Source organism: Typopeltis vanoorti, chromosome 8, assembly GCF_054136105.1.
Source record: "Typopeltis vanoorti isolate ZY-2024b chromosome 8, IOZ_Tvanoo_1.0, whole genome shotgun sequence".
Lineage (NCBI taxonomy): Eukaryota > Metazoa > Arthropoda > Arachnida > Uropygi > Thelyphonidae > Typopeltis > Typopeltis vanoorti.
In genome coordinates, this window is record NC_143556.1 from 16,256,182 (window position 1) to 16,381,094 (window position 124,913).

General features: G+C 35.6%; 1 long non-coding RNA gene across 1 annotated transcript; it reads right to left on the reverse strand.

Moving 5' to 3' along the window:
* Positions 1–61,081: 61,081 nt before the first annotated feature.
* LOC150103759 (uncharacterized) lies at positions 61,082–101,441 on the reverse strand. Its single transcript, XR_016548707.1, has 4 exons — positions 101,371–101,441; positions 76,302–76,387; positions 66,813–66,850; positions 61,082–61,368 (listed from the first exon to the last, which is right to left on the reverse strand). It is a non-coding gene; the product is annotated as an uncharacterized LOC150103759 (long non-coding RNA).
* Positions 101,442–124,913: the final 23,472 nt, after the last annotated feature.

The following is a 124,913-nucleotide window of genomic DNA, read 5'->3' on the forward strand; positions in this document are numbered from 1 at the left end:
CCCCACCCTTCATAAATTGAAATCCTGTATGACCCTTTCAGAAGTTTGTAAGTCTCAATCATATCAGCCCTCTTTCCCCTGTTTGCAAGTGTCTGCAGTCTACAAATTCTCAATCTTCTTCTTCTTCTTCTGCAGCTTCTCCCACTTAAGTGGGGTCACCGTTGATGATGAGTCTCCTCCACATCCTCCTGTTTTGGGCTGTCACCACATCCAAGTTCTTCATCCTCAAGACCTCTTCTACCAGCTCCCTCCATCTCTTCTTTGGCCGCCCAACTCTACAAATTCTCAATCTGTCTTCATAATCAGCATTCCACAAACCTGATATCATTTTTAACTCTCTCCTTTGTACTCTCTCCAGTATATCAGAATCAAAACGGAAACCAGGAGACCAGACCTGCGCACAATAGTCCAAGTGAGATCTTATCAAGAGGCAAAATAATCTTTCCATGTGAACATTCGTTTCAGCATTGAAATTATCTTTTGAGTTGTATTTGCAATCTTTGACACATAGCCCCTAAACTTCAACTTCCTATCTACTAACACTCCAAGATCCCTAGCCTCATCAGTTTCTTCTAGCCTAATCCCACCAATATAATACGACATTGGATATCTAATCATGCTGAAATGAATGACTTTACATTTATTGACATTAAACTGACACCCGTTTTCCCATGCTCACAATTCCAGCCTATTCAAATCATTCTGCAAAGACCGCATATCAGCAGCATTCCTGATTATTCCACCTATCTTTGCATCATCAGCAAATAATTGTATGTCGCTTGTCAAATCCTTCAAAATATCATTAATGTACAGATTGAATAACATTAGACCAAGCACTGATCCTTGTGGTACACCACTTGTTACCTTAAACCTTGCAGACTCAATTCCCCGTGTACTACTTTTTGATATCTGTCAGTCAGCCATCTTCTTATCCATGCTAATATTGTATAACCCAAACCCATTTTCCGCAACAGCTCAGTAAATGCATTTTCATTCTTCTCATGAGATTCTACTGCTACCCAATCAATATTTGAATAGTGAAAGTCTCCCTTTATGATTACTATTTTCTCGCTGATATTTTCTATTTGGTGATGCATTTCTTCCTCACCAGCACCGATCCACTAGGTCTGTAACAACGTCCCACTGTGTAATTTGTTTTGATAGATTCCACCTCACACCAGATGGCTTCAAACTCACTGCCACATGAAATATTGTTTGTAGTATTACTTCATTCATAGATCTCAACTCTAACTGGATTAAAGTCATCAAATATCATTAGCAGCACGCCTCCTCCTCTCCTAAACACTCTATTTTTCCTAAACATACTGTACCCATGACACTCAATACCAGTTAGTAGGTTTGATTCTGATAGCCAGGTCTCACTAATACAATCTGAGGCCCCAGCATATTGACTAAGGCAACGAACTCGACCCTTTTGTTTTTGATACTCCTAGCATTCGTGTACAGACATAATAATCTACCTGCATGTTCTTTTGTATACTCTTGTGTGCAGTCAGCCTGACACAGTTGGACAACTTGCAGATCTCTATTCTTCTATAATGGCTTACATATGTAGACATCTTTGCACACATATGACGAACACAGACCAGAAATCGTTCTCGCCTCTTCAACATTTCGATGACAAAAGCCCATTCCCGTCCTTAACACAGTTATATGCCATTGTCGCTCTTACACTTAAATCCACACCATTCCTCCCTTTATTATAATTTAGTTTGTGTTTCTCTGTGTTAGGTCTCACACCAGTTATTAGTTTTTCCAGACTGCTGATACCAAACGCATTCAGGTGTAGGCCATCCCTCTTATGCAAATCCAATTTTCCCTCGAACTCACTCCGCACATCCAAAAGCTCGCATCCATTCCTTCTACATAGCCTACGCATCGAATCGTTGCCATCATAGCCCTTCTTCTTATTTCATTTTTATCATAGCGAGGTAATCGTACCCACTACAACTAGGATTTCATTTACTTGTCTTTTCTGCTTTTGAATTACTCGAGTTATATTTTTAATTTTCGCTCCAGGAAAACTCGATGTTATAACTTGCTCATCTATAGTATGTTTTATTATAGAGTCACCCTACCAAATAACTTCTTTCTTTTTACTAACAACGTCACTTACCTGATTTTCGTTATTTCCTGACTTACCTGTTTCTTTATTTTCCTGTTAATTTTTCTTTTTCTCCCTATGCTCATTTAAACATCTTTCAACTTTTTGCAATTCCCGCTTTGTCTCTCTGATGATCTGTTTCAACTTCGCTATTTCAGCGGTTAATTCATTATCGTTAACCTCCTTCATGTGCCCAATGGGCACAAGAAGTTGGCAGGGCTAACTTCTTGTTCTCGCCTGCGGCGCTTTTTTTTTTTTTAGCATGACCTTTCTTGCCCTTTTTTGGCGCCATTTAAAACGTATACTGAATATTAAAATATCTTAATAAACATATATGATAAAAATACTAAATACACTATAAAACACTAAAATCTACACTAGTATACTACAAAATACTAATTTTCTAAGGGAAAACACAATAAAAACAGACAAAAATCACCAACGTTGCAGGATTACTAAATTCGCTGACCAACCGCTATGTATACTCGAACCAAAGGTCAAAATAATAATAATAATAGATTCATTAAGCTACTCCGAATGTATTATATTTGTGATTTATTAATTTTAATATTAATATTAATATTAAAATTAATATTAATTAATTAATATTATCTTATATATTAATAATATTAATATTAATTAATATTATTAATATATATTAATATTAATACATAAATAATCACTAACTTTTTAAAATATTTATGAGAAGTTTAAGAAATAAATTAATAAACAGCGAGAGAGAGAGAGAGAGAGAGAAACTAACTCTCTCTCCACTGTACAGTTTAACCCATTAATCATTATGAGCTCCGATCTCGTCAACTCAAAATACAACTTTTAAAGAATAACTGGTGAATAGTTTACAGAAAATTAATACTAAATATTGAATTTATTTAAATTTCGTTGTCATTTTAAGGTAATATCGGTCTCAAAGGCAGTATTAATTTACTGGATGATTAGTATTCAGTCAAAAAAAAAAAAAGGATGGATAGCCGCAATCAATTTGGAAAACATAACACAAGATCGTTTTGCTAATCAAATTATTCTTTATGATTTGCCAGTTATTCTTTATAAGTTACAAACTTATTAGTATAAGCAAGTCGTCTATAGTTTATTTCTTAATTTTTTTATGATGGACATCGGTGTTGCTCAGCAGAACTGATGTGCACATCAAAATATATTTTATTAAAAAAATGCAAACTAAAATATATTGCCAATTCTCTGATATTAATCAGTAACAAGTAAAGATAGTCGCTCGTATAAATGAATAGTTACTTGCAACGAAGGCCGCGATAAAATCACCGAAATATTAATTATTATTTCGATGATTAAATATTAATCACCGAAATAAGCATTGTGTGTGTGTAACTCTGAATGTGTGTGTAACTCTGCCAAAAAATAGAGGGATTGGACTTCATGCTTCTCTGTGAATTGTAAATGTGGCTGAAATGGATCGCGATATTTCGAATTCCTTTGCGAAGTACAGAAAGGCATGCGATATTCATCGGTGACTGTTGGACGATATCAAAACCCAGAAAATGTGCCATGCGATGGCTGGTCAGATTAATTTCCAGGAACGACGACGTGTGATGATTTACGGATAGTATAATATTAATTAGAGAGTTATTATATAATAACTAGAGAGTGGTTCAATGATATCGTGGAATGGATTGGTTTAAGAATGCAGAGGCGACAGATAAAGAGAAATGGAGAAGAGCTGCTCATCTGCTGCAACCCTCTTGCTAGAGGATGCTACCGGACGACGACGACAATATTAGTAGTATTCTTTCCGTGCAGTTATGTGAAAAGTTCGTAACTTGACCACTTTTTCGGGTACCCGAAACAGAAAACTTAATTTAGTGAGTTTTATGAGCCACCCGTTGGATATCATTTCACTACTTTGTTTTCAAGTAATTTATTTATTTAGTGTTCAGTATCTTTCAAAATATAACTTACGGTGTATTCTTAGTTTAATATATTTTTAAGATGTTAAACCAAAGAACAATAAGTTTTCTACCAAACAGAAGGAAAGACGCTGGTCCACAGCTGTTGGTTCTCGTTAAAGAACAGGAAGAACAAACGTTTGTAGTAATGTCCCAAACAGCTGCTAAACCAGTGAAATCTTCAATGAAAAAAGGATTCTAATAAAAAGCGGATACGCAGATTCACGTGCCGAGTTTAAGTAGTGCAATGCCGGATCCACTCGTGCCAAAGGTTCGGATTTTCGTAAGGCCCTGATCACCTTAGAAAATTTTGAAAAGCTCAAAGCAAGTATCTTCGTCTATTTTGGAAGAAACTATGGGATAATTTTTTTTTGTTCTTTTCCATACGAAGATTCAAATGAACTGGAATGAAAAATTAATGAAATTAGAGATGAGTTATCCGTCGAAATTTTGTATCGAGTCAGTTTTTAAGGAGACACAAATTGGTAAAATATCGATAGGAAGAAAAAATTATAATACTCTAAGATTTGCTGATGATAGGACTCTACTGGAAAACTCTACTGGCAGTAAAGATTTACAGAAAATAATAGCACGAGGGAAGAAGGGTTTAGAACTCCGATGAAAGCTAAACATAAATAAATTGTTGTGGTAATCTCCGGAGAAGAAATTACGAGAAGTTAGATATTAAAACAGAGAGAAACTAAATATATATATATATATATATATATATATAAACGTGCGGAATGCACTGTGGACACTTTTTCCAGTACTAATTTTTTTTTTTTTTTTTTTTTTTTTTTTTTGGGAAATCAGTAAAGAGCTTACCACCATCGCCGAGTTTGAGAACATCCCTATGGTTTGCTAGATAAGAGGTGATATTTCCTAATACTAACCAGTACAGGCAATCCACGTATAAGACGTACTTCTACAACAGGGTTTCGCTCTAACAGGGTTAGAGAACTGCTGTTATGTGCGACCCTCGCATAACACAGTATTTGGATATACGTTTTCAACATTTCCTTATTTTATTATTTTTTTGTGAATCCCAGCTGTCGACTCTAGTAGTTATGCAAAAAATTGGGAAATGCCCGTATTTTATTTAGTTTGGTTCTGTGCTTGTTTGGGACCATTGAAAATTGTGACTTCGAAGCATGCAGTTCGTGAATTAAAGTTTTTCTAAGGTTATTTTGGTTTTTATTTTATCTTTTGTAAACTTTTTTTTAAAAACGTACGTATTGCTAAAGTGTTCTTAACAGTTTGGAATAATTTTTGTAGTGAAATAAATACCAGTCCTAAATTAGGCTAATGAAAGTAAAAAAAAAAAAAAAAAAAGCACCGTTCGAAGGAAACTGGATTCAAATATACGAATTTTGGATCGCCTTAAAAAGGGGAAGGTGTCATCAAAATAAATAAAGTTCCCGATAGTTAAAAATAAAACTGTGTATTTTTGTTAGCTTTTATAACATAACCCATTTTTTGTACTTTTTTAGTTGGATTCTGTGCTACCGAACTTGTGCTGGTTTGAGACCAAAAAATTGTGACTCCGAAGTCACGTGTAAAACAATTTCGCACTACACAAGATTTTATAGGAACCGAACTAGTGTATTAATAATATGAGAGTTACTTGTATTTATTTGTATGTGCTCATGAATGTTCTATGGTCAGTTTAGCTAAGGGAAGGAGGATATGAAAGAGGCCCAGGGAATAAAAATTGCTAAACAAGCATTTCTAAAGATGGAAAAATACTTAAACACAAGAGATCCGAGTATCGAGACCAATGGACCTTAGCTAATAATAAGAAGAAGGCAGTGATCCATAGTCATAAAGTCCTAGACAAAGAATGGCCACCTTTGCGAAAGAGATGATACATTCCGCCGAGGTGTTATATTAGTCGATTAGCTCGAGCGATGGCAGCAAAATAACATCGTTGGAAATAACTTGTCGCTGGCGTCAAAAGAGAGAAAGATGGAACGTAAACTCAAGAAATAGTCAACAACTCACATAAGAAAAGGAATAGACTAGTAGTGAAAACAATTATATTGTTCATCAATGGATTTTTCCATCTAGAAGTTCAGGTCCTTAGTTGTGAACTCTTACAACAGAACATTATGTACTGAACTCTGGTGCTGTTTTTTTTCGCGGTAAAGTGTAGTTGTGGATCAGCTGCGTACAAACCAAATACACATTATCCCAAAATAAATACACATTATCCCAAACAATGTGTGGGTTCAACTTGAGCGAGACAAACGTCATATTTAACAACGCTATTACAGGGATTTCAGTGAGTTAGGAAAAATGGATAGATAGTATAACCTAATATTAACAAATGATCTCACCTAGTCCTAAATCAAAATACAAATACACTACTTCATTGGAGGAATTGGAGGAATATGATTCTCCCAAGGAAGTGCAACTGTGTCGAGAAGTGAAATTACCGAGTTGGAAAGAGGGGTTGTAATAGGATGCCATGTTGCAAGCCTATCTGTTCGGTAAATCGATGGCAAGTTGTGCCATCCCAACTAACAATCAGTGATACCATTCTGAGATGGAAGCACGGGAGTGAACTGCAAGTGCCACCACTCACTGAACGTGAGCGTACGATGCTACGAACGGTAATATGTAAAATCGCCGTTCGTCGTCCGACACGTTGAACACGGAGTTCTGGACATCGACTGTCACACGAATATGTTCAAAAACATTCAGAACCGAGGCTCACAACAGGCTTCATGGTAGAACCACAATATTCAAGCCCCACATTATCCGAACCAGCATGCAGTGTTGTTTTCAGTGGTGCATAGAACTGTATAGTGAGACGTGGAAGCTTAGAAAGCTGTGTTATAGAGAGATGAATCATGCTACTTCCTCTACCAAGCAAATGGTCAGTTGTCTGTGTGTTGGATTTCCGGTGAACGTCTCTTACCACAGTGCGTAACACCAACTATGAAATTCGGAGGTGGTGATGTGATGGTATGGTCCTGTGTTTCCTGGTTTGGCCTCGGACCGCTGTGGTACAACGAATACTCAACTCCGAGAGGTATCTGAACATGCAATGCTTCCTACTTTGTGGCTTTTCTACGGAAAAGACCACTGTCTCTTTCAGCAAGACAGTGCTCAATGTCATAAGGCTACTGCTATAACTGAGTGGTTTGTGGACATGAACGACCCACATTTCACTGGCCTCCACCGAGCCCTGATCCCTATTACACATGTGCGGGATGAACTAGAGCGTCGTGTGAAGTCAAGAGATACCCCCCACCCCCACAACAGTCCAGAACTTCATTATATGTCTACAGGAAAAATAGTCCAAAATTCCCATTGACCGCTTCTTACTCCTGTGGAAACTATACCTGGTAGGATTACTGCCGGTTATCGGAGCGAAAGATGTGCCTACAATTTATTAAGTTGGGTACCATGGCCGTTTGTTCCTCACATTATGGTGTCCGTTGACTTCTTTCCAAGCGGTGTGTTAGCACTTCCTTTAACGCTTGTCGAAGTAATCATCGCCTTCTCTTTTCAGTAGTTTTCGTTGATGTGTATTGGATATTCCAAGAAGAGAGAGAGAGATCTACAGTAGAATCAAAAACAGAAAATGTTCTTTATTAAAATTGTAGCGCTATATTTAAATTCTGGTAATGTTTCTCTACACATGTACTTAGTTGAACAAGTGGCTCACTAAAATTACTTACCCTCATGACTGTGGCATGGCTGAGATCATTTGGCACAAGGCACACCAACAACAGCAACACAATAAAAGCCTTTGCATGGGACATGACTACAGGATACGAACAAAAAATATTATTTACTGTTTAAATACTGTAAACTTCCCCCCCTAAAGCTTATGACACTAATATATTTTGCAAGACAGTCTGACAAAAGGGTAAACAGTGATGGTACTAAAACTGAACTGAGCAATATAATCATGGCCAAGGTTACATTGCAACCTTAAAAAGTAATACAAAATCCTATTAGCTGTTCAAAAATGAACCTTCCCGTTGTGTTTACTAATTCTGGTTAATTATTTTTCAGAATTGTTTATACTAATGTTTCCCGTTACTGTTTTGAAGTGCATGATATAATAAATACTAATTAAAACCAAATAAATATGCAACTCATGTATCATGTAGCAAGCATGAGAAATGCATTCGTTTCGCTCTGTTCCCATAATGCTATTTTCTGTTTGCTTGGGTTATTTATACTTGCCGCCGAGTCAGCTGTCGGACTTCGACACTGAATGTATGCGTGTCGAAGTCCTACCGACAAACCTCCCAGTTGGTTTGTCTGTTTCATCACGAAGCAAAAGTAGAGTTGGCAAGAGCGACTTCTACCCCTTCCATTTAGGATTAGTTGGCTCATCTACTGAAGAGACCTCGCAATTTGGTCCCATCATCGATAGGACTGCAGCCTGGCTCTCTTTCCGAACTAAGGGGCGTATGCAAAACCGCTGAGCCACAGCAGTGTCTCAACGTTTACGTTACTTATAATTGCAAAAATGAAATAGCAAACGTAGTGGTGTCGAGATTACGTTTATTCAAATATTTGAAATTCGTGGCTACCTTCTTTTCAGCTTGAATAAATTCACGGGATCAACTAATTATTTATAAGGGCCCAAAAATGTTATTATTATTATTATTATGTTGAAGAATTGTGAACCATAGAATGTTTGGCTTTGCACGGATTACAGCAATAAAAACATTACTCTTATAATGAATACATTAAATAGTTTTAATGGAACATATGCACTACACATTAAAATAACTTTCACGGCTTACACATGTAACAAATTGTATGGATTGTTTAAATTAAGGGGATATTAATCCTGCGAGTTGCCCGGGATTGTACTACGTACTAGGACAACTTGCATTAGCTCACGCTAGTAGTCGCCGATACTTTTATAGTTTACTATATATTCGGCATGAAACTCTCTGATTCCAATCTTTGAGTTTCTTATTCGGTTTCAAAACAATGTGGGATCTAATATCCCCTTAATTTAAATATTGTTTATATCGCCGAAATGAAGCCTGTTGGCTCTTTATATTTAAGTAACTTAATGGTTGCACCTGTTTGACAACTCGTATAGCAGAGTATATAAGTTCTTTTCGCTATACCCTTTGGTATCTAATTGGTCTAGCTACTCACTAAAGAAGCCTCAAAAAAGGCTGAAACCGGTCTGGGTAGTGACCTCCCACCATAATGTAATAACAGCATACATTTCCTAGGAAATGTGTTTTTACATTATGGAAAATACCAAGAAGAGCGATCAAAACTTTACCACCTTTGATGCGAGTTGCTCGAGTTTGTACTACATACTAGGACCACTTGCATTAGCTCACGCTAGTAATCGCCGATATTTTTATAGTTTACTATATATTCGGCATGAAACTCTCTGATTCCAATCTTTGAGTTTCTTATTCGGTTTCAAAACAATGTGGGATTTAATATCCCCTTAATTTAAATAATGTTTATATCGCCGAAATGAAGCCTATTGGCTCTTTATATTTAAGTAAATTATATGGAATTTTATTCAAAAACTTCAATATTTTACCCAACGTTGCATGGACATTATCAGGGAGAGGGCTGTTCACTACATTCAAAACATGAATCACAATCATAAGTCATGCGTCTATTAGCAGCTAAAGTATATTATATTATACTAGAGGTAAATTTTACACAGCGGCATAGATATTTCACAATTTCAAAAAAAAAACATGTGAAACGCTACGAAATCGTCCAAACCTGAACCCATCAGGCTTCTTGACAATATCCATGTTTTGGGAAGTGATCACTGTTAATTGTTCATAAGATTTTTAATTAATCAATTTTGCTATTAATTTTTTTATCTCTGCACTGACTATAATTGTTCCTTTGAATTCTAATTGTGTAATATCATATACTTCGGCTGCCATCGAGACACGAGCTAATAGATGCATGATTCATGTGATTCATGTTAACGTCCTGTCTCCCTGATTATGTCCATGTAACGTTGGATGAAATATACTGGAGTTTTTTTGATAAAATTCTATATAATTGGTTACATGTGTAAGTTGTGAAAATTATTTTAATAAATACATTACTTTTATAATAAATCGCCCGTCTTGGTTTGCTGAGTGAGTACATTAAAGACTAACTTCTGCATTCGCATGGCTATTTTTCAATGTTCTTAGCTAACTGGTGTTTTTCATCTACCGGTGTAATACAACTATCGTCTTCGGGACAGCTGAAGTATCATGAAAAAAAAAAGTTCCGAAAAGATTCCTTGTTTTCCAACTATTCTCTACACTTGTGAAACTTTAAATCAGGTAACAATATTCAACCTAAAATTTTGATACGAAAATTCAACTCGTTCAATTATTGGAGCTTATTTTATGTTTAAATAAATATTCACCTTGGACTTTTGGCAGTGACCTTTCGCTTTCACAAAATACCAATCACGCTACATTAGCACACGTCAACTTCGGAGGTCACTCTCTCGTAAGAGCGATTTTCACAATCGACATTTCGTTTTGTGCGTCACATAATGCACGGATCGTTCGGGTGCTGAATACCCTATAGAGCAACTTACAATGGGTTTCCACTGATCGATCGGTAATTATTTGCGTTGCAGAACGTCGTTAGCACAGTTTGCTTTAATTTTGAAACCGTTGAGCAACCATTGCTAGTCGACTCACGTATTCAGCAGGGTTACTGACATGTTTATATTTTTATCTTTTCTTTTATCTTTACCCTTTATCTTTTTATATGTTTTTCACCGTTCGACTCGAAAATCAAATTTTATCTTCGTTAAATTTGCGTCTTCGCGTGTCGCGCATGTAGTTATAAGTAGCGAATTTATATTAGGGGAAATACCCTTCAGCGGGCATGTACGTCAATTGTTTACCGTATAAAGGGTTACTACGATTTTTATAGTCATGGCCACATAGAGGGTTTTTGCGACATCGTTGAAAATGAAATTAGTGAATTAATTGATGGAGAAAAAGATTTAAATGAGGAGGAACTGGTACAGTTAGTAGATGACATCGAACCAAATGGCGGGGAAAGTTCTGCCGAAGATTCTGATTGTGTTGGATCCATTAAATAATTCAGTTTAAAGAAATTAGCAGAAGGATTGGATTTGGCAAGAAAGTTAGGAAGTTATTTTACGGATAATGATCCCTCAATGGAGCGCTGCGGAAAATTCACGAGACAATTGGATATTTGTTTAGCTCCGTATTATGAACTTAATAAAAAATTGCAAGGTCTTATTACTGACTTCTTGATAACTAAACCAGCCGAAGTATGCAATGAGAATTATCCAAATGATGCCCAAGAGATTTCAAGTGATGAGGACGTCCGGCCAATCGCAAATAAAGAACATCTACGAAATGTTAGTTTTGAAGAGAGTGATGACGATTAAAATATACACTTTGTTTTATTTTGCCGAAAACATTTATGCATTATGTGCAATGAAGTTTACGTACAATTTGTAATTTTTTATAATTTTATACTATGTATTTGTTTCATAGTTTATGTTTTCTTAACTTACATGAATTACCTGAATGAAATAAAAAAATATTTTTTTTTTGTTGGATATGTCATTGTTTATATAATCTTTCCGTCAGAATTCAAAACTGTCTGATAAAAGGATCAACAGACGTATGAGAACTTTAAGACTTCGGAAGACACTCTGCATTGCTGTTATTTCTATAACTCAATCACCAGTTAGTACAATGCGGAGTTTCTCCGCCCGATGGGAAATTCGAGTTTTTCATTCCGAAAAACAGGCAAATCGTCCAGAGAGTACACGCCAACAGACAAAAATACTATTGGTAGGCGATAGATGGCGTAGTGGATAATTGGTGGGATGCGTTGCAGTGTGTGTAAGATATAAGAACAGTAATAATAATAATTCGGGATAGCAGCACGCTGTCCACGATTGACGTTCGGCGTAACTGCCTGCCAAGAAAATCTTGCCGGTCACTTTGGTTGGCATTAGTTTGACAACCCTACTTGTGGTGTACTTCATCGGAAATACAGTTATTTATCAAACTAAAAACATAGTAACAGAGAGAGAGAGAGAGAGAGAGTTTTTTTTTAATACTTAAACTTTAATATATCACGTCAGAGCCCATTTATTATGTGACAGACAGAAAAAAAAGAATGTAATCAGTGCTTAAGCATTCTTTAGTCGTCACTGAAAGATTAAAATTAATTGTCGGTTGTTGTCTATTTTAGATCAAAAGTTTAGGAAAAAGCACAGAATACAAGTGACTAACATACAAAGCATTATTGTTAACAATAGAACAACAAAATTAGATTTAGACTAAGCAGATGCACCGAAACTTCAAAAAAATTGCATCGCATAACTTCTAAATGAGAATTTATACAGCTATACGCACAAATACATGTGACGTCTTTTGTTTGCATCATTAAAAATTCTTTGCGCACCCTCCTCCCTGCTGCTGGTGAACAGGGGCGAATTATCATGCTTGATAATTCGCCCCTGTGCTTGCTGTTTGTTATGCTTGCTGCGCAAGCTCATTAATTGAGAAAGAAGTAATATTTATTTGTTAATAAATGCATGCATTTAGAATCATTCCATTTAAGCTTTTATCTTTGTAGACAGAAGACGTTTTAAGCTTGCGCGGCAATAATTGAGCTTTGCGTTGTGTATCGAAGGCCGATGCTTGCTCGTCTAGTCAAAGCTGCCTTGGCTTGCTCGGTTGTAGGAGCTTCCAGGTCCTCGCTGGAGCACTGTGATTTCATGCGCGCGCACAGCCATTTCAGCTCCCTTCACGTCGTCATAAACACAAGGCCATACGCAGTGAAAGTAGCTCTAGCCAGTGAGCTTCAGCCAGCCTTTGCAAGTAAGCGTGTTGCTTGGGAAAATTAAGTTACAACCAATTTTTTATGACGATGTTATTGACCAGGCAAATAGGATTCGAAAACCAGTTGGTTAATTGGAACGCAAGCTGGCTTTCTAATCGATATCAAGAGGGGTTCTGTTCGAGGACCACTGCTGTGTAGTTTGTTTGTTAACGATATTGCGAGTGGTTATCAAGCTAGCATTCAGGTGTTTGCGATGATACTAAGCTGGGAAAACTTATCAAGAATGCTTGAGATGTACTGGTGCTTGAGAGCGATTTGAGTCAAGTGTCTATGTAGGGGAAACAATTGGGGAAGTCAATTTAACACCCAGTAATTGTAAAGCTTTGCATTTCGGATCTCAAAAAAGTAAAGTTGAGTATCATATTGGAGACGTTGTATTATAGTAGGAGAAGGAGGCGACGGATCTTGGGATGGTGGATAAAGAATTGAAGTAAAAGGTACATATGCAGAGGAGATAAGAGCAGCACAAAGAAATGCCAATACACTAAGAAGAAAACTGACAAGTAGAGATAAGGATGGAGTAATTGCGCTGAAGAAGGCTTTGATTTGACCACATCTGGACTACTGCTCATCGGTTTGGTTACCTGCGTTCCTAGATGTGAAGAAAACTCTGTAAAACGTTCAGAGGCGATTAACAAAATAATATTGGGACTGTAGAATATTGACTATGAAGACAGGCTCAGAGAATGTAAATTACAGACATTAATCAATAGGTGGAAGAGGGGGGTAGGGATATGATTGAGACGTATAAATTGCTAAGGGGGTGCGTATCAAATAGATACCCACGATATTTTTCAAAGGGATGAAGGAGGGAAGGGGACAGAGACAATAAGTCATTCTTGGAAGTTGTATAAAGATGGGATGAGTAAGAGAATGTACCATGACTTTTATTTTTTCATGGAGAGTTGGGGAGTGGAATTTATTGCCAAATGAGGTGAGTGTGCAAACATCGAACCAATTTAAGATCGGGTATGTATAATAACTATTTGTGAAATCTTTTGTATTAGCCTATACACACTTTCTTGCGGCTCTTCAGAGACACCTACTATGTCCAAATTTTTATTTGTGGCTTGTTGATTGAGACCATCAACAGTTTGATTAATTAATTTAAGGTCGTTCCGCAACTGTAAATTGGACTTTTTCATTTTTAGAAGGAAGTTCTTTGGATTCCTCTGTTAGCCCAACTATCGCGTATAGAAATTTGTCTGTTTTTGCAGATTTGTATTCAGCCGTACTTTTAAGTTCACTTAGCTCCTTCTTTAAGTAGCGGATCACACTCGTTAAATTGGACCTAGCTGTAGTGGTGTCAGGGCTGTGTGATTCATTTTCCTGCGGGCGGCGGTTAGCACTGGAATACATACCGCTTTGGGACAAAGAACTTGGTTGTTCCTTAAATTTGCGTGGAATACTCTTCGATTTCTGCTTTCTGTATCTTGATAATTTTTTGTCCTGATTTTTACTCTGTAGTTATGAACGGCTAATTCCTCCCATAATTTGCAGCGTATGGCCATTTTCTAAGATTAGGAGCAAGATTATCTGTTTGTTCTACCTGTTCGTTGCTCTCTCTCCCTTTTTCTACTTAGCTGTACGTAGGCCTGATAGTTATGGAAACTGTTCGCAATCCTCGGGATTGGAGATATTTTTCCAACTGTTAGAATGCAGTAAATTTCAGTTATAGTTGTAAGGTACAATTTTATTTACAATATGTTAATTTTAGTTGACACAACTAAAATTAACATATTAATTAGCAATTTACCATCTTAAAAATGTTTAAATCGCGAGACTACTTCTAATCTGCTGAGGAGTCTCACGGGAACAATTCATTATCGAGCGCAGACTCTGTTTACTTTTTAACTTTTGTCAAACAATCTCAATAATCTTCGTTAGATCTTGATGGCTATTACTGCTTTAAGATTAAAAAAAAAAAGTTTACATGCCTTTGTCCCCCCCTCATCTCTCTCTCAGTCATGCAATTTCAAAGAAAAACAAATTTGAATCCCTATATCCTTGGAAAATCTGGAAATGTAGCTACAAATTGCTAAATAAATATAATCTGCACACTACTTTTAAACTCCTCATTAAATTGGGAGCATCTTCCAGTTCCCCATAGAACAAACGCCCTTCTGGACCCAATTTAGCACTGCTGAAAGTGTGCATCATTTAAAACTTGGTCTGTTATCAATAATAATAAGGAGATTCTGTCAGCAGTTGTTTCGAAGAACATAAAACTTGTATTTACTATTATTATTATTATTATTATTATTATGTGAAGTCAGTACTTGGAGAACAGGCATCGATCATATTACGCAGGAGGAACCGAAAAAGAAAATCACCTTGACAGATGTTTCAAGTCTCGGACACAAATTTTCGACTCACGGGAGTGAAACAAATTTGCTGCGACAAGCATGGTTCGTAACTTAACAAAAATTTGCGTGATATTTTACTACTAACAGAACCTAACACAAGTGTTTTCCTTTTTTTATTATAAATATTGGGGGTTGTACAATTCCGTCTACAACGCGAAGAACCTATATAAATGTTCTTCAACGGAATAACAGTTATTTCTTAAATGGGGGGGAGTTAAGTACGGAAGGTTGGGATTTCCATCTCGCAAAATGACAAACTGGAGGAAACCACACGTAATTACCAGACTTAATAAATGGGCGGCATATCTTTAGATGCTTCGAGAGTAATTCCATAAATGAGAGAAATATAACCAAATGCTGGTAGAAAAATTAAAAGTAGCAACTTACAAGTACAGGAAATTCCCGCTGAATGACCTTTTTTTTTTTTTTTTTTCATGTATCAGCATCGAAAGTATAAAAGCGCCTCGGTAGGACAATTGGAAGAACGACGGTACGTTTCAACCTTCGACGTGACACAACAGTCGAACTCAGTTGCACGGAGTGAATGTAGCTTAGCCGATCTCATACAGCAGTAGCAGGATTTTTCTTCTGGAAACTCGGGTTTTTTCATTCCGTGTACTGGCAAACCGGGCATGAGAACACGATTTAAAGTCGAAATATATTGTTTTTGGTAGACGGCGTTTATCGTAGTAATGTCATGGATGTAGGTGTCAACTTAAGTAACGGAATAGAATGGTGTGGGCCCCCCGCTCGTGATGAATTCTTCGAGCTGTCACGTAGTAATAATAAGAAAATAATAAATATGCAAATTTCGAACGCCACCATCAAAGCTGCTACAGATTTAAAAAATGCTTTTAAATCTTCGAATAGCGAACGAGTCTTGGGAACACAATTCTTATAGTTTTCTTGACTTCAAAGGGAATGCTTTAATTCTTTGCACGTTTCTGAAAGAATAAACAAATTTTCATTTATTTGATAAATAAATGATACTTTAAACATGATTATTGTTTGGTTAAACTTTATTTCTTATTTTTATCCCATGAAAGATCTTCTTGGCTTCTCGTAATAGGCAATTGTTTGCCTTTTTTAAGTGATTTTAATCACTTAAAAAGTCTTTTGCCCATCTCCTCCTTGGTCTTCCTCTTCATCGGGAGATCCATTAAAGGTTTATGTAAAAAATAGTACGTTCCATAGTACAATCCTCAGTCCGTGTCTGGAATAAGGATTTTTCTTTTCTATTCTTGACTAAATTTATTTTTAATTTTTTCATTTTTACATAGTCTGGAACTCCTGCTCTAACCATTTAATTTTTTCAAGGAAAGTCCGGCCTCCAATAAACAGTGCGATAGTCCCACACAAACTAAAACAATTCTCTTGTCAAATTCCTTTGCTGAAATATCGTAATATACGTGTTTAACATTACGCAATGGGAAATAAATTCCCACATTATTTGTCTTCTATTCGCAAGCGAATGTTAGGAACGAGTGAACTCGAAAAGTCGTAAACTGCCTAGAAAGATTCGTCAGCCCGCGCTCGCGACATGTTTCCTACGCGTCTGCATACTTGAGACTATCTTGTGTAGAAATATTTTATATCCTCTTGGAGCCATTAGTATCACGTGTGGGAAGCTTTGGAAATGGGGGGAAAATGTGCTGCCAGAACATCATGCTTTGACAATTTAAGAAAGTATTACGGCAAAATTAAACTTTAATCTTCAGTGTAATATAATCAACTTAGTATCATCATAAACGTAATTTTCAATTAAAAAAAATAAAGTTTTAAAATTTATTAATTTTTATTCATGCAAACGGACATATTTAAATAGTGATGAAAACGTTTCTTAAATAAACTTAAAACTAAAGTTTACACTTTTGCTGAAAAAAAAAAATATAATAATTAAAGATGACGACGATGTAAACAAATTAAGGAAATTCAAGAAAGATATTAATCCGTGAGACGTCCAAGTACCCATCGCGGTAGGGCATTCCACTCTGCTACACGTTTGTGAAGTTCTATATCTTGAAAACGGAGCAATACATGCTAATTTATGGAATATTCAGTTTGTGTGTGTGTGTGTGTGTGTGTGTGTGTGTGTGTGTGTGTGTGTGTGTGTGTGTGTGTGAGAGAGAGAGAGAGAGAGAGAGGGCCTGTTGAATTTCAATCAAGAAATTTAGTAATCATATCCTGATTGGATCTTCGTAATTAATTAATAAATATGTCCACTGAGTGTTCTGATTCCGCATCACATCTCAAATAAAAATGATGTTTATGCGTTCGTAGCGTAGTTGGATGAACGACGGTAAGTTGCACATTTCGAAGTGCAGAAGAGTACCCTCACGCGATTAGTCCATGGAATCCTTGTTGGTGTCTGGAAATAATAATACTAGTTAGTATTATTATTACGTGACACTTCCAAGGAGTCGAAGGATACATCGTTGCGACGCGCTCTACTCTACTCTGCTCTTATCCGCTACACACATCTCACCGTCTCCCCTACTACTTACTTCTCCAAATGCACACGACACTACTACTACCATAATCGCCAACTTCCGCCCATCACCACCAACTACAGTATTTTTGTTCTGTAAATGGCGTATATTCTCGTTTCAATGACTTTGGTTCAAATGCTGGTCAGTATGAATTGAATGAATTTATATTCTGTATAATAGATATTGTTAGGTTACAGCAGAACTTACCTTCCACGGCGAAACTCCTCGGAATGTTTGATGTAATGTCATTTGTCTTAATTACATAGGGTATCTACTATGTCCTATGTAATAATGACACTAGTCATTATTTTATACAACAATACTCCTGCATTTTAATAAATAATAATAATAATATTGTAACGAATGAAACAAAAGTCAATACTGTACGGTCATTTCATTAATTAAATTACGTAACATATATGTACTAATTTCTGCCATTTCTCATTTTGTTAGTTTTAATAAATTTATTGTTGAATTTTACCTTAGCAGGTGGCGCGCAGTGCAATATTTACTCTTATCTGATAATGGTCTGAATGTTTCAAGTGTAGCGATGTGCAGACCGTGGGAAAGCGTTTCTTAAATACGAAATTTGGGTTTCTACAATTTGTATTCGTGGTATGAAGGGCAGTGCAATCTAAGACGTAGTAGTTTGGATATTAATTAGAGAACAAATTTATATTTAAGGTGTGCATATTTCGATAGAGCTTTACCCGTTTAAGCACATTTAATGCCGATTTTAAGTTCATGATTTCTCTAAACGGTAAGATTATTATTACTATTATACTACTATTAGTATATATATAAAACCAAAACTGGATTACTGCACTATGTGAGTCGAGCAGGTTGTAACTGAGTTTGCCGTTTAGATGAGTAGGGTCGAGAACTATTTCTTTGGATTCCAAGATACGGTTAAATGACATGTTTATAATTATTAACTGACTTCAAACACGAAGAAAAAATATAAGAGATTTAATAAGGTATCACTACTAGTGTCATCGAAAATGCTGACTTCGTCAGGTGAATAAAGTACCATGGAGAAAACAACATCTTAAAAATATATTGTACTTTAGACAAACACAGAGTTAAGAACAAGTAGTAGTTGTGTTTGAAATTGAGTCCGAGCGTTAGTCGTTAAAAATGGAAACCGTAGAGATAACAATAGCAGTTATCAGCACTCCCGCTTTAGCTCTGTGATAAAAACAGCAGCATTCAAATTATCTTCTTCATTGACTTCGCAGATGGTCTCATAGAAGACGTCAGTAAGTTCAATTTCAATCCCATTCAGCTGTTTGAAAATTTCAGGCTATTTTCAGGCTATTAGTTTAGAGATGAAAATTTTCATCTCTAAACATACTTTTTAATTCCCATTTCTGTAGAGTTTGTTTCCAGGAATCGAGTTATTCCCTGCTCAATTTGAATTTAGGGAAAATGAAAACTATACCTGAACCAAACTCTCATTGGATAGTCTATCTACCAACGAAACTATTCAGATAATCTCAAGTGAGTTCCTTTTCTCTTAAAGGTAACAGGAAAATTGTCTTTGGTTGTAGAATATGCATGCGAATATCTTCAACCTTGTATGGTAATACCAATAATTATAATACATCGCCGTCGTGTGCGTAAGGAAGTAAGCGCCAGAAGCATACATTTTGAGAAATTCCACGCTGCTTGAATTGCTACCACAAGTTGCAGAACAGGTCTTCATACGTGCTGTTCGTTGCTAAGCAGTATTGCAATTGTACTTCCCTGTGTAGTTTTTAGGCAGCACTTTGGATTACAAAATCGTGAACTCTGTGACAACTACATTTCTTCGGAGGAATCCACACACACACACACACACACACACACACACACACACACACACACACACAGAGAGAGAGAGAGAGAGAGGGGGGAGGGGTTAAATTTAACGTACTCCCATTCAGTGAAATCTGTACCAAAATCAGTAGACGAATTACACTCAGACTTGGTTGATTCCTAACCAGATCATTGAGGAAGAGATTTTAACAATAAAGAGTAGTTCAAAAATGACCGATAAGGGAAATATGGCGCATGTGTATTCGCTGTTGTCTCGCGGTGAGCGAGAAAATATAGTGAATTTTGCAAACCACGTGTGCTGTTTAGGGGTATTAACGAACGAGAGAGCCTAACTCTCCCTCATTTGCAACTGCAGCAAACAGGATGACTGAATATAAGAATGTTGATGCAACATGAACCACTCCCACACACAGGACGTGAACTCAAGTATTGCAATTCAACTTCCCTGTGTAGGTTTTAGGCAGTTTTGACTCGCTCCTGAAATAGTCACCACGTTGACCTCACCTTAATTCCCGTGAATGTGAATTGTAGCTTTCGGTTTACTTCTAAAGTATGATGTAATGGAGAAGTTCTTCACCTACAGATTTGAAAGACAAAATCACACGTCGATGATTAACCTTTCGACAGATCAGCTGCGTTTCGCTGAAGACAGTGCTGTCTGGTGGTATAAGTTATTGGTCCTGCACATTTCTGTAGAGTCTGTTTCCAGGAATCGAGATATTCCCTGCTCAATTTGAATTTGGGGAAAATGACGTGAACCAAACTCTCATTGGATAGTATATCTACCAATGAAGCTATTCAGATAATCATAATCTCACGTGAGTTCCTTTTCTCTTAAAGGTAACAAGCGGTTGTCTTTGGTTGTAGAATCTACATGCTAATATCTTCAACCTTGTAATAATGTAATACCAAAACATTAAACGTCACCTGCATTGACCATCCGACTCTCCTTTCAGCATATCCGCACTATACTGATACGATTTTTATTATCACATTATTTTGTGAAATACGCGTCATAAAATAACTTCGTTTGTCATTGAATCTGATTCATTTCACAATCGCATACCAACCGGCTAACATTAACATAACGATAATACGCCACCCAAGAATCATGCGCCTCGCACCACTATCGATACACAGTCACACATACCGCTGCATTAAGAACAACAAAAAAAAAACTGCCAATGTCCCGAAATCAAACCTATAAGACATGCAAAATACCTTGGTCTCTATACAGATTGCCACCTTAAATGGACAAAACATATAGAATACCTACATACGAAACTCCGCATCATCGCAGCAAAACTCTTCCAAGTAAAAGACATTATTCCATCCAACATAAAAAAACCTCGTATATTCGCAGATATCACGGTATCTGCGAATCCCAACTCAGATACGATATAACAGTCTATGCAAATGCATCAAATAGCCATCTAACAAAATTAGAAACATTACACAGGAAAATTGTGTCAACAGTGATTTGGCCACCTTACACACAACAACCAATATCTGACCCAGCACATAGCGACACATAGACTCCTGAGCATTAAAAACCTGAAACACTACATGACATTAACAAGGAATTACTTCATTATCATCTATCGAAAACGGAGACATATATCGTATAAGACGACCTACAACAACTCTCAATATCCCTATATCCTTCAACAACTCATACGGTTCTTCTGTGAGATCAAATCAGATACCAACGCAACGCAACAACCTACCAAAAAATTTAAAACACGTAGATAACTACAGAACATTAAAAAACGAACTCTGGAAAATATACTAACAAAGTTAATATACCATTAACACTAACATGCCCGTCACAAATCACCAGCATCATGCGTACAGCCCATGTATAAACAGTAACAACAACATAAATACTGAAGGCTAAATCCCACTCTCTTCATAAAAGCTAACCCAAGCTTCGAAGTAGGCGGGATTAACTTGCCTCACCCATCTACACATAATCCTTATAATCAAATGCAGAAATGTCACAAACAGTTAGTAAATTACATAAAAAGAAGATACTGATTATTATGTGATGATATCATTAATATAATATTACTATGTAACATGAAAAAAATAATGTAATAAATTATACTTATTATTAAAAAAATATGCAAATAATGAGTTTGCATTGTATGTTTTTGAGAAATAGGAAATATAATATTTTAATTTTTAAACATTTAATTTTTAATAGTTTAAACACTGTGTATAACACTCTTTCTCAAACTTCGAGAGAAAAAAAAATAGTAAACTACAAGTAATATTATATAACTTGTGTAACTCTGAACTATATAATTGTAAATTATTACTGTGATTGTTATTTTAAAAGATAGCAAACAAACTATGTCGTCATCATTATTATTGAAATTTCATCATATGTAGCACTTAGTGCTGGACCTTGTAAAATAATATACTGAATGTTACTCTAGATGATAATTGTATATATGTAAATATTCGAGAGAGATTATTTGACTCTTCTGAGAAGGCCAAGGAGTACAGTATTGCTATTTCTCATAATTATATTGCATAATTACTACACTGATAAATAATTCATTTGTTATAATTAAATACTAGAATACTACTAATTTTTTTTTAAAAAAAATAATACGATTGTATTGAATGTAATAAAGTCAATACGATCATTTTATAACTATAATTACGTAATACAGCATAAGTGTACCACTTTCTGCCCTTTCTCATTTTGTTATTTTTATAAATATATTCTTAAAATTTACTTTAGCAGGTGGCGCTGTGCAACTTGCTATTTTAAAAAAATACGAAGTCGTACGTGTGATGATGGTGTTATGTTTGTGTTCAAGTGCAACGATTCACCAAACTGTCGAAAATGTTGTCTTAAAGACGTAATTTTTGTGCCTGCAATTTGTGTTGGTGATAGGAATTACAGAGGATTCTAAGACGTAAGTAGTTTGCATATTAATTACCGAATACATGCATTTTTAGAGTACTCACAACTCGATAGAGCTTCCTTCAGTTAAACACGCACAATGCCGATTCAAACTGCATGTTTTCTCTAATTCATATGATTATTATTACTATTATATTACTACACACTTTGTTCAAGATGCTGAAATAACACTTTTAAGTGTATGGTTTCAATAATTTATAAGAGTATTAACCATAACTCAAATTCGCTGTTATCATTCAGAGAAAAATATGTTTAGAACGATGTGCTAGATAGATTAGCACTGCAAAGTGTAAAATTTAGGATAACGTTCTCTGTATGATATTGAATTAAAACGTAAAACCGGTATTTGTGTTTTATTGATTTTTAATGCTGTCAATAGTGGTCTACAGTCAGTCACTGTAAATTGTAGCAGTTTTTAATGAGAGGAGTTGAGTTCTAAGTGCCGGAGATATGTAAGCGAATAAAATCCAGTTGATCTCCTTGGTTGTTTGAACAGAGGGGATGCTGTCTGAAACATGGTCTTTTATAATAGGCTGTCTGTAATTATACTACGAATATATGTGTTCTTTTCTGGATGAGGCGATTTATCGTAGCAATGCGGAGATTCGTATCGTCTTGGGTAAAACTTAAAAATAGCTTCCTCTGCTTATATACCAATGCAAAAACTAAGCCAGAAGAGTTTATATCATTCGGTATTGTAGTCTACTCTTAGATAATAATAGGTATATCGGAAACGTGATTGACTAGAAATGATCGTGACTAAAATTGAAGTTAATGGGTATAGTAATTTTAGAGAACACACAAATTCACAAATTATAAACAAGCAATAGGTGTATTACTAATGATAATAAGTGAGTTGTATATATCTGTAGAAGTACAGTTATGGATGGAGGTCGAGCAGAGCTGGTAAGAAATTTGAGAAAAGAAAACAAGATGAGAAAGAAATGCATAGAAAAATGACTTTAGCTTCTGAAAAAAAAAATAAACATTATAATAAATGGGGATTCAATTTTCGAAATACAAATTGTAAAGAAGAAATAGCTTATAGGAGAAAGCAAAGATAATTTCTTGAGTTCTTAGACGATCTTTATCTCATTCTGTTGGAGATGGAAGGAACTCCTGGACAAAATGCTCGATTTAGTAGTAACGTCGGATAACGTAATGTTAACAGCATATCAACTTTACCACCAATTGATGACAGTGATCATGTAGTCTTGATCTGGGAGGTGCAAAAGCATGCAGAGGCATCTAGAGTAAAAGGATACATGTGGAACGGTACTAGATTATGGAAAACTCAATAAACAAGCTTAATGAGTTCTATGACATAAAGCACATGAAGGAAAATAGATTAATGTGGCATGGGTGCTAGTTAAGAAGCAGTTGATGATGGCAATAACAGACTGTGCGGCTAAATAAAATAGGATTAACAAAATAGGGGTTAAATAGATTAATAGGGAAATTAAGCAGGAATTAGAGAAGTAGTCAAGATTATGCAGAAAATATAAGCTTGGAAGATGTAAACAGTTTCATGAAATCTATAAAGTGCAGGCAAGAAAAGTGAGAAGTATAACAAGAAAGGCAAAATTAGATTATGAGAGTAGGCTAGCGTAACAGACTAAAAATTCCAGGAAGGTTTTCTTTTATGCAGCTACCCAGAGAAAGAATGATTATGGGAAGCTAACTCTGCTAGATAGAGATGGCACAAGAGTGACCAAGGAAGAAGTTATGGTGGAATTGTTCAGTGATCATTTTGGTTTTTCTTACTAATGGTAGTGATAGTATTCTAAGGATACAGGAAGTTCAGGTATCAGTACTTCTAACTAGGTCCTTCTAGGTGAATGAGTAGAAATCTATGATACTTTAAACTATCTTGATGTTAATAAGGCTATTGGACTGGAGAATTTCACCATGTTTCATGATCGGATGTGCTAAGGAATTAACATCCCAGTTGACTCGGTTGTTTATTGAGAGCATGTTGTCCTCAGTGATCAGTGAAAAGAGGGCAGATTGTTCCATTACATAAAGGTGGAAGCAACACAGATGTTTCAAATTACAGATCAATTTGCATTTCTAGTGTTTTCTAATGTCTTGGAGAGATTGGTTAGGAATGGAATACATTATTGGGTGGAAAACGAAAGGATTCTGCATAGAAGGCAACATGGGTTTGTTAAATGGCCTTGTTTTACAAATTTACTTACATTTTATAATAAGGAGAGTACCCTTCTGGATAGCAGTTATTCAGTGAGACTTTTGGATTTTACAAAGCCATTCAACAGGCTATCCCATGATAAACTGGTGTATTAATTATTGCAAATAGGATTTGAGAATCAGTTGTCTGATTGGATAGCAAGCTGGCTTTCTAATCGATATGAAACGGTGGTTTAAAGAGTTGGAGTCTACAGGGTTTTGTTCTAAAACACTGATGTGTAATTTGTTTGTTATGCGAGTTGTCATCAAGCTAACATTCGGGTGTTTGCGGATGATTCTAAGCTGGGAAAACTTATCAGGAATGTTTGAGATGTACTGGTACTTCAGAGCGATTTGAGCCAAGTGGCTTTGTAGGGGAACAAGTGGGAGAAGTCATTTTAACACCCAGTAAATGTAAGGTTTTGCACTTCGGATCTCAAAAATGTAAAGGAGACGTTGTATTACAGTAGGTGAAGGAAGCAATGGATATCTTGGTATGGAGGATAAAGAATTGACGTTAAAGGGACATATGCAATGGTGATAAAAACAGTACAAAGAAATGCCAATGTACTAAGAAGAACGGACAAGTAGAGATAATTCCGCTGTCCAAGATTTTGATTATACCATATCTGGACTATTGCTCATCGATTTGGTTACCTTCGTTCCAAGGTGAGAAGAAAATCTGTAAAACATTCAGATGCGAATAACAAAAGTAATATTGGGTTTTTGTAATACTGACTATGAAGACAATTTGAGGGAATGTAAGTTACAGACACTAATCAATAGGCGAAAGAGGGACGATATGATTGAGACATAAATTGCTAAGGGGTGCGTATCAAATAAATACCGAGGATATTTTTCTAAGAGTAAGGAGGGAAGGGGATAAATACAAGAGGTCATTCTTGGAAGTTGTATAAAGGTGTTGTGCGTAAGTGATTGCAGCATGGCTTTTTTTTTTTTTTTTTTTTTTTGCATGGAGAGTTGCTGAGTGGAATTTACTGTCAAATGAGCTGGTGAGTGCACAAACATTTTGCACCAATTTAAGATCGAGTATGTATAATAACTATTTGTAAAATCTTCTGTACTATCCCACACAAGTTTTCTTGCGTCTCTTCAGGGACACCTACTATTTCCAAATTTTTATTTGTGACTTGTTGACTGAGATCATCAACAGTTTCATTAATTAATTTAAGTTCGTTCCGCAACTGTAATTGGAATTTTTCATTTCTGTATTTTTAGAAGAAAGTTCTTTGGATTCCTCTGTTAGCCCAACTATCGTGTATAGAAACTTGTCTGTTGTGGCACATTTGTATTCAGCAGAACTTTTTAGTCCACCTCCCTCCTTCTCTAACTCATTTGTCCGAGGGTGTTGGTCAAAACTGAAATTCCTAAATTCGCATGGAATACAATTCGATTTCTGTTTTCTGTCTCTAGATAATTTTTTGTCTGACTTTCACCCTATCCTGCGCAGTAAAAATGATAGTTGTTGTTACAGTTAAAATTTACACACTTCATAATAGTCTTGTTTTCAAGGGCTTATTCCTCCCATGATTTGCAGCGTTTCACCATTTTCGAAGATTAAAAGCAACTTAATCCTCTATCTCTTTGTTCTACTTTGCTGTACTTATGGAAACTGTTTGACAGTCCTAGGGTTAGAAGATATTTTTCAAACTGTTAGAATGCAGAAAGTGGAACACAATTATCAGTTAAAACATCTTGTAGGCAGTGCCACGCCGTGGGTAGGAGGCGCCCTTGTGCAAAACTTTTTCAGCGCCCCCATAAAATAAGTTTCCATGAAAACGTTTTGCGAAAAATTATGTACATAAATGCAAACTTAATAACGGAAAAATCTCACGTACAAAGATTATTTAATAGTATAATTTTCGCCTGTATGTCACAGGCATCTTCAGTACATTTTAAGCTTAAATTAAACAATAACTAACAATTCCAAAAAGCGCCACCTAAGTAGCTAGTGTACGAGCAATAAAAAGATCAATACATTTCCTAACAAAAAAAAAATGCATACAATAAAAAGTTAGGAAAGATTAGGCTGAATTATAAAGTACTATCTCCTATAAAGGAGATAGACGTAAACCATCAGATATGTTTAAGTTAGGCGAGTGAAGTAAAGTTTCACATGTTTCTTTACAAAGCCGTTCCATGTTGAACCGACTTTTGTGAAGAACTCTTGTCTTTTTCCAGTGAACTGTATGTCTAGTGATGATGGCATGTTCTGCAAGTCCACTCTCTTCAGGATCAAGGTATAGAATATAAGACTAGTGTTCTTCTAGCCGAATAGAGGTAGATCTTCCTGTTTATCCGAAATAAGATAATCCACAAGAGCAAGGAATCTGGTAAACACCTGGATAATTAAGATGTGGAAGCTTGTCCTTAGGAGAAGTGAAAACGGTGGAGATTTTTCTGAACGGTCGAAAGGCAACAAAAATATTCAGTGGTTTTAAAACTTTTGCTTCACGTTCACTAATGCCTTGTACATAAGGGATAGGAATGCGCGTTATTTATTCTGTATTTGAAGAGGAAGACATATTAAAACTAATCAAAGCTCTTTTGCTGAAGGAATTCTTATATCCATTAGATAGAAAGAAAGAATTAATATATTGCGGTTCTTTCTGTAATACATCGTCTGAAGAACAAAAGGAGTGGGCACGATGAACCAGTGATTTAATAGTTCCTGCCTTTTGACTGGGATGGTGATGAGATTCAGCATTGATATAATGACCTGTATGGGTCTTCTTTCTATAGACTGAGAAATGTAGGTTACAATCTGGTTGGCGAAGAATTAGAAGATCTAAAAAGGCTAACTTCTTATTTGATTCTACTTCTAGGGTAAACTGGATCCTTGGATGAAGCGCATTTAACTTAGTGAGAAATTGTTGAAGTTCATTCGAGGAGCCATTCCATACAGCAAAAATGTCATCGACATATCTGAATCAATGAGTAAGTCTGGGAGAAATGTTGTCAAAGATACGTGTTCAAAATGTTCCATAAAGAAATTGGAGATAGCAGGAGAAAGAAAATTGCCCATTTCTCTTCCTTCAATTTGTTGATACAACTTATTTTTAAAGGAAAAAATAACCAGAATGTATTACAAAATCAAATATTTTTACAATGTCTGAAGGAAATTCCTGTTGCTGTAGTTCAATGCTTTCAGATAAAGGATCATTCTTAAATAAAGAAACAATATCTAAACTGATCATGATATCAGAAACGTCGAAATGAAGATCTGAAATTTTATTTTTGAAATCCCAAGTATTTTTTATATAAGTATCAGTTCTTCTAGTTGAAGAAGTGGAAGATTTGATAAAAATTTTGAAATTTTGTAAGTGGGACAACCTACACAATCTACAACTGGTCTCAACGGAATGCCTGGTTTATTAACTTTCGGAAGACCATACAATCTAGGTGGACGACCGAAGAAGGTTTTAAGTTTTTTCTTTTGATCTTCATTCCATGTAGATACATTATACTATAAAAGAATTAAGTTTCTTCAATTGACTCCCGGTAGGATCCGATGTAAGAGGCCTATAAGTTGAATAGTCGCTGAGTAATAGAGAACTTTTTCTCTCATATTCCTTCCTATCTTGAATAATTACAGCCTTCCCCTTGTCAGCTTTCGTAATAATAAAATTATTATTATTCTTAAGTGATTTCAATGCTTTAAATTCAAAGTAAGAAAGATTAGGACGTGGAGGCTTAACATTAAAAGGAATTTTCGCACATTCAAAACGTAACCTGTTGGCTGTTTATTGGGATAAGGATCGAATACCTCTGTCTATGTTATGAAAAAATCCATCAGGGGCACCATATTCGGCGCAACGGCGACATGATGTCCTTTTGATAAAACAAAACGTTCACTGTCTATTAGTGGACGTCCGGAAACATTGATAAAAATATAAGAAATATAAAAATATAGTCTATAGAAAGAAAACTCATACAGGTTATTATATCCATGCTGAACCTCATCACCATCCCAGTCAAAAGGCAGGAACTATTAAATCACTGGTTCATCGGGCCCACTCCTTTTGTTCTTCAGACGATCTATTACAGAAAGAACTGCAATCTAGTACTTCTTCCTTTCTATCTAATGGAGATAAGAATTCCTTCATCAAAAGAGCTTTGATTAGTTTTAATATGCCTTCCTCTTCAAATACAGAATAAATAACGCGCATCCCAATCCCTTATGTACAAGGCATTAGTGAACGTGAAGCAAAAGTTTTAAAACCACTGAATATTTTTGGTTATAACTATTGAGTTTGGGGTTGAATAATGGTATATAATACGACCTTTGTCATTCATTGTGGAGCTGAGCAAAGCTGTATGCTTTGCTCAGCTCCACATTAAATTCCCCAACCATAATAATGGAGTCATTAGAGCCGAGAATGCAATCCAAAACAGCTGCCAATAGTGGGGTGCCTGGTGGGTTGTACGCGGCGTAGATTTTGATGCTGCCGGTATTGTTAGTGTGAACTTCAATATCTGTTATCTCGAGGTTCTTGGTCTCTGAGTTGGTCAGGAGGTTGTGGCTTAAATAGTTTGTGATGTATACGGCTGTGCCTCCTCCACCGGCGGTAAGTCTGTCTGTTTTATACATCGTAAATCCCCGTAAATTTTGGCTATTAGCTGGACTAAGATGCGTTTCGTTAACTAAGGATATATCAGGATTGTATCTGTGAGTGAACTCTTGCAGTTCGAGCATTTTGTTTAGCAGGCCATTAGCATTCCATGCTATTATCATGATTGAGTTTGGTTTGAGTTATTTGTACATTGCATAGTGCTGTCAGTATGGATTGGGTTTCTAGATAAAATCTCTTTTTGTAAGATGGTGAGGAGCTTGCTTTGGTGAATTCCTGCAGCATGGTGGCAAGATACGCAGCTAGAACGAATGTTAAGTTGGAGTTTGCTTCCTCATGTGATGAGGGAATCTGAGTTCGAGCTGCCTCTGCATGTCTTGGTCATGGATGAAGATCGCGTGCCTTCCTGTGCTGCTGAGGTTGAGATATTTCAAACAGGAGAGCAACCGGCTTGGTTGCTTATGGTGTCATTACTTGGAGGAGCAGGGTTCACTCTTGCTGACCCACGATTTTTTGGGTGGAAAAAGACACCCCTTGTAGTTTGCGGGGTGTAGTCCTTGGCTTGGTGCAGGAGCTAGTGTGGGGTCCTTCACCACATTTTAGACATCTGTAGGCTGCTCTGCACAAATTTTGGACATGCTCAAATTTTTGGGCATGTCCAAAATATCCTATGGCATTGACTTTCCGATGCCCTTTTCCTTAGAGTCTCAGTAATAATTTTGAGCCTGAAGATATCTGTTACTTCGTATATCCTTTCCTGCTTGTTACTGATTTCTACTAGTACTAAAGGCTTTGGCCCCTTGTCAGATCTCAGCAGTCTACTGACTTTGATTGGGACAAGTCCTTGACTGATGAGATCAGCAGTGTGACCTCATCTGTTGTGATGCCCTCGGAAATCCCTCTGAGAACCATTTTTAGATTTTTGCCCGCTTGCCAGTGCAAAGGTGTGGAAGGGCAGTTTGGAACTGTTCAGCATTTTTGTAATTTTGCGATAATCGGAGACAGTAGCGGGATGAATCTTAACTCCGTCGTCTGCGTTTTTGGTCCTGGAGAAGTCGATGTTTTGTTCAGCAAAGGTCCTGGAAACCGATGTCCACTTTTCTTCATCTCGGAGAATCACTGGTGGGACTTTTTCTTTTTTGTCTTCTGAAACTTGTGGTGTTAGATCTTCTTCCATAAGATCTTCAGAGGTTCTCCATCTTTTGGTTGTCTGTGCATCCTGGGAGTCGATCTGTCGAGGGTTCTTGGGCGATGGGACCGTTGTGAATTCACCCTCTGTATCCTCATCCTCTCCTTCTTGATCATTGACCTGGGCGTATATGTTTTATAAATCCCGTGAATTCTATCAAACCTTTTTAATATCTTATTGAACAGGTCAAGCAAGTGATCTTTGCTAAAGGCTTGAACAATATCATCCGTGATGTCCATTGTTGGATACAAAGCGCCTTGGTAGATATACCTCTTTTTCAGTTATGCCTGTTTTGGCAATCCTGTAGGCTTATAGCCTACTATTAGGTCCTATAGACTCACGCGGGTCTACTGGCTAAGTAAAGCAAGTTTATAATGCCCTACTAAAAGAGGAAAGGAGTGTCAAGAACTCACTTGGTCAAAGAGTGAAAAACCTACCTCCCTAAAATAAATCCACCATTGGTTCTCGTTTCGGGTGGGACCTACACGCCCATCAGACCTCGTGCATTTTGCATGCACAGGGGGGGAGACAGTAGGAATCATACTGTGTCAGTGCAATGTGAGTTTCCTGAAAAACCTTGTATGAAATCTAATCAGGCCCAATCTAAAGTAATACGTCTGTTCTCGTCAAAAGTCCAAAGCAAAATCGATAAGAACGCCGATAGTCTACCCCCCCCCCCATATATACGGGATTTTAAGTTATGGTCCCTCAGCAGCGACCCGTATAAATATGGCATAATCAGTTAAGGGGAAGTTAAGAAGAAAATAATAGGTAAATTTATAAAAAAGAAAATAATGAAATTATTCATCTATACAACAAAAATAACAGTCATTTACAATTTATTTTTTTTTAATTGTTATAAATGTTTTTCGTGAAAACTAAAGGCTCAATTAAAATCATTTATTTTGGCTGGTAAATTTTACCCCTTTTTATTTGAAAGGCTCACCAAACGCTTACTGTCGAAAAAAAAAAATCAATTATGTTATAGCTTCTTACCTTCCAAATTTGTAGAACAATGTCTGTGTTTCAGTCACAATCACAACATCCACAAAGGGCAAAACACAGCGTAAGAATGAATTCACGGTCTGCCTTAAACTAATAATTTCCACTAAAAATATAATAAACATTTGAGAACATTTATACAATTTTCGCTGAGTCGATGCTTAATCTGTGAAATAAAATCTGTGGTTTTATTGATAACGTTTCACTTCAAACAAATTATAATAAAACTGGTGATGTATTAAGTTAAAAATATTGTTAGATTATTAAGAATTCATAATAATTTGACTGATTTTTAAATTTCATTTTTATTGCATTAACTATAATTTGTAATTGTGTAATTTATAAAGTACGATATAATTCAAGAATAAGAAAATTTATATATATATTTTTTATTATTTCCCGTGGTGAAATGGCGCCCCTAATTTTAGCGCCCTTGTGCGGGGCACAATCTGCACAACCGCATAGCGCGGTCCTGCTTGTAGGTTTGTTGATAAGGTAAATGTACAACTAAAATTAACATACTAATACGCAAGTAACAATCTTAAAAATGTTTAAATCGCGAGACTACCTCTAATGTGCGGATGAATCTCACAAAAACAATTAATTAATGAGTGCAAACTGTTTAATTTTAACTCTTGTCAAACAACCTCAACAATCTTCGCTAGATCCTGATGGCTACTACCGCTTTAGGATAAAAAAAAAGTTTACCTGTCTTTGTTCTCTCTCATCCAGTGATATAGTTTCAAAGGAAAACAAATTTGAATCCCTATATCGTTTGTAAATCTGAAAATGTAGCCACAAATTGCTTAATAAGTATAATCTACACACCACTTTAAAATTCCTCTTTAAATTGGCAGCACTGTCCAGTGCCCCATAGAATAAACGCTTTTCTGGACCCCATTCAGCAGTGATGAAAGTATGCATCATTTAAAACTTGGTCTATTAGCAATAGTACGGAGATTATGTCATCAGTCGTTTCGAAGAACATAAGACTAGTATTTACTATTATTATTATAATGTCAAGTTAGTACTTGGAGAAAAGACCGATCAGTATTACGCAGGAGTAACCGAAGAGAAAAATCACTTTGACAGCTGTTGCAAGCCTTAAGCATTGTTCCTAACTTAATAAAAATTCGAGTAGCTTAGCGTGATCTCATACGGCAGTAGCAGGATTTTTCTCCAGGAAACTCGGGTTTTTTCATTACGTGTACTTCCAATCCGGCCATGATAACCCAATTTAAAGTCAAAATATAACGTTTTTAATGGCGGTAGATGGTAGATGGCGGTTGTCGTAGTAGTGTCATGCATGTAGGTATAAAATGAGTTTTTCGAGGTGTCACATGTTAGTAATAAGAAAATGATAAATATGCACGTTTCGAACGCCACCACCTAAGCTCCTATAGATTTAAAAAATGCTCTTACAAGATCGTGAAATTTGTCACGAAAAGAGTCTTGGAAACAAACGACTCTTATGGTTTTCTTGACTTCAAAGGCTATGCTTTAATTCTTTTGGACGTTTCTGAAAAGAAAAAAATTAACTTTTCATTTCTTTGGTAAATAAATCATGGTTTAATCATTACTATTGTTTGGTTTAACTTTATTTATTTATTATTTTTATCTGATGAAAGTTCTGTCCATCTCTTCCTGTGTCTTTCTGTTGATAGGTAGACCCATGAAAGGTTTATATAAAAAATAGTACGGTCATACCGTGTGCACGAGAGACCTATAGTGCAATCCTCAGTCCGTGCCTAGAATAAGAATGTTTTTTTTTCTATTCTTGATTAATTATATTTTTTATTTTTATTTTTACATAGTTTATTCATTTTTATTGATGAAAATGGACGTATTTAAATAGTTCTCAAAACGTTTCTTAAATAAACTTAAAACTAAAATATACACTTTTACTGAAAAAAAATAATAATTACTATAATTACAGATGACGAGGATGTAAAAAGGTTAAAGAAATTCAAGACATATTATTACGTGAGACGTCCAAGGACCCATCGCAGTACGGCATTCCACTCCACTACACACACCTGTAGAAAAAGAACCGAATTTCTGGTCGTAAACACTTTGCTACCTCCGTAGGACATCGTCTTACTCAACTCCAATTGACGCAACCCAGGTAACGACTCTTCTCTTTACGAAGAGAATCGAACTCAGTTCTTTAGCAATAGAAATGCGCAACCTACCAAAGTTTTCCCATTAGCTCTACAGAGACGATTACATCAAAGAGTGACTTAAATTATTTCACAATTCAAAATTTTATTCTGTGGTGACTGTTTCTACTGTCATTATTTCAGATAATTCTATGTGCTTCTTAAGAAGTGTTTCTTATAAATGATTATTACGTAGCTCCACCAAAAAGCCTAAGGACTCATCGTAGGAAAGCCGACTGCTCATTCTTTCGAATATCAGTGGTGAGGAAGATAAATTATTACAGTATAATGAGAAATCGGTGAGGTTCTATATCTTTAAAACGGAAGTAATATATGCTAATTTCTGGAATACGCAGTGTGTGTGTGTGTGTGTGTGAGAGAGAGAGAGAGAGATTGAGCGTGTCTGTGCAAATCGTGGGAAAGGGTTTCTTAAATACGAAATTTTCGAATCTGAATTTTATATGCGTGGTATCTTAGACGTAATATTTTGGATATTAATTACAGAATATATTTATATTTAAAGTGCGCATATTTCGATAGAGCTTTGTCGAATTAAGCACAGCAAATGCCGATGTTAAGTTATTCATTTCTCTAAACTATAAGATTATTATTACTATTATACTACTCTTGGTATATATATATATATATATACCATTAAACACATTATTCAAAATGCTGAAGATGTCCATTTAACGTGATGTATAATGACAGGAAATGTTACGAAAAATAGGTCTAGATTGGAGAGACCGAAGGTTAATAGCTGAATTATATATGAACCAGACGGCCATAATAAAGACACAAGTAGGAAAAACTAAAAAATGTGCGATTGCCAGAGGTGTAAGACAGGGATGCTGCCTGTCACCAACGTTCTTCATATATATTTGCAGAAGAAATGATAAAAGAAGCATTTGATGAAGAGAAAATAGGAATCACTATTGGAGGAAGAACAAAACAAAATATTAGATTCGCAGATGATCTAGCAATATTAGCTAATACCGAAGATGAACTACAGCACCTAATGCAAAAATTTGAAAGTATATGCAAGAAATATGATATGAAAATTAACACAAAGAAGAGAATAGTGATGAGAGTCTCCAGGAAACCAGAAAGTATCACGGTGGTGATGAATGGAGAAAGTGTAGAGCAAGTGAGACAATACAAATACCTCGGTAGTATAATACAAGAAAATGGAAAATGCGACATGGAAATAAAAGAAAGAATTAACAAAGGAAAATATGCATTTTATAGCAAGAAAAATTTGTTTATTAATAAAATGAATAAAAATCTAAAGAAAGGGCTTATTAAGTGTTATATTTGGAGGATGACCTTATATGGGTCAGAAACATGGACAATTGGGAAGGAAGAAGCTAAACCTTTGGAGGCATTTGAAATGTGTTATGGAAAAGAATGAAGAAAATAAAGTGGACTGAAAAAATCGCCAGTGAAGAAGTATTACAAAGAGTTAAAGAAGAGAGGAATTTACAAAAGACCATAAGAAGAAGGAAGCATAACTGGATAGGACATGTATTAAGAGGAGACTGAAAAGAATGACAGAAGAAAAAATTGAAGGAAAGCGACCAAGAGGAAGGAGACGACTAATGATGCTTGATGATATAATAGGCACAAGAGGATATTAAGAGATGAAGGAGGAAGCAAGAGACAGAAGAAATTGGAGGAAGAGAATCTGCTGAGATATACCATTGGACCTGTCAAGAGCCAGACCACTAATGATGATGATCACAAGAAGTGTTACGGAAAAATTGCAGGAATTTGCTTTGCTATCATTTTTGCAATTCATTTTCTGCTTTAAGCATTAAGACCGATTTTTGGTTATAACTGGTAAAGGTAGTCAACCACGGGTGTCTTTTCAAACTGTGGCAAGATATCTGTGACCAGTAGCATATATGCCCGAAGCCTATAGTGTTTCGTCCGTTTATTCATAGCTCATCGCCGAGCACGTTTTCAGTGGTGATGTATCAATAAAAATTGCAGCAGACAAAAATAATCTCACGTTATGTTTGCGAATGACAGTCGTTTTCATTTTTTTCTACGATTTTAGCGACAGTTTCCGGCGTGAAAAGGGTACTGCCTGCAATCTCTAGATTGTTCTTGAAAATGGATAGATACGGCAGCGTTAGGGTCATGGGATGAGGAGCCATAAGCTTAATAGACGCATTTAATTACATGTGCTTAAAGAAGGCAATATATTTGGTGAACGATATCGAATTGAAGTTCCTCAACGTTATATTTTATTGTTCCGTTGCTGTGGGCGAATTCATTTGTATGGATAACAACGCCACATCACGTCGTACATAAGCATGATATACTTCTGGTGTTTGACGATGTTTATCGAATCGAGTAGCCAAAACACTTCCCAAAGCATCGCTGTTTCAAATTGTCCTCCCGAAAACAAACAAGGCCTCATCCTTGCTCTAAAGGAGGAATGGACCAGTTTGCCGCATAAACTCTTGAATCACTTGGTGCTAAGCATAGTCCGACGAGAGACTTGCTTCGCAATTCTGTGTGGACATGTTCCATACCGATATGTCTCTCCTCATAGATTTCTGTAAGCACTGTACATTAATTCCTTTACCACGTCGTTAGAAAATTATAAACTTTGCGAAAAACGTATCGCAATTTAATGTCTATGATGTTTTTTTTATTTATTTATATTTTTTTTAGCAGTGAGAAAGTTTTTTTAATTTTTTATTTTATTTTCATAACATACATAGAATATTTGTGAATATGCATTTCAAATATTACTGTCATATTTTCTGTTGGTTTCACATTTATTTTGGGCTGAATATTTAGACAGTCACAAATATTTTCCTTATATATACAAATAGAGTAAAACATATTGTCAGATAGTTTTATAATTAATAAAAATATTTAAAATAAGTTAGATTAATTTTTTATGTGTGTTACTAAGAGCCGTAGCCGTACTCGTTACTAGAAAATTAAATCAGCTCGATACAGTCACTGCGACATCCAGTGACTCTATCTACGAAGGCTCAGATGACATGGTATATATATATATATATTTTCGTAATATAAGAATCGTAATTGGACATAATATGTAAGTTTTACTGATCTCTTATAAGAGACGTTTAAAATGAAGGCCAACATTATTTAGTCCAATTAGGCAGTCTCTCTCAACCAATTTCTGAAAGCATATTTTGAGATTATTGATTTTATTTCATTTGTGATTTTAATGCAGCTATTTGTTGCTAGGTATTCAAAGGATTTATGAGACATTTTTTGTTTGCCTTGGGTACTCGCAGCAAGTTCTGGCCACAGCGTAAACCATAGTCTACATTATATACCGAAAATACTTACTTTCTTACATATAATGTACAACCATAGGGATAGAATTCTGTAATGGCAAAATATTATCAATGTCAAACATATCTTTGATTGAATGTGCGAAGTCAGTAATGGCTATAGCTCTGTTCTATTTTGTATTCGTATCAAAGGAAGCAGATTATCTTTGTAATTTCCACAAACAGGTGACAACATATTGCAATTAAGAATTTACCCCCGAAGAGTATAAGCATCTTAAGAATGCTGCATTTACCAATATTTTAACATAATATAATCTGATAATTACGAACCTCCACTTTATTGTTAAAAATATGATGTGGGAGTTCCATTTCCGATTGCTGTCGATATGGAAGCCCGAATACTTGATTTATTTATTTATTATTATTATTTTTTTTTTTTTGAGTAAGCTACAGTTACAATTTTGGATGTAACTACATTTCTTTCCATGCCAGTTATAGTTTTATTGTAATCTAGCTTATCTGTTAACGTGAAGTACATATATATCTCGTTTTATCGGCATTACTTTTAACACCATTATTGCTAAACCAATTTCAACATATTATGGCTAATCCTATTTTCTAGATCCTCAAGGGTATTTTCGGTGTATTCTAATGCCATATCATCAGCGAACAATGTCACTTTGTGAAAAAGTGTTTATTTGCACAGATTATTAACATATATTAATCACTGCAATTAAGTGGCGCGAAACGGATTCAACTGGTAAAGAATATTTTAACTGTGGCTTAATAAATAAAATCAGTAAAGTATTTTGGGTCCCCACATCGACAGTCTATCCGAAATGATTCCCACATCTCATTTAAGAAATAAGTTCATATTTGTAACTAAAGGAATATATTAAGACGCAGCTACTATTCATTGGTATATTCTTTACTTCAGTATGATATACGCCTGTTGGGGTGGAGTTTAGTACAGTAATAGTCTTCCTTTGACACGAACAAAAAATTGAATGGTCATAGTTATATCCATTATTAATTTCCTCGCATATTCAATTAATGACTTGTTTGCCATTCTTACCATTTCACTATTATATATAGTATTAATAAAATAGTATAGTATATGAAAGAATAATATGATATTTTGCTTTGTATATAATGTAGTCCCCAAGGTTATCAAAGAAATATTTCACAATGTTTATAAGTACTTACTACCAAGCACCTACAAAAAAACATGAAATAGTGTGCACTATCAAAACATACTTGCAGAAAAAGATTTAGGAACTATCTTACGCATTAAACGCAGCTGAGTTTTATTTTAAACATACATTACAAGATTCCACTTTAAATATTATATAATATTTCTCAAATATGTGTTGTTGTCCTCATAGATTCATAGATTTAATTTTGCCTCCATTTGCATTTTTATTGTAACCAGTATGGCTCAGGTATTGTTTACACACATTGCACACTTCCTTCTACCATTTTGTTCTACCGTAGTCTGTTACCATTTTCTTTTCTTATCTTTATTCATAAGTCTTTTCCTTAACATACCAATCTCTATATTATCACTTGTATTCTTCTCTTCATCACTCTTGTCTAATCATCACTATTCGATTTATTGGTCCCATTTCTTCAGTACAAATAAACTTTCAACTTAAGAAATTACAGGCCATTGTGCTAATTGAATGATAACGGAATTTGTGGCAAGAGAGATATGTTGTAAACAATACTGCATTTTAACTTACGATGCAAAGGACATGAAAAGAGAATAGTTGGTATTGTTGGGAATAGCAGATTTTAACCACCCAAATTATAGGCTTCACATGACAACAGTTATATGTAGCGTGTGATGCTGTTGAGGCTTTCTTAGAAGACATAAGTTTGAATATGGCAAAAGACGAGTGCTAGCACTGTGTGAAAAAGAAGTATGCTTTGGCATTTTATTTCAGAAGAGCACAGGGCGTTTAATTATCATTTTTTTAAGTATCCTTATACAGAAGAAAGAACATTTGGGGGATATATGGAATTTATGCAACAACTGGAAATCTATTCTGTAGCATGTTTGGAAGAACCGTATTATTCCTCTCTTTCGTCCGATAAGAGTGATTATTTCTTGGACTCAACAGGAGTCACCCAGTAATAACTACTTAACACAATGCGAGATGGAGGAGCACTCTGCTTTGAGCGTGCTGATCTCTTGATAACATAATATTGTCCATAACAGAGAGCCGTTTTACCTCTGATTGGATAAATATTGTACAGGGGTGACCTGTCACATGGGAGAAATTTGAAATTTTTGATTATGGAGGCGTTGCACATAATAGTATCCAGAAAACCAATTTAAATAGCAAAAGGAATTGTTTGAAATGACGTCATTAATTCATATAAATTCACACGACTTTGCATAGTCATGTGTCACATTTTTATAAACCGCTTTTTATAATTAAATTTGATTAATCATCTCCTATAGATCGAAATTATTAGTTAGCAGTGATTGTTTTTCTTGAACACTAATGAAATTAAGCATTTATTATGCTGATTTTTATTCAAATAACTTAATTACTCTTATTCGGGTATGCAAATTATTTGAATGTTCATATAATGATTGGAATGAACATCGTTAATTAATAAATTCAGAACATTTTATACTTCACACTTTGTTTAGTTGAAAGACCATTTTGGATTTGAATAACTTACGTCTTTGTTACAATTGTTTATAATTTGTATTTAATTTTTAGGAAAACAAACTAAATCCTAATTAGCTGAAACATGGCAAAGAAGAAAAGCTGAAGGTACGCCCTTACTGTCAACACCAGTCGACAAGTTATTCCTGAAATAGTTCCTGAACAAATTAACATTGAAAATTGTACATTATATCAACGAGGTCTAGTAGATGATTCTCACAATTCACTAAAAGGATTACTCAAAATAGCTTAGGCAACAGAGTCTGTAAAAATTGTTCAAGAAAAACATGATAAAAATAATTCATTTTCAAGAATTACAGAGAAATGCTTTATGGATGCATGCTTAACAACACATCATTTAAAGTACGAAACATTGATGCACACAGATTTCACGTGAATCACTTGAATGTGCTTTCACTTAACATAAAAGAAACACTTTTATCTTTTGAAAAAGCCTCTGATAGCTCACGCTGATCGAACGCGATGTCTTGTGATTTCGGTGAAAACACCGATTTGAAAGCAGGTGACTTGAAAAAACATTTACTAGTCCTCACTCTTGCACAACCATTCTCTTGTAAGATGATTACAGAAACCGGTAATCTTAAAAACCATTTACTCGTTCACAGAAAGAAGTCTTTCTCTTGTGCAAAGTGTGGCAAAGTCTTTTCCGTATCAAGTAAACTGAAAAGACATCTGTTAGTTCACACTAAATCAAAAACATGTGAGATATGTGGAAAGACATTTCCACAGTCATGTTACCTGAAGAAACATTTGTTAGTTCATACTCAACAAAAACCATTATCTTGTGAGAGATGTGGAAAGGCATTTTCACAGTCCAGCCACTTGAAAACCCATTTGTTAGTACATACTCAAGGAAAACCATTTCCTTGTGAGAATTCTGAAAAGGCGTTTTCAACGTCAAGTAACTTGAAAACCCATTTGTTAGTTCATACTCAAGAAAAACCATTCACTTGTGAGAGTTGCGGAAGATCATTTTCACAGTCCATTCACTTGAAAACCCATTCGTTAGTTCATACGCAAGAAAAACCATTCACTTGCGAGAGTTGGGGAAAGTCATTTTCACTGGCTCGAACCCTGAAAAGGCATTTATTGGTTCATCCTCAATAAAATCGCTTTTCCCTGTAAAATAAGAGTGCCCTGTTTCCAGAAGTAGGTATAATCATTTATATCTTCACACTCGTAGTAAGGAAACACCATTTTAATTCTAATTTCAGAAATATTTGTGATGAGAAAGTATTTTTTCATGGAAACATTATCGAGATCCAGTTTTTGAAAAAGCAACAGAGAATTCAAAATTAGGAGGATGCCATGCTAATTTTATAGCAATGTGTGCTCAGATATGTAAACTTAGATCATGAGAAATTGTGTTTGTGTATATTTCAATACATTCTTGGCTACGTAACTTTAAAACACGAATTTTAATTAACGTGTATGAAATATCGCTCAACATATATGATTTCTGCAAAAATGATGATATTATTACAATGGCAAAAATTAAACTTAGTTTAATAAGTTGCAGTGTTTGTAAAACATGAAGCAACAAAGATTTAGACTTTTCCGTCAGTGGATCTACATAACTAGATCCATTTTAATTACCTGCAATGTCTTCGGTGTTGATTTTGATCATACAACTATTCTCTATCTAATGCAATAAAGGATTTTGCCTTTAAACATGAATAAATATTTTGCCACCAAATAAAATAAATAAAATTTGTTTCAGTTTAAATAAAAATGCTTATTTTGCCTTCAGAAGCGTTCTCTTCTCTAGAAAATTAGCAAAATCGTTTTAGATTGAAATGGATCGAATCGCTCTTGTCTCGAAATAACACTGACTTCGAGAATAATGAAATTTGCGTTTCTGATCGTCACTTAGATAAACTTTCTTCATTCCAATGAATGCTTTTCGTTTAATGTGTTTTTACAATGAATATAACGAACAGATCTTACTGTGAACCATTCACCATTTAATTTCTGTTCTAAACTGATTTATTGTTTCAGAACATTTTCTTAAAGGAAAGCTTCATATTTGGAAAATATTAAAATAATAAAACCTTTGGTAAACATGTGATTTCTCGAACAATGGTATAATTTATTTCCCAGTTTGGTTCTGGGATTGTTAATCTTGCTTAGAGTTTTATGAGTTCATGAATTCATTGAACAATTCCGGTAATGGTTTTTAACATATCATTATCTTTATAATAACTACAAGTGCATGGTAGTTATAAATGTATTCCTAATTTGACATTCCTGTTTGTTAATGTATGCTAACATGTTAATGTTAATTTTTATTTATGTGTTTATGTATCTTTATTGTTTTAGTAGATCGCTATAAAGCTGTTCTGATTTATCTTGTTACATGCGATTAATAAATATCCATGTTTTGAAATGCCGTATGTCTTGTTATTCAGTTAAATAATTTGTTAAATACGTGAGAAAAATTATCAATACTTTGCAAAATATATTTTTATGAAAAATGAATAATTTGCATATCAAACAGCACAGGAAGTGTGGCAAAAGATTTTGAAGCGAGTGAAAGAAATCCCCCGAGAAGAATGTCGTATTCGTTTCTACTGGCAAGAGTATTTGCTCAAATCTACCATTATATGAAATTACGAGACGCTTTGCTTCCAACAGACTGAATTGGACTGCTTATTAAAAAGGGATGGTCTTTTCATCGAAGGGAACTAATGGAAATGTGGGATAGAGAATTGCCAGTCAGTCTTGAATTTGGAATGTTTTGTCCTGATGAACGTGAGATCACCGGCGAAAGATTTAGAAATTGTCCATGCTAACAGATGAGGTATTATTAATATCTGATTTCCGAAGCATCCAGGACAAATATATATTTGGAAATGTAACACTAATAGGTCAACGTACTAGACTGATTGAATCCTTGCTTTCATACGTTGCGAGAAAAGCTATTCGATGTGCATACTTCTCCACGAGCATACTCCTACTAACGACCAGCTAGTAAGAGCTAGTAAATCCTGGAGTAAAGGTGAAGGTTATATACGTCTTACGTATCTTAAGAGATCATCAGTACAAGAAACAGTAAAGCAAGTACATTATATTGGAATCCCTTCTAAGTATGCAGTTAGGTGTTCATGTTTGAAACTATTCGAACGATAATAAATAAAATTATTTAAAAAGAAAATATATAAGAGATTACAAATTTATATAATACAATTGAATAAAACATTTCCTACACTTTTGGAACAATAAGGCAGTTGATAATATTGAGGTTAGATCGATGAAATAAAACTTCAGCTTCTTTGTATAAATGTTCATGTCATATATATCGGAAACCCTATGCTTAGAGCTTTTATTTCCATGTTGTTCCACGCCAGATTTGTGAAGTATGATAAGCAGGATGTGGTCTTGGTGTTCATAGGTACATGTATTTCCACGTTTTGAGATGCGTTTAATATATAGTATAGGAGTCCTGTGGACCTATTCTTGTTTGGTTGCTGTATAAAGGAGTTGTTAATTATTTTTTTGTGTTATCATTGGATTACATCCATTTCGTGAGGCAGTTTCTTTGACAATTTTCAGTTCTTGTTTTAGAGATTCTTCAGAAAGTCAAATCTTGTATGCTCTTGATATTAAAGATTTCATGATGCCCTATTTTTGAGATGAATGGTGGGCTGATGTATTGTGGATATAACGACCTAAAAAAGTTCGTTTTCGGTAGAGAGTAGTGGAACTGGATCCCTCTTCGTTGCGTTGGATTTGTACATCTAGAAAGCAGATAATTTTTATTTTATTTTCTAGTGTGAACGTAATACGAGGATGTATTCTGTTGACTTTTTGTAGAAATGAGTGGAGCTGTGGTTCTGTGTGGCTCCAAACTGTAAACACTTCATTTATGTACTGCAGTCAAATTGCGAGTTTTCGTTTTCATTTTTATGCTGAGTGAGATTACGATTAAAATTTGAATAAAAATTATTACTTGCGTCTGCTAGTTTTCTTGAAATTCTAATTAAGATATCTCCACCAGGAGTAGTCGGAGTTACAATTATCCGAAATGCTACCAATATAATAGCAGAAATGCAAACGAAAATCTAAGACGACTTCTGATATAAAGGATAAACGTTTAATGCAAATTATGAAAGTTCTGTGCAAACGTATTGTAGGAAGTCTGTAGGCAATAATTATAACATATTTATTTAATAATTATTTGGCTGTTTTCTAATTGATTGAAATAATACTTCTATCCTGGAAGATGCCAGCACCGTTTGAATACAAGTATTTATTTGTGTTCATGCGATATCATTTGTAGAGATTTTCGGTTTAGACCGCGGAAAGTAGCTTTGTGTAGCAGATTAGTGACGTTGACGTTGTGTTGCAGATGTAGTGGATAAGTGGGATTTTGAGATACAGGTGGATAAGGAGATATAGCTCATGAAACATGGGAAATCTTACTATGATAACACAGAGAATTGTAGATAAAGATATTTGCCTTTCTGTTCGATTGTATAAGGTTTGCTCATCTGAATTGTAAGAGATTAGCATACCTTGCTCGTGAGTTTTGCAACCTGCGCTACAACATTCGCGAGAAATTGACCGTATGATTGCATTTTTATTGATGTACGAAAGGTTCAAGAGTTCATAAGCGCATCAACGCTCATCCGAATTGGTCCAATGCAATTAATTGTAGGAAAACTTTGAATACTTTAATTTATCGATTAATTGTAACCAAATCTGCGTAGAGTGGGGGGAAAATCTCTTTGTTTTATAATTTATTAGACAGGAGGATGCTATATTTGGTTGGTATATTTGAATTGCTGAAAGGTGAAAATTTGTGAACCATCATTTATAAGACGTGAGAATGGGATGAGAGAAAAGAATATGTCTGTAGAAATACTTTCATTAATGGCAATCGAATTATTAACAATTAACCTTTGTGATATGTGTGTCCCATAAGTTGCTGGATAGAACGAATAGCATGCGATCCTCTAAAGTCTAGACATGAATAAGTGAAACATTTATTTAAAAAATGAAAAAACAATTTAAAAATCTTAAGAGGTGAGGGAAAGAGATTTGTTTGGAAAGTGTAAATAACTAACCAATAATAAACAGCCACTAATGCATTTAGTAGTTCAGCAAAAAAAACTTTAGGGAGAGGCTAAATCAATGAACCAATAATGTTGTTCAAGTGTTTCATTTAGACGTGGCAGGAATACGTGTGGTTTGACAGAGCAGCAAATCATCATGTAGAATTTGTTGTGCATTTCTCTGGTTTATGTGTATTTTGTTCCGTTTTCTAAGAATTTTCTTTTGTTTACTGAGACTCAGTATACATTTTATTCAATAATAGGATACATAATAACCGATCATTATCGGAAGAAACAAAAGGAAATTCTTAGAAAACTGAGCAAAATACACATAAACCAGAGAAATTACATTACATCTTGAAATCCAACCCTATTTATTGGTTTCTTCAACACTCGAACTCGGTCTTCCGACTGCCATATTGATTTCCTGCTTCAAGAATTGCAAAAGGTAAAGTTTGTATCCTTGCTATTTGTGAAACCCGAAGAAGCTCTGAATCAACAGCAAAATGGAACAATGGCAAAATGTTCCTGGGAGCTTCAGATAACGCTGCAAGGGCTGGAGGAGTTGGCTTCATCATAAATGAAAAGCTAACTAAAAATATTATTTCTTGCACAATCCATTCTGAACGACTAGGAACACTAAAATTAAAAATTGGAGAATCCGAAACAATAAAAAGAATAGTAGCCCACGCATCCACCTCAACAGCTGACAAAGAAGAAATAGAAAATTTCTATGAACACCTAAGAGAAACATTAAAGAAAAAACAACTTACACAATAACGTGTGGAGATTTCAACGCAAAGATTGGTACAGGATTTATTGAAGAAAAATACATTGGACCTTGGAGGACGAGGTGAACTCCTGGCAGAACTTGTAGAAGCAGAAGGGCTGTACATTATGAATAGTTTCCTTAAAAAGAGAACTGGAAAAAGAGTTACTTGGCAATCTCCAAATGGAGAGACAAGAAATGAAATTGATTTCATCCTAACAGATTGCAAAAGAATAATAAAAAATGTCGAAGTCATTGGGAAAACCTACTGCGACATTCATTCATACCACCGTCCAATACGAGCCACCCTCAAAATACATAAACAAAATGAAGAACGCATACGAGCACAGTCCAACCATAAAAAATGCTCAAAACAGATAAACCCAGAAGAATTTAGAATAAAGGTGAAAGAAACCGACTGGAAATTAAAAAATGACATTGACGAAGATTTAACAAACTTTAACAATTAATTAATGAACTGCAAAGAAAGAACCTCGTATGAACTTCCTCCTAAGACCGGGGAACGCCTATCAGCAAGAACAATAGAACTAGTGAAGAAAAGAAGAATACTGAAAGATACAGGAAAAGACCGTCTAGAATATAAAATTATTTGTGAACAACTGAGGCAGAATATCAAAGACGACTATAACATGTATAGAACAACAAAATTGGTAGAAGCATCTAGGCTCCGCAGTAGCCTAAAAAAAAGTAGAAAAAGAAATAAATCTAAAGCAACCACTACCGTCAGCCTTCATAGACAATCAAGGAAACAGACACACAAACAGAGGTGAAATGGAAAAAATAGTAAAATCATTTTATGAGAACCTTTACTCATCTAAACAAGTAATCACAGCTCCAGTACCAGAAGAAAATTTGGAAATACCATCTGTCCTACCTGAAGAAATAAAAATGGCTATCCACCATATGAAAAATGACCGATCACCACCAGGAATTGACAGTATAAAATCTGATGAATTAAAAATGGGCGGACAAATACTCTTTAAAGCTCTAGCAGAAAGGTTTACCCGATATATACAATTAAGGAAAGTACCTACTGAATGGAAAACATCAAAGACCATAATTCTGCATAAAAAAAGTAATAAAGAAGACATCAGTAACTGCAGCTCCATCTGTCTATTAGCACACACAGATTATTCGCCAGAGTCATCTTAAACCGAATACAAACCTCCATCAATGAAAATAGCTGCAAAGAACAGGCTGGTTTCAAAAAAGCTTTTCAACAATAGATCACACTCAAACTATTACTCAGCTAACAGAAAGATGAGAGGAATACCAGATTCCACTTTGTCTTCTTTTTATAGATTTTAAAAAGGCATTTGACACTGTTAAGCATAACGCAGTATTACAAGCTTTAATAGAACAAGGCGTAGAAAAAAGCATACATCCAACTCATAAAAGATATCTACAAAGAAGGCACAACAAATATCACCCGATTAAAATTAACTTAAGTAGAGGAGTACGTCAGGGTGATGTCTTATCACCTAATCTCTTCACATCTACTCTGGACAACATCATTCGAAAAATTGGCATGAAAGATGGAATAAACATTGATGGTGAAATGTTAAATATCCTCTTATTCGCTGATGATGTGGTATTAATATCTCACTCACCCAAACTCTTAGAATCAATGCTGAATAACATAAACCAAAACTGCCAAAAAACTGGATCGGAAATACACCCGACAAAACAAGATGAAAAAAAAAACAAAAAGATCATACAATCATCTAGAATCTCACACCATTGAAAAAGTTGAAGAATACATCTACCTCGGCCAGTCCATAAAAATGAATAATGATATATCAAATGAAATAGCAAGGAGAAAAAGAGCGGCTTGGATAGCCTTCAACAAAAATAAAATCAACAATTACCAACCAAAACATAGATACAGAAATAAGAGCCCATCTTTTCAATAGTCACATCCTACCTGCATTAACGTATGTCAGTGAAACATGGAACACAACTTTAAAAGAAGAACAAAGCTTAATAATAACTCAACGTGCAATAGAAAGAAGAATGTGCAATATAAACAAAATAGACCACGTAAGACACACAGAAATCAGGAAGAAGTCTGGACTCACGGATATAATAAAAGCAATCTACAACAGCAAAAGAAGATGGGCAAGACATCTCGCCAGAATGAGGGACAACAGACAGACAGTCAGGGTTACAAACTGGTATCCGAGAGATACCAAAAGGAAACCTGGAAGACCAGCCTTAAGGTTGGAGGACCCAATGATTAAGAAAGTTGGAAGAAAATGAAGAAAGGCCCCCAAGACAGGAACAGCTGGACTCTTTACGACCTGCAGTCATGGAGAAATTCTGACTGAAATCACAGGTCCATCAAGGTAATCAAGGAAATGTATCCTATGGATATTATGGATCCACACTTTCGGAAATCCTACATTCATCATTTTTTTTTTAGTGTTAGCAGCTCAATCTCATATATGCTGGTATTTTGTTGTAGCTCAATAGATTCTTATAATACATTGAAGTGTCCTTCATTTTTTTTTAATTCAGGAATAGATATATTTTTAATGTCTGTTGCTTCCAAAGACTAGAATAAAAATATCCCTATACCATTACCTTTCCAACCTCAACAGGTGCTATACTGCACAAGCAAGAAAAACAATTAGTTTTATTTATCTCTAAATACAGTAAAACAGATATTTAACATCTGTGTATTATATTTAGAAACAATTAGTGTAAGACATCCGGAAGGACCCACTTAATGGCCAACAGAATAGATTTATTGTAGCACTAAACATAAAACCTGATTAACACTGGTCCTAAGATCCGCTTTCAAATTTTCAGTTGAAGAAAATATGTAGCGGCTGTTTGTAATACAGCCATGGGATACAGAAAGCACTGAATTTATGAAAAGCAAAACGAATATATATATATAAAACTTGAAATCAGTTTGAATTGCATTTGAGATAATCGATATCATCCAAACTTGACAAATGTTAATTTTAGAAATAAAATTCTACCACGGAGACTAACATGGCATATAAGCTTTGTGAAAATGCGACCCCACGATGCGGAAACGGCATACCTATGCTAACAGCTAGTATCTCCCAGGGAATAAAGGAACGACAGACACTCAGGTGCGAACGTGACAACGTTTTAATATATTTATAAACACGGAACGCATGAAGGTCAAATGAACAATAGCTATTCTTCATGCGCGCCGCTTTTCTCTGAGAAACAAAGGGTTTACGCTTCTTGGTGAGCTTAGATTATTTGTCAACTGGGCCAAAGAAATCCTTTGAGTTTTCTAAAATACCATCAGGAAACGTCTTCCCATACTGACCATATCTTTCACTATAAAGAAATTGAAAACATTCAAGGTTCGAAAGTGAAGAGTATCTTTCTTGCATCTTCAGGCACATGCAGTCGACTATTTCCTGATAGAATGAAAGGCACATTCTCTTCTCCGTCTCTTCCGGTCGTACACAAGGTCTCGACTCAATCAACTATATGCTTCTTCTGATACAGAAACCCAAATAAAACAGAAAAATTCCTAGCAACAAAATTGTTTGAAAATCTTGCAAGAAATGCAAAAAAAAAAACCACGAGCTTTGATTACAGCATCCATGTTCCATTCCCCAGAATTCTCTACTGTGTGATCAAAAAATTCAGTGACTTGATTTTGTGACGTTTTACTGTGCTTGTTAAATGGGAAGTAAAGCCCAATGACATGGCGATTAGTGCTACCATTAAATAAGCACCTGCTGGGGCCACTGCCCTTGACAGCGGGAAGCAGCATAGTCAGTACTGACACAAGGTTGATGACGGAAAATGATGACGGAAAAGCTTGTGATCAGAGATTTGCAGATGGCAATATGATTGTGTTGTGTACGTCTAATACTGCGGAGCAGAAAGCAAATGAAGAAACTACTGCTCTACCTTATCTCCAGAACAACCACCATGACGAGCAAACTCTTACAATTGGCCTCGAGTTCCCGGCATCGCTTAAATGGGACAGGGGTGCGAAGAATCTCCGGACTCAAAATGGTGTCCACTTTTAAAATCGCAACTTGGAATGTCAGAACTCTGTATGAAGCTGGCAAATTAAGAAATGCCACAAGAAAAATGAAGAGGCTGGGGATCTGGATTTTGGGAATTTGCGAGACAAGATGGCCAGGATCTGGGAAGTGTCAACAAGATAATACGACAAGGTATTACTCTGGGAATGATGAGAACAAACATCAACATGGTGTAGCTCTAATAGTAGATGAAGAAATCAATAAATCGGTAATAAACTGGATTCCATTTTCTGAAAGGATAATGCTGTTACAACTTAAGGGAAACCCCGTCAACATAAATATCATCCCAGCTTATGTACCCACAGCTGGCTGACAAAAGTGAAGAAGATGTTGAAGAGTTTTATGAACACTTAAAGAGATTAAAAACCTAACAAAGAAACATGATATAAACATAGTGATTGGTGACTTCAATGCAAATGAAGGCAGAGGGGGGTGATGGAGAAATTGTTGGAGAACATGGCTTAGGCACCAGAAATGACAAAGGAGATCGCCTAGTCCACTTCTGTCAGGAAGAAGATCTAACAATAGCAAATACCTGGTTTAAACTTCCATCCAGAAGACTGTACACTTGGAAATCGCCTGAAGATAACTGACATAACATTGTCAGGAATCAAATTGATTACATACTGATAAATAAAAGATTCCACAGTAGTATAAGGAGTGCAAAGACTTACCTGGAGCAGATATCTCATCAGACCACAATCCCATATTTGCAGAAATACGTATTAGATTAAAATCAGCTAAAAACATCACAAAAGAAAAAGAAAATTTATGTAGAAAAACTAAAAAACCCGAAGATAAATAAAAGTGCCAAGACACAGCTTAAACTGTTACAACAGATTAACATAGAAGAAAATAAAAGAGTGGAATCTCTTTGGAATAGCTTAAAGAATGCCATCGTAACAACACGTATTGAAGAAGTAGGTTGTGTGAATAATGTAAAAAAACAGGAATGGGTGATAAATGAGATTCTCGCTCTTATTGATGGAAGAAGAATGTACAAAAAACAAAGACCTAACTAGATATACAGAAACACATAACATCATCAAGAAAAAAATAAAAGAAGCCAAGGGAAATTGGATGAAAAATTTATGTGCTGAGATTGAACTGCTTCAGAAGAAACATGATAATTTCAATCTGTATAAGAAAATCAACGAAAGTTCCGAAAAACTCAGAAAAAAGCAAACAGTGTCTCTAAAAGACGAAAGTGGAAAAATAGTTCTAGAAGAAGAGAATAAAGCACGGATTTGGATAAAGTATGTAACAGAACTTTTCAATGACACTAGACAAAAGCCTATAAATAAAAAGAAAATATTCAAGGACCAGCAATCATGAAATGTGAAATAGAGAATGCAATAAGATCAAGTAAAACAGGAAAAGCCAGTGGACCAGATGGTGTGCAAACAGAATTTTTAAAATTAATAGAACCAGATAACATCAAGCTTCTTGAAAAATATTTAATAAAATATATGAAAGTGATGAATTTCCATCAGATTGGCTCAAATCTACATTTATCACTATCCCAAAGAAACCCAAAGCGAATTCCTGTGACGACTTCCGACTTATTAGTCTAATGAGCCAAACATTAAAAATATTTTTGAAAGTAATTCAGAATTGTATTTATATAAAAAGTGAAGAAACTCTAAGTGAAACAGAAATCGACTTTCGGAATGGTTTTGGTACTAGAGAGGCCCTTTTCTGTGTCCAAATATTGATACAAAAATGCATACAAAAACAGAAATCTGTCTTTATATGTTTCATAGATTTTGAAAAAGCATTCGACAAAGTCAGACACACTAACTTAATAGAAGTCCTTCAACATATACGGCTAGACGAACAAGACATAAGACTAATAAGAAATCTGTACTGGAATCAGTCAGATACCATTCAATTAGGCAACATTACCACCAGTGATATTAACATCAAAAGACGAGTGACACAACGATGCGTGCTCTCACCACTCTTTTTCAACATATACGCAGAGGTAATCTTTAAAAAGTCAATGGAAGAATGTCCAGAGGGAATTATAATAAATGGAAAGATTGTTAACAACCTACGATATGCAGATGACACCGTGCTAATTATAGATAACATTATGGATCTCCAAAAACTCATTGACAGAGTATACATAGAAAGCCAAAGAATGGGAATAAATATAAACATGAACAAGACAAAATACATGGTCATCAGCAAACATCCAGCCTCATCAATGAAACTGACGCTCAATGGGAAAAATATCGATCATGTGTCAAGATATAAATATCTTGGTTGCTGGCTTAACGAAAGGTGTGATCCTGAAATATATATAAAGACAAGGATTTAAGTTGCACTGCAGTCCTTCATGAAAATGAGAACATTATTCTGCAATAAAGACCTAAACATGGAAGTCAGATGCCGAATGCTGAAATGCTACGTGTGGTCAATTCTGCTCTATGGAGTTGAAACATGGACATTGAAGGCGACAACCATCAAGAAAATTTAAGCCTTTGAGATGTGACCATACAGAAGAATGCTAAAGATATCATGGACAGAAACAATTACGAATGAAGATGTTTTAGAATCCATTGGCAAAGCTAAATATCTTGTACAAATAATCAAGAAACGAAAAACATCATATCTTGGCAACATCATGAGAAACAGCAAATACCAACTTCTACACACTATTTTGGTAGAAAGAATTGATGGCAAAGGAACTAGAGGAAGAAAAAGAATATCTTGGTTTGACAACATCAAGATGTGGACAGGAAAGGGCAGCGCACAACTGCACCGATTAACACAAGAATGCAGTTTGTTCGCCAAGATGGTCGCTGACCTGCGATAGAAGATAGCACCATAAGAAGAAGGAGAAGAAGTTCCATCTGGTTGGTGCCACGGATGATAATTATTTTAGCATGAAAATCTTGCAAAGCATTTATTCTTTTCGATGATTTAGAAAAATATGCTGCCAGTGCACTGATGGTATGTAAAAACAATCTACATTCTTTGATATTCGAGAGGCTTTGCTTCAGAACTAAATTCAAAACGAGGGCATAGCAATGTGTAAGTATTGCTGCCCACTCATTACACAGGCACAATCATAAGTTTGCCCGACTAACTTGTCCTTGATATTAAATTCCTCAACTTTGTTTACAACATGTTTAAAAATACCACTAAGACATTCTGTCAGCATTTACGTGTGTGAATCCGATGAACCTTTCGTGTAGTTGCCCATTAAGGACAAAACGGAAAACAGCTGATAGTTGCGATTTTGACGTGACATCAGATGTTTCACCAGAATAATGGCCACAAATGTAGTGGTAGCAATTTCTTTTTTATAGCAACTTTAACCACATCAGATATAGCGCAAATAATATCATTTTGTACTGTGGAAGAAGCCCCTTGAAATACAGTCGAATCCTTTAAATGACTATCTAAAAGAGGATCATAATCACGGAGCACATTTAAAAATTTTACATAATTTCCTCGATTAGTTGAATCTTCAGACTCATCATGAGCTCTGAAAGGAAGTCCTTGCTTAGCCAAATAGCATAGAACATCAATTAATCTTTTTAAAATCTCTATTTTGCTTTACCTGTTCATTATGACGGCTAACTGCAATTCTTCTTTGTTTGTCAATGAGAGTGTCAATTCTTTGTTTTCCAAACATCTTAGGATTTAAAAATAATTGAACATGTGATTGGGAGCGCTCATGTTTTTTTTTTTGTTTTTTTTTTCACTGCTGCTCTTAATTCCAAACGCCTTTCTCCTCTGGAAAATAATAAACAAGGGCAACAAAAAATTCTTGACCACACTTCATATCCAGTTAACCATTCTACTGTACTGTATACTGAAATAGAGAAGTATCTCATATACTCAGTTTTGCATCTTTGTGCATACTCTGTAAATTTGGAAGAGGAGGACGAGGCTTACCTCCTCTGAGTACAGTCAAACCATCCGCAAAATTTCTGGTAGAAAACGGGACATACATTCAGTAGATCGTCAACACTCTTTCACATTGTAAATATGGGAAAAAATAAAAATTTATCAAAAATTCTATATTATATATAAAAACTTGCCTACCACGTCAGTTCACACTTCACGCACGCAAAACAGATGAAACTTAGGAAACAAAAACAGCAACTTATGACAAACGACGACGTTGAACTGGATTGGATGACACAATAACCAATCACAGCAACTAGGTGCTAGTGTCTCTGAGCTCACCCAGCCTCGCCTTCTGAAGCGGTTTAAACTACTAGAACGCTAAGAATTTGACCCGTTGCGCCCTCTTTACATCTTTTCAAAGTTGTATGTATTTTGAAAGCAGACTCCTGGCTCTTAACGCGAAGGTGATGCAATGTCTACACTTCGAAAAGTGCCCTCTTCATGAAGCATTAGTCTGCTGTGTTTAATTTCAGGAATCAGGCGAAGCCAGGAAATAATTATGGAAGTCATTAACAGGAATAAACTCAGAATTATAACATCTGTGATTTCCTATTCGATGGATGAGCATCGCACACCTTCAATATTCGCCCATGTACAGGTTCAACAATCCCTATGAACTCAATTCTTATTAAAAATCGTTTAAAATTAAAAGGTAATTGTTTTGCTCGGTGGAAGTGGAGTGTGCAATCAATGACACTAAACCTCCCTACGGAAGAGCGTCGTGAGTTCTCTTCTAGTGGCCGAGTAGAGGAATTTTTACTAAGCCTATTTTCGACCGATTTCCGAGTTATTTGATCTCAACGGAGAAGGGTGTTTTTTTTTTCCCTCCCGGAATCGCGGTTTTTTTGGCCTTGTAAACTAAAAAGGCATTTTAAATCAATTTGGAGACGGTTCACTTTGTCCGCCCGAAGCCGCCCCTTGAAGGTGATCGAAATTGGACGTATGCTTTCTCTGATGGTTCGTTTTGTATTGCATTCTTTTGATATCGACCCTGACTAACGAAAAATTAAACACTCTGGCTTATCGTCAATCGGTACAAAAAAGTACAAATTGGTCCACTTTTCGTTAAAAATCAGACAAGAATCACTTGATTTTCGCTTTTTACTCGTAGACACCATAGTGATGGAAGGTGAACCCAAAATGGCCGTGTCACGGTTATCATCCACAGGAAATATCTCACACTAATATGAAAAAAGTCTGGCAATATAAAACCACAATAGGCTATGGCTGATACGACGAACCTGCGTGCGCATATAAACGAATATCACACTGTTCACGACTGACTGACTGCAGATGAGATCCTCCTGTATTTATATGAAAATAACGAAGTATCGAGAACCTTCGAGGTGTATCTGGAGGGCACTAGACAGCGCACTCGAACGAACTACTGCTTCGGCAATCTACCTGCAACGTTAGTACTAGTATTTAAGTACCACTTGGCGTTGGTAGATAGCTGAAGAAGCATGTCTATTTAATATTTATTTTTATAGGATTTTATGTAAAGTATCAAATGCACAGCGTTCCTTGTGAATCTGGAAAGCATCTTACAATTCCAAATACCGCAGTGTAGCTTAGTGGCCCGTGGGCTTCATTGAAATTATTTTTTATTTAATCGCGTTTTAATGTTAAGTAGTTATTTTTTTCAAAATGGGCGGTGGGCCATTCGTTGAAGACCTCTGCTCTAAGACAATCAAACACACCACTCCAATATTCTTTATTATGAATGACCAGCCAACAAAGATGGAGTCAGAAGAAACTGTAAATTTAAAAAACTCTGAATATTTCTTATTTCTACTTTACGAGATTATTATCTATTCCTAATCTTATTCCTGTGTATTCAACAAATGGTTAACTTTTATGGTTAAGTTAAGGGGATAATAAATTCCTCATTATTTTAATGCCGGATAATAAAGGGGAGATTTATTATCCCCTTAACTTCGTTTATGTCGCCGGGAAAAAATAACCTCTTGGCTCTTTAACGTAACCTATATGGTATTTTTTTTAAATTCTTTCCTTGTTAACACGTTCATTGCCAATCACGTGATATCGCGTGTTGCGAGTTCCCAGCGGGCGGCCGATCACGCGTTATCGCGTGGACGTCGCTAACTACATACAGAAATTTTAAAAATTTGGCCACCACACGAAATTCCAATTTTCAGCTTACCAATGAACGTGTTAAAAGTAATAAAGGTTATATTGGTAACTTCCTTTCATAACTACGAATATTATTGAAAGGTGTTCTGCCGTAACTTCCATGGTGAGTTGGGACAAGATTCCGGTATGTTTTCATTCTGTGTAAGTGTTTTCGTTCCGGAAAATTCTTATTTTTGCAGAGATATCAAATACTTTTCATCTTGTTCTATAAGTGGATGGATTTGAACCCAAATTTGTTTGGAATGAGGGATCTACTGAAACCTTCTGCCTCAGAAATTCTACTACACAGCTTTTGTAAGTATTGATCCCACTTTCGTTCCCCCCCCCCCCGACATTTTATTTTTCAGATCCCATTAACTCAATTAAGGACCCTAATAAGTAAATAATTCATCCACCACCTAAAGACCTTCACAACTCCCTCTGCTCGTTGAGGGATTCAAACCCATTATGTGTTTGTTGGAAAATAGAAGCACTCACCACTCGGCCAAGCCTTCAGATTGGGAATAATTACTTTTTTGATCGCAGAAGTAAAAAATCACATCATCAAATTCCTGCCATGTAACTCAAGGGATGTACAGGATATGACAGTACTACAGGAAAAATTTACATCATTACTAACTTCCTATCTACAATTTTCCTCCAAATCAGTCTGTTACTTGTCAAGACTCCAATATTATCAGATCTTATATTTCTGTCGTCTAAGGCACTTTGTACTCCACCTATATCTTGGTCTTCCTCTGGGTCGTTTTCCTGCCAACCTGGCAGAGAACACTTGTTTTGCTAATCTTTCCTTGCCCATTCTGTTTAAGTGACCATACCACCTGAGATTGGCTCTGCTAATGCATTTCTGGATGCTGACAATGTCAAGTTCTTTCCTAATATCCTCGTTTTTAATATGATATTGCCATTGATGCCATCTGTTCACGCCTCTAATCTTTCTCAGGACTCTCATATCTGCGGTCTCTAGTCTTTGGTCAAGTGTTTTACTTCTGACCCAGCTCTCAGATCCATAAGTTAAAACTGGTTTCAACACTGTCTTGTATACAGCTAATTTAGTGTTTTGACTAATTTCTCTCTTATTCCATATAAATTTATTCAGTTGACTTCCTACACACTGGCTTTGTTGATCCTGTTGTCTATTTCCATATTTAATTACCATCTTCAGTAAAAATCGTGCCTAAGTAGCTGAAATGTTTCACTTGTCCCACAGGTTCCCTATTCACAACACAGTTGACATTTTTAACGATTCCGCCTATTTTCATTGTCTTTGTCTTTTTATTGCTGACCATCATACCATATCTATTACAATTGTTATTCAATTTAGTCTGAGAATCTTGCAGACTTGTAGCAGATTTATTTAGAAGTATAACATCATCCACATCAAGCAAAGAGTTGACATTAACATCTCCAATTTTGATATCATGTTTGATACCACTTTCCTTCAAAATGTGATCCATATAGATAATGAATAACAGAGGGGATAATATACATCTTTGTCTCACACCAGATTTAACATTAAACCATCTTCCTGTACTTCAATTCTTACAACAAACCTTCTAGAAATTTATATCATTACAATAACAGTTTTAATAAAATATATTCTTCATTAAATCAATTAAAATTGATTCTTACAAAAAGAAAATTAAATTTTCATAACGTATATAAGCATGTCGCACCTATGTTGGATATAAAGCGTTTACATACAGAGTAAACGCTTTATATTTTTATATAGTTCAGTCCAACAAAAAACTATTTAAAATAGACGGGTCCGTCTTAAGCGAAATATAATCCGTAATGCTATTGTTAATCTTTCAGATCGTTTCAGCTCCTCGTGGGAACATTCTGCAGACAGTGAAGACACTCAGAACAACAGCCAGAAAGCTGTTGGCACGCTGAATCGGACATCAGAAAAGCTTCTGAAGGATTTATCATCAGCACTATTCAGCAGAGGGTTAAGAAAAGCGTCAGCGAATCGAATCTGTTCTCGCTTGGAGTCAGTTGCCAAAGATCATTCAGTGAGGATTTAATAAATATTTATTTCCCTTTTGATAGATTAACACACATAACGATGCCAAGAAAATATGAATCCAGAGCTCTTAAAAGAAAACGCCTCAGAGAAAATGAAAAAACAACTAAATAGTTAAAAGGGGGCAATTTTGTCTTTCTTGCGTTCTGAAAATGAAGAATTTCTAGAACTGAAGTTGTACTTCACACTTCTTGGAATGAAAACGAAACATTAGTGTCATTATCAGGAGGAGATGGAAGTGAAAATGGAGAAATCAAAATGATGTGGAAAACAGAAGGAGAGAAAGAGGTAAATGAAACAAATCAAAAAAGTTCCGAAGAAAATTTTTAATCGGAGTCTGTACTTACCAGCAAGCAAGCCACCCCTTATCCTACCGATACAGCAGTGTGGCCACTTACTATTAATGAACAGTTCATCGAGCATATTTTAATAAATATGCCTCAGAATTTTGGTAAAATCGAAAATTTAAAAAAGAACGCAATAGAATATATGTCGGAAATGTAAATGAATCGCATTTTTACTGTAAAAAGGCGAATGGAACAAAGGAGAAACGAGAGTGGCTAATTTTTTCAGAAACCATCAAAGCAATTTACTGCTTTGTTTGTAAATTGTTTTCTAAGTCAAATAATAGCTTAATGAAGGGCTTTAATGACTGGGGAAATGTAACACGAACCTTATGTCATCACGAGCATTCTACTAAGCATATGCGAGCGATGTGCACATATCGCAAAAGAAAATCAAGTTCTGTAAAGAGTCGAACTGATTCTGAATTGATGAAACAAATACAATCTGAAGAAAGTTATTGGAGAGGGGTTTTAAAAAGAATAATAGCTACCATTAAGTTACTGAGTAAACTAGGGCTAGCATTTAGAGGAAATGCAAATGATATTTTTTCTAATTCTTGCGGAAATTAATTATCGTGTTTACATTATTTAAGTTAATTTGGTGATTTTTTAAAACGTCAAATGAAAATGTACGCCAACTGTCGTTCTGGCAGATCAAATTATCTTTCTTACCATACTTGTGATGAATTCATAGCGTTAATAGCTAAAAAACAAGAGAAATATTAATATTAGAAATTAAGGAAGCTGCTTATTTGGCAATAATACTCGATTCAGCACCAGACATTGCCCATAATGACCAACTAGCTATGATATTTAGGTATGTTGCCGCAAATTCTGACATTAGAGAAACATTTATCGGGTTCATGAGTATTACACAACATAACTCCTTATATTTAGAAGAGGTAGTGTTAAAATAATTAGAAGAATTATCTTTGGATATAAAAATGTGCAGAGGGCAAAGGTATGATAACGCTGCCAATATGAAAGGTATCTATACAGGTTCACAAGCTAGCTGAAAAATAAACCAACTGCACATTATAAACCATGCTCTAGTCATTCCTAAAATTTAATTGGCAACTATGGAATCTTGTCCGGAAGCAGTGCAATATTTTTCTTTTATTCAAAATGCATGTAATTACTTTTCATCTTCAACAAGAAGATGGGGTCTACTCCTTAAACATTTAGACAAAAAATCTTTAACAGTTAAAAGACTAAGTGAAACCAGGTGGTCCGCAAGAGCTGACGCTATATTGGCTTTGAAACGTAGATATAATCAAATTAAAGACGCATTACTTGAACTGGCCATTTCTCCTCATGAAAAACCTATTTGTAAATTAGAGAACTCATCATTGGCTGAATATTTTGACAAACCAATAAATGCTACTAGTAATCCTCTACAAGATCCCGATATGGATTTGTTTTTAGCTAATAATTTGTTACACTCTTTAATTGGTGTTATTTTAGATATAAGAAATAGTTTTGCTGCTGTAAATGAAGAAGCGAATTTATTAACAGATGAGACAAAATTTAAAGATGAAAAGGAAAGAGTTAAAAAACGAAAAAAAATGAGTGACGAAGTTTCACAATCTAACAATGAGATTATATTACATGGGAAAGAAATTTCGCTGTAAACACTTTTAATCTTATTTGCGATAAGCTAATTTTGGAAATTAATGAAAGAACAAAAAGCTATTTAATGAAGCACTTCAAAAATATGTTTGACATTTTTTGAAGGAAGATATAGATCAAGACAAGAACAAGACTAGTATTTTGATAACATTTTACATACTTATGGGACTGATATTGATCCAGAAAAATTTACTGATGAAGTTAAGCAATTTTTAATAACGATAAAGGAAGAAAATTCTTCAATTAAAAATAAGTAGAAATTTAAAAATGATGCGTTTAAGTCTACTTTCCCAAACGTAGAAACAATTTTAAAAATATTTTTGACGGTGCCCATTTCAAATGCAAGTGCTGAACTCATTTTCAATGTTGAAACCAATAAAAAATTATTTAAGTAGCAACTTGCACCAAAATAAAACAAGTGACCTGTCGTTATTATGCATTGAATCAGATTTAATGGACTCGATTGATTACGATAACATTATGGATATATTTGTTAAAACCAAAGCCAGAAAAAAAACTTTTAGTTATTAATTTTTTTTATTTAAATTTGAACTGATTTTTTTTTATACTTTTTTAAAAATGCAAATACAGTATATGTATACTAATGTTGTATTGTGTTATTAAAATTAGTTATTATGGAAATGTTGACTTTTATTTTAATAAACTAAAAAAAATGCTTATTTTTTAGGGCCTCATAACGACGCTGCGCATCGGGCCTCCAAAAGTATAAATGCGGTCCTGCCTCCAAGTGCTCATCGCGGGAAAGTCTCCCACTCCACACCGTGTATGTACCCTACGTAATGCTCATTTACACACCACGCCACCATCTAAACTGTTTTCTCTAACCGATTTCCTGTATGCTGGTTGAAAAACAGTTGTTTCTGGGAGTGGAAAATCTTGCTAACCCAGTGTGCAATCAGATGCAACATGATTTTTTTCCCTTTCGGATATTTAAAAATCCCTTTCATAGTAGCTTTCTCAGCATTCCGAAGGCATTGCTATATTCGTGAACGAAATTCAAAAAGAGCCATGAAATTTACAATTTGCTTTCTCGATAAAATAATAAACAATTAAATGACCGTGTGTTATTTCTGCCACTTTTCGTAAACGAAAAAGGCAATAGTGCTGCCATCTGACGTAATATTTTTGTGCAGGTATGGCTAAAGAGAAAATTAAAATACAGAAAGCGCAGAAAATTTTTCTGGCTCGCTTTCTTCGAAGATTTGTTCGATAGGTGACCCGCAGAAGGCATCATTCAAAGATCGAGGTAGATCACAATTACACTTCAAATTTTCAATGGAAAATTTGAAAAGTGTAATTTTACACTTTACAAATTTTCAATGGAGAGTGTACATATATAAGTATGGTGGTTTATGGAATTAAATGAATTTACTCACTGTGAGTATTTTGCTACTGAAACTCAAATACAAATAATAAATTTAAAAAAATCAGAAATTTGAGATCTAAAGATGCATTCAACAATTTAATTTTGATCAGTTAAAAGCGTCTTAATTTATAACAAATAAATTTTAAAGTTTGTTACATTTTTAGGAAATCATCTCATGAGCCCTGATAATTATTTAGATACATGAAGCGAAAACAAAATATTATGCTTAGATAACCGGTGCTTAGCTGCGGTTTATTTATCGGGTTCCTGGTCCTCGTTAACGAATCGTGGGTCCTTCCATCCGAGCACTCATCCGCAGCATGAAGGCAAAGGTGTTTGACTACAATCGCAAGCTTCAGGTGCGCTGTAAATGAAAGCGAACAGTAAATAAATCAGGAGGGTTCAATGGGTCAGAATCTACACTATACTAATCACAGATACTTATTTTTATTCTATTATTCGGCAGCGTAAAGAAAAAGACTGGATCCCGCAAATACGATGGAGCTTTAAAACTAAGGTGTCAAGTATCATATCAATGGTCATCTTCAGAGCATCTTTTCTGTAGCCAAAATGAATATAATCTCAAGATATTAATCTGTCTGGTAAATGTCAGTTTATAATTAGTGATTGATGTTGTCTTGAACAATCCTCGAATGGCACTGCGCCTATGCCCACACTATCAAGTAGTTCTGCCATCTCGCAACTTGTGATGCAGCAGTAGGCCACCCATGTATTGTGATCTAAGGAAACAACCAACAAACGCTCTAGTAGTAGGGTGGCCACTTGTGACAAGATCAAGATAAGATAAGGAATCGTGACGCGATTGGTTGAGATGATGACGTCATGAGTTCGGAAAATGTTTGGAATTTCCCTGGGGAAAGATGTGTCAGTTCTGTTTTGTTCGCATATGGAATAATGGGTGATGGTAGAGATAAGAATTCGTGTTGTGAATGGTGGGGCACTTCTGACAAGATAAAGATAAGGAATCGTGATGTGATTGGTTGTTGAGATGGAATGTTTGGAATTTCCCTGGGGAAAGATGTGTCAGTTCTGTTTTGTTCGCATATGGAATAATGGGTGATGGTAGAGATAAGAATTCGTGTTGTGAATGGTGGGGCACTTCTGACAAGATAAAGATAAGGAATCGTGATGTGATTGGTTGTTGAGATGGAATGTTTGGAATTTCCCTGGGGAAAGATGTGTCAGTTCTGTTTTGTTCGCGTATGAAATTATGGGTGATGATTAGGGATGCGAATTCGTGTGGTGAATGGTGGGGCACTTTGAACAAGATCAAGATAAGATAAGGAATCGTGTCGTGGATGTTGTTAATTTTAAATAAGTGGCGTTATTGTTTTCAATGGAAAGGAAGCTATTAGTGGATAAGGATTCATGGCGTGATTGGTGGGACACTGAACAAAATAGGGGAAGGGTGAATGGGGGAAGCGACGTCCGTGTCCTGGATGTGTGTTGTTATGAGTTGTAGATAAGTAAATGGTTTGCGGTGACATTATGGGTGATGGCTAATAAGATAAAGTATGGAATGTTTGGAATTTTGCAGGCCCTCTTCTGTCTGGGACATCACATGGCATGTTTGGTTCGCATAATTCATTGTGGGTTGTTTTAGAGATAAGGAATCGCAACGTTATGTGTTTGGAAATTTCGGGGGAACATATGTCACTGTGATATCACATGGTGTTTTTGTTTGCCTATGGAATTGTGGGCGATGTTTTTGAGATAAGATATCTCGGAATTTTCCCAGGGTGACAAACATCCGTCATTGTCATCATTGTATGTCTATAGATGGCAGTACTAATTTTCCAGTATAGTTTGGGGTATTTCTTTCCTGTTAAAGGCTATGGGAATTCTTAGAGTAGAGTAGAGTCGGAAAAGGCAGTGTTTCGAGATTTTCACAATAATTTAATTATATGTTGGAGTGCCCCTCAAACACACTTTTTCTTCACATATACATAACTCATCCGAATGTTTTGATTTGTCTACATTTAAGATCTTAAACTTCATTACTTTTCTAATAAACGTTATCTTTTTTACAAAATGTTTGGCAATTGGTATTTTTTACTTAACAGTCAATGCATTTAAAATGGCATTTAAAAAATAAATTAAAATAAACGGATTACAACACATTTTGTATGTAGTCTAGAATTTCTAATGATAATTTAAATTACTTACAGTCCTTCCAGAATGGTTCTTCTAAATGCGAATATTCCAAACAAGATATTGCAAAATAGTTGAATTTTATATTCACAACACACTCACACACGATTTGAAAGAACAATATTTCTGTAAAGAACCAGAAAATCTAGTTGATTACATCCTTCAGATTTCCATCCGTTTGGTTCTGTTCCTTAATTCCTTCACACAGTTCTCATGCTATGTTTTCCCCAAGCTATCTGTCCCCAATGACATCACAGTGTTGAGCCTAGTAGCGACTTCCAGTTTTTGGAAGTCGCTAGTAGTTTCTCATAGATTTGTTATTAAGACTCGTAATTTTTTTTCCTCTATTTTACTTTAAAAACCAGTTAACTACATTTTTCTAGCCAGAATAACTGAGCAATAAATAAATAAATGACTGATTGTCCTTCTCTGACTGATTCTATCTTCGATTCCTTGTGCTCTTAATCTATTTTTGTAACTGAAATTTATTTTATTTATTTTTCTTTTGCATTAGCAAGTTAAGTAACGGATATTGAGAAAAACAAGGTTTTGAACTCTGTTAGCGTTTTCTTTTAGCTAATAATGTAATTGTGTCTTTGGATTCTAAAAGAAAACGCTAACAGAGTTCAAAACCTTGTTTTTCTCAATATCCGTTACTTAACTTGCTAATGCAAAAGAAAAATAAATAAAATAAATTTCAGTTACAAAAATAGATTAAGAGCACAAGGAATCGAAGATAGAATCAGTCAGAGAAGGACAATCAGTCATTTATTTATTGCTCAGTCATTCTGGCTAGAAAAATGTAGTTAACTGGTTTTTAAAGTAAAATAGAGGGGAAAAAATTACGAGTCTTAATAACAAATCGACCAGAATTCCAAAAACTGGAAGTCGCTAGTAGGCTCAACACTGCAATGTCATTGGGGACAGATAGCTTGGGGAAAACATAGCATGAGAACCATGCGAAGGAATTAAGGAACAGAACCAATCGGATAGAAATCTGAAGGATGTAGTCAACTAGATTTTCTGGTTCTTTACAGAAATATTGTTCTTTCAAATCGTGTGTGAGAGTGTGTTGTGGATATAAAATTCAACTATTTTGAAATATCTTTTTTGGAATATTCGCATTTAGAAGAACCATTCTGGAAAAACTGGAAGTAATTTAAATTATCATTAAAATTTCTAGACTACATACAAAACGTGTTGTAATCCATTTAACTGTCTGTTTATTTTAATTTATTTTTTAAATGCCATTTAGTTTTTCTCTTGACAGTTAAGTAAAAAATACCAATAGCCAAACATTAATTAGAAAAGTAATGAAGTTTAAGATCTTAAATGTAGACGGATGAGTTATGTATATGAAGAAAAAAGTGTGTTTGAGGGAACGCCAGCATATAATTAAATTATTATGAAAAACTCGAGACGCTGCCGCCAGTTCGGCTCTACTCTAAGATTTCCCATAGCCTTTAACGGGAAAGAAATACCCCAAACTATACTGGAAAATTAGTACTGCCATCTATAGACATCCAAAGACAAAACTTGATGACAATGACGGATGTTTGTCACCCTGGGAAATTTCCAAGATATCTTATCTCAAAAACATCGCCCAAAATTCCATAGGCAACTAAAACACCATGTGATATCACAGTGACATATGTTCCCCCGAAATTTCCAAACACATAACGTCACTATTCCTTATCTCTAAAAGACCCACAATGCTATATGCAAACCAAACACACCGCGTGATGTCTCTGACAGAAGAAGGGGGCCCAGCGAAATTCCAAACATTATCTTATCATTATCCATCACCCGTAATGCAATACGCAACCCATTTACTTATCTACAACTCATAACACACATCCACGACACTGACGTCGCTCTCCGATTCACCCTTCCCCTATTTTGTTCATAGTGTCCCACCAATCATGCCACGAATCCTTATCCACTAATAATCTTCCTTTTCCATTCAAAACAATAATGTTACTTATTTGCAAATAACGTCACTTATCTTCATCCGATAACAACACACATCCACGACACGATTCCTTATCTTGATGTTGTTGTTCAAAGTGCCCCACGAATCACGACACGAATTCTTATCTGTAATCCACACCCATAATTCCATACGTGAACAAAACACAAGAACTGATGTCACTGACACATCTGCCCTCAGGGAAATTCCAAACATTCCATCTCAACAACCAATCACATCACGATTCCTTATCTTTATCTTGTCAAAAGTGGCCACCCTACTACTCTCTCTGTACCTATTCCATCTCCTCTCCAGCAAATTATTCGCTGTTATTATATTTTAATATGTAATTTAGATTTGATTTTAAATTTAATTTAAATGCATATAATTAGGCCTTTAATAAGTAAGGTTCTTACGCGATGTAATTAATCTGTCAGCTAAAGACGTTCAGAAAACATCCCCCCCCCACACACACACATGGTAGAGTCCAACTCAGACTTGTGCATGATTGGATTCGCTATCCACTCGACCAGCATTTGAACTAGAAGATTTATTAGTGTCCAAGTTGAAGATTTTCCTGATGTATTTCTAGCAAAAGAAATGCATGTTGTCAGTGATGCAGTGGAAGTAATTAGTTGTTGCTAGGAGGCCAGCCTTGTCTTCGTATGATGTTAGCATGATATCACCAGGAGGAGAAAGAGAGAAAGGAAATGGGAAGAGAAAAGAGTTTTTGTACAGTCTTAACGAAGTGCCAGAACTGCCATTTGAGTAGGTGGCCAGTTTTCTCCATTTGGCTCTATCAGTGATTTGGATGTGCAGAGTTGTTTTATTTTATTTTTTAAAGCTATAGAGTACACTAAATGCAAAGGCAGTTTTTTGTACTTGAGCAAAATGAAAGATCCTGAATTTTTTTACATCTTGGACCGCATGTATTTTCTGAGAATCGAGACGTGCAATGTGGTTGGATTTTTTTTATATGGAGAGGAGCACGAAATCTTCATTCACGATTTATATATGTTATAGGGAGGAGTATTTGACTCAGATTACTTTAGTTATTCAGTAGGAGAAAGTATTTAAATAAAAAATCGATGAAAGGAAGCGAAGAAAAGAATTCACGGAAACAACTCCAATTAGCATCAATTAGCATGCCAAATATACAAGATTCAGATTGATTGGGTGCGGGTTGATCTATAGAAAAGGAGACATTGTTATGGTCAAAGTTACCAAGAAAAGCGTTGATATATATTTGGAGAGAGAGCAGGTTAAGCGAAGGTCCAGGGTATTTGGAGAAACGTGAGGGTCTGGTATTCTGGTTGGTGATTAACAATGTGTTAGATCGTATCCTAAGAACCACCAAATAAACTGACTTTTCACTGACAAAATAAATTTGACCCTTTATGTAATCGGAGTTTCAATTAATGATACCATCCAGGAATAATTATGTGAAACCTTTATAGATTTAATTTAGAAATTAAACCATCACCACTGCCTTCTGTCGAAAGGTAGACGTGATTGTAGTTCAATACGTTTTGTTAATAAAGTGTATTAGCTACATTGAGATGTGTAGTGTTTAAAAATGAGAGGCAGCAATATTTCTTTTTGGATCAATGTTTCAAATTAACATGAATCTTCAATTCCTATAGCTTTTTTTATTATTATTTATTTACCTTCGTGCTGATCGCTTCTGAAAAGCAGAATGTAACACCTGAAAGACAAATACAGGAGAATTAATGTAATAGATAATAATAACAAATTGATTGAACTACTTCGAATGTATTATTTCTGATTCATTAATTTTAACGTTAAATGCCGTTAGGTGAAGTATTTGGCTCAAAACACGCCATGATTCGGTGTTGTAAGAATGGTGGGTAACTTAAAATTTCTAAACTTTTTAAATCATTTATGAGAAATTTAAGAAATAAATTTTTAAACTGAAAAAGAGAGAGAACTAAACTATGTCCATTCTACAGATTAATTAAGTCATCGTTCATTACGAGCTCCGATCTCGTCAACTCAAAATACAACTCTTAAAGAATAACTGGTGAACGGTTTACATAAAATTAATACTAAATTAAATATTTAATTAAAAATTAAATTTCATCGTCATTTTACGGTAAAATCGGTGGCAATGGCAATATTAATTTAAATATCAATTAAAGAAAACGGGATGGATAGCCGCAATCAATTTGGGAAACCTAACACAAGATCGTTTTGCTAATCAAATTTAAGAAATAAATTTGATTAGCAATCTTTATATTTTTTTTAATTTACTAAAGAATCGATCTTTAGTTTTAGGTCGGTTTCGATGTTCTGCACGTATCCTTCTATAAAACGGCCCATAACTCAATAAATGCATTGGAGTTTATTTTGGTCAAAGTCCATTTCACTTTAATTCTTCATTTCAAACTTGTTCCATCCATAGCAATTTAAGCAGAAATCTCGGTTATTTAACACACAAACCAAAATTTAATATTGTAATGTCGGTATGTGAAGTGTCTATGATGTGTCAGCATTGAACGCTGAACGAATAATGTGGTAATGAATATGAGTGGAAACTCATGTCGGTTTAGCAGACTCACCAGAAGTTGAACAAACAATGCAATTTGGGAAGCAAACAATCTTTAGGAACCAGTTTTCTAAATTTGTCGTTATTCTTCCCTTGGTTATTATTTGAAGTATCAGTGATATCAAATCAAAGAACTGCACACGAATTGCGTCTGCCGACTAAATAGTTACAAACATGACGAAATTAGTATAAGCAAGTCGTATGTAGTTTATTTCTTAACTTTTTATGAAGAACGTCTGTGTTGGTCAGCAGAACTGATGTGTACATCAAAATATATTTTATTAATAAAATCCAAAGTAAAATATATTGCCAATTCTCTTATATTAATCTATTAACAAGTAACGATATTCGCTCCTATAAATGAATAGTTACTTGCAATGAAGCCTTGCCAAGTAGTATTAATCTTGAAAGAAGGAGAAATTTATTGGACTACCTTTCATTCAGATTTAACAAGTATCAAAATTCTCGGAGAAATACTTGTATATTGGTAAATGTGAAATAACAATAAAATCCATGATTTAATAATTTCCTTATGCAATACTCTATAGTATTAAGTGTCTTTGTGAAAACAAGAGGTTGAAAATATTGACAACGCCAATTCGGGGCTCTTTTTCCATCTTGTTCCCGTAGTTCCCGGAGAAGGAAGTTCGAGTGCGGTCGAGAAGGACGATGTCCATAGGCAGCTATGCGGTCAAACAGAGATACAGCGCGAGCATAGGCCTCGACACAGTGGTATAATCAGCATAGGCCGAGATGATATGCGGAACCACGTGGACCGATATCCCCGCCGACCAGCTTCGCCTATAACGAAGGAAGTGAAGCGTGAACGTAATCGCTAGCCAGTCCTTTCTAAGAGCAGTAAACCGGAGGAAGAAACAACGAGCCGTAAGAATAAAGCAGAGAGAGAAAGCCAGAGTGATCCTAATGCCCCAGTAATGTAAGAACTTTTTAAATTCTTTGTATATACAGGAATGTTAAATTGTAATGAAGATAGGACTGATAAGTTATTGGGCTTTCGAAGTGTAATAGGACTTTAGCATCTGATCCACACATAGAATGTTATAGCTCTGTGTATGAGGACTTGCAAAGTGTTGTGATTGAGTATATTATTATTATTATTCAGGCCTCCATGGAGTCAAACGATTCATCGTGGGAGGTCCTTCCTAAGAACATAAAGTCTGTCAAGACTCATCGAGGGGAGGTCCCCCCCCCTAAGAAACACAAAGTCTATTATACCACTCCTTAAACTCATTGACCGTTCTCGCTCTCACCACTCCATCAGGCAATGCATTCCACGGTTCAACTACCCTCCATACAAAGAAACCACTCCTCACCCTCTTGCTCACAGTTTCCTTTCGTAACTTCCAGGGATGGCCTCTTGTCATCACTCCTTCCCGCTGTTCAACCAAGCCAAAGAACTCCCCAGTGTCAACCCTGTAACCACCTCTCAACAGTTTAAAAGTCTCAATCATATCACCTCTCCTTCTTCTATCTACCAAACTCTGCAGTCCACATTCCCTCAGCCGATCCTCATAACTATCCTTGTACAGTCCTGAAACCATCTTTGCCATCCGTCTTTGTATCCTTTCCATAGTTAATTTATCCCCTTCAAATCCTGGGGACCAAATCTGAGAACAATAGTGTAAGTGTGGTCTGATCAGAGACTTATACAACGGAATGATAACTCTTTTATCTCTGCAGGTCAGTGTCCTTCTCATAATTGCAGCAATCCTCTGTGTTACCTTCACAATATGTCCCCTAAATTTCAGGTTTCTATCAATCACCAACCCCAGATCTCTTGTCTCCCCTATTTCCTCCAGTATAATTCCTCCCATAGAGAATGCAGCATCCCATCGATGTGTCCCAAACCTCCAGACCTTACATTTTGCTGCATTAAACTTACACCCCGATTCATTTGCCCATCCATCTATAGTTTTGTTATAGTCAGTTATAGTGTTATAGTTCCTGAGACCAAGATTTGGTAAAGGATTACCCAAGAATGTTAAGTAATTAGAAGGAAGTTGTAATGTGTTTAGTATTAGATATTGCTTCATGTTGAGAAAGTTCAAGAATGCCCAGGTTACACCTGCTTGATTGAATTAGTTTTAGTTAAGTAATTAACTGTAATCGTACCGTATTTTTTAATGAATAAATCCTTTCTGGTCAACCTAATAACTGGCCTGATCTATGTTCTAAATGCACCACTCATAAAGTAGAACCTGTGCGAATCAGAATTTTTGGGATAGCCATGACTGCAGTAAAATTGAGACACATACGTTTTGATGAACTTTGGAATAGTAATTGTATGAATATTGAATATTGTGCCATTCTGAGTGTTTTATCCCAGACGACGAAGCTTCTCTAGTCTAATAATTTTGGACGGCGCAGCGTTAACAAATAAATTTTTCCAAAATTAGAAACGGGGTTAGTACCAGAATTTTAAGAAAGGGATTGGCTCTAGTCTGAAGCAGTCGCTTTGTTGTCAATGCAGTGCACCATCATGCAATATGTTTAGAGGTAAGCAGATAGAGAAATAAGATTTGTATGTGTAAGGAATTAATGAGACTTAAGACAAAAAAATGAGTAAGGTAGATAGGTAAAAGGTACATCAAAAATTAACGTAATTTAACATTGGAGCAGCCGGTAGATTAAGTGAAGATTTATTTGGAGATTTAGTAAGATCGGATAAAAATAAATATAAGAAAAATTTGAAATAAACAAAAAAATAAGATATTTTACAGTAGTGATAAAATCACCAAAATATTAATAAGCATTGACATCTCTGCCAAAAAAAAAAAAAAAAAAAAAAACAAAGATGGGACTTCATGCTTCTCTGTGAATTGTCAATGTGTCTGAAATGGATCGCGATATTTCGAATTCCTTTCAGGAATTGTTTGCCAAGTATAGAAAGTCATGCGATATTCATAGGTGACTGTTGGACAATATCAAAACCCAGAAAACGTGCATACATTTGCAAATGTGCATCCAAGAAGAGCGACGCGTGATGATTTACTGTACGCATAAATGAAAGTGTTCTTACCGTGCAGTGATGTGAAAAGATCGTAACTTGACCATTTTTTCGAGTGCCCGCAACAGGAAACTTAATTTAGTGAGTTTTATGAGCCACCCGTTGGATATCACCATTTCACTACTTTGTTTTCAAGTAATTTATTTATTTAGTGTTCAGTATCTTTCAAAATATAACTTACGGTGTATTCTTAGCTTAATATATTTTTAAGTTGTTAAACCAAAGAACAATAAGTATCCATCTAGGTTTTCTACCAAACAGAAGGAAAGACGCTGGTCCGACAGCTGTTGGCTCTCGTTAAAGAACAGGAAGAACAAACGTTTGTAGTAATGTCCCAAACAGCTGCTAAACCAGTGAAATCTTCAATGAAAAAAGTATTCTAATAAAAAGCGAATACGCAGATTCACGTGCCGAGTTTAAGTAGTGCAATGCCGGATCCACTCGTGCCAAAAGGTTCGGATTTTCGTAAGGCCCTGATCACTTTAGAAAATTTTGAAAAGCTCAAAGCAGGTATCTTCGTCTATTTTGGAAGAAAATGCGGGATACATTTTGTTCTCTTCCATACGAAGATTAAAATGAACTGGAACGAAAAATTAAAGAAATTAGAGATGCGTTATCCGTCGAAATTGTATCGAGTCATTTTTTAAGGAGACACGAATTGGTAAAATATCGATAGGAAGAAAAAATTATAATACTCTAAGATTTACTGATGATAGGGCTCTACTGGAAAAACAGTAAAGATATAGAGAAAATAATAGCACCAGGGAAGAAGGGTTTAGAACTCCGATGAAAGCTAAACGTAAATAAAGTGTTGTAATTTCTTCTCCAGAGATTACCACAAGTTAGATATTAAAACAGACAAAACTAAAAAAAAAATAAATAAACGTGCGGGATGCACTGTGGACACTTTTTGAAATCAGTAGATAGTTGACCACCAGCCGAGGTTGAGAACATCCCTATGGCGTGCTAGAAAACAGGCGATTTTTCCTAATCTTAATGAGTACAGGCAATCCCCGTATAACACAGTACTTCCTTCTACAACAGGGTTTCGCTCTAACAGAGTTAGAGAATTGCGCGAACTTCGCATAACATAGTATTTCGATATGCTGGATATAATTTTTCGACATGTCCTTTTGTGTGTGCTTGCGACTCTCTAGTAGTTATGCAAAAAATTAGGAAATGCCCGTATTTTATTTAGTTGGTTCTGTGCTACCAAACTTGTGCTTTTTTTGAGACCGCTAAAAATTGTGACTTCGAAGCATGCAGTTCGTGAATTTATTTTATCTTTTATAAATTTTCAGAGTACGTATTAGTAAAGTGTTCTTAAGAAGAGTTTGCAGTAATTTTTGTAGTGAATTAAATACCTGCCCAAAATTACGCCTAATGAAAGTAAAACAAGCACCGCTCAAAGGAAGCTGGATTCAAAGATACGAATTTTGAATCGTCTTAAAAAAAGGGGAAGGTGTCATGAAAATAAATAAAGTTGTCGAACAGTTAAAAATAAAATGGTGTATTTGTTAACTTTTGGAACATAACCCCATTTTTTGTACTTTCTTAGTCACATATTGCACAGTTTCGCACTACGCTAGATTTTATAGGAACCAAAACGCGTATTAATAATACGAGGGTGAAGTTCGCCCACCGTTTGTAGGTCTATCCTTGGCATTTTGCCAAGAATAGTCGATTCATGTTGAAGGGGAGAAAGAAATGAAGGATGTACGAATTGGTCGCCAACATGCGAAATCACGTGCTTTCTTGTCTATCACTGTACTAGTACTAGCTTGATTTTTGTTGTCGCTTTTTTTGCATTATTTTTTATTATTAATTTGTATGATGGATCCAGTACAGTCAACAAGTTCTATTGTTACACGTTTCAGTAGCTCTTGCAAAAGAATATTGAATAATGTGCTGATATTCTGAGAAAAAGAATCGTCAGAAGGCCGTCTTCTTGTTCCCCTTTCTCAAGTCATAAAACGTGCAAGTGCAATTGTGGGCGTATCGGGGTCGACTGTTAAAAGAATTCGTAGGGAATCAAAAGGTGAAGGTAAGCCAAAATTTAAATCTCCTAAAAAAAAAAGCGCCAGAGAAAGAAAACCATCGAAACCGTAGCTTTGAATGATTTTGATGTAGACGTTATAAGAATAGCTATTCATGAATTTTACGTGGTCGAGAAAAGAGTGCCAACTGTTACGAAATTGATTCCTGTCTGTGCTTAAAGAAAAAATTAATTTTCCTTGGGAAATAGAAACTTTAAGGAAAATACTTCATGAAATCGGATTTTGTTTTAAAAAGTCCCAGAATAAAAGGAAACTTATCATGGAGCGAAGTGACATTGTTTTATGTAGAACGCAATATTTGAGAGCAATAAGACGTTTCAGGGAGGAGAAAAGACCGATTGTGTATCTCGATGAAACACATTTTGTGTGCGGGTGGAGAAATGGGTTTTTTTACCGAATTCAAACTTACAATACAAAGCCAATTCAACTATTGGAAATTACCATAGGGCAAATGAATTCTACGATCTTCGAAAAGTGGGCAGAAGAAAAACTGATTCCAAACCTTCCTAAAAATGCTGTTGTTATAATTGATAACGCTTCATATCACTCTATTCGATTAAACAAAGTTCCAAATTGGTCTAATAAGAAGCAAGTTCTTATGGATTGGCTCTCTGCAAATAACATTTCTCATTCCCCGGATATGCGAAAAATTAAATTGCTTAATTTGGTCAAAAGAAACTCGCCCACAACTAAACTATTTAAATTCGACACGATGCTCAAAGAGCATGGATTTCTAGCTTTGAGGCTACCACCATAACATTGCGATATTAATGCTATTGAGTAGGTTTGGGCAGAAGTGAAAAGTTTCATTCGCCATCGCAACGTAACTGAAGATATTGACATGTCGAAACTTTTTAAGCTTTCAGAACAGGCGATTGAAAGTATTACAGTTCAAAAGTGGGGAAAATTATTGCTCTCATGTCACCTCATTGGAAAATATGTATTGGGACAGAGATGGAATTATCGAAGAATTATGCGAACCTTTGGTGATCAGTTTAACTGAAGGTGATGGCGATTCGGACACCGATTCAGATGACTGAAGATTAAAAGGATTTGATAATGGTATTTTTTCCAACATTTTTTTTGCATGGGTTTGTTAAAAGAGTAACAAGAAGTCATAAATAATTAATCGGTTTAGGACATTAAAGTGTCTCAGTTCTCTCAACTGAGAGTTTAGAATATCTAAGTTCATTTGAAAAAATTTCTGTTTTTCTGTATAATTATTTTTATTTTATAGAAAACTTTCTTAAAAATAAACTTAGTTACATTTTTGTTTTATGCTATACCTTTTTTAATTTTGTTAATACTCTAGTACATTTTTCCACCTGTTATACAAACAAAATAGTTACACTTTAAAAACAGCAATGTTCGTAAAAGAAAAGCTAAATTTTCCGACCTGTAATAATAAACAAACTCATCCCAGAAGACAGATTGATTACCCTATTATCGGAATGGATTCTCCTTTTTCTGACATGCGCAGAAGGATCTCTAATCGGTGGGGAAACTATACCTGTATTTATTTGTATGTACTCATAAATGTTGTATGGTCAGTTTGGCGAGAAATTAAAGGTGTCCAAGATATAAAAATAGCTAAACAAGCATCCCTAAAGATGGAAAAATCCTTAAATACAAGAGATCAGGGTATCGAGACCCATGGACCTTAGCTAATAAGACTGCCGAATACAAGAGTAACACAGGAAAGAGATCCATAGTTAAACTTCTGGACAAAGAAATGCCACCTTAGAGAAAGAGATGATACATTCCACCTCGGTGGAATGTACCATCTCTTTCTATTAGTCGTTTTTTTCATTTATCATCTATTTATCATTTATCATCTATTTATATTAGTCGATTAGCTCAAGCGATGGCAGCAAAATAACATCATTCGAAATAACTTGTGTCTGGCATCGTAAAAAGAGAAAGATGGAAAATAAATTCAAGAAATAGTGAACAAATCATATAAGTAAAGAATAGTGGAAACGATTATGTTGTTCCTCAATGGATTCTTCCATCTAGAAGTTCAGGTCCTCCGTTGTGCATTTTTGCAACAGAACGTTAGATACTGAACTCTGCTGTTGGTTTTCGTGATAAAGTGTAGTTGTGGAGGAGTTGTGTACAAGCCAAACGCATGTTGAATCCCAAACAATTGTCAGGGGTTCATGCGGGAGATATCACACTTTACACTATTACAAGGATTTCGGAGAGCAGGAAAAATGGAAGAAAGGTATAACCTAATATTAACTGATGATCTCACCTAGCCCTAAATCAATATAGAAATGCACTACTTGAAAAGAAGTCCATGAACGTAGCCATGGGCATCGTGCCATATAACGAGTCACGTGTTTGTTGCTGGTCTAAACTGAAGGAACATGATACACCCACGTGCAACTGTGTCCGGGTAAAATGGCTGCAAGGAGTTAAATGACGGAGTTTGAAAGAGACATTGTGATATATAATGCAATATTGCAGGCCTATCTATTTGGCAAACTGTTGAAAAATTCGGTCATCCTACGTTAATAAGTGATGTGGAATGCGAAGTTCCTGGCATCGAGTGCAATCTGCACAAAAACATTCAGAACAGAGGCTCACAATATGGGTTTTCACGGTGGCACCACAATATGCAAGCCCGACATATTCCGAACCAACATGCAGCGTTCTCTTCACTGGACATTGCAAAGTGCGTGCACAGTGGGACTTTGAAGCTTGGAAAGCTGTGTTACAGAAACGAATCACGCTACATCATCTACCAAGAAGGTAGATAGGTGTGGGTGTGGCGGATGCCCGATGAACGTCTCTTAGCAAAGTGCGTAACTCCAACTATGAAATTTGGAGGTAGCATTGTGATGGTATGGTCCTATTTTCTTGGTTTGGCCTCGGACTTCTGTTTGCGGTGCCACTAATATGGAACTCCGAGAAGTATCTTAATATTCTGGACAATGCAATACTTCCAAATTTGTGGCGTCTCTACAGAACTGACCATTGTTTCTTTCAGAAAGAAAATGCACCATGTTGCTGCTGCTGTAATTGCGTGGTTTGTGGACATGAACGTCATCACACTTGACTGCCCTCTACAGAGCCTTAATCTCAACTCTATTGAACATCTGCTGGATGAACTGGAGCGTCGGGTGAGGTTAAAGGAAGTCTGCCCCACAACAGTCCACGGCCCCAATACATGCTACAGGAAGAATGGTCAAAAGTCCCTGATTGCTATCGTATGCTTGTAAAAAGTATCTCCTAAAGGATTGCTGCATTCATCGCAGCAAAAAAAGGTCCTACATCTTATTAAGTTGTACGCCACAGTTGTTTGTTGTTCACCCCACACAATGGTGTCCGTTTACTTCTTTCCAAGCAGTGTATTAGCACTTCCTTTAATGCTTATCGAAGTAGTCATCGCCTCTTCTTAAAAATGTTCCTTGTTAAAACCGTAGTGCTATATTTAAATTCTGGTAATGTTTCTCCACATATGTTCCTAGTTGTAAATAGGTGGCTCATTAAAATTACTTACCCTCATGACTGTGGCATGACTGAGATCGTTTGGCACAAGGGCCACCAACAACAGCAACACAATAAAAGCCTTTGCATGGAACATGGCTACATGATAAGAACAAAAAATATTATTTACTGCTTAAATACTGTAAACTTCCCCAAAAAACCTTATAATTTTTTAATTATAAGAAAATTTTATTAAGAAATCTTTAATTATAAAGAAAAGCTTAAATATGTTATATTATTTGAGGGGGAAAAATAGTATAGGAAAGAAATAAATAAGGGAGAAAAGGAAGTTGAAGAGTGAAAAGAATTTAAGGAGAAGTATTTATTTTTATTTATCTGGGGAAATTCCCGTTTTGTTTATTATATATTGAATTACTGATTCATTTATATAAACATTTATAACCTGAAAGTACGCCGCTAGATGTCGCTGGTGATATAATCATGGCCAAAGTAACATGGCAACCTTAAAGTGATAAGAAAGCCCATTAGCTGTTCAAAAATGAATCTTCCCGTTGTGTTTACTAATTCTGGTTAATTATTTTTCAGAATTGTTTATACTAATGTTTCCTGTCACTATTTTGATGTGCATGATATAATAAACAGTAATTAAAACCAAATAAAGATGCAACTCATGTATCATGCAGCAAGCATGAGAAATGCATTCGTTTCGCTCTGTTCCCATAATGCTATTCTGTTTGCTTGGGTTATTTATACTTGCCACCGAGTCAGCTGTAGGGCTTCGACACACTGAATGTATGCGTGTCCTCCCAGTTGGTTTGTCTGTTTCATCACGAAGCAAAAGTAGAGTTGGCAAGAGAGACTTCTACCCATTCCTTTTAGGATTAGTTGGCTCATCTACTGAAGAGACCTCGCAATTTGGTTCCATCATCGATAGGACTGCAGCCTGGCTCTCTTTGCGAACTAAGGGGCGTATGCAAAACCACTGAGCCACAGCAGCATCTCATCGTTTACGTTATTTATAATTGCAATAATGAAATAGCAGACGTAGTGGTGTTGAGATTACGTCTATCCAAATATTTGGATTTAGAATCCGTGGCTAACTTTTTTTCAGCTTGAATAAATTTCACGAGATGAACTAATTATTTTAAAAGGCCCAAAAATGAAAATGCTGTATTTTATTTATTATTATTATTTTGAAGAATTATGAACCATACATGTTTGACTTTGCACGGATTACAGCAATAAAAACATTACTCTTATAATGAATACATTAAATAGTTTTAATGGAACATATGCACTACACATTAAAATAACTTTCACGGTTTACACATGTAACAAATTGTATGGAATTTTATTCAAAAAACTCCAATATTTCATCCAACGTTACATGGACATTATCAGGGAGAGGGCTGTTCACTACATTCAAAACATGAATCACGATCAAATCATGTGTCTCTTAGATCGTATCTCGCTCGCAGCTAAAGTATATTATTTTATACTATTAGAGGTCAATTGTACACAGCGGCATAGAGATATTTCACAAGTTCAAAGAAACGTGAAACACTACAAAATCGTCGAACCTGAACGGATCAGACTGCATAGCAGTATCCATGTTTTTCGGAAGTCACTTTGGAAATACTAGTGGTGGTGGTCGGCCGTAGATGGCGTTGGTGCAATTGCGGTAATTTGGTGGATTGAGTGGCAGAGACAGTTGTAGAGCAGGTGCCCTCTCGGGATGAGGCTTTGGACTCCCTGGAGGTGTCTAATAATAAGTCATAAGTTTTTTAATTAATAATTTTTGCTATTAATTTTTTTATCTCTGCACTGACTATAATTGTTCCTTTGAATTCTAGTAGTGTAATATCATATACTTCGGCTGCCATCGAGACACGAGCTAATAGATGCATGATTCATGTGATTCATGTTTTGAATGTAGTTAACCTCCTGTCTCCCTGATTATGTCCATGTAACGTTGGATGAAATATACTGAAGTTTTTTTGATAAAATTCTATATAATTGGTTACATGTGTAAGTTGTGAAAATTATTAAAATAATTTTCACAACAATAAATCCCCTCTTGGTGGCTGAGTGAGTACATTAAAGACTAACTTCTGCATTCGCATGGCTATTTTTCAATGTTCTTAGCTAACTGGTGTTTCTCATCTACCGGTGTAATACAACTATCGTCTTCGGGACAGCTGAAGTATCATGAAAAAAAAAAAGTTCCGAAAGATTCCTTGTTTTCCAGCTGTTCTCTACACTTGTGAAACTTTAAATCAGGCAACAATATTCAATGTAAAATGCTGATACGAAAATTCAACTCGTTCAATTATTGGAGCTTATTTTATGTTTAAATAAATATTCACCTTGGACTTTTGGAGCGACCTTTCGCTTTCACGAAATACCAATCATGCTACATTAGCACACGTCAACTTCGGAGGTGACGCTCTCGTAAGAGCGATTTTCACAATCGACATTTCGTTTTGTGCGTCACATAATGCACGGATCGTTCGGGTGCTGAATACCCTATAGAGCAATTAGCAATGGGTTTCCACTGATCGATCGGTAATTATTTGCGTTGCAGAACGTCGTTAGCACAGTTTACTTTAATTTTGAAACCGTTGAGCAACCATTGCTAGTCGACTCACGTATTCAGCAGGGTTACTGACACGCACGCATTGCGATTCTATCACAAACAAGTGTGCTCCGTTGAGAGTTTTTCACTTGGTCAGACTATAATAAGTTTAGTTTAATCCTTTATCCAAGTGTGAGCAAACAAAGTTTGCGCCTGAAAGTGTCTTCAGGACTGGGGTAAGGCCATACAACACCGGGAAACTCGTTGCAAGGTGGAGCAAGCTAACATCGCTCCTATCTCCTAGGTGGGGGATGACATCTCACTGCTTCTGCCTTGGTGTCTCCACTACCGGGCCTGGCTCCCACTGACGAGACCGCAATAAAGGTCGAAACCGGTATGGGTAGTGGCCCTTGCCTTAATGCATTACACATATCCGCAAGGAGATGCTTTGCATTATGGGAGATACTGAGATAGGAGTGTTGGTTTCTTGCTCCACCTTTGCAAGGAGTGCACTGGTGTTGCACCACCTTACCCCAGTCCTGAAGATACTTTCAGGCGCAAACTTTGTTTGCTCACACTTGGATAAAGGATTAAAATAAACTTATTAAAGTGTGCTCCGTGTTGTTCAGTTATTTGATTGCATCGGTTTGGGATACAGGAAAAAAAAAACGGGGTTATATTAATACCAGGTAGGGGTTAAAAGGCTTCTTAGCATCGTCATTGCCTTGAATCTGTTGATAAATTTGGAAATCACGTTTTCTTAGAGTTATCTGAATTTTTCTGGGCACTTTGAGGTGTCAAAGATTGAAATGGGGCGCAGATTTTTTTAAAGTTATCAAAGTAATAAAATAAAATTATGTAATTGCTATTGTTAGTAAGCGTGAAACAACTAATAGGAAATAATTTTGTATTTCTTTCTTATAACAGAATTTAACCTTTCGAAGATTTAAAGGAGTTCAACCTTTAAATCTTCAACCCATCACCATCTCCGCGTTACCAATTGTAAATTCTTTGGATCGCCGACCTGTTTTATTTCATTTAACAACTCTTAAATCTTATGGTATGTAGTTGAGTTGTATTTTTTTCGCTACAAAATTTATTTTCAGCGGAAGGAGAAAGTTCGATTTTCACTGTAAATTCGGAAAATATTTTGATTCGATCAAACATAATATAAATATTAGCATTGCTTTGTTCAGTCGGTTTGACTTCGGTACGTGTACACACACACACACACACACACACACACACACACACATGCAGGAATTACATATACAGTATAGAATTATGAATTCATACGGAAGTTGTGACGAAACACTATTTTTAGGACAAAATAGTCGGGTTTTTTATTTGAAATCGGGTTTAATTTTTAGTTAAAGCTTATTTTTTTCATTTTAATTTTTTTTATAAAAAATTAGTTGTCGGATTGTCATTTTACTGTTCTTACCGCAATTATAATTATAATAATTGCAATTATCAGACCTCCGCAGTCAAAATACTCATCCCGGAAAGTCTCACTGTCACACAAAGTTCATGGCTAAAACAATGGATATTAAAAGAGAATATGCATTAAAAAACGTCTATTCGAGAAAAAAAAAGACTAATAACGGGATTATAAATCTGATAAGAGAGTGAAAATGAAAAAGGAAAGAAGAGAAATAATGAAAGTAATCAAAGAAAATGAAAATTTCCACCAGGCTTTGCGTCTACTTGAAAGAGAAAGTGCATTCCTGGGAAAAGAATTTAAGGTCGCAAATACAAGATTTAGAATTTACTAAAATTAATGTGTTTGTTATGATACTTACACCTGGCTTTCGTTTTCTATTCGAACAAAACGAGGCAGCCCTTATCCCTCTGTCCATAGCTAAATCCTCGTATTCAGCCATAGAGGTAGGATTTCTTTTTTTTTCCAGCTTTCGAAAAAGTAACTGGAGAATGATGGAGGCCATAGATGGCGAACCCATGGCACGCGTGCCAGAGGTGGCACATCTGAGACTTTTGCTGGCACGTCAACGATTTACAGGTGATATCCTTTTATACTCTTATAAATTCAACTTTTGTTTTTAATTATTACGACACGTACCCGTTAAATTTTGTTTTACACGAGAGAGCAGCCATGAAGACGTGCATATGATTGGTGTGGTATTAACAAGAGATCGCGCGACCCAAAGACAAAAGCAACCGACAAGTGTTGAGTTGAAATGCTAATTCTCCTCAACCGAATTCCATAACATCTGAAACTGTCATAACAATATTCGCTATATATTTCTTAGTTTTAACACATTCAAGAAAGGGTGTCGTTTATCGTTCCGGTGGGATCAACTCACACAAAGGTTCAACCTTTGGTTGAATTTTATTGCTGCTTGCTTGCTTTTGAGCTGGCAGGCGAACTAACACACGCATTATATATATATAGTGACCATATTTTTTTGGAGAAAATAAAGAACAAATCAGAAATTGTTTCATAATAAATAAAAAGAAACGTTGCGTTTATTTGTTTCCCTAAAACTAAAAAGCTTTATAACGTTTATTGTGAAATATAAGCATTTTAAACAATCATATTATTAATTTAAAAAATTAATTTTGATACTTTTCACAAGAATTAACTTTCTTTTTAAATAAGTCAGGTTTGTGTTTTAAAAATAAAAAAACTATACAATTCATGTCAAAGTTGCATTTCGTATAAATTCATGCTTTCAATGTTTACATTTTTAATTAGGTTTCTTTCACTGGTCCACATATTGTTCACTAATGAAAATAGTCGTTCAGCGGGGGCATTAGATCCAGGAAGACATAAGCAAAATTCAACGATTTTTGAAATGTTTTTAAAAGATGCGTTTTTAAAAATTTCAACCCATTCATCATTTTGTTGCCATTCTTCGATCTTTTCACTGGTCACCTAACGTTTAATACACGAAACTTCAAATAGTTCGCCGTCATTTATATTTAAATTTGTTTTTATAAGTGACGTGTTTATTGTAGCTTCGCGTTTATTTTCTGAATAATCTGACAGATAAGCATCATTCACTGATCAGCGTATTATTTTCAACATAGGGCCAAATAAAACTAAGAAAGAAGAGAAGAAGTAAATCACAATAGAAATTAAGAAAGAGATTGTGGGATAATACGAGAAAGGAGTCAGGCAAAGTGATCTGTGCAAGCAGTATGACTTGTCCAAATCCACCATAGCTGCGATTGTCAAGAAAGCAGATTTTTATAAAGAACTGGATGTGGCCAAAGGAGTATCTATTGTCATCTCGAAGAAATTTAGAAATCTCGAAGAAATTTAATGACATGCAACTGAAAGGAGATGGTGTATCTCAAAACATGATCTCTCGACAAGCTCAAACTATTTACGAAGTTCTTTCGCAGAACTTGCCATCCACTAGCAAAGACACCGGTGAAGCGTTTAAAGCTAGCAAAGGATGGTTTGAGAAATTCAAGAATAAAACCGGTATCCATAGTGTTGTTAGACATGTAGAAGGTGCTAGTGTTGACAAAGAAGCCGCTGAAAGGTTCGTGAAGGAAGTTCAGAAACTGATGGAGTCAGAAGGATACAGACCAGAACAAGTTTTCAACTGCGAAGAAACTGGGCTTTTCTGGAAGAATATGCCTAAGAGAATGTTCATCACTAAGGAGGAAATGGCATTGCAGAACAAAAGCCAATGAAAGACAGACTAACTTTGCTTTTTTGTGCCAATGCCAGTGGTGACCTGAAGATAAAAACCTCTGTTGGTTTACCACTCTGAAAATCCTAGGGGCTTTAAAAAGCAGAAAGTTAACAGGCACAAACTCAGCGTTATGTGGAGAGGTAACAGCTGAGTCTGGGTAACCAGGCAATTCTTCTGCGAGCGGATGACAGAGGTCTGCTCCCACAGTGAAACGGTATCCACAAGAAAAGGGTCTACCTGAGAAAGTTCTCCTTATAATGGAGATTGCTCCACCACAGCTGGAAGAAGATTTGGATGAAGAGGTTAATTTCATCAAAATTAAGTTCTTGCCTCCTAATACTGCACCACTCCAACCAATGGATCAATATTTTATTTCCAACTTCAAAAAGCTTTATACCAAAGCTCTTTTCCAAAGATATTTCGAAGTTATCACTGACACAGAATTAACCCTCAGGGAATTCTGGAAGAATCACTTCAATGTTCTTCTGTTTGCGTCTTATTAGTCAGGCATGGGAGGATGTTTCTGTGAGAATTCTAAAATCAGTCTGGAAAAAGTTATGGCCCGACTGTGTCTGAGAACTGCATTGGAAGGACCTGAAAGCGAAATTGACATTGTAGATACAGTTGTCTCCCTGGACAAGACCATGCATTTGGAAGTTGATGAAAAGACGTAGATGACCACAACGTTGAGCTGACCACTGGAAAACTACAGGAGTTAAGAAGAGAGCAGGAGAAAGAAAGGGATGAAGAGGAAAAGCAAATGTCTTCAGAGTTCAGGGGATGAAGAAGACAGCAACAAAAAGGGGGTAATTCCAATACGTGACATAAACAAATTCTTGCAGCGAATTGCAAGAATTGATTATTGGTCAAGTGACATCCAAATCAACCAGTAGAGCCACCAATATCTTCAATGACAATGTCATTAATCACTTTTGAATGGTGTTAAGGAAACAACAGATTCAGTCAACGTTGGATAGGTTTTTTAAACCTCCCTCACCTGTGAGACAAAAAGAAGCAACTGATGACAACAAATTGAAAACTCCTGAACCACAAAACCAGCCACAAGAAAATTGATTTTTTTTTTACAATTTAATGCAAGATGATTTTCATACTAATCATATAAAATCAAAGATTTCATAAATAAAAATTAATATGTAATGGTATACAAAATGAATATTTATAGGGTAAAAATGCTCCTTCTCATTCCTCCATTTCTTTGCATTTTCTTCATTTTGTTGAGAACAGTTTATTTTTTTATTTTTTTTTATTTTTGGATCTGAGAACGGATTAATTGATTTCCATAAGATAGTGGAAAATTCGGTTTCGAGATACGAACCCCGGTCAGGAATGAATCCAGTTCCCAAATCGAGGTACCACTGTATTTAAATAATCAATGCAGGTTTGGAAAAGTTAATGAATTGCATCTTTAAATATATTGGCATCAATATTCAATTTACTGTTTCAATTCACAAAATAAAAGACAAAATGGCCATTTTAGAAAAAAAAAATCTAAAGGACAGAGCAGTGAGATAAAAGACTGTGCTCTTAAATATACGACGTATGGTCACCGTAATTATATGGAATGTTTCAATTCGTGGTAGAATTTTATGTGAAGTTAGCTTTTGTGACGGTCATAATGACATCGAGAACTTCAAATGCAATAAAACAAACACTTATTTCATGTAATTGACAATAGATTTTATTAAAAAGTGTGTTCCAGTGCAACATATGGTTTTGCTTGAGTCTATACAGCAAAGTTTCTATGGGAGGGGACAATAATAGTGCAATTAGAGACAACGGAATAAAAACGGCGCTAACTAAAATCGCACTATTTGTTGAGAAATATATTACACAGACTGCTAAAGCCACTGTACCTTATTCATTGTTTTTCTTGCATCTGCAGTATAACGGCTGTTGGGGAGGGCGTGTTGTTACCGAGGGGAGCGAGTTACTCTCGCTATGACGTGAACATGTTTAAACATTTTTCGTGTGCGAGGTAATATGCAAAACTTTTTAATGTCTTTTTTCCTAAAGTAAAATCAGGGGTGCGAGTTATACGCGAGGGCAAGTTATATTCGAGTAAATGTGGTAAGCATTTCGCCGACAAGGTGACATCCTTCTGCTGCTTCTCCTGCTCAGCTGACTTGCATGGCGAGTTAAAATGCAGAAATATTTTTCTCACTACCGTTTTTTTTTTTTTTTCAAACCAACATCATTAAAATCAATTTAATAATACAATAATCAATTATACACTGAATAATATTATAAATTTATATATAAATAAATATTATAAATAAAATAAAATATTATATTTATAAAATTATAAATAATTATTTATAAAATATTATAAATTAATTAATTTTTTCCCTTACTAAAAACTGCCCGGCACGTCAGCAACTCGATTTGCAAACTTTTGGCACTCGGACATAAAAAGCTTCGCCACCACTGACGTAGGCTAACGTACATCAAATTGCTTTCGAGTGCAACCCTAACAACGAAAGCAACTGACGTAAGTAGCTTTTGTTTTTATGATTTGTACAGCCATTAAATTATTTTATGATTATCAACCAGAAAATCCTCAGAGATGCTGAGTGATTTACGAAAAATTTCGTTTCGCACCCACAATTTTGTGGGGGTGTGTGCGCGCGCGCGCGTCAAATGCTTAATGAATATTTTTTTCCTCTTTCCTGAAGAACCAAAGATGAATAGGAGCGCATTTGAAGTGCTTATTTAATAGAATTTCCATGACTGAATGGGTTTCAGTGTTGAGCAATAATCTTTGAAACCTCAGCTATCAGTCGTACTTACCAGAACCAGAAAGAAACAAAATTTCCACACACAAAAAAAATCGATTACATTTACGGTCTTATACAGAGAGCGGCAAACTACGACCTACGTGCCAGATCCAGCCTGTCGCCTATGATTGTACGCCCGCGAACTAAGATCTTCTTTTTAATGAATTGCTTGATAGAATAATGAAATTCCTGTTTCAGTATCCATCAGTGTGACCCCGCCATATCCATCCGTTGCAATATCGTCTTTGGCAACTTCTGCTTTGCATATGTACACTAGTTGCGGCAGGGATCGCATATTGCACTCTCGTCGACGTACGCTGTCACCGATACCAAGCCGCTCGTACTCACGTTGCTAACCTGGCTATGTTTTGAGTGCAACGTATTTAGTCGAACGTATTCGTACATGTTTGCTTACATTCAAATTCGGTAGCTTGAAATGGTGTTTTATATATAATTACCATTAGCCAACAATCGTGACAAAAAACAGACGAGCATTTGCAATGATGATTGGAAACACTAACTTTAAACCCAAATAAGCGTAATTATGTCTGAAAAAAATAAATAAATAAAAATAAAATAAGTACATCATATCGTCGATTTTATCTCTTGGCCTGAAAATTTTTTATCCTGTCCTTCCGAGAAAAAAGATGGCAGAGCCTGGTCTCATGGAAAACAGTCAGAATTCAAAAGTGTCTGGCAAGAGGATGAACAGGCGCATGAGAACTTTAAGACTTCGGAACGGTCTTTGAAATGCTAAAATTATTTCTTTTACTTAATCACCGGTTAGCAGAGTGTGGAGTTCTCCCCCCCCCCTCCCGAAATCGAAAAACAGGCAAATCGGCCAGAGAGTGCACGTAAACATACAAAAATACTATTAGTAAGCGATAGGTGGCGTAGTGGATAATTGGTAGGTAGCGTCGCAATGTGTAAGATATAAGAACAGTAATAATAATAATAATAATTCGGGATAGCAGCACACTGTCAACGATTGACATTTGGCGTAACTGCCTGCCAAAAAAATCTTGTGCGCAACTTTGGACGGCATTCCTTTGTTAACCCTACTCTGTGGTGTACTTCATCGGGAATATAGTTATCAAATTAAAAAACATAGCAGAGAGGTTTTTTTTTTTTTCACAGATGAACTTTAAATACATCACGTCAGAGCTCATGTGTACAGGCAGAAAAAAGAATGTAATCAGTGCTTAAGCATTCTTTAGTCGTCACTGAAAGGTTAAGATTAATCTCAATTGTTTATTTTAGATCAAAAGTCTAGGAAAAAGGACAGAATGGAAGTGACTAACAAAGAGGCATTATATTATTAACAATAGAACTAACTTAGATTTAAACTAAGCAGATGCACGGAAACTGACTCATCACATAACTTCTAAATGAGAATTTATACAGCTATACGCACAAGTACATGTGGCATCTTTTGTTTGCATCATTAAAAATTCTTTGCGCATCCTCCTCCCTGTTGCTGGTGAATCATAACAGGTGGGGTGATCAAATAACTCGAGTGGGCACACTTCATGTTCCAACTTATATTTTATTGGACACGATTGATCTTTAGTAAATGTTTCAAAAATATTTATAACGTCGTGGATTCAGCACGAAACTTAAACTGCTAAGAAAATAATAAAAGTAAACGCCACGATATCGAAAACAAACCACGCTGTATACGGTTCAATTCCATCGTGTTGGCAAAGGCATGATAGCTGGTGCATTATTATTGTTACGTGCGGCCTGGGAAATTTTAGTTTCCCCCAGGACACTAAAATGCAGTTCTGCAGATCTTTTGGTGTAATTAATATTAGCCATTGTATTCACATTAGGAGTATTTATTATTGTGATGATTATATTCCGATTATTATTATAAAATGTAATATGTCTCAACTGTACATATGTAAATACTCTGTATGATGATAATAGAAAAAAAAATATTATTATCAAAAAATATATAATTAAACTCTCGATTTAACGGACTAATAGGGAAGGGTGTCCGTTAAATCGAGAGTTTAAAACAAAAATATCTAACATTAACGAGCAATCCTCCGTAGCGCAATTGGAAGAGCAAAGGTACATTGCGCCCTTCGATTGCAAATAGGCCTAAGTTCGATTCTCGCCGCGACGGGGGGAATCTTTATCTGGACGATTTCAATCGAAGGTGAGTTAGCCGATCTCATACGGAAGTAGCAGGGTTTTTTCTCCCGGAAACTCGGGTTTTTAATCCCGCATACAGACAAATCGGCCTTTCAGAACACATGCAATTTACAGACAAAAAATACTAGTTGTGGTAGTGTTGGAGGTGGGCGGTAGATGGCGTTGATGGAGATGATTCGTGGTAGAGGTTCGGTGTAGTGGTTGAGACAGTTGTAGGTGTCCTCCCGCGATGAGTCTTCGGACTCCTTGCAGGAGTCACTAATAATAATAATACTGCAATTTTATCAGTAATAGCTCTGAATCTCAACATCGAACATTAACTTTTAGATAATGTTAATGTTCGATGTCGAGGCGCTTAGTTTATCTAATCCTGCTTTGAAAAAACTCAGTTTTTTTTTTTAACTTTTGAATTCTGCTGTTTTTTAATAATTAACTCCCTAAAATTACGAAAATGTGTGTAATAAAAATCTGCCGCAGAAAGTCACACCACCCGACCAAAGAACCAATTACAGCGCGATTGGTGTGATCACGTCCTAAATCATTCGCCGAACATGTTTTATGAGAGGTGACTCATTTTTGTCGGCTAAATGACTAATGTTTTTCCAACATATGGCCTATTGCCAAAACATTGTTAAAAATAACAGGAAATTAATAACAAAAATAACCTGTTAATTTAATTATAAGCAAATCTTGGTTAGAAGCATTTTAAAATTAACAGGTGTTAATTTTCACATGTGACATACGGACCGGAAATTCCGTTAAATCGAGGGTTTACTGTATAGAATTATATCCATTGTTATTATATATTAAAGTGTAAAAAATGCAAAAAAAACATCTGTAATAATCATTAATATTATAATAATATGCGTTGTAAACAATTATTAAAAAACATTATGTACGACACTCGCACAAGTATCTGTTATGCACAACTGTGTTCATGTAATGTATGAAATTTATATGAGAAACAATAAAATGTTTTAAAAGAATTATTACTGCATTAAGTCTCCAGGAGTCAAAGACTCATCGAGAGAAAGAGAGGTGTAAATATTGATCGTTAACTATTAATAGCATACAATATAATATTTATGATATAATTATTTATAATATAAATTAATTTATAATAGAATATTTTAATATTTTCCCCACTGCGTTGACTAAAATATTATTCACATTAGGAGTTGTTGATATTAAATTTTAACTTGTTTATTTTCATACTAAAAAAAAAAAATTTTATACATTGGTTTAAACAAATTTTTAATACGATTAAAATAGTGTATCTGACTTCGTGCTTCTGATTTTGATATTGGTCAAAAGAAATAGCCGAATTAGTAGGAATGATAGTAAAACAAAAAAGATAGCGTGTGAGTACTGTAAAAATGATAATTTATACGCAATAATTATTTTCTATTTTAAGCGCTTAGGTTATGACAAATAAGTATACTTGTATGTAAATTTACAAGTGTTTTTTTTTTTTTTTAACTCCAAATAACTAGTCATTGAACTCTGTTATGTCGACTTGTAAGCGTAAAGTGCTTGCAAGTACCAAAAAAAAAAAAAAAAATTGGCGAACCTTATAACATTCCCAACAGTCAAATTCATTGCAGTATATCAAACGATTTCCGTAACAAAATAGAAAATAAATGCATACAAAAAAACAAATATAAAATGCAAAAATGACAAGAAAAAATTAAATAAAAAATCAGAAGAATAATCAAAAGATGAAAAATCGGAAGAATACTCTTAATCTGCTCATTTCGAACAGATTAAGATTATTCCGAAAGTATTTTAAAACTAAAAATAATTAAAATTAAAGTCTTTATGCGGTCGGTGAACTGATTTTATAAACGAAAATCTAAAATTATAAAAGTTAAATCATGACATTTCTATAACAAACACACAAAATTCAAATTCAAAGATTTACTTGTAAAAATCGAAAATTATTTTGTACGTATAATCATGAAACGGTGCACAGCGCTGCAAATTATATTTTGAATCCAACAAATTAAAAGTTTAATCTGTAAGATGACGAATTATTAGCATTTCCCACCTGCATTAATACAAATGCTTTTGTTACATGAACACAAAATAAAATAAAAAAAATAAACCCGAATTATCGTTTGGCTAAAGTTGTTTGCGTGCGTCTGCTGTGTGATCTCATTTGCGCAAATATAAACAGAAGACAGTTGTCTGAAAGACATATGCATTATGAAAATAAAATAAATAAAGACATATTTGGTGATGACAACAATAAAATTCAACTACAATATTGGCAAGATTTATTTAATTTATCGTGCCTCCAACACTGACTATAACCAACCTCATTTTGTATTGAATTTCTGACACATTTGCCGAAGGTGGTATTGGATAAAACAGCTGCACCAGCAGGAAAGTGGGGACGAGGAAGAACACCATTACAATGGAGCCTACTCTTTCTCCATTTGGAGAGAGAGAAAGCTAATACAGTTCTTTTTAAAAAAATTCCAGTGTTCAATTTTACTACTCCACAGATGTATTTTTAAATCAAAACTGGGATGCAGATTTATCGTAATTGTAGCAAGAGTACTTGTAAAACAAAAGGCTGTAAAAAACCTTGGTTCATGAGAATTATCTATAGTACTCAAGTACTGCTGCCTATACTTCGAGCAAAGTACATAAATTTGACAGTGATGAATATTTAAAAAAAAAAAAAATGGGAGAAATTTATTCTCCCGTGTAAAGGGGAGAATAAATAAAATAAAAAAAGTATTATAAATTTTTATTTCTCGGTTCTCTGAAATAAGAATCCACAATCCGTTAATTATTTTTAATTCATGCCCGCTACAGATTTCAATTTTGTTGTAACACGAGCATCTTGACAACGCAATATGCATTCGCCTATGAAATATTCGATCCTCCTTAGTAACATGCAGTGAAAGCTTTTTCATTGAGCTTTTTTAATCGTCCTCGCCGTCAAATTTAAATGACCAAAACAGAATGCAAACAGGAGTCCAAAGCGATGTGTGGTGTATGACTGCGATGTTCTACTTTGTCGCCTGTAATTGTAAAACTGTGCAATTCGATTTTACCGACCTTTCACCAAAAGCATCTTATAAAACGTAAGATATGTTCCCTCTCAGCCGTTCTTCAAATTTCAAGAAACAGCGCCACAACGTCAAACTGCTAGCTTCATGTTTCAAGGTGTCAAGTCACTAACGTCAGCTATTTATTATTATTAAAAATGTATTTTCTGTATGTATTAGAGTTCTGTTCATCATTTTAAAAATGGATACCTTTTAGATACGTCTTCAGTTTAAGAAATAACAGTAGAGAATGTGCCACACCTTCCTTCACTTCAATGGCTGCCAAAAAGCAAGTCCCGCTCTTTTTTTTTTTTTTACTGATTATCTCTCTATTACGCAGATGCCCAGTTTTTACCTCCATTGAAATTTATTCTTGAGCTTTAATCCTGTAACTCAATCCATCTACGATGTCCCCAATGTTTTTTTTCTGAGTAGAGTTTTGCTAAAAACAAACACGTCCAGCAGCTGAATGCAATACTTGGGATCCATGACGTGGTACAAAAATCTTAATACCTGCGCGTCGATCATGTGACCGCTCTTATTGTAGGGAAATATTTAGCCAATGCGCTAATAATGGCTAAGCTCTAATTCTGCTCAAATTACAGCATGCATACAACAAATAGTTTTTCAATTATACGGAAAAAGTATTTCTGAGACATTCAATAAATATTCCGGACGGTTTGGGAAGGAATCTTCCCGATTCCAGAGGACGAATTAGACTTCGGCGTCCCCGCCCGCATTTGCTCTGCAGTTGTTTTGATTGACAGTATTGTCCCTTAGACCAGTAATTTGGACTAGCTAATTACGTAACACCGATGTTACAGGTACACTGTCATGACATATTCAGAATGCTATGACATTCTTTTTTTTCTTTTTCTACTTCCGTTTAATCGTTAATATTCCGGTGGTGCACAAAGTCACCCGCATTTGAGTTATCTTAGTAACCTCATGAAGAAAAGCGTATCCTGTATGTACTATATGGTACTTTGTTGGATGTTTTTCCACTTGGTTGTACTATAAGTTAAAGATACCGACAAATTATATACTTCGTTGAATCTTTTATCCAAGTGTAAGCAAACAAGTATATAAACCAAGTACAGTATATAATTTCTTGTTATCTAACTTATACTCGATGGAACACTGTATAGTATACACTAGAAACAACTGATCCTTGAACAATACCCTTACTTACCGGTAAGGCTTCCGGTAAGTAAGGGTATTGATTAATTAATTGTTAATTAACTGTTTGTTATCCTTACCGATAACAAACAGTTAATTAACACATTTTTGTATGGTACGGATGCAGTGGTGAGCTATAAGGGGCTCGCGCGAGCCCTTTGTTAAATTTTTCTCAAATTTGCGAGCCCCTTGTGCTTCTTGTTTACTTTATTTTTTCAAAATAAAAAAAAAAATTGAAACATTAAGCGACAAACACATACGGTAACCTAACAAAAATTAGTCTCTTCAGCAGTGTATACATTATTTGGAATTATGGTTTCAACTCCTCTATAAAGAATGCACCCAAGTTTGAAAATAAAATAAACGCATAAAATAAACCAAATATTTTATAAAGGATTATAAAAGATATTTCATTCTTATATTTTGATAGTTAAAAATGTTTTTCTTATGTAAGATAAATTAACACAGTTGAATGTCTGCAAATATTCCATGTTTGGATCATGAAATATTTGTTTAAAAATGATAACCTTTAGGGGTTGATTGTTCTCTCATACTTCTTGATTGGAATTTGTACACAAGTTGTATTAATAAAAAGTTTTTTGTATGAAATACGGATTTTTTTTTTTTTATGCTCGACGATGCGAGCCCTTTGTTAAAATTTCCATAGCTCACCACTGTATGGATGTATTATATACTGTATTCTTACAATAAAGTAAAGTAGAGAAAATAAAATGTTATTAAGAAAATCTTAATTAAGAGAAAATACATTTACAGTACTGTAAATATCGATACAGTAAGTCGACGCCGTCCGTTTACAAGAAGACGAATCGCCTATCTGTCAGTACCTACTGTACATCAATATGGTCTTATATGATACTCAGAGGCGTAGCTAGGGATGGGGAGGGGGGGGGGTTCCGCCCAGAGGGAACTTTGAACCTTTTTGAACTTTTGCAGTTAATTCTAAAATACAGTCTCGAGAACTCATTTCCAAATATTGCAATACTACTGCGAATTTTCCTCACAATTGCTGTAAGTGTTGCTAGTTGTGAGAGGAGTTTTTCTAAATAAAATTGATTAAGAATTACCTCCAACAAAGGTTGATCGATACTTGTTTCCATTGGTCTTTGGTACGTTCTGAGTTTGTTCTTTTTTGTGCCAGTGACCAAGTGCAAGCGTATTTCAACGTGGACATTCCATCAGATTCCTTTTTAAGAGAGGAGGGCCAGTCCTCCTTCGTTCACTGTCCCAATCTTCGTTAATTATTCCGAGTTTTAGTGTACTCATTGTAGCATTCTTCACTAACGTTCAATTACGTCTTAGTAGTTTTCTAGTTAAGTCAAGTATTATTTTCTTTCTAATTATAGTTTTAATATATTAAATTTCGACGAAACTACCTATCAGGCCTCCATCAATGAAGAGACCTAGATAAGTGTCTTTACATTCATCTGAGCTGGCTCAATTATTTGCAACGCTTCCTCCAGCAGTATATACTAGAGGTATATACAGCTGACTGTTGAAGAACGCAGGTTTGAACTACACAGTTCGACTTAGCGTTTTTTTTTTTTTTAAATAAATATATTGGAAATATTTTAGGTGATTTGCTAAAATTTGAAAAAAACTCGCAGATGTTTACGTAGCTTAGAAGTATCGAAAAAATTTAAGAAAAATTTAGGTACGTCATGAATGCCTAAAATGTATGTAGACACTAGTCTATTTTATCATTTACTACAAAAATATGCACCAATCTATTATAAAAATTAGTTAAACTTTATCAAAACGTACGCACACAAACCCTTACAGAACGTACATGGCCATTTGCAGTCGAGAGAAACGTAAAGATGCAGTGTTAAATCAGAACTGCATAAAATTAACTCTTGCTAATTAGTTAATTAGCATGAAATAAATTTTATAACTACTCATTAGTGTATAGGCTAGGCTACCGAGAAGCAATCGCTACCATAAAGCAAGCCTATTGCTCTTTCTTCGTTATCAATGCAAGAGTCGTTGTATCTGTAAATAAATAGGAATAATTTCTTTTTCACGTTATCTTTTCTTTTTTGATAGGGTGTTAGTATTATGACATCTACAGTGTCATCAGTGGTGTAGCTAGAGCTCTTTTGCCGCCCGGGGCGGTCCTTGAGTTTGCCACCCCTCTCAATAAACACCAAAAATAATACAAAGTCAAAACGACGTACTGGGAAATAAATCAAAACACTGTTTAGTTTTGAAGTGAAACGTCCATTTCAACATTCTAAAATATTATTTTTCTTGCTTTTCTGTTAGCAAAATCGTCGATGACATTGGCGAAGTCTATTTCATAGTAATTATTATGCGACACTTCCAGGGAGTCCAAAGACTCATCGAGGGTCTTTGGACCAACAGCACTGAACCCCTTCCAACTACTAACGCGCTTAAACTTGCTTAACTTCTTGCGAGCCATTAATAGCAGAGGCTCTACCTTGACTTATTTCTTTAAATAGTAACTTACTCGATCTTACCAAACGTATTGCAGGAAAATGGATGCGACTACGCAACATGCAATACTTTTTTTTGGCATATGAAGGTCAGCGATTCGCTCTGAAGTCATTTTGACCTTATGTATTCCTGATGAGGACGCGGAACGAGGGTAATAGAGTTCCACAAGTGAAATAATAGACGGGTGTCATCTAGCAAACGTATAAGTCCAAGCCGTGCCTTTGAGAAGGCATTCTCAAGTCCGCCACAGAAAGTACAGAAGAAATGGAAGTCCGAAGGCGAGCATCGACAAAATACGACTAGATAAAACTAAACCACAGAGCACAACGCTCCTTGAGAATATTGGTTACTTTATTTAGCTGGATCTTAGAGAATCTGTGTTTGGAGACGCAAGCAAGCACAAGGAAGAACGCGTCAATGATTTCACGTCGTCGACTGTCATGGACCAAAGCACACGCATAACAATCCCATAAAAACATTCCTCTTTTAAGTGGGATTCGACCATGGCCATCGCGGGTTTAAGATCTCTCCTTTGGTTCAGAAGCCAAATGTGATGGCACCGCTTTGTGAGCTTATCCGTAATGTGTATGAAAGTGACTTGCGTAAAACCTACACATGAGCTCGTTTGAGCCTTGACTTCTAAAGTTGTTTGTTCTCTAGAGAAAGCGTTCTAGATGTAACTTAGCACACCTACAACACTACAGGTCTGTAGTACATTAGTGGGCACAACTTTCGTGCAGGAGTCACATAAGATATAACCTACTGATTTCCTGGTAGAAAACTGAGAAACTTGAGAAAGTCGAAGACATAAATCTGAAAGCTCAGAGGCGTGATGTTCTGATCTGAAATTTTAATCGGACAGAAATCTGACGACGTATTAAGCGTGTTCATATATGACGAGAGAGAATACAGTGGATGGAATGAAAACGCAGATCAAATAATCATTTCTGTCTCTTATTTTAAGATAAGCTGTCCGAAGAGATGTTCATCTGCAGTTGGCATGCATAACAGTTGAACGTCTTGCATGGACGACTGGTTTCTGCGTGAGTCACCTCGATGTTATTGTCACCAGTCCACCATGAAGTGGAAAACAATATTTATGCTCTTCACATCTCGCTGACAGTGCATGTCGCCTTCCTTCGTGACTGGCGACTTCCAGAAAAAGTCTCACTTTGTCAATCTCCTTTCCATCGTATGAGGAATCTCGCGTATGTCAAATGTCGTGGTTGTCATTGTTTGGAATTATGGAAGAAGCAACTAAGGCGAGACCAGTGTACTATATCTGTAAACTGTGGGTATCAGTGATAAAAAAAAAAAAATTCCTCGTATATGACATTAAACGGATCTGAAACCAGAGATAAGCTAAGCTATCAGATGAACCACTGTTTATAGTGAACGAAGGTATCAATTTCGGTTGATTTTCGCGAAAAATACCTCTCGCCAGAAAAGGCTGAACAGGGTAATGTTGAGCGCATTGATTGATTGGGGTATATATAGTTAATAATTTCCTCATACCAGGAGTTGTACATTGTACAGGACAGTTCAGGCGATATAATGAAAGGTATAATTTTGAATCATTTTAAAAACCTAAAAATCGACCAAAAATTTGATCAGTACGCTTGTCGTAATCAATACGAAGTGCTGAGGAGGTGGGAGCGCAAACAAGAAAACAAAACAGATAACTAATGTTTTTGCCGCTTGCCGTAGCCAATTTTACTTTGCATCAGAGCTAATCCAACCAGTTTCATTAAACTTCCTGCGCTACATACATACAAAAACAAACGTAGATCGTCCTACACGCCCACTTAGTTTTATAATAAATGTTGGAGAAAGACGCATTCGTGCTCGTAAAGCGTAGATGTTTTCAGTCTATTTTTTTTTTTAACCTGTAAAAGTATCAAACTGGTGGAGCAAAAACTCGTGACTGTAAAGCTATTAAGAATTGCGATAAGAATTGTAATAACGACCCTGTTTTCATTAATACAATCTGAGACACTTCCTTTGAGAAGCTGTCAACCATTAATAAAAACATTCTTTAATTATCTTACATATCTTTAAATATGTAAATTAAATTTTGCCTTCAAAATTTCTAAATATATTTATTTTTTGAAACCCACAATCCCAATTATATACCAACATATTTCCACATTGTATCGCGCCTACGAAATGTAAACGTGTGATACAGCAGTGTATTCTGCGCGATTGATAAAGTTAGATAATCCGAAACCCTACTTTAGTGAGCAGAGACGTGAAACATTTTCAATCCACTTCAGGCCTCCACTGATCAGGGTGGTGAACTTTTTCAATCCACTTCAGGTCTCACACCGGGTAATGAAAATCATAGACAATCTAAAGATATTCAGAAACATTCCAGCCCATGATGGCGAACCCACAGCCTGTGCATTCGTCAGATGTTTAAAATTACGGCTGAAGCAACTGTCACTATGAGGCAAGTATTAAGTCTCAATCGAGTATGTTTTTCTGGCTGGTTTGACTCTTGCGCAATGAAAAACTATGTCATCTCCTTATGCGATGGCAAATACCTTCAATTGAAAAGTTTTGCAACAGTTCTTCGCGTCCTAGAAGGAATTCGAACCCAAATCCGATAATGGTAAACGTATAGTACCATCTATAATGTGCTCTGGCCTTCAACATTTCCTTGCTACACTTTGCAATCTTCTTTCGCTGTTTATTTAATCAAACACTCACGATCTGATTATCACTAAGGCTTGATTTTCTGCAGCATAATTATTCAAACAGTGAGAGCATTTTGCGTAATGACTTCAAACTCAGACTGACTTCCCTTCTGTAACTCCACTGATTAATCTATAAGAGCTGTGGGTAACGATAATATAAATTGTCCACCCCACAAAAATAAGACAATTCTTGTCATTTTGTCAATGTCCTGTATCTTTTCTTAACCAACTCTCCTCCCACATTTATTACCAGTGTTGGATCTCCTCTTTGTAACTGAAACCACAACTTCGTCCAAGTTCTGTTCTACGGAGTATCTTTCACGCAACATTGTGTCCTATGGCTCCGCGACAGTGCTAGCGATTCGAATGTGCTTCGAAGGAATAACAAATAATCCTTGTTAGAATGTAGATCCCCAACGCCACTTAGTAACTCAATCATTATCCAAGCTTTAATTCTTCAAAAAACATATTGAAAGTGGTTCCAGACAAATACAAAAGCCTTGCATTTGGCTTATGCTGTAGCGTACAGCAACTTAAAAAATCCAAGTCTCACTAAAACACGTTGCTTCCTACTCAAACAGTAGTCGAGCCTTGTGGCCTTTCTGACTATTTCAGTGCAACTAACCTTAGCGAATAAGGCTAACTTGGTGGCCTCGGTCTACTCCCGCTATTATACAAACGATCAAGGCTAACCTCCTACCATTACAAGAATGCTCATCGCATACCTCATCTGATATTTTGCAAACGTCGTCAGAAGAATCCTTAATAACATGGATGCAAACACGCCACATCGTCTACCGATACTTTCCCAGTTGTGCTCAAAATATACGCTCCATACGTAACATCAATTCTGTACCGTTTGCACACTGTCGTATTTTCCTATTATCTTTCGTACATGGAAACAAGCTTATTCATCTCATCGCTCCCCCCATCCTAAGAAAAAGGGAGATAAGCCAGCCATCAACAGTTCCATTGCCTCTTCTCAATCATCTGCAAAATAAGATGGTGATCAGCACCTCACTTCTTCCCTACCTGGAAATCACCAATTACACTGTTATCGCTCCACAGATCTCCTAGCTAACCTTAACCATTATTACGTAAGCAAAGTGGATATTAGATCCAGCATTATTTCAAAACCGAAAAGAAACTATGAAATTTCCGTAAAATAAGTTAACCAGAGAGCCTACGAGAATACACTCCCCGGCATTCACGAGTTGCCCTAGCTCGGACCTTATAGAAAACATGATCGCTTGCCCAAGCATCCATATATTCGCCTTCTTTTGGTCCATTTTGTTAAGGTTTCACTGGCCTGACAGCTGTTTCGAACTGGTTGGTTCTCTTCAGAGACCAAGCAGAAACCTTAAGAGAGCAAAACCTCTCGTTCAGTACTAAGCTATTTGAAATGTTGGAGAGGTGTATTTTTCATAAGCGAACTGTCGGTCAGTGCGTAAAAGTAATTACTAAAATAAAGAACCAAAAGGCTTCACTTCAGTGATGCAAAATTATGTAAGCAAAGTGGATATTAGAGCCAGCATTCAGTTGGTCTCTGAAGAGAACCAACCGGCTCGAAACAGCTGTCAGGCCAGTGAAACCTTATCAAAATAGACTAATGAAATGCGAATACATAGACATTTGGGCGACGCCTGTGTCTTTTAAATAGTCCACCCACTAAGGCAACTCGTGAACGTCGGGGAGTGTATTCCCATGAGCACTCTGGTCAACTTACTTTGTGAAACTTTCATAGTTTCTACGTTCGGCTTTGAAATAATGCGATCTAATATCCACTTTGCTTACGTAATTTTACATCGCCGAACTGAAGTGTTTTGGCTCTATTTTAGTAAAAACTTGAACCATCTTTGAACACAAGCCATGGAAACCTTTGAAGAAATTCGTGCGGTCGCTGTTGACAAGTGAGAGCATTTGATCAGGTGTCACATTGAGGTCTAGATACTGCCCTTTGTAACTGATCTACACTTTCTTATACGATTCCTTGCATGTCATAGTGACAGTTTGAGTGCTCCAGTCATATTTCTCATAAGAAAAATAAGATGAGATAAAATACTGAGATCGCCAGTCAAGATAGTAATGTGTGGGCTATATTCATAATCTGTCTCCAAATAATGCGTGTTCAGGACGCTTACCTGTGCAACCGCTAACCATATGCATTTCAAATGCTCTCCAGAAGCGTACAATTGGTGAAGAGATGACCCTCTCTCAAAACTCACTCCAAGCACGTGTTTCTACATTTTGGTTTTTCTATGGATATTTTCACGGGCGCTACTACACAGAATCGGCCACCATGGATTCTTCACTTTCCTCTAAGCACCTAAAAACCCGAGTAGCTTCTAAGACGCCAAATATTTCCTACGAAGATGCTTTGATATCGTTTAGACACTCTCTGAACACAATTTTCATTCCACACACATCCTTAACTAATTAATGACGACCTCCTTATAAATAACTGTTATTTCACCTTTACAGTATTACCACTAACTGCGAACGGATACAATTAATGCGAGACCACCTACTGGCTCAACTGAAAACATTTCAACTCGCACCAGAATTGCACGCAACTCTTATACTATCACCGCATATGAAAACACTCAGCAAAATCAATCTCATTGATTTTGCTAAGTGTTTTCTATTACTTTGTACTCATTACACGACCTATTACTTTGTACTCACGACAAGCATACGTTTGCTGCTTTCATTCGTCTTTTTTTCCCTACGCGCGCGTATACACACACACACAAACAAGTCCCTTGCTGTTGAACTACTCCTTGAATACCTGGGCGGTTTTGTTTTTTTTCAGAAAAAAACTTTTTTTTTTATATATATATATATATATATAGTTGTGTAGCGGCAGTGTTATAGCTTTTAAAGCAGGATGCCCACAAGGCCAAATTACGTCAAGATTTTCAATTAACGTAGGTCTGGCTTTTCTTATTCAGAGATGTTCTGAAAGAGCAGTAGCGCACTCAGGATTTAATCTTAGGGGGGGGGGAGAGTTGAGTAGATTTGAGAATACACACTACGCATCGCATACGACCTATGATTGAGCATCTGTAAAAATAGAAGACACGACACAACATAAATAAAAAGAAAATGAATTTTAATTAGGAAAAGATTTTTGGAAATTTTTCTAGTGTTTTTTTTCCCCCCTTTTTCTTTGGGCGCCAAGTCCCCTTCCCTCCCCCCTTCTGGATGCGCTACTGTGAAAGAAGAATCACTTATTTCAGAACTTTTATGATTGCAAATAATTCATGACGATGGATTAATTATTAATTACTATACTGGCACTTCCAGAGATTCAGGGACTTATTGAGGGAAGACATTTGTATTTGTAGGTCACACAAATGTTAATTATACCTCTCTCCTTGAAAGTATTCACCAATTAAAGATTCGGAAACTTATTCCATTCACTCACACGCTGTAAAGAACTTGGTCCTCACATGCTTTCTAACCACACCCTTACTTAGCTCCAAAGATGACTCCGAGCTCTTTCCCTGCCATGAACGGCAAAATTTTATTTGCATCTTATTATTATTATTATTCCTGACACCTCCAAGGAGTCCGAAGTCTCATCGCGGGAGGACACCTACAACTGTCTCAACCACTATACCAAACCTCTACTACGAAACATCTCCATCAACTGCCCACCTCCATCACAACTGGTATTCTATGTCTGTAAATTGCGTGTGTTCTGAAGGGCCGATTTGTCTGTATGCGGGATGAAAAACCCTAGTTTCTTGGAGAAAAAACCCTGCTACCCCCGTATGAGATCGGCTAACTCACCTTCGATTGAAAATCGTCCAGATAAAGTTTCCTCCCGTCGCGACGGGAATCGAACTTAGGCCTATTCCAATCGAAGGGCACAATGTACCGTCGTTCTTCCAATTGCGCTACGGAGGTGCTTATAAACTGCAAAATTCCCTTGCATGTCTCTTACATATCTTCTATCATATCTCCTATTTCTCAAAGTGTGGAGATCATGCTCTTTCAGCCTGTTTGCATATGAAAAGCTTCACAGAATATATATTACAGATAAATTCTACATCTTTAAACTTATCTCTTTAAATATTAACGCATAATTTTGATTCTCAGCAGATATTTAAAAGATATTTGTAAACATAATAACAATCTTTAATATTCTTGAATAATAATAAAGACTTTAATATTAATTAATAATGAAGTACGTAATATTATTTAATAAAAAATAATAATCTCAAAATTATGTGATTAAAGACTCATTCCACAGCGATGTCTGACCATGTGATAATAACATTAACGGACTTGCATGCAATACAACTACAACTGTTCATAACAACTCAATTTTAATCAAAGCTACGGTAACTCCACCTGTACACGTTTCTCAATACAGTATTTCGAAAATCCTCCTAATTACTATTTTGCCGTTAATACAAAACTAGAAAACGTCAGAGTGGTATAACTATACAGCAGTTATTTAAAAACATCGCATTAATAGGTATTGGACAACAATAATATTAACTTACCTGCTATTGCGAAGATCTAGCACAAAATGGAAGTGTCACTAACTGACAACGCGTGTTTAAATGACTTGCGCTTAGTGACGCCTAATATCACGTGATAGCATAGACTATTCGGTTGCCAACAGGGTATTATTGCAATATCTCAAGCCCAGGAATAAAGTTACGAGTTAAAATCATACACGAATGAAATTAAATATATTAAAATATTAGTATTTATATTTTTGCATCAAATCAATATTTGCATTTATATTTTTGCATCTATATATACATATTCCGACCTTTACATCCGTATTTATATTTATATTTTTATATATACATATATTTACACTATATAATTCATACAATATCAGTAATTTATGTTACTTTACAACGACTGGTAGTTGATCTTATTGGCAAATTTAATTAATTCTGTGTAATGCTTCTGGATAAGTCTTTGTTTTAACACTGGCCACTTGTCTCCAGATAAGGAGACTCAATTATAAAAGGATGTTTTATTTAGTTCGTGACTTAAAGCAAAATTTAAGCCCAAATTGAATGTCATCAAAGACAGGAATGGAGCATTGTTAACAGAAGAAATGGAAATCAAAAACAGATGGAAAGAATACTATGAGGAACTGTACAGTAGAGTGGGTAAAGAAAATGTGGAGGAGCCCTCTCACCAGGAAAATTTTGATTTGGAACCTCCTGCACTTAGGCATGAAGTTGAACGAGCAGTTAAGCAGCTCAACAGCAATAAGGCCCCAGGTGCAGATGAAATCCCAACAGAGTTAATTAAGGCCACAGGGGATGGAGGTATTAGAGTGTTTCACAGATTGATTACAAAGATATGGGAGATAAGATCATGGCTTAAGTAAGCGTCCTGAACACGCATTATTTGGAGACAGATAGAGACTGGAAGACGTCTGTTTTCGTACCACTACATAAGAAAGGAGATATGCGAACGTGCAACAACTATAGAATTATTAGTTTAGTATCTCATGAAAGCAAAATTTTATTGAAGATCATGATAAATAGGATTGAGGCCAAGGTGAACAAGCAGGTTTTAGGAGAGGTAAGGGCACCAGAGATCAGATCCTTTGCTTTAGACAAATCATAGAAAAATATAAAGAATTTAGACTTCCTCTGGTAATGTGCTTCTTAGACTACTCAAAAGCATTTGACTGTGTCAGCGTGTGAAACTGTGGGAAGTAATGAAAAGAATGGGTTTTCCTCAACACACTATCTGGTGAACATATAGATAGACTTGTCTCCAGAAGTGATGACGTGTTGTATTAGTGGCATTCGGATGGAGTCCAGTTGTTGACGGTCGTAAACTGTGGTCAACAGTCTGTCGAAGGTATGGACTACAAATTCGTAATGGGGATTCCACGATATGGAATCTGTTTAAGTAGTATCTTAGTTTTCCATGTCCCGTTAGTAGCGTGGTTAAACCTGAACAAATGCCGTGTTTTTTTTCAGCCAGAGTATGCTTCCGATACTTGGCAAGAACTATTTTGTTGTAAATCCCGCGATGAGTCTTCGGACTTCTTGGAGGTGTCACGAATAATAATAATAATAATAATAATAATAATAATAATAATAATAATAATAATAATAATCCGTTTTTTGATGTTTTCCATTATTCTTCCAATAAGTGCAAGTGTTTTTATAGCAGATTTCGAGTACTTTTGATAACTTGTTTCTAGCCTCTTCTTTAACCTGCTGATCCGCTCTCTCGTTTCCTGCTACCCCAGTATGCGCGATCACCAACAGAACTTGATTTCCAATCCTGCTACAGTAAGATTCCAAACTAGATTTCGTGTCTGTTCTATTAACGCTATATGGTTGTTCTTGTTTTTTATGCCGTCTATAGTGCTTCTACTGTCACTGTAAATTGACGTGAGGAGCCCAAGGATCTTCCTCAGCCATAGCCAAGTTAGCTGGTCTTGAGCATGGGCAGCAGGGTTTTTCTCCCCAGTTTATCTGGGGTTTTTCATTCGGCAAGCAGCCAAATCGGCCCAGTGAACACACACGGATTACAGTCATGAATATCGCCCTTAGGGGATGCAGCAGAGGAGCGGCGAACCAGCTGCATTAATACGTCAGTAATCCCTCATTAGGAGGGGACTCAACCCGTTCTAGGATGGACGAGAGGGAATAGGATAAGATAGTAGTATAACATGTCCATTTATAGATGCTAACCCACTTGAGAAAAGAGAAAATAAAGATGGATTCCGCAATGTCATCTACAAACTTTGGTGAAAGAAATGGTGTTAGGAAATTTCTCTTTCTTTATTTTATTTTATAATTTAAATATATCAGCGATATAGTTTATGGTGTGAAAGGAGATATTCAGTTGTTTGCTGAGGATACTAAATTAGGAAGAGTAATGTAAGGGAATGCTGGTGTGTGGTAATACAAGAGGATATGAATAGGTTGGTGCTTTGGATTGAAGAACGGGGATGGATGTCATTTCAATGTTGCTAAGTGTAAAATTATGTACTTTGACCAAAGATGGAATGGGGTTTATCATATTGGACAAACTTTGCTTCAAGACGTAGAGGAGGCTAGGGATCTAAATTTCATGGGACATATCGTAAAAGTTGCAAAAGTGGTGCTATGTGGAAAACCCCTAACAAATCGTGATAAGAAAGTGTAGAAGACACTATATTTGGATTTCTGTGGAGAAATATGGATTGGAGATAAGGACTCATTGGATAGAGTGTAGAGGCAAATAACTATAACTAAGGGACTATGGAATGTTGAATATGAGGACAGATTAATGGAATGTGGTCTGCAGAGCTGGGTAGGTAGGAGGAGGAAGAGGATGAGCGGCGATGTGATTGAGACAAAAGTTAGTAAGAAGGACACAGGGTGATGGATGATGGGAGAACGAGAGGTCATCCCTGGAAACTGTACAAAAAGCATATGAGTAAGGAGGATTCTTTGCATGGCGAGTGGTGATTGATTGGAATGCATTGCTTTAATGCTGAATGTCTTGAAGGCAAGATTCTGGTCTGAATGTCTTGTAATGTTCGATCTCTCGCGATAAGCTTTCAGCTTGGAATAATAACAATGATAGTGATGATAATTTATTTATTAAATGTCTTAAGCCAAAGTGCCTGTTTAGCCATGTGGAAATGACACTTGCATCCTGAGCGCTAGGCCGCCTGAAGAAAGACTTTTCTAAGTTCAATTCTATTTACAGACTGGAGGAACTTTCTAAACCTTTTTTCGAATATGCTCCCGAGTTAGTGGATCTCTGGTATGCACAATTAGACTTTTTTCCCCTCCCTGGAGCTCAAGATTTTCATCCAGTAAACTCAAGAAACTCGACTATAGAACTTACACTAATTCAGATAATAACGTTTAGGGAAGGGACGCGATGGCAGTAGTTTTTTCCAATACTCTTCTCTCTGGCTGCCAGTGAAAATCACTGATAATCTTTGGCCAACTATTCCATGATTGGCTAACGATGGAAACTAGTTACCCACTTGTTTTCAAGTCAGTTATGGATAAATTATCCCACTACTCCCTTTGGAAAATTAAAGGCATTGAGTGGATTCTTCCCCTTAAACTAACCTATATATGGCAAGGAAGGCACAATGTTGTTCCATTGTGCCTTCCTTGCCGTAAGTATTTGACTGTAGTCGTGTGTGTTCAAGGGGCCGGTTTGTCTGTTCTGGAGGACAAGAAACCCATTTCCGAGTGAAAAAATTCCCTACCTCCGTATGAGACTGACTAACTCACCTTTCGTCGAAAGTAACCAGATAAAGTTTCCTCACGTCACCAACGGGAATCGAACCCAGGTCTCTCCGACCAAAGAACTTCATCTATACTGACTGAATTACGGTGCAGCTCTCAAAGTACACTTTTCTTAAATCAAATATTGTTAGAATCTGGAATTTTTTTATGGTTGCTTCGCAATCAATTTATAAACAGAACATTTGCCGACGTTCGGAGTGCATTGCTGTTATAAAGTTCTGAGTAGTAATCTAAGTGAAATGGATTTTTGAAATTATCGAAGCGTCGCAAATCATCGCGGAAGACATTCCTTACCTACCAGTGTGATAATGTTTATTTTCACACTTTGAAAGATCGCATCAGTTACTTAAAGATGGAGAATATTACACCACCACCAGCAGCAGCCGATAAAAGCGATGCGTCATTGGATACAACTTGACATCATACTTGTGCCTATTCGACAGGAAAGGAGCAAAGGTCACATGCTCCACCCTACGTCTCCATAAACAAAAACATCTTTACAGTATAAATGGCACATTTGGAATACAGGCTAATTTATTTGTTATTTTATTTTATTTATTTAACGTTTTTTTAGGAGCCTTCAGCCTTCCATGTGTAATGGGGATGTAAATTCCACAGCTTAGATCAAATGAAACATTTAACGAACTTGCCTCCTGGCAAACTGTTATTTTTTTTTTTTTCTTTTAAGTAGTTGAAATTTAGGTCATGGATATAAAGTTATAATGACTCGGTTGACACCTTTTGTCAGTCTGTGACACATGAAAACGTGTCTCTCATATAAAAGATATTTTCACAGGTGATGAACAGAATTTCGGTCAGGAACATTAAATAACTCACAGTGAACAGCCAACGTGGTAACTGCGATGTTTCTACTCCCCCTATTCAGACGATTGCTTGAGAAAAGATGTGCACCCCTTACCGTTTTTAATAGACCATCCTAATCGTAAACAATTTTCATTGAACTGTAAGCCCTCCTCTAACGCACACAAATGGAAATGTCACTTCTAAGAACAAGCAGCTAATCTGTAGGTACATTTTGCTTAAGCTTTGTCCTCGATTTTGTAACGTTGCCAAAGTAAGTGGCAAATTAAAAAATGATTTTAAAAAGGATATACTGACTGCAGGGAGCGAACTAACGAAAGTATTGCACAGAATGAAAAACGAAACAAAAGTGTTTTAAAGAACAATCCAACCAACAAAACAGGCACAGGGAAATTTAGATCAACCAACTCAACTCTTCTATGTTCGCAATTGTGAAAATACAAACAATAAAAACAAAGGAGAAGCGAAAAAAAATGAACTTGCTTTAATTAACTGTCGAACTGGAAGCTCAATTAAACAGCGAAGAAACCAAACATATCATAAAATATAAAATAGATCCAAGAAAGTTCAAAATCGGAATCACAAAAATGAAAAGTATTAATAATCTTAATCGAAACCAAAGAAAAGATAGACCTTGGCTCACTACATAATGAATCTAAAAAAAATGCAAGATTAATTATGCTGCATATGATATTCCCAGCGAAATCAGTACTAACAATGCCATTGACTCAATACACTTACACAACGAAGGGCTCCTCTTTTTGTGTGTGTGGGGGGGGGGGGGGATACAAAGATTACACAAAATTTCATCATGACAAATTAAAAAAAAAAAAAAACGAATGAGAGAAATCTAATTATTGAAGTCGGTCCAATGGTGAGGATAAAATTACCGAAAAAGTGTTAAAATGCTGTGGAGAATTTGCCATTGCACAGACTATGTATTGTACGCCCACATTTCATAGAACCCGGTCTGGCAATGTGCCAAGAATAGTCAATTCATGCTGAGGGGAAGAAAAAAATAAAGGATGTACGAATTGGTCACCAACACGCGAAATCACGTGCTTTATGCGTAAAATTTTCCAACTCTTATTACAAGCAAAATAGTTACTACTTTAAAAACTATAATGTTCATAAAAGAAAAGCTAATTTTCCGAACCTGTAATAATAAACAAACTCATCCCACAAGACGGATTGATTACCCTATTATCGGAATGGATTCTCCTTCTTCTGACATGCGTAGAAGTGTCGAAGGGTCTGGCATCTGTGGACATACAGTAAGCGTTCTGAGGTGCTTCAACCGCAAGTTCGCCATCATATACGAGACTGTAGGAGAAAAACCACTTGTCCCAACTATTATACATACTTATCTATGTATAAAAGATAACTGTTGGAACTTAGCCAAATACATCTATTAGTCCAAAATTACAAACACGAAAACGGAAGCGTAAATTACAATTAAGAGGTTACAAATGTCCAATAAACCTACGCTATCTTATAAAAAAATATTTTGCAGACAGAAGAGCAACCATGACATTGAAACCACAAGCGTAGCGAAAGAAGTGAAACGAGGCTGTCGCAGTTCTTGCTGTATACCAGGATTCTGGAACGTTATTATTAGTACTGTTCGACCACAGATGCGAAACCCGTCGACACTTCTGCTCATGGCAGAAGGCGGCGAATCCATCCCGATAATAGGGTAATCGATGCGTTTCGCGGGATGGGTATTTATTATTACAGATCGGAAAATTAGCTTTTCTTTTCCGAAAATTCTAATTTTTAAAGTGGTAACTATGAACGATTGGAACATGTTACGTATAAGCACGTGATTTCGAGTATTGGTGACGAATTCGTACATCGCCTTATTCTTTTATCACCTTCAACATGAATTGACTTTTCTTGGCACACTGCCAGCTACGGTTCTCTGAACCGTGGGCGTACAATAGTGAAAGAAATTTCGTGACTGGAACAAAAGTCATAGCTTTTCAGGGACGCGATTAGAAACAGCCCCAACGAAGAAAGTTACTTTCATAGCACCAAGTCTAAAGTACTCCACGTCTCACGTAAAAAATCAAAACAACCTATAACGGTCTTCCTATACGGGAAAGTTCTAGAGGTGGCCAGTGAGATAAAATACTTGGGCGTAACAATAAATAACAAATTTAACTTTATCAAAAACATCTGCCGAAAAAAGCTTACAAGTAGTAAATAATTAACTAATTCAGCAAGGATAAACTGTGGCCGAAAACAATATATGCTGGAGCTATATTACCACTGATATCGTATGTTGCACTTGCTTGGAAACTTTATATCCATACGAATAATTAAAGGACACGGTGCAATATCTTTTGAGGCAGATTGCGTTATTGCTGGTCCTATAACGATCTACCTGAAAATGCAAGAATTCTGTCATATATATGATGCCACTTCCAGAAGATATAATAGAAATGCCAACATTGGTCCAACCCACGACGAACATCCGCTCTTCAGTAGGTACCCTCACCCAGCAAAGAAAACATATTAAGAAGAAGGAAACGCAGGTTGTTCCTTTCGTAGTACCAAATCTAACATTCGTATTTTCTTGTATGATATGTGAAACTTCTATAACGATATGAACGGATGTATACCAACCACATTAATTTTTTTCTGGTATACGTAATAAATAAATAATCAGCTGACGCCTTTAAAAGTTCCTTCATTTATACGAAGCGGGCAAGGCCGCATTTACCATTAGGTACAAGCTAGGGGCCTCACTCTCATTCGTGGGCTTATTTTAAAACCTTACTCCTCACAAAGAACAATAAAAAACAACATAGTTATAGTTGCAAAATAAAATACTTATTTTTAAATATTAAATTCATAATATAAAAACTAGAGGCCGTTGAAAAATTTGTGAGGCCTCCCTCTCCATTTGAAATACATTGTTCTTTCCTTAGAATATAAAACTAACAGGAACTCCTGTATTCCATCAATTTTTTTATTCCATAAAAAAATATGACGAGTTTTGCTACAATTTTTGTTACCGTAAATTCAAACTTTTTATTTTTAGTGAGAATATCTGAACTTTACAGTTGATGAATCTTTACCTTGATTAGCAAGGTTAATTTGATTGCATTAAATTCTTTAAAAAAAAAAAAAAAAAACTTTTATCGCTATACTAAATTATTACCATACATTTTAATATTTTTCTGTATTCAGAATTTTTGTAGCAACTATGATGCTTGTCAACGAAGCTTGTCAAACAAAATCAACGTTCTCAAAATCAACAATCAACACCGCAATTGAAATCTTTCACAGAAAGATTTTAATTACATCTTTCTTTAAATGAATTATGATTCGTGGAATTACATGGAATATTTAAAACTGTAAATAATATATATATATATTTAGAATTACATTAAAAGATTTTAAACTATTTAGAAAATTTAATATTAATTTTCGCAAAGCAATTTACTGCTTTCTTTGTAAATTGTTTTCTAAGTCAAATAATAGCTTAATGAAGGGCTTTAATGACTGGGGAAATGTAACACGAACCTTATGTGATCACGAGCATTCTACTGAGCATATGCGAGTGATGTGCACATATCGCAAAAGAAAATCAAGTTCTGTAAATAGTCGAATTGATCAAACAAATACAATCTGAACAAAATTATTGGACAGAGGTTTGAAAAAGAATAATAGCTACCATTAAGTTACTGAGTAAACTAGGACTAGCATTTAGAGGAAATGCAAATGATATTTTTTCTGATTCTTGCGGAAATTATTTATCGTGTTTACATTATTTATGTTAATTTGGTGATTTTTTAAAACATCACATGAAAATGTACGCCAACTGTCGTTCTGGCAGATCAAATTATCTTTCTTACCATACTTGTTATGAATTCATAGCGTTAATAGCTAAAAAACAAGAGAAATATTAATATCAGAAATTGAGGAAGCGACTCATTTTGCAATAATACTCGATTCAACTCCAGAATTGCCCATAATGACCAACTAGCTATGATATTTAAGTATGTTGCCGCAAATTCTGACATTAGAGAAACATTTATCGGGTTCATGAGTATTACACAACATAACTCCTTATATTTAGAAGAGGTAGTATTAAAAAATTAGAAGAATTATCTTTGGATATAAAGATGTGCAGAGGGCAAAGCTATGATAACGCTGTCAATAAGAAAGGTATCTATACAGGTTCACAAGCTAGCTGAAAAAACGTAGTCCCTCTGCACATTATATACCGTGCTCTAGTCATTCCTTAAATTGAATTGGCAACTATGGCACGGAATCTTGTCCGGAAGCAGCGCTATATTTTTGTTTTATTCAAAATGTATATAATTACTTTTCATCTTCAACAAGAAGATGGGGTATACTCCTTAAACATTAGAAGAAAAAAAATCTTTAGCAGTTAAAAGACTAAGTGAAACGAGGTGGTCCGCAAGAGCTGACGCTATATTGGCTTTGAAACGTGGACATAAACAAATTAAAGACATTACTTGAACTATCCATTTTTCCTCATGAAAAACCTATTTGTAAATTAGAGAGCTGATCATTGGCTGAACATTTCGACAAACCAGAAACAGCAATTTTAACAGTTGTGTGGGAAAAAATTTACAAAGAATACATGCTAAATCTCTAGGAGATCGTTTTTAGCTAATAATTTGTTACACTCTTTAGTTGATTTTATTTTAGATATAAGAAATAGTTTTGCTGCTGTAAATGAAGAAGCGAATTTATTAAGAGATGAGACAAAATTTAAAGATGAAAAGGAAAGAGTTAAAAAACGAAAAAAAATGAGTGACGAAGTTTCACAATCTAACAATGAGATTAGATTACATGGGAAAGATAATTTCGCTGTGAACACTTTTAATGTCATTTGCGATAAGTTAATTTTGGAAATTAATGAAAGAACAAAAAGCTATTTCGACATATTAGATATGTTTGGCATTTTTTTTGAAGGAAGATATAAATCAAGACTAGTATTAATAAAATTTTACAAACTTATGGAAGTGATATAGGTGTCCTCCTGCGATGAGTCTTCGGACTCCTTGGAGGTGTCACGAATAATAATAATAATATTGATCCAGAAAAATTTACTGATGAAGTTAAGAAATTTTTAATAATGACAAAGGAAGAAAATTCTTCAAAATATGTACAAATTCAAAAACGATGGGTTAAATTCTACTTTTCCGAAAGTAGAAACAATTTTAAAAATATTTTTGACGGTGCCCATTTCAAATGCAAGTGCTGAACTCATTTTCAATGTTGAAACCAATAAAAAATTATTAAGTAGCAACTTGCAACAAAATAAAACAAGTGGCCTGTCGTTATTATGCATTGAATCAGATGTAATGGACTCGATTAATTACGATGATATTATAAATATATTTGCTAAAACCAAAGCCAGAAAAAAAAACTTTTAGTTATTAATTTTTTTATCTAAATTTGAACTGATTTATTTTTATACTTTTTTAAAAATGCAAATACAGTATATGTATACCAATGTTATATTGTGTTATTAAAATGAGTTATTATGAAAATGTTGACTTTTATTTTCAATAAACTAAAAAAATGCTTAATTTTGAGGCCTCATAATAACGTTGCGCCTCGGGTCTCAAAAGTATAAATACGGCCCTGGGAGTAGGCAAGGTCTTTTAACCTCATCTAGCTTTTGGAGACTGAGTGGGCAGTTCAATCTCAACCAGTAGCCAATCAGAGATAGCAAACCAATGACTATCACTAATTATAAACGGCAACGGATGAAGAGATGGACAAACAAGTGCTGCCATCTCTTGGTATCTAACCCTAATAGGATATGTTACTGTCTGAAATATAATATGGGTTCTACGGGCGATTTTCTTGCATTTACGGGACGAAAAATCCGAGTTTCCAAAAAAAAATTCACTAGCCAATGCCAGGGATCGATCAACTAGGGAGCTGGTCGAAGATAGGCACTGAAAAAGTTTCTCCAGCCAGCAACTAGACTTGAACTTTTATCTATCTTCAGGTGGCCTAGTGCAGAGGATACTTTTGCCTGAAATAGTGCAGCTGATGTTTCTGAGATATGGAGTTGAATACTATTGTCCAGAATAAAAAAAAAATACATGCTTTTTCAGAGATGACCTCCTCGATTTGGATACCGACTGGGAAAAAAGTCTAGGAGAAAGTACTCTAGTCTGGAATTAGATGCGAACCTATAACGATGTTTCTTTTGGAGGTCTAGCCTTATTGATATATGAATGATTATGATAAAGGGTAGGGATCTTGGAGTTTTAGTAAATAGGAAATTGAAAGTTTAGGATCATATTGCAAATACGATTCAGAGAATAATTTCAGTGTTGAAACGAACCTTGCCATGTAAAATGAGAGAGTCTTTTGCCTGCTTACAAGACCTTGATAAGACCTCACACTATTGTGCATAGTTCTGGTCTCCATAGTGATTCTGATACAGTGGAGTGTTAAAAATGATATCAGGATTGTGGAATACAGATTATGAAGACAGGTTAAGAATTTGTGTAGTGCAGACACTAGCAAACAGGAGAAACAGGGGTGATATGATTGAGACAAACTTCTGAAAGCATCATTCAAGATATAAGTAGATGGAACTTTTCATTTTATGGAAGGTCGGGAGAGGATGAGAAATACCCGTGGAAGTTGAGAATGAATGCATGAGGAAGGGGATGAGAGCTAGAGTTTTCTCTCATAGAGTGGTGTGACTGGAATGGAGAAAGTATGACAGCTAGTGTGGGTGATATGTAGCCTCCATCGATAAGTAGTGCCTAACTCTTTGCAGAGGTCTCTCTTAACAATACTAGAAATGTTGCTACGAGGGCTGTGCATGTACCAAATTGGCAAGATTATGAAACATACTATATATATTATTTTACATTATCGCCTTTTCATTCTACTTGTACTCGATTAATAATAATAATGCAGTAAAACTTCAGCTTTCTACTCCCGAATTTAATGTTTTTCGCAAAATTATGCATTTTTTTTAAAAATTATGCCAGTCAATTTTCCACAATTTTATGCTTTTCAGGACTAGAAAACCGAATTTGCAACTCAGTATTCTAGTCATGACTAAACACACATTCGATTTTACATTTGGTAGTCCTGAGAACAATGACAGCTTAAAGAATAATGCAAAAATACTGATGGTTCTTACAATATGTATTTTATTAAATTAAACCACACTCAAAATTTTCTGGGCACCAAAAAAACAGATGTCAAGGGCCAACAGCAACAACAACACAGACTGGGTGTTCATAAACAAGTGGCAATGGTTTTCCATAAGTATTAAAAGGCACACAGAAGACTAGCCTTGTGTGGCATGCAGTATGAGTATTAAAAAAAAAAATGCCCTGGTAGCCTAAATAACATCCTAGTAAAACTGTGATGATGTGTTGCAATTCTTGAGGCTATAGTAGCTGTTCACTATTCAACTTTGCATTAATAAAAAATAATGCATATGGTGGGAAAACAAATTCCCATTCAATTGGGAAAAAGGTGGTCTGGATTAATGAATCTATCTGTATTCAACTCCTATGCATAGAAGGACCAAGATACAGAGAAACAGTAAATCTACTTATGCCAGATGTCTATACATCTGGCATAAGTAAGTACATCACAGGAGAGTGGAAGTAATATAAATCTGGAGAATGTTCTTTCAGAATACATAATTGTTTCTCGTGAGGTCAGTGAACTTATACAGGGTGTTCGGGATAAATTTGACATATTTATAATTAATTATATTTTTCCGTAAGTTACATGTATTAACACACACTTCTCTTCATTTAAAAGTTTGGACCCTTCTTCATTCATATACAAGATGTCAGAAAGGATGGATAGCTGGAACCCACCTGAATCATGGAAGAGAATAACTTGTATCATGATGATTCGTGCCCGCCATCAAAATAAGGATATTACGACTGCTGCCCAATGCTCCCTGAATACAGTAAAAACAATCAGGCATGAACTAGAGACTTGCAATGGTGACTACGAGGATGTAGCAAGAAGAAAGATTCCTAGCAGACGATCTGATTGCATTCGTACAGCAGAATTCCTCGCAAATCTGCAGGAACAGGTGTTGAAGAACCCTGGCATTGGAATTCGGGCTTTGTTCGTGGAGTTGCTAACTGTAGTCAAGCCCTGGATAACAAGGGTAGCCAATGGTAGGCCGTATGTATGGCAGCAGGATTCGGCCCCTTGCCACACCTCTGGGAAAAGTCAAAAATGGTTGTCTGAAAATTTCTACGACTTCACCAGTCCAAATGTTTGGCCTCCAAACTCCCCAGACCTTAACCCCATGGATTATTTTGTATGGGGCGCAGTTGAAAAAGACACCAATCGCACTTCCAGTAATACAAAAGCCCAGTTAATGGATAAAATTAAAACAGTTTTTGCGGCCCTTCCCAGGGAGACCGTAGCATCAGCTTGTTCGAGGTTCCGAAGCAGAATTGAAGCTGTGATCGATGCTAATGGTGGTTATTTTGAGTAAATCTTGTTGATTGTATTGTAATTAACTCTGCCTGTAATGTTTTTTTGTCAATTCATTAAATTTAATAGATACAAAGAAGATTTTCTTTTTCCTTACGAAACTGTCAAATTTATCCCGAACACCCTGTATATTTGACAGGTATTTATTTAGGGGATAGCATCTTATATAAAACATGTTACAGACCAAGTGCACCTCATCGTTCTGATTATTTAATGTGATGACTGCTTCTAGCATGATCATGTCAGCAAAACTTATATCATTGGGTAGTTCTAGAAACATGAGACACATTCTTTCTCTATTAGATGCACTTCAGATCAGTTAAAATCTTCTATCTGGCTGATATATTGATGTGTTCCTTATTTGACCACATAGCTCAGGCACATTAGACTCCCTCCTGCACCTCAACACCCCCAGAATCCAGTTCACCATAGGAAAAGAAATGATTTTTCTTTTCCTATAATTTCCTGCATTTTCTAGATATGCTAATCATGCATCTTCCAAATGGCACCCATTCTTTCTCGGTTTACAAAGAACATATCCACATGGGGTACATAAACTTTCCCACCATCCCCCCCCCCCTCAACAGTATGGCGTTATCAAAACTCTTGTGAACAGACCCTCAACCTGTTACACCCAGCCTTTCCTTTCAGCTGAACTCTGCTGAAAAAATAATCTCTGCTGCTTTCAAACCTCATCTGAAGTTGGCTGCCCTTATCTGCTCCCCTCACTTCTCTAGGTGTCTACAAGGGTCTTGTTCTTGCAAATTATCTTATCATGGTCAAACTGGGAGATTTGCCAACACCTGCACAGAACACAAGAAATACATCTGCCACCATAACTATGGTCAGTCTGACTATACTTCACACAAGAAATGTAAACTCGAAAGACTTTTCTTAGAATTAGCAGCAGATTTGTTAAATCAGATTAATCTTAATAAATATGGTTATGTTAAAACATCCCAAGATTTGCGAAACTTAATTCTTTGGTCTCCTGCCCAACACCACACATACAGGGCCTTGCTCATAGGACTTTGTCTAATTTTTTTCCACTTATTTCGATTGTTTTTACAGTTTTACAATTGTAAATCTCTCAGAGATGTCATCAGGACATCTCAGACAAAATATAGGTTCCAATAAACGTATTTTATTGTTTTTCTGTGCGGTATTCATTCCATTAAGCCTAATAATTAATTTAAATCAACATCATAAGCCTAAATACTACATTTCATCTATTCTAAGAATCTATAAGGACCAACCACCTGTCATCTTTTATTCTGACTATATAGCTAGTCCAGTTCCACTTTCTCGTTTTGAATATAAATGTTTGTGTTCTACCTATTATCTTCTTTTTAATTTGCCAAATACTACTGCTCATTGGTTTACTGTAGGTTTTTTTTTTCTTCACCTCCTGTCTGTCAATGACCAAGTTGAGGTACTATATGCCATTTGTACAATGTAACAGAACCCAACAGCTTCCTCTTAAGAGAGATAAGTAAACTGCCCTTCATCCATTTGCTCACTCTGCAATAATTATTCCATGCTTTAGTTATTCTGAACTATTTTAGTTTATGTCTATTGTTAAAAGATATTTATTCAAGATAGGTATGTGCACACTTGCAAGTATTCAATGTTGATGCCAATGTCATCAACAATGTTGATGTCCCAGTTTGCTTCAGTTCATTATCACCTCCATCAAATTCAGTGAGTCTTCAGAGATGATTATATCAGCAAATCAAAGATTAGTTTCATTCCTAAAATATGAATACCCTTACTAGTCTAATGGGTCTCCTTTGACTGGGAAGTAATCTCCCTTTCAGTGTGAAAAGATACTCGACTCTTTCTATAAGAATCTTAGATTAGTTTGATATATTTGGGATGTGGGAGTGTTGGTGGATAGGGAATTGAAGTTTAGGGGGCACATTGCAAAAGTGACTAAAACAGCTCACCAAATCACTTGGCTTCTGAAAAATACTTTAACATGCAGAGACAAACAAGTTGTTGTTCCTCTGTATTGAGCCTTGATAAGACCCCATCTGGACTTCTGTGCTCAGTTATGGGTACCAGGGTTTCTTCGTGATGGGGAGGAAGTGGAGAGGATCCAGAGACGAGTGACCAAGATGATAGGTCTGTGGAATAAACCTTATGAGAATAGGTTGAAGATTTGTGGGTTGCAGAAATTGGTTGATAGGTGAAGGAGGGGTGATAGGATTGAGACATTCAAATTACTGAAGGGTTTCTATAAGATTGATCCAGAAGATATTTTTGAAAATATGACTGGTGGTGGGAGGACTAGGGGCCATGAATGGAAGCTGGGCAAGAGCGTGGTTGACAAGGGTGTTAGAGCTAGGTTTTTTACTTGGAGAGTGGTGAATGAGTGGAATAAGCTTCCAGAGTCTGTTGTGGGTGCTACGACCGTGAATGAGTTCAAGGCAAGGTATGATAGATACTGTGTGAATGTCGAATAGTTGTTCTTGACATGATGTTAGGGCCTCCCTTGATGAGTCTGTCGACTCCTTGGAGTTGCCCGGAATAATAATAATAATAATAATATTTAACATTTACATCTTGTTCCAGTAGATCATCTAAGAGCAGCATAGAGACATTATATTCATTACATCTTTTTACTAAGTTGATTTCTCATACTAAGTAATCTGTTGTAGCTCAGTTTTCCTAAATCCTGCTTGCTCGATATGGCTATTTTGTTTCTAGTTGGCCAGAGACTGTTTTGAATACCTCTAATGAATAATTTGTAGGTGTGGGAAATAAGATTGATTGATCTATAATTGTTTATATTTGATTTGATATTTCTTAATTTTAGCACTGATGTGGGATGGATTTATTGATAATGTTCTATAATAGGTAACCATTTTCTGGTGCTGATCTCTGGGAGAGTTTCTGTATTATCCAGTAATAGGGCTGTCGTAGTAGCACAATGAAGTTGGAAAGAGTTATAGTTTCTTATAGAAATTACTCATTTGCAATATTTCTTCTGTTTTAGTTGGTTGATCCATTTCTTCCCAGTAAACAACCATATTTAGATATTTTTACACCAGTATTATTTTGCAAAGTATCCTTTATTAATGTAGTATTAAATTCTGAATGTACTTTAGGATTTCTTTTCTTGAGTTTGTTCAGTATCTCTTGGTAGACAGATCATTTCTACTCTTGAGCAATACTTCTGGTTATCTTAATAGGTGAGTATTAAGCATCTAGTATAGTACCAATAATAAAAAAATAAAATAAAAAAGTTAAATGCTATTTCTATAGAGTATATATGTGGTTCGTTCATTTTAAATTTCACCAAGTACAATAAATAACTACAGTAACAAACAAATTAATTCAAACAAGATGAATTTTCGTCAAGTTTTTGGTTTGGATATTTCCTTTCACAATAATTTTGGATTTGGTTTACTGTTTTGGTTGAGTGCTGCATATTTTTACTGTCTCTACAATGTTTATTAAGAGTGTAAACAAGATGTCATTCATGGTGTTTTATTCATTTTGGGTAGCTATAAAATGGATACATCTCCAAGAAAGCATTCAAAAATAAGTACTCTTTTCTCTGCACACATCCATGACTCAAAGACAAATTGATAATGAGTGTAGTGTTTGGTTTGAGTACTGTTAATTCAATTTTAAAGAGGTTTAGGGAGACATACCTCTTCTCCTGACAGAAAAGGAAAATGTAGATAAAAAGGAAAACTACAAATCTCCTGACAGAAAAGGAAAATGTAGATAAAAAGGAAAACTACAAATACTCAAGATCATTTACTAGTCAGGAAAAGCAAAATGAATTCAAGATTGTCTGCTATAGACTTACATAGAGATTTGGCAGCTAGTGGGATTAATGTTTCTGACATGAAAGTCTATTGAAGATTGTTGGAAGGAAGGAACTGCCCACAGAACAAAAAAGACAACTGTTGACAAAGGCTATGCAGAAAAAGAGGCTCCAGTGGACCCAAGTGTACAAAGATTGCACTGTTGAGAAGTGGAAGGAAGTCACATTCTCAGAGAGAGTCATTCATTTGTCCAAGGAAAGCAAATATCCTATGTTCACAAATCAGCTGCTGAGAGGACTTGCCCACCTTCAACAAGCTCCTAAACATCCAGCTAAAAAAGTGTCCTGGAGTTGTTTTACACATGACGGTTCAGGATCACTTGTGCCTGTTGACAGTATGATGAAAAGTGACCAATACACAAAAATATTAGAAAAGAGTGGTCCCACATATCCAGAAAGACAAAGAACTTGTCTTCGAAAATGATCTAGCTCCATGCCACACTTAAAAAAAAGTGAGTGTGTTCCTCAAAAATCACATCCAATTGCTTCTGGGACCAGGTAACTCTCCTGACAATTAACTCAATAGAAAATATGTAGGCCATAGTGAAAAAGAGTTAGAAAATTAAATTGTGATACAATTTAATTTTCCAACTCTCTTAATAACTTAATACAATCCATTATAAAAGTATGGTTTTGAGATGCAGCAATAAGAAAAATGCGTTCTACGTTGGTAAAGTCCATGCCTAAGCAAATCAATGAACTTATTAGAAAGAGAGGAGCACATTCATTATTAGGTAAAGTTGGAGTTTAATTTTTGTACTTATTTTCTTGTGAAATCAACAATTTTCTTTAAAACTGAGTGTTCAGATTAATTTGTTTGCTACTGTATATTTAAATAATATTAAAACCTTACAGATTTGTACTGAAACTTGATGAATGACTATCAATCATCTTGAAAAAAAAAATAGAATTTATGATTTTTCTATCAATAAAATCATTGTAATCAAGCTGCCACCTAAAAATGTTAATACTTGTTCTTCGTATAAATAAAATTTGTCTTCACTGGCTAAATTTTTTCCAGTAAATTGTTACAAACAAAATTTTGTAATTAGAGAGCACCTTTCATAAGAGAGCCACTTATGAAACGATTCTTCAATTAAAACTTGTCAATTGCACAAATGGCAATTGTGCCTTATGGACCATTAGAAAGGCCAATGAGCAAAACATTTGTCCCTCTGTGCTTACCTCTTGATATCATTCTCCATCTCTTGCAAGTAATGTACTATCTTAGCCCACATTTAGCTCATTTCTTTAAGAAGTATGTTAGACTATTATTTTCAGTTTAGTTCTCTAAAATAATGGAGAAAATCATTTACCATCAACTTCATCTGGAGATAGATTATTAATTACCAGATTGTGCCATTTTAGATCTTTTGCCTACATCACCAATCTCTGGGTATGCCACAGAAATGTTTTGAAGAAACCAGTATGTGTTCTTGCATTTGTCATTTCCAAGGCATTAGATAGGATCTGATACAGCTACTGACAATATTAGTCATATTCTGCTTTCAATCCTTTGCAACTGGATAGCCAGTTTTCTGTCTTCTGATTTATCTACACCCTCTGCCCAAAAAGAAACTGAACTTTTGATAGAAAATAAAACACAGGCCAATTATAATTATTTAAATCATTTATTTCAATCAATATACTCTCCCTCAGCTTCGATACAGCATTTGACACAGTCAATTAATTCGCTAAATGAGTTTTTTATATCGGTTTTTGGGATACTGTTGAGTGTCATGGTTACTGCTGCTTGAATGTTTTCAATGGTGTTGTATCGCTTTCCTTTCATCGACAAATGAAGTCGGGGGCAGGGAGTCACAGGGTGCTACATCAGGCGAATACAGCAAGTGATCAAACACAAAAATTGGTTCTTGCTCAAAAACTGTCTCACAATGGGATGGTGCATTATCGTGCAAAAGTGATCAGCTGCCTGCATCATGATATTCATGCTGTATGCGACGAATTCTCGTTATCAATCGCTTCAAAACTTCCAGATAAAACTCGCCATTGACCGTTTGGCCAGGCAGAACGAATTCTTTGTGGATAATGCCTTTGAAATCATAGAAACAAATCAGCATTGTCTTTACTTTTGACTTCTCCAAGCGACTTTTTTTCGGATGCCCCGCTTCTGGTGGTCTCCATTCAGCACTCTGGCGCTTTGCTTCAAGCTCATACTCAAAACACCGTTTCGTCACCAGTAGCAATCGTTTCAAGAAGTTTGAGCCAATACGAGCGGTTTTAATGAGGTCCTTGCAGTGTTCAATTCGATACATTTTTAGTCGTCGGTCAACTTGTGGAGAACAAATCGCGAATTCAATTTACGAATGCCCAAACACAGTCAATTTATTATATGAAGATTACCCTCCAGATATCGCAAAGATTTTCAAATTTGTTATCCATTCAGGTTATTTTAGTTGGAAAAACAAGTTCTACAAACAAGTTGAAGGTACTGCCATGGGAAGTCCTTTGTCTCCACCTTTGGCTAACTATTTTTTGAAACAATTTGAAGAGACTATGTTTTGATCCATTCACCCTCAACCATCTCTTTGGTATCATTATGTCAATGATGTTTTTGCCGTTTGGTCACATACTGAAGATGAGCTTTCCACCTTTCTACAACAGATAAATAGCCTTCATCCTCGTATCCAATTCACCATGGAAAAGGAAATTTCTGGTACTTTATCATTTTTGGACATCCTGCTTACTTGAACTTCTTCTGGTACCTTATCTACAAGCATCTTTCAAAAGCCCACATTTACTGGCAGATACATTCATAAACAGTCTGCTCATCATACATCTCAAAAATTTGGCATTCTTAAATCTCTAATTAATAGGGCACATAAAGTTTGCTCTTCTCCAGAAATCTTACAAGAACTTTCCATCATTAAAAAGTTAATGGTATCTAATAATTACCACCCTAATCAAATCCAACAGATAATTGAATCTTATGTTCCAATACCTAAGGTTTCTTCAACACTTCGCAGAGTTCCAATCCCCTACATTCCAGGAATCTCAGAACCTATAGGTAGAATTTAAAAAAAGTACCAACCGATTCCCACTTATATTCCTATCAACAAAATTTCTTCCTAATTGCCTTCTACAAAAGATAAACTGTCATCTCTGTCTTTAGCTGGCATTTAACAAATTCCTTATGAATGCGATGTTTCTTATTTTGGACAAACTGGCCGTTCTGTGGAAAAAAGAATTATCATCATCATCAAATTCCTGCCATGTACCCTCAAGGGGTGTAGAGATATGACAGTACTACATGAAAAAATTACATCATTACTAACTTCCTATCTACAATTTTCCTCCAAATCAGTCTGTTACTTGTCAAGACTCCAACATTATCAGATCTTATATTTCTATCTTCTAAGGCACTTTGTACCGTATCAATCCACCTATATCTTGGTCTTCCTCTGGGTCGTTTTCCTGCCAACCTGGCAGAGAACACTTGTTTCGCTAATCTTTCCTCTCCCATTCTATTTAAGTGACCATACCACCTGAGATTAGCTGTGCTAATGCATTCCTGGATGCTGACAATGTCAAGTTCTTTCCTAATATCCTCATTTTTAATATGATATTGCCATTGATGCCATCTGTTCACGCCTCTATCTTCCTCAGGACTCTCATATCTGCGGTCTCTAGTCTTTGGTCAAGTGTTTTACTTCTGACCCAGCTCTCAGATCCATAAGTTAAAACTGGTTTGAACACTGTCTTGTATACAGCTAATTTAGTGTTCCGACTAATTTCTCTCTTATTCCATATGAATTTATTCAATTGACTTCCCACCATACCAGCTTTGCTGATTCTGTTGTCTATTTCTATATTTAGTTTACCATCTTCAGTAAAAATCGTGCCTAAGTAGCTGAAATGTTTTACTTGTTCCACAGGTTCTCCATTCACAACACAGTTGACATTTTCAATGATTCTGCCTATTTTCATTGTCTTTGTCTTTTTATTGCTGACCTTCATACCATATCTATTACAACAGCTATTCAATTTAGTCAGAGAATCTTGCAGACTTGTAGCAGATTTATTTAGAAGTATAACATCATCTGCATAAAGCAAAGAGCTGACATTAACATCACCAATTTTGATATCAGGTTTAATACCATTTTCCTTCATAATGTGATCCATATAGATAATGAATAACCGAGGGGATAATGTACATCCTTGTCTCACACCAGATTTAACATTAAACCATCTTCCTGTACTTCAATTCTAACTGCTGACTTACAACTCAAATAAAGACTAAGTATTGCTTGATATAATGCCCCATTGACACTATAACTGCAGCGTATTGAATAGCTTCTCTCTTGGCACCTTATCATATGCCTTTTCCAAATCGACAAAGCTTAAATACAGATCTTTGTTATATTCCCATGCTTTGTTGACTATTTGTCATAAAGTGAAGATCTGATCCTGACAGCCTCTGTTTGGCCTGAATTCAGCTTGTTCTTCACCAAGCTTTTCTTCCACAATTCTTCTCAACCGTTTCTCAAGTATACTTGCATAGATCTTGCCAGGAACACTCAGCAGGGAAATACCTCTGTAATTTTCACATTCAGTTTTATTTTCCTTTTTATATATGGGTACTATGAGAGCTCTACTCCAATCATCGGGAATTCGTCCCTCTGTCCAGGCTTTCTGAACTATGCAGTACAGCCACTGTAAGACTTTTATACCACCATACTTCAGCATTTCTGGTCGATCATCATCTACTTCTGCTGCCTTTCCGCATTTCAAGCCTTTGATGGTTTTTTCTACTTCAAGTATGGATATGTATTCCTGACTACATGCCTGGTCAGTGTTTTTTTTATCACTGTGCTGTCATCACTGCTTGTTTCATTTAGCAGTTTTTCAAAGTAATTACTCCATACTTCAAGGATATCTTTTTCTCCTGTTTTCATGTCACCTTTATCATCTCTAACTCCTTTTACAGCACTCTTTCCTCCATTCCTAAGTTTCTTCAACAACCTCCAGAATATTTTGCCACCTTCTTGATATTTATTTTCTATATTCTTGCCAAAGTCCTCCCATGACTTTTGTTTAGCTAGTTTTACACACTGTTTAGATTTCTTACATTTGTCTCTGTATTCTGTAAGAGTAAAAGCTGACTTATTTGCCAGGAGCTTTTGATATGCTTTCTTCTTTTCCTTCACTGCCTCTTTAACTTCCTGTGTCCACCAGGGAGTTCTGATTTTTTTATCCTTGCACACAACCTCACCACATGCCTCTCTGGCAGAATCAATCAATGTTTTCTTCAGTTTGCCACTGAATCTCCAAGGTTTGATTCCTGTTCTCAAACTCTTTCATTTTCTTTTCAATAATTTTTCTGTATTTTAGTCTACAGTTCACATCTGAGAGCTGCTCAACTTTGATTCGCTTTAAAACTTTCTTACATGTTATTCTTTTCAATATGAAATTCAATTTTATCCTGCTCAAGACTAAATAGTGATCACTTCCAATTTCAAATCCTCTGTACACTCTGGTGTCCTGCACCAGGGAGAAAACATCACTATCAACAATAACATAGTCAATGAGACTTTTCTTATTCCTAGCCTCTTCTCTCCATGTGAATTTGTGCACATTTTATGTTGGAACATGGTGTTAGTAATATCCAGTCCATGTCCTGAGCAGAAATCCAACAGATATTTGCCATTATTATTAGCTTTGCTCTTTTCTCCAAATTTTCCCAAAATATTTTTGTATGTCTCACAATCATTTCCTACTCTGCTATTTAGATCCCCAACAAGGACCAACTTTTCCTTTTTCATTGTGTCAGTTGCTTTTTCTAAAGCCTCAAAAAATTCCTCCACTTCTACCTTAGTAGAACCTTCTGTGGGACCATAGGCACAAATAAGTCTCATTGTCCAGTTCCCCATTCTCATATTTGCCCACATTACTCTAATTGAGACTAACTGCCATTCAAGAAGATTAGCCTCGTATTTTGTGTTGATTATTATGGCTACTCCTTCTTTTCCTTGATTGTCATTGCCTGAATATAACATTTTGTATTTATTGCTCAAAGATCTCACCAGTTTTGGTCTTTTTTGTTTCAGTCACTCCTATTATGTCGATCTGGTACTTATCTAATTCCTCAGCTAGCTCCATTTCTTTGCCATTCAGGCTTCTTACGTTGATAGTACCGATCTTTAACTCTGGTGATGAAGAATTAAAGAACATCAATATTATATTGATTACAACAAACCTCAGAAGTCTGGTCTAGCACAACACAGTATTACCACTAACCATAATATCCAGTGGGATAAGCTATTCTTTCATAGATGCAGGTTCAAATATGAATGCCTCTTTAAAGAAAGTTGTGAAGCTTTTTTACAGCGACTGAATTTAAATCGAAATGATCGCCTCTCTCTCGAAGATCTGGGAGACTTATTTTATGTAATCAGTAAAAAACTAATTATCTTAAATATTAATTATTTATTAATTTTTCATTTCCTAGCTTGTGAGAGCATTGTATTTTAATAGGTGATCCACTAAATGTTCGTTACTTGTATTCTATTCCTATCTGTTTGTAACACTGAAAATGTACTATTAGTTTTAGTACGAAATATCTACCTTATTAATTAAAGTTGATACAAAATTAATAATGGAAAAAACTCACGTACAAAGATTATTTAATAGT